Source organism: Mixophyes fleayi, chromosome 2 (assembly GCF_038048845.1).
Source record: "Mixophyes fleayi isolate aMixFle1 chromosome 2, aMixFle1.hap1, whole genome shotgun sequence".
Taxonomy (NCBI): Eukaryota; Metazoa; Chordata; class Amphibia; order Anura; family Limnodynastidae; genus Mixophyes; species Mixophyes fleayi.
The window spans coordinates 68179419-68323597 of NC_134403.1; the positions used below are offsets into that span (position 1 = coordinate 68179419).

The 144179-nt window shown below is 41.5% G+C and overlaps 2 protein-coding genes across 6 annotated transcripts; both read right to left on the reverse strand.

Moving 5' to 3' along the window:
* Nucleotides 1-11689: 11689 nt before the first annotated feature.
* On the reverse strand, nucleotides 11690-86155 carry ATF7 (activating transcription factor 7). 4 transcript variants are annotated; one of them, XM_075199212.1, is made up of 14 exons: nucleotides 86034-86119; nucleotides 75726-75785; nucleotides 73480-73625; nucleotides 49306-49361; nucleotides 24832-24928; nucleotides 24229-24350; nucleotides 23499-23618; nucleotides 22483-22637; nucleotides 22120-22219; nucleotides 21916-22032; nucleotides 21686-21817; nucleotides 21198-21395; nucleotides 20990-21119; nucleotides 11690-18051 (listed from the first exon to the last, which is right to left on the reverse strand). In XM_075199212.1, exons 3-14 carry the CDS (start codon nucleotides 73592-73594, stop codon nucleotides 17834-17836), a joined length of 1560 nt encoding a protein of 519 aa, XP_075055313.1. In that variant the 5' UTR covers nucleotides 73595-73625; nucleotides 75726-75785; nucleotides 86034-86119; the 3' UTR covers nucleotides 11690-17833. The 4 variants fall into 4 exon arrangements, with proteins under 4 accessions (XP_075055313.1, XP_075055315.1, XP_075055312.1 ...); XM_075199214.1 differs by lacking the exon at nucleotides 75726-75785 and having other exon boundaries at nucleotides 21011-21119; nucleotides 86034-86122; XM_075199211.1 differs by lacking the exon at nucleotides 75726-75785 and having other exon boundaries at nucleotides 86034-86122.
* Nucleotides 86156-104113: 17958 nt separating this feature from the next.
* ATP5MC2 (ATP synthase membrane subunit c locus 2) lies at nucleotides 104114-111817 on the reverse strand. Of its 2 annotated transcripts, none has more exons than XM_075199215.1 (5): nucleotides 111735-111817; nucleotides 110554-110634; nucleotides 109565-109642; nucleotides 105857-106017; nucleotides 104114-104341 (listed from the first exon to the last, which is right to left on the reverse strand). In XM_075199215.1, exons 1-5 carry the CDS (start codon nucleotides 111774-111776, stop codon nucleotides 104227-104229), a joined length of 477 nt encoding a protein of 158 aa, XP_075055316.1. In that variant the 5' UTR covers nucleotides 111777-111817; the 3' UTR covers nucleotides 104114-104226. The 2 variants fall into 2 exon arrangements, with proteins under 2 accessions (XP_075055316.1, XP_075055317.1); XM_075199216.1 differs by lacking the exon at nucleotides 111735-111817 and adding an exon at nucleotides 111544-111600.
* Nucleotides 111818-144179: the final 32362 nt, after the last annotated feature.

Sequence of the window (144179 nt, forward strand, 5' to 3'; positions counted from 1 at the left end):
ATCTCCATTTTCTTCTGCTGGGCCCCATAAGAAAAGAAAGCTTGGGGGAGGAGAACAGGGAGAAAGAAAAGACAGAACAGGGAAGAAAAGAGAGAACTCAGATGGGAGTATAAAAAGAAGAGCGCAATAAGGGAAAGGTGTGGACAGGAAAAGAGAGAGAGATAAATAGCCGAGGGCTACATTTGTACTGGGCCTCACAATTTATGATGCAGGCCTGGTCGCTGATGTCACTGTACGACTCCTTAACAGGCTTCTGCTGTCACAGGCATGTGTTCTCACCAGCATTTGAAACCTCAAGCACACAAGCAGCTCTCTCTCCTTGCAGCAGAGGAGGCAAACATAACACACAGCTGACTTTGTGCCAGACCACAGGGAGTGAAAAGTTTATTTTCTTGTGATTTATATATGTCCATATGTTACCGCTGATATCAATATATTAATAAAACATGTTATGTGATATGTATTTACTGAGCACACCCAAAATGTCTGCATCACCTGCCTTTACATAATACAGCTTAAACAAACACAATTTACTACAAAATCTCCCTAAATATCCTCCAAATCTGAATACCATAAGGCAAGATACTGTGGAAAAGTCACTCTCTGGTTCCATCAAACACATCAGTATAGACACCATTCAGCTCTACACTGCATCCAGCACTCTGTACTCCCCTTTCTTGTATTAATAAACTAATGTACAGTATTCTGACTTCCTGCATTTCAAGGAAATGGATATTTAAAAACATAGGACCCAGCAGATTCCCTCTAGGCACGCTGACTGCAGTATGGCTCTTGAGGAATGTCCACTTAACAGGAAAGGATTCTCACAACTCTTCCACAAGACTACTCCCCCCCCCCCCAAACCTGCTTTATGGTGTATTATTGTCATTCAGTCAGTAACAGCATAGAACACTCACTCTGGTTTGTGTAATACTCTATGGATAATAGTACATACCTAGGAAAAGGAAAAAGAAAAAGAAAGAAAAAAAGAGGGACAGCAAACACCTATATAAATCAGACTCTGCACATCATCAGCTTTGAATTACACACAGGCTTGAGCGAACAATTGTATCATCCCCCTCTCCCATCACTGACAAACCACAGTCTGATCTTAATCACATTTACTCCTTTACTGATGACGCAATGTATTTCTACACCTCCAGCTTTGTTCATTATTCTGCCCACCACATACTGCAAATCCTGTTGAATCATCACAGCCTTCTTTAGCAACTTAAAAAAAAAAAAAGGAAAAAAAGAAGAAACTCTCCAGGGCTGCAGTGGACGACAGACAGGCCAATAAACCATCTGTACCCCTCTATGTTTCTTGGCCTCCTGCTCATCCGCATTTTTGTAAAGAGGAGGCATGGTGGTTGGAGGAACAGAACTGTGAGTTCTTCATTTGTGATCCCCATCCCCATAGACCCCTCACTTGATATACAAAAAACCTACCTCAAGCCCTCTGGTGTGCGTTATCATACCTGTCCCCTATAACGCCAGATCTATAAGAAACAAAATTGCTACAACTGCTGACCTTATTGAAACATCAGCTCTAGCATGTATCACAGAGACCTGTCTAGACGAAGCTGCAGTCCCAACCAATTGCTCTGTGATCAACAGTTCGCGACAAGACTGCAGGGGGTGGGGGCCCCACTCATTAGGAATAAATAGCTAATTTCCATTTATTTCTGTACACAGTTCTACAGGTTTGGGTTTCATTGTAGTCCTGGAGCATCAAAGATGCTTATCCAGGAGGATTTCAATGCATGGGTAGATAATCTCTCACACCTTGGCCAAGACCTTCTCTGCTCAAGGAATGCTCAATGCTTACACAAAAGTTCCTTATTCTATCCATAATAGTGCGAATACACTTGATTGTGTTTTAAAAATTGGGCTAGAAGTCTCAGACATAATGATAAACCCAATTATTTGATCAGACCACCCACTTGGTTCTCAGTCATAACTTCTCAAAATAGAACTTTGCTCATGAAGATGACCAGGTATCGTTCATTAAGGTGTGTTCTACTTCCCAGGCTCCGATAGCAAATCTGGATTTCTCGGACGTAATGGATGCCTTGTTCTCTTGTCCCGCTCCATAATAGGGATATTGCTGCAGAAATGGATTCCTGTATGTATATAACTATGCATACCACACCGCCAAGCACCTTAATTTAAAGTATTTCGAAGCTGAAAAAGAGGGGTTGCAGACTTGAAATGCAAAGGAGGAAAACTTGCATGATAACAGACCCCCTGGATTTAGAAGACATTGTTGGAATCAGAGGGTTGCGCCCCACGACTTTGATCTGGACCCAGCCCAAATGCAGTACCTGACAAAATATTATAAACACTCTTTGCAGACAGGCTTTATTCCCACACTACATGACTAACTATAGACCGGTATCAAACCTTCCATTTCTAGTGAAACTTTTTGAGACAGTGTTTGCAACCAAAACTGTAATCCATATGTCAACCAATGATATTTATGATCCATTCCAGGCAAGATTCAGGAGAAAATGTAGTACTGAAACAGTACTGTTTAATGATCTTCTGGTGTCTAGAGACAGAGGAGATTGTTCAACCTAATCCTCCCTGACCCCTCTGCAGCTTTTAATACCGTACTCCTTGGTATTATAATAAAGCACCTATATCTATGGACTGTGTAGCTTCTGGTGTCCCTGTCAAATGGTGTTCTACAGGGCTCTATTCTACCTCCCATGCTATATGCAGTATACAGTACATGCTTCTACTGATGGAAATAATCAGAGGTCATGACCTGTATCACTACTGCTATTCAGGCAACACTCAACTGTACCCATGTTTTGCACCTGGTACTAAGATCCTCAATGACGGTCTGAGCTCCAGGAATGGATGAATGCCAGTTGGCTGATGTTGAATCCTGCTAAAACAGAGGTTCTTATGATAGGAGCCCAGCAGCAAATTACAAGATTGCAGCTGGGTCAACCAACTGGACTTTGGGATTCTGAGCTGTCAAACCCTGATCGTGTGCAGAATCTTGGTATTGCCCTTGATTGTAGCTTGAAGCTTAAACACCAGGGGGTAAATGTATCAAGCTGAGAGTTTTCTGCGGGTTTGAAAACTGGAGATGTTGCCTATAGCAACCAATCAGATTCTAGCTGTCATTTTGTAGAAAGTACTAAATAAATGATAGCTAGAATCTGATTGGTTTTTCAAACCCGCCGGAAAACTCTCAGCTTAATACATTTACCCCCAGGTATCAGCCATGATACATTTTCATTCTTTAAGATGAGAAACAGCCAGAATTAGGCATTTGATCTTCCTACAATAATACGTTTTGTGTCCTCAAACTTTGACTACTGCAAAGCAATCTACATGGGCCTCCAAGAAAAATAAAGTTGTACCGCTTGCAGTCAGTACACAATTCAGCATCGAGGCTGTTATCTAACCTGCTCCAATGCTGCCACATAATGACTGTTCTCCATTCCCTTCCATGGCTGCCTGTAACATGGTGAATATGTTTCAAGTTTGGCTTATTGACATTAAAAACTCTACATATTCATGGTCCTAGAAACTGGAAGCAGCTTGATTCCCTATACTCCCACTCACTCACTGCGATCCACAGATCACGGACTACAATCAATACATAAAAGATAAGTAATTTGGGACCCAAGCTCATTGGCACTCACTGCCTTGCACAGTCCCAGAGGCCTCCTCTCTAGAAAAACAGATTTAAAACTTAGTTGTGTACTCAAGCATTTTATTAATGCATCTCTACTTTCATAATACCTTATGCTTAGCTCTCTTTCTCCGTATTCTGTTAATCATTTATGTTTATTTGTATCGCTATATCAAATTATTATTTACAGTATTATAGAATATAAACATACTAATATATATATATGATGGCTTGACTCAATTAACTATTTGGCTGAATACACTAAACAAAGGGTTACAATATAACATCATGGAATGACACTTCACGCTTGCGTGAAACAACAAGACATTTGACACATTGTATCTGCCACATTACACAATCTGAGTCTGTGATACACTGATACAACATTGATATTGATACATGTTATTACATTTTCCAATGCTATTTCAGTCAGTATATTACTGTGAAGACCAGGGCCGGATTAACACGAGGTCTAACTGGGCTACAGCCCAGGGGCCTCGGGCATCCGTGGGGCCCTTTCTTGAAAGTAATTTTTTTTTTTTTTAAATGGAAAGCTGTAGCGAGCCGCCGGCTGCGCTACAGCCTGTACCGCGGTCGGCGACTCCTACTGAATGAAGCAGGTGATGTCACTCACCTGAAATTACAGCAGGCTGCAGCCAGGCAATGGTCCGTCCGCGGTGCTCATTAATCTCCTTAGTAAGGAGATCTCGTGAGAGTGAGACAGTCTCACTCTCACGAGATCTCCTTACTAAGGAGATTAATGAGCACCGCGGAACAGACACTACAGGCAAGCAGCAGGGAGTGAGCTGGGGAGAACAGCGTTGAAGACCGAGGTAAGAGCTCGGTCCTGGGGGCTGGCTGTCTGTACATTCTATTTTGGGGGGAGAGAATTACAAGGGGGGAGACAATTACAAGAGGGGAGGGAGGGGGGGTTGGCTGGCACGCACGCACGCATTGTAGGGGAGATAATTACAGGGGGGGGGGGTTTGGGGGCTGGCTGGCACGCATTGTAGGGGAGATAATTAGGGGGGGGGGTTGGGGGCTGGCTGGCACGCATTGTAGGGGAGATAATAACAGGGGGGGGTTGGGGGCTGGCTGGCACGCATTGTAGGGGAGATAATTACAGGGGGGGGTTGGGGGCTGGCTGGCATGCATTGTGGGGGAGATAATTACAGGGGGGGTTGGGGGCTGGCTGGTATGCATTGTAGGGGAGATAATTACAGGGGGGTTGGGGGCTGGCTGGCACGCATTGTGGGGGAGATAATTACAGGGAGGGGGGTTGGGGGCTGGCTGGCATGCATTGTGGGGGAGATAATTACAGGGGGGGTTGGGGGCTGGCTGGCACGCATTGTGGGGGAGATAATTACAGGGGGGTTTGGGGGCTGGCTGGCACGCATTGTGGGGGAGATAATTACAGGGGGGATGGTTGGGGGCTGGCTGGCACGCATAGTGTGCATTGTGGGGGAGATAATTACAGGGGGCGTTGGGGGCTGGCTGGCACGCATAGTGTGCATTGTGGGGGAGATAATTACAGGGGGGGGGTTAGGGGCTGGCTGGCACAGTGTGCTCTTTTGGGGGACATAATTGCAGGGGGGGGCTGTTTGGGGGCTGGCTGGCAGAGTGTGCATTGTTGGGGGAGATAATTGCAGGGGGGATTGGGGGCTGGCTGGCACAGTGTGCACTTTTGGGGGAGATATTTGCAGGGGGGGGTTGGGGTTTGGTTGGCACAGTGTGCACTGTTGGGGAGATAATTGCAGGAGGGCTGGGCTGGTACAGTGGCACTGGGGGAGATCATTGTAAGCGTGGCTGGAACTGTTGGGAGCTTATCATTACTGGGGGGAGGGGTAGGAGAGCATTGCAGCAGGATGGCTGGCACTGTTGGGAGCTTATCATGACTAGGGGGGAGGGGTGGGAGAGCATTGTAGCAGGATGGCTGGCACTGTTGGGAGCTTATCATGACTGGGGTGGGGTAGATCATGAATAACAAAAAGGCTAAAAGATAAGAGGAAAAAATATATAGTTTAATATGTGTAAATGGATTATGAAATCACCATGTATACAGTGATTCCCTTGCATTCACACGCAATAGTCTCAAAATAATAAAATTTTGTATTTAACTTCTTTTTGGCATTTTGAAAATACTGATTTGGTATATTAAAAGAAACACAGCTCAAACTACTTATGCCCAATCCGATATTACTGGGGAGACCCCAATAATATCGGATTAGGCAATAGTCGCTTGACAAATGGGGGCCTCACAGTACCCCTAGCCCAGGGGCCTACAGTGTCTTAATCCGGCCCTGGTGAAGACACATTGCATATAATATAGAAGTTCTAACCTAATTACCTCTCAGATTACCTGTTGATCTAGCTAATTACCGTGGGCTGCTAGCTCGCTATGTCAAGTCACTCAGACATTGTTCTGATTACAAACCACATCTAAAGCTAGGTACACACAACAGGGTTTTCGTCCAATAATCGATTCAATCAGCCGACATACGACCGCTCGTTCAAAAGTCGGGTCAGTGTGTGTAGTGACACGATGGTCGAAAGTCTGCCCCAATGAACGATTGTCGTCTTATTTGGTTGGTCGTAAAATATTTTCGTTCCAATCTCGTTTCCGTTTTGTAGTGTGTATAAACCCTGCGACCGATTCCATTACATACGAAGGGATTTTATTATTAGGGAATAATCATTGCATTGCACTTTACCACTTAAATGTTTTTCTAAATTTTATGTATGGTAAAAAACTTCTATTTTATAGGAATGAAGAGACAGTGTTGCCTTCTCTTTTTATGCGGCTTTGGGTGTTAACTATAGTGAAAGCTCTGCCCCTTTATGCGAATGTCTTTGGTATATCGTTACATGCCCCACAAATGATGCTTCAGTGTGTACGTAATTAAAATTATTGCTCACGATAACATGGCTGTAATAAGTCGCTAAAGGGACATCTGCTCTTCCCTTTATCGTCTAAAACAAGGCTAGTGTGTATGCAGTCCATGGACCGAGCGATCGGACCATCGATCGCATGCAAAATCAATCGGCATAAAAAGTTGGTGGAAAATTCTGTAGTGTGTACCCAGCTTAAGCCACAGATCATGACAATGGACATTTAAAACAAATGGTAATTACATTAGCCAACACAAGCAAAATGACTTCTGCTGTCCTGTTATTTTCACATAATCTGGCAATATTCTTTCTATATTTTAATACATACAATATTGCAGGTAATAGCCAGGGCAAAATGTAACATGAAATAATAATACAAGGATACAAGGATTAAAAGTACATTAAACCGTGAGAAAAGGGTGATGAATATAAAGTTCTCAGTCCAGTAGCACCCCATTTCTTGACAGGTAGGTACCCCTCTTGCCGTCAAAACAGCTCTATCCTGTTCAGGCATGGACTCCACAAGACCTCTGAAGGTGTCCTGAGGTATCTGGCACCAAGAAGTTAGCAGCAGATCCTTTAAGTCCTGTAAATTGCGAGGTGGGGCATTAAATGGCTCAGACTTGTTTTTCGAATTTGGAGACAAAGTTAACACCTTGAACTCTTTATCATGTTTTTCAAACCATTCCTGAACAATTATTGCAGTGTGGCAGGACACATTAACCTGCTGAAAGAGCCCTCTGCCATCAGGAAATATCATAAAACTTCATAAAAGGGGTGGTGTACTGTACTTGGGCTGCAACAATGCATTTTTATGTACACGTAAAAATAAAAAATATCCACCCCAGCTTAAGTGAAGATTTTCTCTTGTGCACCTTTATATAGACCCAGTCTCCTGGTTCAATGGCGTGCCATGGTTGGTCTGGTTTCTTTCCCTGTGATCTTCACACCTGTGTGGGGAAAGACTTTAAGGGGCATATTCAGTTGGCGTTACAGCCAAAAGTAACGCGGCTCAGGGAGCTGCGAGCTGAAATCCGGCTTAGTATTACCATAATAACGGTAATACTTTTTCCGCGGCGGAAACCGCCAACAATTGAATATGCCCCTAATGATTTGAGCAAAGTCTTAAACTGGTTTTGAACTATTGTATCAGTCAAATCAAGAGCAAACAGAGCTACAGGAGTTGATGATGGCAATCTAATAATTATCTTGCTTGGTCTTAATCAAATTTTCCTATTTGATGTCTACCCTATAGACTATAGGTATGGCATCTGCCCATTTTAGTCCTGTCTCGGTACATACTTTTTCCATTTTGTTTATGAGAATCCCATTTTAAGTTTTTCCTTTACTTGAAGCTTGTGTGTAATACGTCAATCAAATTTCTGATCTATGCTTACCTAGCCTTACCTATTTCTCTACTTACTGGCACTGCAGAATGTGCCTCAGTCAGAAATAATATGCAGGACCGAACCTATGAATAAAATATTTCAGTAACTTCTTAGCTACAATTGCACTACTTACTTTCGCACACAGATAGCCTCAGGCAACACATACAATAACCAAAACATAATCAAAGTTAAAGCTTGTTCTCATTTGAATAAAATCAATTGGCAAATCCACAAGGTTCCTACCTGATTTGCTCTTCGGGACCATAAGGTAGGAGGTACCTAGAATACTCCCGCAGGAGGTTAACTAGCATGATAGGTCTAATAAGTCTATAGCTCCAATGAAAGGGCTCTATGACTTACAATACCCTATGTCTATTAGATATTCAACGGGCTTCCTATGAGACTGTGCCAGACACTGAGTTGTCACAATTCCAAGAATCATGACTCTTGAGTGAGAGGGACGAAAGGTTTTAGGACTCCATGTGGATTATATAGGCATATACCATGAAAGACTGTGCACTTAACTACACACTCTAGTATTGTATCACTCATCACATAGAATGTATAGTCTTCAGTCCTTTGGATTCACGCCTATCTAGCCAGTGTTAAAAGGACCCAATTCAAATGTCACACATTCCTAAAATAATTAAGAAACAAAAAATAATGGTTGAAGGATTTTTCAATTCAAACATTGTGGTTCCCAGGATAGCCAGAATTCAGTTTAATCATTGAGGAATCTAAAATATAAAGAAAAGACTTTGGAATCTTATACATATATCCTAGCCAAGGCAGAAAGTACAGTCTATTCCCCAGGGACCTGTCACATCCTGTGGGCCACAATTAACTTAGCCAACACGGTCTATGGTCCTTTTTGCCTAACCCGACACTCCAGGTGTTGTGAAACTACAAGTCCCAGCATACCCTTCCAGCAATAAGCTGCTATATATTGGCAAAGCATGCTGGGACTTGTAGTTTCAACACCTGGAGTGTCACAGGTTAGCCAACACTGACAGACCCTCACGGGATGGTTTACACAGAAATAGATAAGTGATAAGGGTAGCAGGCACCTCTGATGGGTCATGGGCCTCTACAGACAAGCCCATGTCTCAGCCTTCGTCACTGCAGTCACTTCCTCGAGAAACAGGAACTCTGCAAGTGGTACGATACACAATCATACCAGCATAACCTGTAATGTTACTTATTTCTCTGCCTAGGCAAACAAACTGTAATAACTCCTGCTGTCAATACTATAAAAATACTTTGGTTAGATTGTGTGGTTATGCAATCTGACTACATTTTTATATTGTTTAACCTAAGACTTACAAAGTCAGTTGAATTACGTCTGGCCCGAGGGGAGTCTTGAGGCAAAACCTCACACAATTTCTCTTGCTTCGTTCCATGATTAAATGCATTTATTTTAGGAGAGCACATTTGATATATGAAACAAGGCAATGAGAAAGTGCTTTCAGCCCCGTGATCAAACATAATCCTTTATAGAACTGGGATATACAACAAATTCTCTATGTCGTACTAATGTTATATTTAAAACCATTGTACACTAACAAAAATCTACAATTTATCACTTAATGGATTCTAGCTTCTACAAAGGTTATCCATATGAATCAATGTATAGAATCTCTACAGATAAATTATATCCATACAAGACCTAAAAGGTTCATGTCTGATACATGCCAACCCCAGATCCCTGTAGGTTTATGTCAGTAATATTGCACAGACACACAGTATATCAGTACTAGTTATGGAGTGGAGTCCATGGTGAGTTTTTTTGGTAAGAGACATGTTTCTATGGAAAGTGGTTCCCAACCTTTTGGCGATGTCGAGAATTAATTTTTTTGTGTGTCAAAAAGGATAAAATATTGTAATAAATAAAACCAGAATAATGCATAAAATATTATCATGTAAAACCAAAAAGAGAATGAAAGTTGTTTTGGGTGAACCATTATAATTCTTATATAGGGCCTGAATCATTAAGACACACAAAACAAACGCACTGTGCGTTTGTTTTTTTTGTAACGTACATAAAATCGGGCATATCCCTGCCCTCATTCTACAAGGAGCAGATGTAAAGATACTTCCGTGGACGAATACAGTTCTAGGTCTGCTCTGCTCGAACAGACAATACACTACAGGATACATCCAATACATATGAGTAATATAAAGTCACAAAAGAAAGCACGGACGAAAAAAATAAATTCTATTTATGTCACCTGTTCATAATATAGTCATTAAACATTAAAACATACGTTTTGTTTTTTTTTCTTAATTTCTTTCTCTCGGTTGAATACATTAGGATGTTATTAATGTCTACTGTACATAAAATGCATTTTTACAGTTGCTCTTGATTGCAAACACATGTTCTAGCTGCATACACAGCCGTCATCACTAGTATTCAGCACTTACACCAGACCTGTAGCAGGTGCAAGTGATGATAGAAAAACACGTTCCTTTGAGATGCCCAAAGCTTGAATCGGATGCTAAAGCATGCACTCGAGAGCTGGTCACTCCCTTACTGTACAATGACTACATGCATACGCGCCCATTCCCCTCCCTGTTCTGCCTATGAAGTCGTAGGCCGTAGTAAGGGTCCTTTGTGCTCAAAGATGAATTTGACATTGTTGCGCTCTCTGCCGTATGTTTTATTTCAGGGCACGCACAGAGCGATGTTACGCAAAATACGGCACATATCAGCATTTACGTGTCTTAATGAATCAGACCCATAATATCTACTGCACATAGTCAACACATTCAATAATTTTCATTGTTACCATGGCTATATTAGCATTTGCTCTAATAATTTTGTAGATATTGCTTTTAGCCTTTGGTCACATTAGCTGTTCTCCATGTTTTCGGGATGTACTGTTCAGTGTTGTAATTATTTAGCTTTGTAATGTTGTAAAACAATCACACCTCCATCACAAATCCAGATAGCTGCCTTTCACACCATGGTTCACTTACATCCTTGTCACAAATCCTGAAGGTTCCGATGCATTCAGTAACCCTCCAAATAGTATGGAATGCTTGCAATACCATGACAGAATAGAGGAGTTTGAAATGATCTGCACCTCTTATTATCTAGGACAAGTCACACTGAAATGATGCAGAGAACAAAATCAATGATTGCAACATTAGTTGCAATATAGGCTACCCTTTACATAGTTAAAAAAATAAACATGCTACATTGTGCGAGGGTTTGTCAAGCCACCAACTAGCATTTTTGAGAATCCACTATAGGCTAAATTGGTACTTTAAAAGGCAACTTCTGCCCAAATTAATTTTGAAATAAACAGCAGGCATCCCCCAAGCATTAAAATGCCAGGTGTCTGATGCTACTCAAGGTCAAAGCTCCCCTGCAGGAGAATTAGCCATTCATGAGACACCAGGGAAGGGAAGTGGGTATCTCCTGAATGGCATGGGTCCAGGCATTACACATGTTGAGACACCCAGGTGTGTTTAGTGCGACAGTTTAAAAAAGAAGGACATTTAATATAACATGATCAGTTATTTGTAGTTTAGAAAAACAGATGCTTGAATATGAAAAGATTGTGTTAAGGACATATATCTATAAAACCCATTTCGCCCTTTGCCACAAATATGAGAACAGATAGTGAATGATTTTCTAATGCTTTAAAATAGATTCTAAAGTGATGGGCCCTCCTACAAAACTAGGCCCCAGAAACTCTTTTATAACCCACCACTGATGAACTTCTTCCATTAAAGTACAAAAGTATCACAGCCAATATACAGGTACTTGGTAACAGAGTTTATTGTTACAGGATTAACAAAATAAAAGGCACATAACATTAATTTGGTGTCAACAAGGGTGAAAGGGACAAGGCCTTTAAATCACCCACTTCCAGAGTAGATTGCTCTGCAGGTCTCTGGAAGATGGGTAAATGGTGCTATGGCACCCGCAGCCCCTGGCCACCAGGGGCACATACAGCATTTTATGCGTTTAGGTATAGAGATTAATGCAAGAAATGTACCTGAGTAACATAACAAGGACATATCTCTTAGTCTTCTCAATAGAACGTCAATTTCTCATTGGTTTCTTTTTGCAGTTCTTGAGATAATGGCAGTATATTTGCAAATTTCCGCTTCAGTGAATGGTGGGATGGAGCCGCTTGGCTTTTAGGTTCAAATCACACGGTCCGATTCTCTGTCTATGCAGTAACTGTCACTGCCGTTCCATGGCACACAACCTCTGCCGTGATTTGTTTTGCTCTTTTACATTCAAAGTATTAACTTTCACAATGATCAAAGTAAAAATGTAAGCATAATAAAGAACATTGTAGAAGTTTTCTCTCTATTTCAGACACATATGGGACGTGAGCTCTCTACAGTAGAAGGATTTACCATCATATTTCGCATTGCACAGAAGAAAGCACATGGCTTATATCACAAATCGCTAGACCATGGAAAATGAAATGTTTATTTTGCAGCAGACATTTTATTTAACAGACATACTTTAGATCAAAGCTCCCACGTGCTGTAACCATGCTGAATTCAGAACTTCATTATAGGCCTAAATACATACCAACACCACTGTCCTACGAGCCAGTATTCCCAACCAGAGCCCATCAGAACATCACACAGTATTTGTATGGTTGACACTGTGGCTTATGTACCGAATAATCAGATCCCTTCTACATATGAAAACTGGGAGAACCTGAAATTGATATAGTCTATGAAAAGCTTCCATTGTAATCTGCTCACCCCAAACTAAAGTCTATGGCTATTCTCAAGAAATGTGTTCTACATATTTTCTGCATCATAGAAAGACACTAAGCTGGATTTAGAAAGAGCTCAGAGGGTTAAGGGCTTCTCTTCTCTTCTAAGCAACAGGGGTGCAAAATGGGAACACTTAATTTTCCATGAAAAAAAATAATAATATTTAAAACCTCTATATGTTCATGATTTAATGAAATGGAAACTCATGGCTATAGTATTAAATAATTATATTCATCATTAAAACATCATAAGTATTGTAGTGTACACTTTTACTATTGTATTCTTGTCTTGAGAGGTTTTTTTTATGTCCTGGGGGGACTTAAGTGCCTCTATAATTTTGAAGTCAGTATATGTATGCCCAAGAGCATCAAGTCCTGAAATTAAGATGAGACATAGGACAGATGAAGGTAATCAGCACCTCCCTACTCTTCTGTTCCCAAAGCCGACGGCACAGCAGAGTAAGGTACAGGTGTTACGTAGGATGTGTTATTTCAGCCTTTGTTCCAATATGACTAACCGCTGATACATCAACAATATTGTGTTACACCTGGCAAAGGTTACAACCATGGCTTCATCAGTACAGAATGGTGTTTGGTTGGAAATAACAGTTTTTTTTTTATAAATAATGAGATTAATTTATATGTAAAAGTGACATTTTAGAGTAGTCATACAGTGGGTGTTACAAAAGAATGACAACAGTTTTGTCGCTCAGTCGGCTATACAAAACAATCTATAATGAACAGGCAGCCAAAATGCTGCCCACTTAGGGTAAGATACAGCCAGGATCTGTATTTAATATGGCTTTATACCAGGATCACAAAGGTCCAATGTGCGCTGATATGACAATGAATATACATACAGGCTGCATGTACTGACTATGGATGTTACAGCAGACACAAATAGGGATTCTGATAGAGATTTCTGGTCATTTTGTGCCCACACACAGAGCAATGTTTGGACAATATGGTCAAAATCTGACAAAATCCACAATACAGTCTGTGGCCAGGTAAAGTGAGGTGAAAGCCTGGTGAGAACACACACAATGGTCAGGATACAACTGATCATCACTCATCTTCTCATCTGGGTAGGATATTACAATAAATCACACAAGTTCTAAGGCACTAATTATTAATAATTCTAGGCCGAATCCAAGGGGATCAAGAGAGTGGACACAATAAAACTTATCTAGTAAAACAACATTTGTCTCAAGGCACAAATTAAGGCAAGGACTCGTACAGACCTCGCATGGTAATCCAAATATCTCTACTGTACTCAACTTTGAAAACACAGACGCTGATCTTAAAGCATGTGTGTGTGTGTGTGGTTGGGGGGGGGAGGGGGAGGGTTTGGATTCAAAATATTCATTTGGTGGCAAGGTCACTGCAAATTGTTTAAGCAAAACAATGCATAGGCACAACAGCAATTCTGGACGACCATACAAAACAGTCTAAGTGCACTTTATTGGTGAGTGGCTGACCTCTCCAGCGTTCCAAACTCTTACATGTACCACTAAAAAGTCTTTACTCGTTAGAAAGTTTTCAATTTTCAGTTTCTCTTTTTTTTTTTGCCATCTCTGTTGTCATAACAGGCAGAATTTAGACTCATTTATTGAGTTCTGCGTTCTTATAAATCAATCATACATTGTAAAACACTCCAATCATTGCACTCCTTAAAAAAACAAAAAAAAAAAACGTAAAAGTAATAAGCGTCTTTGGTGTGACTCTGATGCAAATCAATTTGAGGACAATATATTTACTTATCAGACACTTAAAGGCGCTAAATATGAACAGCACTTTGCACCTTAAAAAAATAAAACAAAGCCTTCACTTTATAGTTTTGCATCAAGTGAGCACTAAGACACTTTAAAAAAAAAAAATAAAAAAAAATTAAGCCTAAGGGCTCGTTTACACAAGTTTGTTTTTTGCCTTTTTTGGGGCAACTGTCGTACAAAAAGTACTTGAAATCTTTAACAAATCATTTCCTGCATTTATTTATATTCATTAGTTGTGTGTACTTATATGGGATTTCTATTCATTTTTGACCCATGTTTCAATCTTTGCCAGAAATAATTTGAATTGAACATATATTAGGGTAGCAGAACCCATTCACCACAGAACTACTATGGACTTTGGCATTTAAAAGCAGACCTAAGTTGCTGATGTTTCTGAATACATAAAAGCTTTATAAAAGAAACGGAGACTAATCTATAAAATACTCAGGCATGTTTACAAGCATTGCGTGTAAACACTGCTAAACAATTTTAAATCTGAATCTTTCACAGACAGAAATGACAATATTTAATAAGTCACATGGCTTAAACTGCTTGTGTAAATGATCCCTTAAGTGTGTAAGTGCTCTAGTTAAAGATTTGTACAATTCTGCTCTATATGCCAATACGCTCTCCAGCAAACACACTGAAAGATGTAAAAAAAGGTGTAAACTTTGTACTCGAAAGAAACCAGATTTTTACCAAAATGATTCACTGCTATGATGTACAAAGAATGAAGATATTTGCGCTTGTAGGTCCATACCCGTATGTAATCACTTCACGTATAGTCCCCTCCGTAGTTTATCATTCCATAACTTATTTAGTGGAGATGATTTTGGCTTTTTCTGCATTTATTTTTAAGTAGTTTGCCAGATTTTTATTATATATCACAGTGTCTTTGAGGTACACTTTGTTTGTTCATTTCTTCTGAAAATTTGGTGCATTTTTAAGCACTTTGCACAGATTGAAAATGTGCTTCTATGCTTACAAAATTCAGATTTCATTTTAGATTTAAGTTTTCATCCTATGCTTGCATATTATGTAAAATACTCTCCAAACACCTGAACTCTCATCAGAGTGATGAATAGTTTTTATCAGTGAATGTGAATGACTGAGCTGCTGAATTCAATTGCAAATCAAATATGGCCAAACCAATGATTAGTTTAGAAAGAATTTTCAGAAAATTTAAATGAGTCAGGTGCTCCTGTCCATGCGTGTTTGCCAAAGGCCTCAAACAACGAACACATTTGCTGACACATGAATCTGTTCATATGCAAGATGCATGCTCTATTTATCTGCTACATGTAAGCAGACAGAAGGCATTGATTGCCTGAGGCCAAGGCAGGTAGGATTACAATGAGCTCATGTGACACTAATATAAGTTGGGGCAAAGACATCTTCATAGTAGAAGCAGCACAAACGTGACTGTCTCCAGACACAGATTTGCCCAGTGACTTCATTGTAGAAGTTCTCTACTCAACATAACCAACAAATGTCAAGATATTCCGTAACCATTATGTTACAACACTTACCTTTATTTTGTTCCTGATCTCTCCTAATTGTTAATATTTTCCCAATATATGGAATCTGCTGAGCTCACTAGCTGCTTGCCAAAACCTATTAATGTTATCAGATCTTGTAAGTTACAGGACAATATTTGTTGAATCTGACATGGAGTTAATGTAAAAATGTAAATATAACTCATAATGACAATGTAGTGTGTCCCAGTAGGAATAGTACACAATGTCCCTGTTTAAATAACTGCAAGTTACAATAGCTAGCTTAATCTGTCAATCGCTATAGGAATATGCGATCCCTCCAATCACCAAGCCTGGAGGGGATGTCTTTACTGCAGGGCTGTGTACATAATATTTAGCGCTGCATCCATTGTAAACCTGTTGATTGAGGAAACTGCTAAGGTGGTGCTTTTGTTAATGTTGCTTTGTGAACCTGCAAGTAAGTCATAATGTAGCATCCCAAAGTCTAGCGGGGATGGAAGAGAGAGCTCAATAAAGGCCCATATGATTGCATAGAACAATACCTGAAACAGCTACAAGAAAAAGCAATCAAAGTACTATAGTTGGTTTAAGAACTGACTCTTTCAACAATGTTACTGAAAACAATGTAAGAGGCACATAAAGTCAGCACTCCAATGGACACAGAGAAGCCTCTTCCGGCGATCTCACTGTGCCAAGTGGACATCTTATATCAATGCATCTCTTCATTAGGGTACATACAGTATATGGAGGAAAAAAAGTCACGCCTATATAATTGACTTCAATCCTACCCCAGTTATCACACAACTAATTATTACAGGACTCTGAAAAAGGTGCCTTCACGGCACAGGCGGGTAATACCCACGGAGGTCACAAGTCACCTGTTTTCGCAGAAAGGGATTGCTGGAAGACTGAGAGAAGGCTCTGAAGAGGTTACATCGCTGGTTATATTTAGTGTTGAGATAGGCTGCAGAAAAACCAAACCTTGAGGTTAAAGCAGAAACATCAGCAGTATTTCAAGAGTGGTGGAAGACTAGCCAATGTTTCCATGAAGTATTGTAATCACTGCTCCAGTAGAGTTAAAACCAGGTATAACTTTGATCACTTGGCTGCTTGGGATCTCTACAAAGCAGCTATGCAGTAACAATTATAGGGTGATTGTACGGTGTCTCCTCCTCGCGTTGGTGGAAGGACCTGCTCGCAGCTTTCCTCTGTACTGTGTCATGGGTCCCTCCAGCACCAGGCTGGCCCCAGTATTTAGAACTTGTTTCTCGGGTTCTTCACCTGACACAAAAATATCGAAGATTGGAAAACAACTGAGCAGTAAGGCCTGTTCTGTAATGAATCAATGAATTTCTAGCAACTCTGAAATGCCATGGACAGGTAAAGAATGGATGGTACTGTCTTTTCCAGGGAGTGAGAATCAAAGGAAACTTATGGAGGGGGTATAATAATTAAGCTGCAATAATGGACCAGGACAGGGAAAGTGCTCAGACAAGTAGCACCAGGGAAAATCCCACCCTGCTGGCACTGAAATGGTAAACCTTAGAATTGTATTCTCCATAGGCCACACAATGTGCGGTAAAGTGTGTGTTCATGAATGTGTTGATTAGTGCTTAAAGCCCTTACTGTTTTTGTATGTGTGTGTGTGGATATGTGTTAGTGATTTGACCTGATGAGATCTGAAAGTTAGTGCTTTAATCACTTGGTATCTGTGTAATTAAAAAAACCTCCCTAAACACCCTTTAACGAACTTTAAAAACAAATATATATATGTATATATATTTATAATCCATATCCGCCCGTTCTGTACTGGGGCTTAGTTATTCCACTCAGTCTTTGGGGCTGAGGCATCCCGTTGATTAGTTCTAGGTCCAGTGACTGAGATACATCATCTGCTGGCTGCCTGTGACTGTGGTGACATGATGACGTGTGATTGGAGGATCTGACTGTGGCCATCTGTCCTTTGGCTGGCCATCTGTGTGAGCACGGATGTGGCCATGTGTTCGGCTGGTGAGCGCAGACCATTAGGGGAGGCAGAGGACAATGAACTGTGTTGGGAAACTGGGCCTGGAGAGCCGGTCGCATCACAGTTGTCCTTGAGGTTTTCTGGAAGGAAACAAGTTACAAGATTATTACCATTATCGTTTATTTATAAAGTGCTGACAAGTGACGTAGTGCTGTACATATAGAGAATCATGACACTAATCACATTCAATGACGAACGATCAGATGGTAAAGATGGACCTGCCCAACTTGGCTTACAATCCAAGAGTTGTAGGGAACACTTCACACACATGACTTGTAGCTGTTGGTGTGCGATAGAGAGATATATATATATATAGATATATATATATATATATATATATATATATAGATATATACATACACACACACTCACACCCACATCTATATGTCTATCTATCAAATCCAATGACTCTCAGTGTGATGGTGCCAGAATTCAATAGGTAATAAAGGCACAACAAGTCCAGTTCAGCTGTCTCTGATGAGCATTCATTAGGGAAAGGCCCCAACAGGTGGATACATATGTTATGGTATTAAAGCTTTCCATACATTTAAGGTAGAAGAAAACCCATACATCTATTTTGATAAAATCATTTTATCCTCCCTTTCCTTGGATGTTTTAACCACTGTGCAATTCATAAGTGCAAAGCACGCTGCCATATAATAGGTCTCTACCAGCTCCCTAGTGACTGAAAGAAACAATCATTAACAGCATTGGATGACTTTTTGCACTTTACATCTTACACTACTACAACAATATTTCACAGAACATTCTCTGCACATAAAGCACAGTACTGCAAACTACAATAGAGATCTCCATGAAACCACCATCAGTGCAAACTGGGATTGTGAAACTAATATTAACCCACATAAAATTACCTATCACTCATGGGTATAAATGTCTCTTACACGAAGTAAGAAGACAAAGGTCACTCGGGCTTAACGTCACTTTGATAAAACTTGTCAACTATACAAATGTTCTGAGCTGCACTAATGTTTAGGAGAATGCAGCTTGGTTCACTAGGAACATGGGCACACCCAGTCTTGTATTGCTGGTTTTTATGATAATCTGGTTTAACTTTCAAATGATGACAAACTGCATAATCTAATACAATCAATGTATTCCAGCACATTACACTGGATATCAGTACAGGTGAATAGACTCGGGCACACATTCTGTAATACATTTACTGCACACTTAACTCTCACACTTAGGGGCATATTAAATGGTTGGCGTTACACGGAAAAGTAACGCGGCGTGCGCACTATTGCCGTCATTACGGTAATAGTGCGCGTAATTACTGTTATTGCGGTACCTTTAACGCTCAGGGAGCTGCAAACTGAAATCCGGCTTAGAATTACCGTAATAACGGTAATATTTTTAACGCCGCAGGAAACACCAACAATTGGATATTCCCTTAATTCCTTACAAAGTCTAATGAGTAAAACAAGGGCTCTCCCACACTGAAGAGAGACTTGATAATGGGAAAAACAACAATTATTCCCCCACTTTCCATGTAACCAGCAATCTTCTACTGGGATCTATTTACAAAGCGCAAATGTGCAGCACCACAGAGCAACAAATCAGCAATTAGCTGTATACAGGAAAATATCTGACGGGTGACCTGTAATAGATTGTCATCCATATGATGTCCACGGAGCACCCTGACAGCCAAGATCCCTGCACCATCCTGGGAGAAATCAGCTATGCATAGCTACACGTATGTACTACTACAGTTCAACTCCCTTATGTTGGAAGGCAAAACTGTAAGATACTGTATTGTGTTTTAGTAAAATAGACACGAAAGCAGCATTACGCATAGAAAACTAGAGATGAGCGGGCTCGGATTCCGCTAATCCGAGCCCACCCGAACAGTGCGGATCCGAACGGGATCCGAGCACTGTTCGGATATTTCCGGCGCGCAAAAAATTGAAAACGAGACTCTGTCGTCCAAGTCTCGCAAGGGGGGGGAGGGAGGGCCTAGAACAATTCCATCTTGTACCTCTTTTTTTGGCATTATGTGCTCAAGCTACCTCGGTGCAACCTTTTGGCCTAAAAACAATATTGTGAGGTGTTCAGAATAGACTGGAAATTAGTGGAAATGATTGTTATTGAGGTTAATAATAGCATAGGAGTGAAAAAAAAAAAAAACACAAAAATGTTTTTTTAGCACTTTTTATGTTTTTTCAAAATAAATCCGAATCCAAAACCTTAAATCCGAACCAAAACCTTTCGTCAGGTGTTTTGCGAAACAAATCCGAACCCAAAACCTCAAGCAAATCCGAATCCAAAACACAAAACACGAGACACCAAAAGTGGCCGGTGCACATCCCTACAGAAAACCTTATTTCTATCTAAAGCAAACCGGTCCCCAAAGACAGGGTTTAGGCACATTAGAAACGTTTTGTGTAATCTCATAATACAAATTGCTTTTTTGGTAATCAGGCGACCTAAACATGGGATCAGCTACAGGTTTACATCATATTTCCTCACATTTCCTTTTTATATCATGTTACTGCTCTAGTACACGGTTATAGCCTACCGCTGTCACCTCTGCTACCGCCTTCCATAAAGAGGTGTTTGTTCAATGACTAAACATTACCCATGAATCAGCAAGGTACTACATAGAGGAGGAGGCTACAAATCAGGAAACAGTCAAAGCTACGGATTGTGGACTAGTACAAGAAATCCATTTCCGTTACATATAATTCCACATAATGGTATCTGACGTTACTTTAAGTGAGCTGGAAAAGCTGCCACACTGATCGTTTTACAGAGGCATAAATGATACATAAGTCATAGCTTTTATTAAGACAATGCCACCTGGTGCAAAATCATCATGATAAATGGTAGAACATTAGTAAAATAGTTGAACCAAACACCTACTAGACAGAGTATACCTGTTTTCCACAAGAAGAGAGATCCCATTTGAATGTGGATTCCCCAATAAGTTACCAATAAAAAAGAAAACATGGCAAATGTGAATCATTTACTGGAACACATATGTAGGCCTGGGATTACCTTTTATTTTGTAGCACTCACCAAGATAAACCTGGCTTTTCTTTTGCAGGGCAGTTACAGGGCAGTCCTTGTGTGCCAGCAGCAACTGCTTTAACTGGGCCACCTCGTTCCTCAGAAGAGTCACCTCATTCTACAGATAGAAACACAATGTCAGTATGCAGTGTGGACACCACGATCCCAGTACATCCTCTGTACCATTACCACTTACACCAAGCTGCACATTCTGAGAAGTCAGCTCCTCTGCCTTCTTCTCCAGAGAGCACACCCAAACTTTACGCTTCTGACGACACCGGGATGCAGCAGCCCTGTTTCTCTCTAGGAAGCGTTGGCGACGCTCATCTGGATCCTCATCTGTTGCTCTCCGTCGTCTACCCCCAGTACTTGGGGTGGGCTGAGCAGGAGATACCTGTGCAGGACATAGAATGATGACCAATCATTTCTATTACCATTCTATCTCCAACTGAGGCTCTCATACATGTATGTTATTTATCACTCATGTCTCTCCATCATAAATGTACAATTATGATCATATTTCACCTCATTTAACGTGACCTCCTACAATACTGACGTTCTTGGCCACCCAATTAGTGTCTTCAGCACTAATAAGAGTTAATGCTGATCTGGTTTAATCTACAAACTGACAGTATCTTTAACTTGTTGCCTGATGTAATGTCCTTTTATTCGTTGACTGCTGACCTGAGGCTGTGCTGGGGAGGGTGCATCCGGGTGCTGGACCAATATTTGGCTCTGCTCTGGTCGTGATGCTACCATGGCCATCCCTCCATTTAGAGAAGAAGGCGCTTGCTGTGTAAGGGAGGCTTTAAGTCTCTGCAGAAAAAACAAAAAAAATGCAGTGTATTTATCACGGAAATCTCATTGCCAATCACAACATCACTTATATCGTTTTGTGGTTTCCATGCACTCACCATTTTGGCCTCTGAATGAGCTGAAAGGCCTGAAGGAGAGATATGTCCTCCACCACCAATAATTGGGGGCCCAGGAATGCCTGGGATATTGGGCACCAATGACATGGGTCTTGCCAACTGAGCCAATACAGAAACAAGAGAGGTCAGCGATACCAAGGTTCACTTCAGTTCATACCACAACAGAGAAGACAAAGGTCTCCTTACCGATATAACCGATTGCATCTGTACATGGGGGCCAGGAAGGAAGGGTACAGGCTGGCCATTGCTCAGGTGCATCATGAGCGGGACAGAGCTGCCCGGGGAACTGAAATACAGAACGCAAAACTTATCTAAATGCAGGCAGGAGGGCAAAGTATACCAGACCAAAGATGAAAGAGACAAACACACATGTGTACATGGAATAGAGCTGTGGCTTAGTCTGAGAAATACAGGGTAGCACGAAAATGGAGATCAAAATAAAGAAAAAGAAGGACAATGGTGGACATTGAGAATTTAGGGGTTATTAAGGGTTAGACTGTCAACACCATAAACAGACAGAACACAACAATGTAACTACAGCTTCCTTACCCTAGCTGTCTGTTGGACGGAGGGGCCTGTGTGATGACAGATGTAGGTGAAGGCAGTGTAGGGTGCAAAGGATCATATCCCAGATGGACGGGTAGTGAGACCGGACGTACTATTGTCGGAGTGGGTGTAGAGCTGACCTGCGGCTTCGGTGGCACCTTAACCAGAGTGACATAATGAACAACATCACTCAGACTGCTGAATACTGTTCAAAGTAATACTGCATAATATTAATACAAAATAATGTTATACTCAATATCTGTGATTAAAGTCCAAAAATATGTTGGCTAATCTGTTGCAGGTAACTGTCAAATAAAGATTTACTCTTATTCTATATTGAGTGTCCAGGATGTTCTCAAGTACATTTCATATCTGCAACATACAAAGTTACCCTAATGTCTGGAAATGTACACTTTTGTCTCTGTCAGTAATTTATGAGTACCCCATCTAATTTCTATCCTTTACCAACAGAGAAATCTGTTATTTTCGGCAAAATATAAAAGGCGGAAATAACCCAAAAATCTGTACAAGGTACGCTTGGCAGGGGCAAATACAGGATTTGTAGAGGGGGTTTTCCACACCACGCCGCCAGTGGGTGTGACCAGCATGCATGGGGGCGTGGCTATAATTTTAGACAGTGCTTGGCTGCTCTCCAACTCTTCCTATCCCCATAATATACATGGGCAATGCTGTGTGCAGTACTGTTAGGCGCACGCAGCTCTCCCTTTTCAAGCAGAGCTCTGTGAAGCAGGAGCAGGATCCAGCCACCTCAATTATACAGTGCCCCAGGCACTAGGAACCGCCCCCTATGCTTGGGGGTATATCTAAGAGGTTTAGAAGCCTTGATCTAGAAAGTCATTGTCATGTTATCAAACATTATTGATCATGTAATCTGCAGGAGACACTATACAAGTGCTGCACGCTTGACCTTTGTATTATCTTACAAGATACTAAAAATTGCCATTCACAAACGTTCCCTTGGCACCACTAAAGTGTGTAACCCAAAATGAATGTACTACCTTTTCCTCTGTATATGATCCCGGACTGTCTGGAGGGGACGAGTCCACTTCCACTGGTTCTTCCTCTTTGATTTTAATGTCAGGAGTTGAAGGTAAAGACATATCCAGTGGTCCCGCACTCTGTATAGACAAGAACACAAAATATGCCACATGTAACTACTTCATAAATACACAGAATTAAAATTATTTTAAAAGACTAAAGATCAAAAGCTACAAAAAAACAAAACAAAAATCAGCATAAAAAAAAAATAGGATGAATCAGGAAAATTCCTGGCACCCATATGTTAAAGGGATTACCGGATCTTTAGACCTATCTTACATATAGTGATCTAGTCTTTTATATGCTATTTTACAGCGATACCTTTTTTTTTTGCTGCGTTAATATATTTCACAGATGTTCTTGGCAATTAAAACAAGAATATTGCAAGGATTTAAAAGATTACTGCATAAACCACGAATATTTGAATTCCTTTTAATGGTGTATTATCTGCAGTGTTGAGTTATGTTTAGAGACGTTATCTACAGACAATAAACTCTATACAGTACAGAAGGCCTCACCATTCCATTTTTTCTTTATAAAATAGCATTACACATTTCTATTAGATTTAATTATACACAAAACAACAAGTTTGATTTTAACATGTCAAAATTCCGAAAGATCTACGTCTTTTAACACACATCATATTTGTATAGCATAGTTATTCTTCTATACAAATCTATCATTATTCACCTTTTTGTCATCATCATCTTCAGCACCTTTCTTGAACTCATGTTCAAAAGAGCTGGCTAGCTCATTAAATAGACCCACTTCCTCACAGTTCTTCAAAAAGCGTGTTGGAGTGGGCGTTTGATCTACACACACAGGAGAGATTGAGAACAACAACATAGAAAGGACTTATACAGTGACTGTGTGACAAGCAAGTGTATACACATAATAGGATATATATTTCAGAAGGTGAACAGAACACACCAATACTGCCAAACAATTTGGCTGTTTTTCTTTTGTTTTGTTAATACGAACTGGCCTGCGCGTGGCCCCTTAAATGACTATTCTTAAACCAAAAAAAATATTAAATGGACAGAACGGACATTCAACCTGTGTGCAATCATATGGTGACAGGAAGCATTGAGTGGTAGTGATCAGTGTGGTCTGCCCACTGAAAAAACAATAAAGAAATGGTGGTAAAACAAAGAACAGAAAATAGAAATCAGACAAAGCAACTCATTCTGATACATGTAGTCATAAACTGAATTACAGTGTTAATAGCAGGTTCCTTTTTTTTTTTTTTTCTTATCTACCCTTCTGCAAAAGACACTGGCTGGTTGTATTTACCTTGGATGATCACAGAGTCTGTCCTCGCTGGCCCAAACTTCAGAGTCATCTCATGCTTGTGTTTGTGTACAGCCAAATGGTCTTCATTTGTAAAACGCTGCATTAACCAGAAAGTGATTAAAGATCAGCCATTTGCATATACCATGATTTAACAATTGTATAACGTAACAATGTATACAGAGGATAATCCACATGAAACGTGGATGTATGATCAAACATTCATTTTAGATTTTTCTCTACAACTATCTAAGCTTTTTTAATTTCATAGACACAGTATTTATGTCTTTTTCTATTAATGATAAAAAAAAACAGGCAAACTGAGATTATTTGCTTTACGCCCATAATAACCTTAATGGACACACACATTTTTGGACTATGATCAAATCCGGTGACTTGTGCTGCTGGGCACTGCAGACTGTATATGACGTAGTCAGTACTGAGACTATTCTTATAGCCTTCAAATACACAATACACCACAGTAGCACGTGGAGCAGCTTGATGACAAAAAAAAGAAAGAAAAGGAGCCTGGACTACCCAGTGCATCGTTTTATCATAGAGCTCAATACTGGATCTACCCCTGCCAAGTGTTTGCCAGCACTGAATTACCTTGGGCAGTATTATAGGAGGGATTGCAGCTTTACCATTAATCACCTGCTGTTAGCCTTATACTCTAACAAAGTACAAACATGAGATGTTATTCCAATATATGCAACATATGCTCCATAACACCACGTGTGAGAGTGCAAAATATTTTTATTATATATATATATATATATATATATATATATATATATATATATATATATATATATATATATATATATATATATATTCCTCTCTTTTGCCCCCCACGTCCACTCCCTTGTCCAAGCCTGTCGCTTCCAACTGCACAACATTGCCCGCATCCGACCCTTCCTCTCACAAGATGCCACCAAAACCATCATCCATGCACTCATCATCTCCCGCCTTGACTACTGCAACCTTCTCCTCACTGGCCTCCCCCTCTCCCATCTCGCCCCACTCCGCTCTGTACTCAATGCGGCTGCTAGACTCATCTTTCTCTCATGCCGCTCCTCCTCTGCCTCCCCTCTCTGCCATGCCTTACACTGGCTCCCTTTCCCCTACAGAATCCTCTTTAAACTCCTTACCACCACCTACAAAGCTCTCTCCCAGTCTACTGCCCCCTATATCTCTAACTTCCTCACTATTCACACTCCTGCCCGCTCCCTATGCAAATGACTGTCGCCTCTCCTCCAATCTAATTACCTCTTCCCACTCCAGAATCCAAGACTTCTCCCGTGCTGCCCCCCTGCACTGGAATGACCTCCCTCGCTCCATCCGTCTCGCTCCCAATCTGTGCTCCTTCAAACGAGCACTCAAAACTCACCTATTCCTCAAAGCCTACCAACCTTCCACCTAACCCCCTCATCTCCTCCGCTCGTTCTCCCCTTCTCTCTCCCCCTTGCTCCACTGCCTCCCTTTCGTGCCTGATTCGTCCACCCTCCCTTAGGATGTAAGCTCGAATGAGCAGTGCCCCTCTCCCCTCCTGTCTACATACCCATTCTTCTGCTCCGTATTTACTCCATTTGTCTGCCCGAAGCTTCTGAAGTATTGGTACTTTATGTTTACTGTTCTGTACTGTTTCACCCTGTATGGTCTACTGTTTGTACCATGTACGGCGCTGCAGATACCTTGTGGCGCCTAACAAATAAAGGATAATAATAATAATATATATCTATAACTCTATCTATCTATACATACACACACACACACACTTCTTTTTAGGAAGGCTTGTACATTCTACAGCCAGTGGCTCTTTGCATTGCCCCCTGAACAGCAGGAATGTAAGCGTCTCCCTCCAAAGTGACTTACATCTGTGTGCCGGTATGTTCATCTCTCACAATTGTTGCCTGTCAGTTTTTCTGAGGAGTCTGTATTTCCAGTATGTCAGGAATGACAGTCGTCACCATTAGCATGTTGGTGTAAGTGTTGTCGGGAATTTCTCATGCACTATAAAGGCTACCACCTCTATATTGGACTCAGGACAGCAAATACTGGTCTGTATTTAAGAAGGTACCTTCTCACGCCAATCACACATTTTAAAACTGGGATTCAGGAGAACCATGGCTATGCCAGTGGCTAGAAGAGCACCATCTCCATATATAAACCAATATATGCTCAGAACTATCTTCGGTCAGCTGGTTTAGCAACATATGCTGTAAATGCTGCTCGCTATCTTGGGTCATCAAGTGCTATTCTAGGACTTCATTTAAACATTGTTGTTTACAGTTGCAGATAGATGAGCAACATGAGACAGTCAAAGCACAGTTATATAAAGCACAGCTAGACTGGGGAGTCTTAATGGTGAATGAGGAGGAAGAATTGAAGAGAGTAAGGGGAGTTCTTTAAACAGCCGAGAGCTGCATTCCAGCAGCCAGGAAAGTGAATAAAGGGCACCGCACCCCTTCATGTCCCGTGCTTTCTGTGCCAAAACAACCTCAGGAAAAATAGGCCCCTGGAAGCCGTGTCCGGGCCTGGCACGCACAGCCTGCAGAAACATGAGAGCGCTGGGATTACTGCACACATACAATCACACAACCATGCTGCTCCATTTCCTCTGGGCTGAAGGATAACATATGTGTGTGGTGGGGGTGGAGACAGAGAGGAGAGATTGATGCATGTACAAGGAACACAAGATGTGAAGAAGGACAAAGTGCACATTATTTACACACAGTAGTTTATAAGCTAGATGTCAGCAGATAAAGACACTGACGTTTATATGGCAGCAACTGGAAGGAATGTAATAAATGCAAAATAGCGAGCTAGTAAAAATGTACAATGCACAAGGTGTTGTCATCACTAACACCACCAGTTACTGGAGCTATAGACCCCTTAGAGCAGGAGATCACTAAGATGTAGCCTGACTGTGTGTGCAGCAGAGACTCTCTTCTGGCTACACACACTGATCCAACCTGACCACTTCAACCACAACCTACACCCCACTAACACAAAGACAAGGATGCTGTGTAGCCTTATTTGTTCCTTTCATTTTTTTTAAATCCATTTCCAAATTGGGTTCCTGCACAAACTTTTTGTGTTTTTCCAGAATGAAACACACCGTTTCTCTAATAAAAAAAAAAGGTCCAAATCAAGATCTTAATTTGATCTTTATCCCCAAACACTTTAAGGTGCAGAAGAAAAACAAATACCGTTATCATTCAGAAGCATATGGATCAAATACAAGCTCTTATGGAAGAGTCCATGCACCTCTTCATAGGAAACAATATAGTGTGCGTTTTAGTCTGGTAAAATTGCAGGAGTTAAAAACACAAAAGAAAACACCAGTTTGCACTGGGCCTAAATACTACAAAAACCAAAGGCAGCCACAGATAATGGTTTAGCAGTAGTTGTATTATTTGTAGGTCACCCAAAACCTTTCCCCAGGACATAGATGTGAGCCATTATATATATAAGCATGTAAGATGTGGCAGAGGAGTGTGGTGGTGTGGGTCAGTGTAAATGTGTGTCCTACAGTCAGAGATGGGAACATCTTACAGAAAAAGATGGGAAAGATTTTTGTGAAGAACATAGAAAGGGGAAATACGTATAATGCGTTAGAGATAATGCCACAGAGGGAAGGGAAATACAGGCTATTGTTTTCCAGTCAGATCCATGAGCCATCTACACAAAAAAATCATTTCCTATTACGCAATACATTTTCTGGCACTTTCAGTTTAAAAGCAGCACAAGAAAGAAAGTGTGTATAAATTTATACTGTGTACATAGTGTAAACATGGGGTGACTGTCTGACAAATCAACACTCCCCAAAAATTATTGACATAGAATTTACTTTCCAACATGAACACTTGATATGGGGCGCGTCTCTTTCTTTTGGAACAATGGTACATCTGGTGCATCACCGACTATAAGGGGCATAATTCAATTGTTGGCGTTACTGCCTAAAGTAACGCGCGCTCTATTACCGTTATTACGGTAATAGTACGCATAAATACCGTTATTACGGTACATTTCTCGCTGGATTTCAGCTCGCGGCTCAGGGAGCTGCAAGCTGAAATCCAGCTTAGTGTTACCGTAATAACGGTAATACTTTTTCCGTGGCGGAAACCGCCAACAATTGAATATGCCCCTAAATGTTCTGTAACCCATAACAACCCATCAGACATGCGATTTCATTTTCCAAACCATACTAGGAAAATGACAATACAATTAGATGCAGGATTACAGCATTTTTACAGTTACCTGTTCACAGGTTTTCAAAAATGACCCTATATTAAGTGTTTCAATCAATCCTCAAGACACTGTTTTAAGGTTATGGGGCACATTTAACAAAAACTGCATAAAATGAAAAATAGTTTTCTATCCTTATCGCATAAGGATTGCACTATTTCTCATTTATGAAAACACTTCAGCAGGGACGGCAGTCACGATAAACTGCTGTCCCTGTGAAGTTTAACACTTACCTTTACACTGCCCGGTCACTGCGAAGAAACTTGCGATGCCGGCATCTTCGTTGAACTCCTACTGCGCATGCCTGACCGAAAGTATAGGGCATGTGCACAGAGACTATACTAACGAGGAATGGTTATCATGTAACAGGGAGGGATCACATGATGCCCCCCACACATGCGCTGTCCAGCTCTGCTCTTCGGAGCAGAGCTGACAGCTAGAAAAGTTTTCAATCACCTTAATGTATGCCAGCTGGCGAACATTAACATAGCAAGTTTCCAAAAATCACTAATTTTCGGAATTTGTTAGATTGCGCTAGGGAGCAGTCCTTATACTATTTTATGGGCACTGCTCAGAAAACTAAATAGAATGCAAAGAAGCAGATATCCACGATATCTGCTGTGATGCAATGATCATAAATGTGAAGGATCCTTCAAATTGTGGCTGAATCACGGTAAGTGTCCTTTGGGGACATTACACTGCTAGATAATTAGGGACTATATTTTAAATATGTGCTGTTTCCTGTTAAGTATCCTGTTTTGTTATTATATAATATGTATAAGCACCAGTTTCAGAGGGCAACATTGAAAGAGCAATGTAAATATTTCCCTGGCAAGCTTACATGAGCTCCCGGTTAGATTGTCCCTTTACACCCTGGAGGTCTAGTTAGAGAAATGGAAGCGTCACATGTAACAGGACTGGACAGCAGTGTGACTACATCCATTCTGTGACAGCTGGGAACGCTTTTATTTTTAGGGAAATGAGGGACTATCTACATCACTAGTTATGAATCAGCCAATTACCAGTGTGACTAGCAGTGTGTGTAACGCAAACCTAACGGCAGGATGGCTGTGAGTCAGCAATGTCTCTCGTCTGTTAGAAAGAACCCAGGAAACAAGTTGTACAGACTGTCCACATCTGGGTCAGCTGCCCCACTGTATATACTTTTTTCCCATATAAAACATTATTTCAATATCCTTTCCCAAGACATACATTTGTTCTGTGTTTTACACTCATGTTTTCCAATGTGGTTACTGGCTACTGACATAGTATATAGAGATACAGTATGTACAGGAAAGCCGCTATGGAAGACATACAATCCCTCTGTCCTACATGGATTACACACATCCAAGGTCATACCATGCACAGAACGTCACTGGGGAGTATAAATATCACCCACAGACATACAGCAACCCTTTCACTGTGGAGGAATAATATATATTTGGGTTTGGGAAACATTCTATAATAGACTTTGCTTACGCTTTATCCCACTGAGCATTGTCATACAAAAACACTAAATCACTAATTTGTCTGCTTGATGGTTTTACCATGTCACATAATTAACTGCAAAAATGCTGCATTTCATTAAGTGTTTGATAAACAGCTTGAGAACATACCTATAGGTTAATTGAAACCACATGTTAACATTTTTTGTGTAAAATAGTGTGCCTAGGTTTGCACTTACATGACGGTTCTTGTAATGTCTGATGAGTCATCACAAACTGACATGACGGTTCTTGCAGTTCGTGATGAGTCACATGTGTGGAGCTGGAATAGATGTACACGTTTAAAGGGGAAGTATTAAATAGGTATTTGAATACTTTGTACTGTAAATATTATCCAGAATGCATGGGAATGTGTTTTCTAGATAAGTGTTGTTTTCTATGTAGCACCAAGCCTAAAATACATGCAAGTTACCCTGCACCTACCACTCAACTACTTCATAAAGGGCAACTGCACACAAAAAAATAAAATGTATTTAAATTTGGGTAGAAATGGGAGACCTAAAATAAAATATAAAAGTTCTACTTACTGGTGTGTGGTGGATCTGGCAGGTTGCCCAGTGCACCAACAGTTCTAACAGGAGATCCAGTGGACCTTGTTTGGTGCTGTCAATACCCTTCACCTGCCCATTTGCATGAATAAAAAGCCGAACAGAAGAGAGAAGGGATGCACAAATCCTACAGGATGAATAATCCCTACGTTGATACATACTACAGAAATATAAAACAAAATATGTAATATCTGTCTAGGGAGCCAATTTATGTAGGAGCGCATTTTTAGCCCTTACAGTAGCATCTCTTATCACCACTGATCACAGTGATTAATGATGTATTTTCAGATCAATTTATGATCCTGATAATGCCGGAACAACCCCTCTAATAAGAGGCTATCACAGAGAAAACAATTCCGATAAGAAAGCAGAAGCCCTCTTATTCTGTCCACTGGGTGACCTAAACGTCATGCGTATTTGCGGTACAGTGCCCATAGACGTCAACTGCTAACGGAAGATTGCGTTAACAACCCACTGCAGGCTACAAAAAGCTAAGCTTGGTGAATTGACTCCAGTTCGCAGTCCAAATGCTTAATTATACTTTAGAAACTTATACAATGACTTCTTGTGGCTGCCTCTATGTAAACATGTGTTCTACATAAAGACATTGGGAACACATACAGAAACATAGGTAAGGGTACACTATTTTAACTTGTCACTATACATAGCACACAGCAGTTAGGGGTAAGGAGAAATGGCGCTCCAGCCTTCAAAGTAGCCACACGGAGGAAGGAGGGCGAGCACAGTCACCTCTCGTCCTACAGGTATCACTGCGCAGGGAAAGTCACGTGATGCAGAAGTCGGCTGCCCCCATTCTGATAAGATCGAGTAGTCGTCAGTTGGGGGGGCTGCAGGCAAGGGTGGGGTACGGCATATCGATGCCGAAAACCCCAACACTTGCCACGACATGATGATTCCGAAGGGCTCCTTACCGACGATCACTGATGACGACTACTGCTGAAAGCGGCTTGAACCAATCGCGAAGAAGTAATAAGCCGGCTCCCCTTCATGACGTCATTCACCATGGCAACGGGATTATCGCTGCTGCTAATGGTGTAATGTAAGTATGCGCCTATGTACAATGTAGAAGGCTTTGTAAACTACATTGCACATAAACACATACTTACATTACACCATTAAGAACAGCGATAATCCCGTCGCCATGGTGAATGATGTCAGGAAGGAGAGGCGGCTTATTACTTCTTTGCGATTGGTTCAAGTCGCTTTTAACAGTAGTCGTCATCAGTGATCATCGGTAAGGAGCCCTTCGGAATCATCATGTCGTGGTAAGTGTGGTCGGGGTAGTCGGCATCAATATACTGACTACCACCACAAGGCAAAGGACTCACCTTTTGCCCACTGTTGCTATGCAGTGTTGCTCTTGACAAGCAAGTTAGTACACAGCATAAGCACTGTGCTATGTGGATACACTTGCTACTAATCAGTATCACCTATCACAAAAGTTCAAATAATATGCATTATGCTGCACTACTATACATTACAGAAAGTCTGACAGGCCCATGTCAGCTGCAGTTCTACAAATGTTGTCTCCATCTTGATTAGGTAAAAGGTGGTTTGTAATGTGCTTGGGAGGGAACAGCATTCTATGTACCTGGCTGTTATCAAATGAAAAGGTGTTAATAAGTAGCCCCAGGGACCTAACAAGACTTTCACAGAGGCAGCAGCTGTTGGAACAAGTAGTGATTCCTGTGCATCACATGTAGAACAGCCACAATTCAGCGTAAGGGTAAAGTCACACACTAGCATGAGAAGCCTGCATCCTCAAATGCTCATTCTGTCAATTTGTTTGAATATAAATATGTTAAAACCCAACGCTGATAACTGTCCTGAGAATAGAAACGCCAGAGGCCGGAGAAATCTATGTCGGTGTTATAGAGGCTGCATATTTCTTATAGACCCATATGGTGATGGATGAAATAGTCACTTCACATATAGCAAATTTGACTCACACATTCTATATAAATTCACACATGGACTCATAATGAGGAACATAGAAGCAGCAGAAAATTAAAGTGAATATAAAAACAGCAATGTTAAACTAACCAAGATATTAAAAATATTATCTATGATTTCATATGTGGAATAATGCTGGGTACACACTACAGGTTTTTCATCCGATTATCGAGCCAATCACACGATAAACGACCGTTGGATCAGATATTGCATTAGTGTGTACACTCCCACAATCATGTTTTATTGTACCAAGCACATTGTATCTTTTGATTTGATTTTATAACCGGACTTAAAATCTCTATAAACCATCTAGAAATGTCGTTCCAATTCTGCAGTGTGTATGCACTCACGACCAGCAGTGCAGGCAGATCTCCATAGTGTTTACAGAGTCACAATCTTTTCAGCCGATAGTTATGACAGAAAAGAAGCACAGAACTGAGGGTAAATCGTGTGAAACATGTATAGTGAGTACACATGAATCTGCATGCTGATCGGGACTTTCAGTCACTGGTAAAATCGTTAAAGATATCACAGCGGGAGAAATTTTGTATAGTGTGTACCCAGCCTAAGAGTGAAATTATCTGAGAAGGAAATAATGGTTACTATGGAATTGGCAAATTACTGCACATTGCTCTCCCACGTTCATAAGTGTTCCACTGAATTATTATCTTATTTAAATACACAAGTGACATGATGTCACCACTTATACTTCATGACAGTGACATTGGTAGTCTCCAATATAACTTATATGTATGACACATATATAATATGTGTCACATGACTCAATATGATAACGTTCCATGATGGAATGTATAAAGACCAGTGACGTCGTTTTAACACATCCAGATATGAAGAACCTCTCCTACAAGTAACTTATCTTATAAGGAATAATGTACCCCTCTACTCAAAAATAATTAAAAAAAAGATATTAGTAGTCATCTTATTTTCATGACCTATATAAAAACCACTCTGTCATATCGTCCTGAAACACTTTGTGATTTCTAATATACATATATATTTTACAGTACATGTTACATTTTCCTCGGCAAACACAAACTGATAGAATGTATTACACTGAGATAGCATGACAAAGGGCATTGTTTGATACAAATAAATTCTAAAAGGAAAGTGAAAGAAAGCACAAGTTCATATCTTGACCAATGGCAGCTACACATGAACATAATGTGATTTTTGAACCACTAAAGAATAAGGAATGGACCAATCAAACTGCTAATTTTAGTATAAATCAGTCTCATACTAATCCTATGACACTATAATCAGTGACTTTTCAATTTGATCTAGTATGAAAGCACTGGAAACTGGCTGATGTACTACAACTGCTGCAGTTATAAGTGGAACAGTGCTTCCCCATGCCTGATGCACTTCACAGCAATTTAATTGGGATAGCCCTGATCTATGTATATACACCTGTATTAGCAGAAAATAAATGTAACTCATCAGTCACTATAAGCTTATGTTAGAATAGAACAAACAGGTAAAGAGAAGACCAGATTGAAACATGCAAGATGCTCCTATTCAGGAGAAAAGGCTTCTGGGAAACAAGACGGGCATTGCAGCCTCTTGGATCATTATCTCTGCACTGACCCAGTGTGTAAAGCAGAGTGACATATAAGACTATTCCACCTATACAGGAGCTCATCTGTGCAGGACAGAGGTTTTCTGCTCAGTACATGATGCAGGCTAGAGACAGCCTTAGTCAAACCATAAACAGTTATGGAGCTTTAAGATTTTTTTGGACATGTCATCTGCAAAACCATTTATATGATAGCTCATTTGTTTTTTAATACGAGTAACAAGTGAAAGTTTTCATACGATTCATAGGGAACATAGTTTCACCTGTAGCAAAAAAAATTTGCACTAGTAAGAAATTAAAAGCAATATTTTTTTTGTCTTATGTCAGTTGCAGTGGCTGTAATAAATAATGTTTTTCACATGTTTGTAATTTTTCTCTTGTTGTTCTTCCCCTAGTATTGAAGGGCTGCAGTGATTCCTTATGGGTCCTGTGTAGCCTATTGGTTCCCACTTCCCTGAATCTTTTGGAGGCTCTTTGGTCTGGTATAAAGGGACCTTTTTCTTTGTGCACTTTTCCTCACTCTTGAGAGTGCACATATAATTTATACAGTAGAATTCCTGATCAACACATCAAAACTACTCCCATTTTTTATGTAAAGACAACCAATTATGAGCCTTATTTAGATGTACGTGAATTAGTGTGGAGCAAATGTAAATAATTTTGTACTGTGTATTTGTACCAAAATGTGTCCATATAAAGATTTGTAAGCATCTTAGACTTGCGTACCCTTGGAGAGGCTGAATAAGAGCAGGTAAGTTAGGCTGGGTACACACTACAGGTTTTTCACCTGATTATCGAGGCCGATCACATGACAAACGACCATTAGGCACGTTATCGCATATGTGTACGCTCCAACGATGAATGATTATCGTTACAAAGCACATCGTATCCTATGATTTTTAAACCGAACTACAAATCTTGCTCAATGATGAAACAACGTCATTCCAAGTGTGTATGCACTCATGACAGACAGTGTCCATAGATCTCTATGGAGTGTGCAGAGTCACGATCTTTTCATCTGTCATAACCATCAGCTGACAAGCACAGATCTGAAGGTAGATCATGTTAAACGTGTATAGTGTGTACACATGAATCAAAATGGTAACCCGCCACCCAGTCACTAATATTGTAATATCGCTAGGTATATTGCATAGAGAGAAAACTTCTGCAGTGTGTACCCTAACTTAGTTTGATAGTGGAGTACAGTACGGGCAGCATTACCCCTGGAAGTGTCTTGGAAGCATTCCCAGATGCGCTTCTTAGGAGGCGTATATTTTGCCTGATGTAAAAATGGGTGTGATGATAATGACAACAGCAGCACTATCTAGCTGTTTCTGACTGGCTGCTTGCATATTTACCCCTCCAGCTGGTAAGACTAGCTTCATTAGTGTCGTAGCTATATTATGTTGTTAATAATAATAATAATAATAATATTATTAAATAACTTGTGCACAAGTTAGTGGACAGTCGAATGGAGCGTGGGAGATCATTCCAGTGGAGGGGGGCAGCTCGGGTGATTCTGGAGTGGGAGGAGAGTCGACGTTCACTGGACAAACGCAGGGAACATGACGGGGTGTGACTGGAGAGGAGGTTTGAGATGTAAGGGACAGTGGAGTGGAAGAGAGCCTTGTAGGTGATGGTGAGGAGTTTGAAAAGGATTCTGTAAGGGAAGGGAAGCCAGTGTAAAGCAAGGCAGAGAGGGGAGGCAGAAGAGGAGCGGCGGGAGAGGAAGAGGAGTATTGCAGCAGTGTTAAGTATAGACCTGAGGGAGGCAAGGTGGAAGAGGGTTAGGTCGGTGAGGAGAAGGTTACAATAATCAAGACGGAAAATGATGAGTGCGTGCATAATAGTTTTAATGGCAACCTGAGATATGAAGGGCCGGATGCAGGCGATATTGCGGAGTTGAAAGTGACAGGACTGGGGAAGAGATTGAATGTGGGGGGCAAAGGAGAGGGAGGAATCAAGGGTGACACCCAGGCAGCGGAGTTGGGGAACAGATGAGATGGTGGTTTTGTGGACAGTGACAGAGAGATCAAGATGGGAAGAAGAATTAGGAGGGAAAACGATGAGCTCAGTCTTGTTAATTTTGAGAAAACGTGAGGACATCCAAGAGGAGTTGGCAGAAAGGCAGTCAGATACACAAGAGAGGAGTGAGGGCGAAAGATAAGAAGAGATGTAGAGTTGAATGTCATCAGCTTAGAGGTGATATTGGAGACCAAAAGAAGTGATGAGATCATCCAGGGAGCAAGTGTAGAGTGAAAAGAGTAGAGGTCCAAGACCCGGGCCCCGAGGAACTCCTATATATAAGGAGCACAGAGGGAGGGGGCGAGAGAACCCCAAATGGATACAGAGAAAGAGCGTCTGGCAAGGTAGGAGGTAAACCAAGCAAGTACTGAGCCAGAAAGGTCAAGAAAAAGAAGGGTCTGCAACAAGAGGGGGTGGTCTAAGATGTGCCCCTTAGATTTAGCAGAGATGAGGTCATTAGTAACTTTGGCCAGGGCGGTTTCAGTGGAGTGGAAAGGGCGGAACCCAGATTGGAGAGTGTCAAGGAGAGAATTGTCTGTGAGATGCCTAGTGAGGCGGTTGCAGACTATCCTCTCGAGTAGTTTAGAGGCAAACGGGAAAAGTGAGATGGGGCAGTATTTAGCGACTGGGGTCAAGATTGAGTTTTTTTGAGAATGGGAGCGATAAGGGCATGTTTAAAGAAAGAGGGGACAATGCCAGTGGAGAATGACAGATTAAAGAGGTGAGCAAGGTATGAGCAGGCAGTAGAGGAGAGGGAGCGGAAGAGGTGAGGGGGGATGGGATCCAGGGGTCAGGTAGAGGCAGGAGAGGAAAGAATGAGGGAGTGGATTTCTTCACCCAAGGTAGGGTGAAAGGAGCACCAGAGGTTGTTGTTAGAGGAGGGCAGAGCACTTGGGGTAAGCCGGAGAATGGAACAAGGTGGAGATACAAAGTGTGATTGTCTCTGTTTTTTCCTCCAAAATTGAGGCGGTCAGTGGGAGAGAGGTAGAGCGGAATGGGGAGGGGGGAACTGAATGTAGCAAAGAGGTGGCGGGGATTGGAGGACTGAGAAGAAATGAGAGACTTGAACGAGGATTGTTAAGCGAGGGAGAGGGTGGAGCTGTAGGAGGAGAGGATAAATTTGAAGTGGAGGAAGTCGGCCAGGGAGCGAGATTTCCTCCAGTGGCGCTCAGCAGCACAAATGCACTTCTGAAGGATATACATGAATTTAGAGTGCCACGGTTGGGGTATCAAGTGGGGACGACGGACAGAAGAGGCGGGAGCAACAGCATCCAGGGCAGTGGTGAGAGAGGGAGGTTGCCTGGTCAGGGCAAGCAAGGGTGGGAAATGGGGAGAGGAGAGTTTCAAGAGAGGTGGTGAATGAAGACGGGTCAAAAAATGTCAAGATTGCACCTAGTGGGGGTAGTTTTAGGCGGAGGGGGAGCAGGAGAGGAGGACAGAGTGAAGGAGAGGAGATGGTGGTTGGAGAGTGGGAAGGGAGCGTTAGAGAAATCAGTTAAGGGAGTGACCAAGACAGTGGGTTGGTGAAGATGTCCACTGAGTAAGACCAAAGAATGAAGAGAAGGTGAGAAGTTTGATGGAGGCAGGGTCAGTAGGGTTGTCAATAGGGATGTTAAAGTCTCCAAATATAATGGAGGGGAGGTCAGAGTAAAGGTAGTGGGGAAGCAAGGCTGCAAAATTGTTGAGAAAGAGGGAGGTGGGGCCAGGGGAATGGTAGATGACAGAGACATGGAGGTGGATGGGCAAGAACAGATGGCTGGACTGGACTTCAAAGGAGGAGAAGGAGAGGGAGGGTACAGTGGGAATAACCCAAAATGTACAGTTAGGGGATATGAGCAGGCCCACACCACCTCCTGGACGGTCATCCGATCTGGTGGCATGGGTGAAGGAGAGGCCTCCATGGGAGAGAGCAGCAGGAGAGGCAGTGTCAGAAGAGGAGAGCCAGGTTTCATTAATAGCAAGAAGCTAAGAGAGTTGGAGATGAAAAGGTTGTGAAGGTTGCATGTCAGGTTGCATCCGCCTATTCACATTTCTTATTGGTCAGTTGGATTACTGTTCGAAACAAGATTCATATTGGATTTATAAAGACGAATGTGGGGCGTTTGTATTCAACTACATTTTATGTGGAAAATGCGATTTTTATATTTTAGAACCACCACTATTCTCACTCTTGTGTATATGACACTTCGTTACATTAGGTTGTGAACGTGCCTTTCACATTTATAAATAACACTGTAAGGCCTTACCTCTCTGCTATTGTTGGGCATAAGTATATGCACGTATGCAAGTTTTAGTATGCCTGATGCAGAAATACTGCTGTGTGTTTAGTTGGACCTGTGTGTCTGCAATTTTTGTAGCAGAAATTTTATGCATGCATTCGGCACAAAATAGGTTAAAATCTAGATTGTTTCATATCAAGCTGTGTTTTGCACATACAGGACCCAAAGTTCATGTATATTGCTGATTGTTGTCATGTACACATACTTGCTGAAACATTGCAAAACTTTGAACATAAAAAAATAAATAAAAATCAAACACTATAAAGATAAATATGCCTGGATCAGTCACTATAACATTCTGTAAAAAAAAAGAATGACAGCAAATAGTGGTAAGGACAGTTTGTGACAAAGGGTGCAGGGAAGGGATTGTCAGAAGCTGACAGGTTATTTAAACTACCTGGAATTTAAAACTACTCTGAGGCAGTTTTTAATTCATAGCTACAACAACATTAGAGAGCTGCCTTGTGTCTCCGGGCTGTAAGTAAAAGTCGCATGGATGTGTGGAAGCAGTAATCTGACAAATGTAATATGATCATACAAACATAATGCGATTCTAGGAGATGGAATTTGGGATATGTGAGAAATGTTCATCGTACAGCTCTTCTGGTTACACATTTTTTACTTGGAAATGGGACGTCAATTACACACACAAATAAATATTACCTCTTACTTTTGAACTGCTATATACTCATGTACAATACATAATGCAGCCAATTATTTCCTTAAATGTCCGAGTCACAACATGGATCAATTAATTTTGTTTTGACTACATTTGTTACTACATTTTCAGCACACCACATGTCTGTGTACACAAACAGGACAGATACATGAGGTATGGACCATGTATATGATTAGGTTACAGGGTTCTAATGTATGAATATTTGTATATTATTCATATAACTAGGGATTCTAGTTTTAATCAAAAAAAGGCAGAAATGTGATTCCTCCATGAAGGAACATGTGTGGCCCAGTTGGACGGCGCTGGAGATTCACTGTGCTGCTTCCTAAGTGAAGTGCACATAGGGAACAGGGCGCAAGGTGAAGCTCCTGCGCTGACACAAGGAGGAAGACCAAGAGGGACAGAGCAAGGCATGTGCACAATCACAGCACTTATTCTACAGAAGCTACATAGGAGACAGGGTGGGAGATGGAGACAGACTGTGTAAGCAGCAGCTCAGGGCAGTAACATCACCATGCTGCTTCCTACACCAGAGAACAGTATTTACAGGGTACGGGAAGCAGTGTTGTGAAGTTCCTGCACTGAGACAGAGACTGGAAATAAAAAAAAAAAAAAAAAAAGAGAAAATGACACAGATGGAAAATAACAATGGTAAGAGATTAATTATTTTACCCTTTACTCTGACCCTGCCTCCAATTCTCCCTCCTAAAGAGATGAGAAATTATGTTAGTCTCCAATAAGACTAACTAAAGACTTATTTACAATAAAACCAAACAAGATAAAACACCAAATTGTATGGAGTTTTTAATTTTTTTTATGGTATATTTATGTCAATAAAACAAAAAAAATGGCCACTAAAATCTAGAAATCCTACATCTAGCACTTAAGTGATATAAATGTGTAAGATATGCTTATATTTGGTGAGCAACGATTTTGTCAACTATATTTAGAAATTAATATTACTCCCGTAAAATTTAATCTTTTTTAAAGTGTACTAAGGCTTGTACACATAGCTGTAAAGTTTATGGGTTAAAGCCTTTTAAAAACGCTTTAACACTGATAGTTGAAAAAATAATGTTAGCAAATGGACCTTATCTTTTATTGTAAGGTGCTCTCCAGGACTGGACAAATCATACAAACATAAAAACAAGTACCAACGAGGTTGACAAAGGAGGTGCAGGAAGAGCTTGGTAGAACATGCATAAGGAGTATTATCAGGTGCGGGATAGGCGATAATAGAGAGATGTGCTATTCAGAAAGCAGTTGAAACATTGAACGTTTGGAGAGAGTCTGGTCAGGCAGGGTAGGGAGTTCCTTAAGTGGGGAAGCACTGGAGAAGTCATGAAGGCAGAAGTGAGATGTGGTTACCAGGGAGAAAGAGAGGAGTAGATCAAAGCAGATTACAGAGGGCAAGGAGGAGTATATCTTGTGATGAGATAATAGATGTACAAAGTATAATGTACCCTACACTTTAAACCAGGCATTGTTTTTCGACGTCCGTGTGTACAAACCCTCAGAATCCTTTAGGTGTGTTTTGCCAGAGGCAAGTAACATCTTTTGCACTTGATCTGTTCTTCTTCCTTTATGTATATAATATCGGTGTCACACCTTTGTTTTACAAGCAGCCTATTTCTGGTGTAAATAACTGCAACATTTTAGTAGCTTTGCCGTGAAACTTTTTTTGTTATCAATTTCTACCAGCCACGTAAAAAATTGCTCAGATTGCTTTTTACTGCTTGTGAGCCAAAGAATGGCGTACTCTATATACCTGGATTTCAGTAGCTTTTTGTGTATTTTTTTTTTTTATTATTTAAATCTGGTAAGTATTAGAAGATTTGGAAACAGGTCGTGTATCAAAAAAAGAGAATATATATTATAGACTTTCCAATTCTGAAATTACAGCAGATATCTGGTGCTTTTTGGGGACAAAATCCTGTTTCCAAATCACAGGTGTGACACCAGCCTAAAGAGGCACTGTCAACTTGTGTCACACACTTAACATTTATCCATCTCTAGGGGGGTGTATGTACATACCCACTAAGGGTTAACAAGAGCTGTTATACCATTGTTTTGCTGTATTTTCCCCCTTCATGTCAATGGCCCATTCATTTCAATTGGGTTGTGCTCTACATGTAGAAACCCTACTAAAATGAACAGGGCAATTGTTTTTTCCCCACATCAATAGAAACTCGGTCTGGATGGATGTGTGATCTAAGCATGGATTCCCCAGGACTCTATTCACAGCCAGCCAATTACATCACAGCTAATGCGGGAACCTGCTTGCGATTGGTTGAATTGGCTATTTCAATTCAATTTGTTTCTGCGGCGGGGTTCCTAATAAGCAGTTTTTGGGGGTCTGTTATGGTTTTTCATTTTATATGCCATGGATTACAAGCAGATTTCCCTTGGATTAGAAATAAAGACATCTTCCTGTTGATTACAATTTTTAGTGGGTGACAATTTAAGATGATTTCCTTTGGTCCTAAAATTGCCCATAAAATTACAACTACAAACAATGATTTCCCATGAATTACAATTTAAGATTTCATGTGAAGTAAACTTAGAAATTTCCCCTGCATTACAGCTTAAGATCCCATTGATTTACAAAGAAATAATTTCTTTTTATTTATTTATTTTTATAAAAGAAAGTGTATTTGGCTGATTTTAGTTCATTAAAAGTTGATTTAACAATCACGTATGTGGTATTTACACCTTTACCATTATACTGTGACAACAGCTTGTCATTCTAGGGGGTTCAAAATTCCTCACTACCTCAACCTCCAGAGATAAGGGGTGCTGGAAAGACCCCTACTGCCTATTAGCATGTGGCTGGTGGTCTCTGGTGGAGTGTGTGTGCGTGTGGGGAGGGGGGGGGGGGGACTACATGGTTTTTGAAGTCCCCTCCCCCCCCATAGAGGGTCCAGCCCTACACTGACCAACCTATGAGTGGTTTTCCCTATGAGGAATTTTGGGTGTTGGGAAAGCTCTGTAACATGTATTCCAGATGCATTCACAAATACACGTGTACAGGTCAAGCGTATGTAACAACTGCACATCAAACGCTTATCAGATGTATGTAGTAATGCATAGTGTATATAAGCATTTTCACATGTGGCTTGCACTTGAGTTTTTGCAATACAAAAGAAATGGAGGAGGTTAATGAGTCTAAATGTTTTGAACTTTTATTGCTACCCCATCTTCAGGATTACTTACAAATGTGAGGTGCAACAATGTTTTACATTTAAAAGCATAACCGAGTGGCCAGATGGGACTAGTATGTGGAAATTGTAGCTGTAACAACCATGAAAACAAAGCCAAATCCAGCAAACAACAGCCGTCCCATAGAGATCAGATCAGTTACACTATAATTGTAAGTTACTGGAAAGGAGATGCTCACACCCTGCTAAATGTTTTACAAATGACCTATTTAGCAGTCAGGGCTATATCTAAAGCAAAGGCTTAACACAAATTAACCTGAATCCATCTCAACCGGTTCTTACAGTCCTACAACACAATTACACTTCCATTACTATAAAGTCTTACAAATCAATGGCTACTTTAAGCCCTGGAGGCAGTGAGAGAGTTAAGGACTGTGTTTCCTGTGAGTTATGGCTCCCAGATTAGTTTCTGCCAGGAGTCATCAGGACAAGGTCTCACTTACTTTGGGGTTGTTCTTCAGGGCACAAATGACAGGGTAACAGGTAGATTTTTTTTACAGCTTTTGACATAATTTCTTGGAAGCCAAACCTTCAGCTGTCTCCTTTAATGTGAGGTGTATTTACGTTTCCCCAGAGACTTCAAATGTGGAGAGATTGAATTTTCTCAAGGTAAGTTCCTCAATGAGGTAAGAGCAGGTTAGGGGGTTTGTAGAAAACATTATTTATACTGAAAGAGTCATGCTCCTTCGGTTTATTTGTATTTTATTCATCCAAGTTTTACGGTCACTAGCAGTAAAACACATTTGTCAAGGAAGTCCTGTAGAGCAGTAATGCACTCTTTATACAATAAGCGTGACAGAACAAACAGGTTTGTTACCTTTTGTCTTGGCAAATATGAGTTAATTCACCTGCTAGCACCGGACATATATGTCATTTGTTGATTTTGCAATTTGGCAAAGTAACCATTATCAATCTTGGTACACAGAGAATTAGTGAATCAGCAAACGTGATACCTTCAGTCAGACAGGGGGAGACATTTGTGTATAGCACAATCTCATTGATGTAGGCGATTTGCAAAGCAAGTGCCTGATGTGACGGTTGATGTGGGCAATGGCAGGAGTGTGCCTAGTCATTCTGTAGCTGGAGGATGCTACTGAAATGTCTTTTATCTGGTCATACTGTAGGGTAGTATATACAATAAATATCATGGATATCTGCTGCTTTGCACTCCTCTTCGTTTTTGGGAGCAGTCACCATTCAACAGTATGGTGACTGCTCCCAGCCCAAATCTAACAAGTTCCCGAAAAAACATTTTTTTCGGAAACTTGTCTTGAAGCTGGCGTACATTATCATAAATGAAAAAATCCAATGCTGTCAGCTCTGCTCCGAAGAGCAGAGCTGGACAGCGCATGTGTGGAGGGATCACATGATCCCTCCCTGTCACTCACAGCTTTCTCTCTCTGCAAGGATAGATGCAGAGACAGAGAGGGGATCTTTATGCGCATGTGCAGCTCTTCGAACTGCGCAGTTGAAGGAGGAAGAACACCTGGAGGAGATCCCGAGACAGCGCTTCCGAAGAGGGGAGCAAATATGATTTATTTTTTTTATCACAGATACAGCAGTTTTTCGGAACTGCTGTTTCTGTGATCTGTTGTTCATAAATTTGAGAAATAGTTCAATCCTTATCCATGCGATAAGGATTGATAACTATTTCTCATTTTTGCAGATGAATGATAAATGTGCCCCCATGCCTTCAAATTAACACTGGCTGCAAGAGGGGCAGTGGAGGCCCATGAACTGTCCTTACCAGAACAGGCCCCTTTAATATTAGAGGGGTTGGCTGAGGTAGGATTGCTTTTAAGATCTCAGCTGTGAGTTAGCTGGTGATCAGAGAGCCAAGTCCAAAAATAACAGCAAGAAGAGACATAGCAACCATAAGATGTTTATATCTCCATTCAATACTCCACTCCTCTGGGGACAAGCAATCAGCATGTTCTGGGATAAGCCAGGCTGTGGATGCAGCACTGCTAAATTACACTATTTTAACCTGTCTTTAAAATATTTTAAACATACGGATACATTTCATAGGTGACTTTTTTGAATCTAGAATCTATTACATACAACATAAACCTAAGTGTCAGCATATGATTGTATTTACATTACAGGGATAACTGCACAAACACATCACATCTGCAGTAAGAGCAGTTGAAACACAAATCTCTGACACATGATAACCAGGTCCAACCTAAACATTCTTAAATATGCGCCATCACCTCCTCCAACATCCCCCTTAGAATGAGCTTTACTGAAATCAGTGTTGTGTCCAGACCAATTCTTACTCAAGTAAATACAGTTTTAATTACCAGTTGTGTCTATCTCAGTAGATAGATTTGACATACAGGCAGTTTTAATACCCCTGTCCTGCGTCAGGGATCAATGATCCATTGTGCACGATGAGAAAGCGTGCAGCCTGTGCACACAAGCTTCTTCATGTAACACAGGGCTGATATGTCTTATTCTTGTATGTCCATGTCAAAGCTACTATGCACAGGTTCCTCTTTTATTCAAAGGGATCAATGACCCTGGAGCGCAATTGTCACTCTACTGTTTAACAGAACACATATAGAACGTAGGATAGGTGGGTTGTTTGGACACCTCAATGCTATATTATATAATATATATATATATATATACATATACATACACACACACACATACATACATATACACACACACACACACACACACACACACACACACACACATATATTTCATGAAAGCATTAGTTATGTTACCATACTCCATTCATTGACTAGGTTATTTTCAGAAACATTACATACAACACAATTTGGCTCATGAGTACGTCATTACAGAACATGCTCCTATATATTTCACATTTTACCTCTCTGGCAGTGACACAAACAACATTTTTAAAAATGACCTCCGTGCCATTGGTTTTCTTTACATTAATATTTAAGGTGTTGGATTACTTTTCTTTTTAAATCACTGCACTCACTATGCCCATGGTAAACCTGAGCGACACTGACTATCCAGTGCTGCTTCCGTTCTGCACATCATAGTTCCCAGATCTCTACACCAGTAAAGACTTGTGACAGTGCAGTGACTCCATCCTGCACTACTTACTGATGTATTGTCCCACCAGGGACACCTGAGAGGCAGAGTGAGGACCAATTCTAGTATCTGCATATTGTGCATGATATTATCAAGGGGATCCCCTAGGAGTTGGGAGTGGAGGAAAGAAAAAAAAAACAAAAAAACACTGATACAAATAAATAAAAACACTATGTTACCAGTGTGACAGAACCTTTTCAAAGCAAAATACAACTATTTTCAGGAAGGTGTGTCATAAGTACAGACAGAAAATATGAAAAGTGTCCACACAGATAACAAAGGCAACAGTATCATCAGGATACGGAAATTGTCTACATTTATGTCCTCTATTCAGGCAAGAGATCTGTATATGTAAATCTGTTTCACAAATGTTTCTTGTCTACAGTAACAGTGTGTATTGCTCTATGTATTTGGAGCAAGGCAAGAATAAATTTAGCAACACTGATTATTTTGTAAATCAAGATAAATTCCACTGATATTCCTGTGAGATTATGTACATGGAGATTACTGATGCAACATAAAGAAATGACATCTACCTGTAATGTGTGTAAGGGATCTTTCCATGGTTCGCTGGAACCAGCAAATCTGTATTCACAAAGTCAATGCGCTACATATAAATGTTAGTGTAGCAGTCAACTTCACACAGATATTTTGTGGAGGGAACTAATGGCATCACTGAGGTATGAGGCACAAAGGGCAAACGGAGAAATCTTAAAATGTTCTTTAAAAAGGTCTTTGATTGAATGACTCTAAAGTGTTACCCCATATTCTATTACTAAAGTCTTTATTTAGAATGTAAAAATGTCTATTTTATTCCTCAATAAAGTTTTTCTTGTACCTTGAAGACAATAGAGAATGACTATGAACACATCTATTTTCTTAGACAGAGAGTTAATATCACTGGGGAGGAATGATGACTACATTACATATATTGCATGGATTGAGTTTCAGGGTACGACAGGCCATTTCACAGAGGTAAAAAAAGTTCCAGATACACAATGGGAGCTCCAGTTAGCGTCAACACTCACCATTATATTTAGACATTTTCATTTGTGGAATGTATATTCTATGAATAGAGGTGGTACAGGGACAGACAGCTCATTCTGCTGCATGGTTTGGGTAGAACTGGAAACACTTTAGCCCACATTCTGTCCGTGAAATGTTACAATATTTTGTGGTCAAATGGGGAAAGAGGCAACAAAATTGCATAAAACAGTTGTGAAAAATTGCTCACCTGTAATATATTCTATAAAAGTGGTGTTTAATAAACCACTCCGACATTTTAGTAATTAGCTTAAAATAAAGCGCAAGTGACAGAAAAATAGTGAGATCTATAGTGAGATGTATTGTGTTATACAATATGCATTACACACAATGGTTGCCTCCATTGTGTACAGGGGACACGCATGTTTAAGGATAACTATAGCCGCTTTGGTACCATGCAAATGTGTCATATTTAAACATGTTTAACCATTTTTGTCCTCCTCTGTAAACCACTCGGTGCTGGCAAAACTCATGTTTGCTTACATTTTATATAAAAAAAAATATAAAATATAAAATTTCTACTTTTGTAGTGGAAATTACTATAATACAAATATTTGTCTGGTTAGATTTGTAGATTATAGTTAGTTTTAATTACAATTTGACATAAGTTTGAAAACTTGACTTTGTTATAGTCTTGGTTGTAGGCAAGACATTTACAGAAAGACCCGCCGTGGGTCCATCTGGGATGGGTAGGCCTGGCAAGTGGGCAGGTTCTGGAGGACTAACCTGCTCCTTTTAGAATGTGGTGCAAACAGACGACTGTGCTCCAACTCAGGCTCTAAATATTAGCACCACTTTTATACAGATACACCACAGAAATACCCTATGTACATAACTAACACATTAGCAGGGAATGCAGCCCATTGTAGGCTATTAGCTGCATTACAATGCATGGACAGAAAATACACAGGCCTGTGACAGACTGACAAGTAGAACTGCAAATTTCTGCACAAAACACCATTTTTATGCAAATGAATATTATCTTTAAAATGTTCCAAACTGATATACATTAACAAACAAATAATACAATAACGTGTTTCACCATAAACTCTTTTTTTTTTAAACATAATTAAATGACTGGCACAGTAAGGAGACCACTTAGAAACTAAGTGGAAGGAAGACAGAATTGCTGAACATGTTTGTTGGGCACCATGAGCCTTGGTCACATTTGGTATTACAATGTGCAGACCCATATACCGAGATGAGCACAGCCATGTACCGAGAGATGGGGACAATTTGCAGTAATTAGCAGGACCTTTTCTAATCTGAACCTCTGCCATTCGCCATCATTGTTGCTCAGCTCTCTCCATAGCAGGCTTGAGTTGGAAGTGAGGCTCTAAGGCTTACATTTAGAGATTTTGTGACGGGTCTCTCCTGCTACGGAAAGGAGTGAGCAGCGCCAAAGGCGATTGGCAAAGTCCCAGCTATATATATGTGTCTGGACCCTGCTAAACAGAATTGCCAGGGGAGGGAGTAAAATTCGTATTTAAAGTGGAAAATCCCTTTCAGCAAGAATGAGAAACTAAAAACTGCATTCACAGAATTGCCTGTGGACATCTCAATACACGAGTCTGCCCAGTGTAATACTGCCATTATTGGGAAGGGAGACGAATTAGTCAAATTCAATGAAAACCCTGTAACTTTTATGTAAGAAACATGACAAGTTGAACATCATGGATCTGTGTCTTTTAACAACCTATGTAGTTATGCAAGTAGTACAGACATTTTTTTCATCCTGACTTCCCTACTCCAACAACTTGTCCAATCAGCATCCAGCTGACAACACCGCACAGAGACACTTCTATTTCAGCTTGTCTAGGCTGAGTATCTGGATAACCATGGGAGTGGAGGCCCTGCTGGGTGTGAGAATCTCCCAGTATTGCAGCTCCTGTACTTTTAGTATTTGTGGGGGGAAAGAGGTTTCATGGAAACAAAGTAGGTTTTCTGCAGTTCATATATAAAGGAATTTAGAACAGAACCCAAGATATACAGAAAGAAAATGCCTGCAGGAATATGAAACAACTAGGATCACAAGGCTAGGCTTGTCTGCTTGTAGTGCTGAGAACAATATATGTAGCACATCTTGTGTATTTCTGCTACTGTAGTATGGATATACAAATTGCAGCACCGTATAATATGGCTGGGGTGACGAACCACATCATAAACATCACGATACCCAATGTTCAGCAACATGCACCTGCATAACAGATTATGTCTGCACTAATGACAAAACTAATGTTAGTTTGAAGATTGCATCTTACAAGTGAAACACCCCGACGACCCCTTACCTGTCCACAGCCAGGGGCGCTGCACACAAAAGGACGATCGTCTCCCATCGCTTCCTCTGTAGATAAAACAAAAAGAAATTAGACTACTGTATTAGTTATCAGGTTTGTATTATGGCCTTCAATAAATATTTAGTTATTGACACCCTCAAAACACCTCTATCTGCTTTGAACAATACTTCTTTAAAATGCAGCTGTAATTATTTAACAAATCCAAAGAAGACAAAATAAAAACCAAAACAAAAGGTTTGTTGTAGGAAAGAAAACATGGACACCCCAGTGTGTACACATCTTATTCAGATTCCTGCTATCAGATTTCAAATGTGGGTGTGTGTGACCCTCTCCCAGGCCGAGCTCCAAGCCCTACCAGTGTGAGCACCGTACACAGCTTAGAATATCCGACCAGACACCCATGTGGTGGGTTAGACAGGTGCAAGGGATGAGGCCCTTCATCAGTCTAACGGAAATCACTGAGCTTTCACCACCCTCAAAACTGCATCCAAGCAACACAAGCACATTTATTTACCCTTCATTATTAACAGATCCTGTTTCATATGCACTTTTCACTTAGCTTAATGTGCTTTAATTGACAATACAGCAAATCATTTACTGCTGTAACAGTATGCTGATACTCTAAGAAATGTAAGGCATTGGTGCCCAACACATACTGTGCAATATAGCCATTTACTCAGATGTAAGTGAGCAGGAATAAATCTTAAGTCATTAAGGAGAGGGCATAGGGCATAATTATATGCAGTGCAAACCAGTGATGTAAAAACAGATGGAAATTCTTGGATAAGAGCCCCATCCCCTATGTATACAACATTCCTCCTCATTACCCTGGGTAGCAGTGTGTCTCATAGTGACTGTAGGAGGAGGTGCTCAGTGATCATGTCTGTGTGTATGACATTCCTCATCAATACCCTGGGTAGCAGCGTGTCTCATAGTGACTGTAGGAGGAGGTGCTCAGTGATCATGTCTGTGTGTATGACATTCCTCATCATTACCCTGGGTAGCAGTGTGTCTCATAGTGACTGTAGGAGGAGGTGCTCAGTGATCATGTCTGTGTGTATGACATTCCTCATCATTACCCTGGGTAGCAGCGTGTCTCATAGTGACTGTAGGAGGAGGTGCTCAGTGATCATGTCTGTGTGTATATGACATTCCTCATCATTACCCTGGGTAGCAGCGTGTCTCATAGTGACTGTAGGAGGAGGTGCTCAGTGATCATGTCTGTGTGTATGACATTCCTCATCATTACCCTGGGTAGCAGTGTGTCTCATAGTGACTGTAGGAGGAGGTGCTCAGTGATCATGTCTGTGTGTATGACATTCCTCATCATTACCCTGGGTAGCAGCGTGTCTCATAGTGACTGTAGGAGGAGGTGCTCAGTGATCATGTCTGTGTGTGTATGACATTCCTCATCATTACCCTGGGTAGCAGTGTGTCTCATAGTGACTGTAGGAGGAGGTGCTCAGTGATCATGTCTGTGTGTATGACATTCCTCATCATTACCCTGGGTAGCAGTGTGTCTCATAGTGACTGTAGGAGGAGGTGCTCAGTGATCATGTCTGTGTGTATGACATTCCTCATCATTACCCTGGGTAGCAGCGTGTTTCATAGTGACTGTAGGAGGAGGTGCTCAGTGATCATGTCTGTGTGTATGACATTCCTCATCATTACCCTGGGTAGCAGCGTGTCTCATAGTGACTGTAGGAGGAGGTGCTCAGTGATCATGTCTGTGTGTATGACATTCCTCATCATTACCCTGGGTAGCAGTGTGTCTCATAGTGACTGTAGGAGGAGGTGCTCAGTGATCATGTCTGTGTGTATGACATTCCTCATCATTACCCTGGGTAGCAGCGTGTCTCATAGTGACTGTAGGAGGAGGTGCTCAGTGATCATGTCTGTGTGTATGACATTCCTCATCATTACCCTGGGTAGCAGTGTGTCTCATAGTGACTGTAGGAGGAGGTGCTCAGTGATCATGTCTGTGTGTATGACATTCCTCATCATTACCCTGGGTAGCAGCGTGTTTCATAGTGACTGTAGGAGGAGGTGCTCAGTGATCATGTCTGTGTGTATGACATTCCTCATCATTACCCTGGGTAGCAGTGTGTCTCATAGTGACTGTAGGAGGAGGTGCTCAGTGATCATGTCTGTGTGTATGACATTCCTCATCATTACCCTGGGTAGCAGTGTGTCTCATAGTGACTGTAGGAGGAGGTGCTCAGTGATCATGTCTGTGTGTATGACATTCCTCATCATTACCCTGGGTAGCAGCGTGTCTCATAGTGACTGTAGGAGGAGGTGCTCAGTGATCATGTCTGTGTGTATGACATTCCTCATCATTACCCTGGGTAGCAGCGTGTCTCATAGTGACTGTAAGAGGAGGTGCTCAGTGATCATGTCTGTGTGTATGACATTCCTCATCATTACCCTGGGTAGCAGCGTGTCTCATAGTGACTGTAAGAGGAGGTGCTCAGTGATCATGTCTGTGTGTATGACATTCCTCATCATTACCCTGGGTAGCAGCGTGTCTCATAGTGACTGTAGGAGGAGGTGCTCAGTGATCATGTCTGTGTGTATGACATTCCTCATCATTACCCTGGGTAGCAGTGTGTCTCATAGTGACTGTAGGAGGAGGTGCTCAGTGATCATGTCTGTGTGTATGACATTCCTCATCATTACCCTGGGTAGCAGCGTGTCTCATAGTGACTGTAGGAGGAGGTGCTCAGTGATCATGTCTGTGTGTATGACATTCCTCATCATTACCCTGGGTAGCAGTGTGTCTCATAGTGACTGTAGGAGGAGGTGCTCAGTGATCATGTCTGTGTGTATGACATTCCTCATCATTACCCTGGGTAGCAGTGTGTCTCATAGTGACTGTAGGAGGAGGTGCTCAGTGATCATGTCTGTGTGTATGACATTCCTCATCATTACCCTGGGTAGCAGCGTGTCTCATAGTGACTGTAGGAGGAGGTGCTCAGTGATCATGTCTGTGTGTATGACATTCCTCCTCATTAACCTGGGTAGCAGTGTGTCTCATAGTGACTGTAGGAGGAGGTGCTCAGTGATCATGTCTGTGTGTATGACATTCCTCATCATTACCCTGGGTAGCAGTGTGTCTCATAGTGACTGTAGGAGGAGGTGCTCAGTGATCATGTCTGTGTGTATGACATTCCTCATCATTACCCTGGGTAGCAGTGTGTCTCATAGTGACTGTAGGAGGAGGTGCTCAGTGATCATGTCTGTGTGTATGACATTCCTCCTCATTAACCTGGGTAGCAGTGTGTCTCATAGTGACTGTAGGAGGAGGTGCTCAGTGATCATGTCTGTGTGTATGACATTCCTCATCAATACCCTGGGTAGCAGCGTGTCTCATAGTGACTGTAGGAGGAGGTGCTCAGTGATCATGTCTGTGTGTATGACATTCCTCATCATTACCCTGGGTAGCAGTGTGTCTCATAGTGACTGTAGGAGGAGGTGCTCAGTGATCATGTCTGTGTGTATGACATTCCTCATCATTACCCTGGGTAGCAGTGTGTCTCATAGTGACTGTAGGAGGAGGTGCTCAGTGATCATGTCTGTGTGTATGACATTCCTCATCATTACCCTGGGTAGCAGTGTGTCTCAGTGACTGTAGGAGGAGGTGCTCAGTGATCATGTCTGTGTGTATGACATTCCTCATCATTACCCTGGGTAGCAGCGTGTCTCATAGTGACTGTAGGAGGAGGTGCTCAGTGATCATGTCTGTGTGTATGACATTCCTCATCATTACCCTGGGTAGCAGTGTGTCTCATAGTGACTGTAGGAGGAGGTGCTCAGTGATCATGTCTGTGTGTATGACATTCCTCATCATTACCCTGGGTAGCAGTGTGTCTCAGTGACTGTAGGAGGAGGTGCTCAGTGATCATGTCTGTGTGTATGACATTCCTCATCAATACCCTGGGTAGCAGCGTGTTTCATAGTGACTGTAGGAGGTGCTCAGTGATCACGTATGTGTGTGACATCATCCTTTGTTCTTACCCTGTGAAATGCCCAAATTATACACACTTCAGAAGACTACACCTTACCAGATGCTGTCTACATAGCCACCAGCCCCTGTCCAATGAAAACAGAACAGACACTATACTCTACTGACCATCATGGGAGATGACAAGTTGATGTTCACAGACAGGAGATAATTCCATTAATCCAGTCCTAGATATACATAAGAAACTAAAGAGAGACACTGCTATTTATGACTGAATGTCTCACCCAGGAGGCTCTACAATGTCCAATATTACAATAAAAGAAAGTGAAATGATTACTTCATTTTGTGCAATGACAATATACTTTCTGAAGTACTATTCAGTGATACAGACTTCATCCTAAGCAGATACTTGTTAGAAGGTAGCAGATCATATTGTATGATCACTATAGTTAATCTATAAAATATACAAATGTTTCATTATGTGCCTTCCAAATGACCAATGATTTATTATTATGTTGTGACTGCCAAACAACCCAATGAACACGTATCAAATGGTCACACAATGCAAATGTAGACCTGGTGGATAGGGAGAGGGTTCCACTTTCATGATACACCACAGATCAGTATTACAGCGCTTTTATATCTGACTATACTAGGACAAATGGTCCTAGTACTCTTCTCAAGCACATATACAATCATAAATAGCTCATTAGGCAACACACCTCAAAGATGGCTTATATTTCTAAGGCTCATCAGAGCTGGTTTATTGTTAGACAGGTGTGTATTGTGATGGAGGCAGGTTTACATTTGATGCAAGTTCTCCTCTCTCTACTTATATATACATTTGTGTTCATGTTGATATTGGCCTGATAATGTGAACTTTAGACAACTTCTAGCTGTAACATATATACTATAACTCATTTTCTCCCACTACTCTCTCTCTTGGAATTAAATTCTCCTCCCTCAGTATCTACCATAAATTATTTACAAACTCTTCCCATTGAATTTGATTCTCCGTTACATCCCTCTCCTATAACTAATCCCCCCATGCATTCACTTCTCTCTCCAGTATAATAAAATTCTCCCCCATCCCCCTATAATCCTTTTATCCCCCTCCTTTGTTTCTTCTTACCTAGTATACAATCAGGTGGTAAAGGAGAGGCTGTCCCTGGCTGGCATTACCAATCCAGGCCCCTGATATTATCACGTTGCGCAGCCTGCCGCCTCATCCAATCAGCGTCCCTGAGCGGCAGCATGGTACGTTATGTATACTCTTAGATGAAGTAAGAAGAGAAAGCAGGGGGGGATTGGAAGATTGTATACACACACACAGTGTGAAAAACAGTGTATATAATCTATGTATATCTCCACACACACACAGGTCTGGTATACGGTGGTATGTCATGCCACCACTTCCCCTACTGCAGTCATTGCAAAACTATCAACTTCCACCTTTTAATAACAGGGTTAAATAAGCTGCTTGTCTAACAAGCTTCACTCCTCAACCATTTCCTGGGAAAGGCCTTTGGACAGCGCATGTATTTCTAACCCATAAGCTTTGCATGTGTATTTTTTTTGTATTATTATTATTTGTAAATGAAGCATGAAGGCAAAAAGCCATCCCTCCCTCCAGCAGCTCAGGGCCTGGGCCGGCTTCCAAGTCAGCAGCAGTAGGCACAGTGGTTCTCTTGGAAAGCTGCGGAGATAGTAGACTATGAAAACCAACAGTGTCAACAATGAGCCCTGGGCATAAGGTTTTCCAGCTTTCATTTAATCTTTAACTTGATAAACAAATGATTTAGTCTTTGATGGTGCCGCCTGCAAAGCATCATCATGACTTAGATAGTATTAAAGTCTTGAGAGAAGAAGTCCAAAATGTATTTTACTATAAAAAGCGTAAAATACTCAAGTCTCACACTGATTTTCAAATGTAGATTTGTTTAAAAATAATGTTTAATAATGTCTTTCCTCTCCTATGTTCTCTAGTAACCATATAATTCACCCTTCGTACATTATTTATGTCAATTTAATAAAAGAGAAAAAGCTCAAGTGATCAAGCGGAGCATGTAATCATGTTCTGACATCAGTGGTCTTGCCAACGTTTAGGAGTCCACTGTTTTACACTCAGTACTCTGCATTTCTTTTATCTGCTATACCTGAAAACAAACCACACAAGCTAATGCACACATGCTCTGGCTACTGAATGCCCCAAGAGAAAGGAAGCTCCCTTTTAATAACACTAGCATTACAGCAAGAATGGTGCTCTAAAGACAGTGGCCTATAATGTGTGCATTTATGCATGTACAAAAGACAGTAAAATACAGAGGGAAAAAAGAAAGGTGCTCACAGGTCGTCAGACTACTTATATTTGGTTTATATATATATTATTGTTTCTACAGCAGCACACCAGAAGTAGTATTACATATATTTAAGTTATTTATTAATCATGATTAACAATATAAATTATTTTATTGCTAAATAAAAGGAACTAGTCATAATATCCACCAATATACATTATACAAGCAAAATATTAAGGATCTTAGATCTTATTTACATCTGCGTTACATACCGAGGTTTCTCAGTACACTATATAAACCGCCAATGCACTTTATCATCTAAGGAAACAAAACATGCATTGTGTGCTGGGTACAGTCAGTGTTGATTCCATCATATATTAATTGTCTACTCTCCCAGGAGGCTCCTACATTTCAGGGAGCCCTCCTGGAAGAACAGGCACTCTCCTGGTTCCCAGGGAGGCGGTGGCTTAATGACATGACACCCCCACAGGACAATGTTGTGAATCTTGAGGGGGTAGGGTTACAGATGCGATGGCATCACCAGCCCTCTCCTAAAATTGTCTCTCTGACCTCCTCTCCAGGATCTTGCGGAGGCCAGAAACTACAAGTTGACAAGTATGTACTAGTGCAGTGGTTCCCAAACTTTTGCAGTTCGCGGCACCCTTAGAGTCTCCATAATTTTTTAAGGCACCCCTCCAAAATAATTACTGAGCAGTCCTGTTTTAGAAGTAGTTGGGTCAAAAAAATGTAATAAGTATTTAGGTCAGGACTGAAATACTTATTTAGTTGTATTCAAAAATGCCCCCTCTGCATCCAGACACTCTGCCCCCTCTCACACTGCCCCCTCTGCCCTCTGTCACGATGTCCCCCTCCTCTGCCCTCTCTCACGCTCCCTCTCACTCTACCCCGCGCCAGCCATAGAAAAAACAAACAACACATAAACGTACCAATCCGCGCGGCACCGGGACCCAGCATCCTCCTCTCTCACGCAGCAGCTTGTCACTAACAAGCTGCTGCGTGAGAGAGGAGGATGCTGGGTCCCGGCGCCGCGCGGATTGGTACGTTTATGTGTTGTTTGTTTTTTCTATGGCTGGTGCGCGACACCCCTGGGAGCCGCGGCGCACACTTCGGGAAGTGTCATTCTGACACCTATGTTTTTTGTTGTGTTTAAGAAAAATCAAACAAGATGTAATGAATTTCAGCTTATACAAGAAGGGTATCTCTTCTTTGGATGTCCGGTTTTACCTTGGTATATTAGAAAAAATAAAGTTAATGTGAGCAAATCTTTTCTCACATCCATCACGGGGAGAGGCAAACAACAGACACGTGAATAAAGATCAATGATTCTGCACCTAAAAACAAGATATTGAATACAAAACTCAATATACATCTTAGCACTATCAGCATGATGAGTGACGAATTTATCAGAAAGAGGACGCAAGTATCTCTTCCTTGTAAACAGTGAGGAAGGCAAAGAAAATTAAAACCAAAAGGTCACAAAAAGCTGCTGTGTTTGCATCTTGGAGTCACAAAACTATCCATTAGATGGTACCTTCAAGCCAACATGCTATTTGGAAAGGCTGCCAGAAAAAAAGCTCATACACACAACCAAAAACAAATTGAAGGCATTTGCCAAACTCAATTTGGACCATGATTGAAACCGGGTGCTATGGTCATACGAGAGCAACATTAAACTCTGTGGCCACTTAGGATGATGTGGAACGCGACCATTTGAACACATTTATATAAAACAAACATTTAAATGTTCTAGTTTGTACAGCAGCCAGAATTCCATCCCAGAGGTGACTGCACAGACCTTGCTAAAAAGGCACAAAGGTGATGCTTGCAGATTCCTACAAAGCTGAAGTGCTGGCACGAATGGCTCATTCTTTTTCACATTTCCTATTCTGAGGCTGCTGTTAAAACAACAGTGTCCCACCGGCTTGGCTTGCTGCCTGCCTGGGAGAGGCAAAGTAAACTGTGGAATGCAAGAGGGGGAAAAACAAAAAAAAAAAAAAATCCCACAGAATTCTGGGGCTGAGCTTGGATTTCCTTGATTTAAAATTCTAGAAGTTAGCGCTTGCTTAAAAAGTATAGGTCTCTAGAAACAGCAGATCATCTTACTTCTGTTCTAGAATTTGTAATGGACCGATGTGGGCTTCATGTCTGCAATTATTAAATTGCTCTTGAAATATGGAGAAGCAACAGGTCTTTGGAGGAAAACTTAGAGCCACACCATGAAGTGAGAACTCCACTCACATTATGAACAATTTTTGAAGAAAGTCAACAATTAACATTGCTGGAAAGGAGGGGAGTGATGTACTTATGTTTAAAATCACAAAACACAACAAAAAGTTGTATTTCGAACACCCAGAATGTGCTATGTATATACACACTTATTCCTCTATTCTCCATTTTGGTAGTGCTGTGTAAATCTTTCCTTTTCCTGTACAGCTGTTTAACGATAAAACAAAGTGTTCATACATGTAAATTCAAGGTAAAAGACCATCAACCGCTAAATGTTTTGCTAGAGGCCCTGGCTCCTGTACACAGTTCTTGTACAGAACTTCTGATGGCTACACAGGAAACACCAGGCTACACACATCAGAACACTGCCCAAGTTAGCATTCTAGCAGAAAAACAATGTATTTGCTACAAGCAGAAGCTGCAATGGATCCCAGAATAAATGTTGCAGTCTAATATCAAAGACACAAAAGGATACCCAGAGTATAAAATATGCAATGTCAAGAGTAAAATCAATTTATTTTTTTTATAAGCTGTTCTTACCTGCTCTGAATGTGTACATTTGTATGGTTCATATTGTGCTTGATATTTTCTGCTCTTCCACCCACATCTGCGGAGGAGAGAGATTTGCACGGCTGCTGCCCACTCAGTTATGCACTGCTTTGGCTAGACTGTGTGTGTGTGTGTGTGTGTGGGAGGGAGGGGAGCGACTTACAACTGCAGATCACACTCAGAGAAATGCATTGTCTGTCACACAGTATGTTCCTGAAAGTACACAGAATATGCAAAAAAAAAAAAAAACAACTTATAGCCCCCTGTCTAATTTTTTCCACCTACATACATATCATAAATTCATGTGTCACCCAATGCTAGAGCAGACTATACAGTTATATTGATGATCAGCAATGGTCATCCTTCAATACGTCAGCTGCTGCTGAACTACATCTACAAGAAGCTCCTCCAGGTACTAGCTGGTAAGTGAAAGCACTGATCCCAACACAGTTCATTTAGGGAAAACAAATGAAGCTTATTTGATGTACATGTAGAGTCTCCTCATACATAGATGTTCGTCCCCAAAATAACAAAACCACAGAGTGATTTACTATTCAGTGAATAGTAGTATTCCTACAGGCTGGTCACAGCGCAGTCCCTGTTCATTTTACAATTAGGGGTTAGCTGGCAAATTTATCTGCAAGTAAAACATGGAGACCGATGTAACCATTTTCTACATGCAAATTATACGTCTTCAATTAAAAAGCTCACGTTTGTACAGCTAGACTTTATTATTTAAATTGTATAAAATATGTATTTGTAATCTAAAATAACTGCTGTTTACAAGTGTACAAAAACAGAATTGGACATCAGAAATGAATGAATTCCTAGAACTTGGGGGAGGTTCTCTCTAATATTTTAAGTCTAAGGGGTCGATTTATCAAACCTTCTACAAAATAAAAGTGGAGGATTTGCACATAGCAACCAATCAGATTCTAGCTATTCTAGACTGTACTGGATAAATCATAGCTAATATCTGACTGGTTGTTATAGGCAACACCTCCACTTTTGCTTTCAAGTCTTAACATACCGTAAATACTCGTGTATAAGCAGAGTTTTTTAGCACATTTTTTATGCTGAAAAAGCCCCCCCTAAGCTTATACTCGAGTCAATAAATTTTCCCAGTTTTCTGTGGTCCTCGGCTTATATTCGGGTCGGCTTATACTCGAGTATATATGGTAATGTTTGTCACATTCACTCTTGAATCCTTTTACTGTCTACATCCCCAACACAACTGCTGATAAACTATTCCATGCATCTATCACCCTTTCTGTAACAATGTTCTTCCTTAGGTTAACTCTCACTCTTCCTCCCTCCAAGTGTTCTCTTATTCTAGAAATCATATATTTTTTTTTAGAATATTGCCATCCTGAACCATTTTGAAATCTTTGACAGTACCGAAGATGCGGCCTTACCAGGGACCTAAAGTGGCTATATATGTCCTTGCTTTCTGCTACCTCTACAACTAAGTATTCTACTGGCTTTCCCACTGCTTACTTACTTTAATACCATTGTCCCTTCCCTCTGCTGTTGGCGACATTATCACTATCACTATTCACTCTTCTATTCTGATTTTTGTATGCGGCATGCATTACTTTATATTATGTCCATCCTACTATTCTCTCTAAATCGCTATGCATTTGATTTACCCACTTTGCGTATGAAACTTATTACAAATATATGCATCATTTGCATAAAGGTATACATTTCCTTGTATACTACATGTAAAATCACTAATGGACACATTAAACATAAAGGGACCCAAAACTGATACCTGAGGAGCGCACTGGTTAAAATGCAATAATGTGTACCCAGCTATATACCCACTGGCGTTTTGCTTTAAAAAAAACAAGCACAAACGTCAGAGAAACCGCACGTCAACCGCAAATGCATTTCTCACGCAGCTGGTGAATGTGGTTTGACTCGCGTTTGGGAGGTAGCTTGAGGTCACCTAAGTTTAAACAATGCTTTCACATGCTGTAAACGGAGCAAGCAACATTTGGGAAAATCACACCACTGGCGACAGGACGTGACAAACATCGCAAGTGGGTATGGAGTCATTGAAAACAATGCTTTCCATTTCAGACCCACTTTAATACATCCTATTAGCATTAAAAATGCTAATAGAACACACAGAATTACTGCCAAAAAGCAAAATAAAAATCCAATACATTTGCTTGAATGAACTCAGCAGTAATCCCTATACTTTTGATGTTTTTTTTCACTATAGTCAACACTTATGTATTTATATTTACGCGATTTCATTAATTTCACTACTACTGATGTGAGACTACAACTTGTAGCTCCATAGCTGCAAAAAAAGGTTTTACGTTTTGATGTACACGCACTGTGTGAGCTGGCACCCAAAGGCAGATCTTGTCACTTTGCACAAGTGACAGGCAGCAGAACCAATGTGCCATTTGGAAACAAACTACATGAGATCCAGTATGACTGGAGCTTCTTGGCTAGGTTGGAAGATCACCACAGAACAGGCCCATACAGTCCATCAGCAGTTATCTTACAACTACATGTTCCAGCATGCCTGGCAATGATCTGATCAATTTCAAATGAACTAACACTGAGGCTGATTTTAGCCATTTAAGTCACATCATCAGCCCATCTGCCCAATACCAAGGAAATAAGTCTGAGTCTGTCTGATAAGAACTACTGTTCTTATCAGCTGTATTGGTTTCCCACTGTCTGTGGTTCCAACACAGCTAAAATAAAATATAATCTTCAGGGTAGTCCTCTTTTTTTAAGAGACATGAAGTGAGAGTTTGCAGCAGGAAACGAGAGAATGAAAGTGCAGGTAGAGAGACAAGCAGCCATAACTAGCTATCACATGTAGTGTCAATATAGTGACTTTTCATTAAAATGGAACGAGGAAAGCACTAGTTAGTGCTGCTGAATACTAAATGTTAGGTTGTCAGTGTCCCATTAGCACACAACAATGGACAGCTCCTGCAGACCAAGATGAAAGTGATACTTTTACTGTGGATTGTGACCTGCTGTGGTCAGTTAGTTAATTATTACACTTGTTTATTTACATTGCTTTCATTTGTAAGGTGCAACATTTTATAAAGCTCTACAGAATATCGGGCTAATTCTAGGTCCTAATCGATTTAACACTAGTATACATACTGTATGCATATTATATAGTGGAACATTTTTAACATCATCCCAAACTACCAAGTCTTGGTTGTACTGCTGTGGGTGATGTTTAGACACCTTTATACTCTATAATCTCAGTCAATCACCTAATGGACATTAACAACCAAAGATGGCTACACACAGAAATTAAGATCTACGGATAACTTCACTTGGTACTGAGGAATGAATCCTTCCCATTGCCCTTCAAAAGCCTAACATTGATTTTCAATCTTTAGCACCTTAAGAAGAGACATGTCTGAGAACTGAGGTACTTTGCTTAGACTTTATAAAAAGACAGTGTAATTCCTCTAAGAATGACAAAATGGCCTTTTCAGAATGCAAATATAGCTCCACAGTTCCCCCTACTATGGTGAACAACAGACTAAGGCTGGTCAGTATAATGCTAGTGCCTCTATGGGGTAGGGGTGGATCTAGACGACTTATCAGGAGGTGGGGGGGAAACAGTCACTGTGATTGGTGGGCCCTGTCTCCACCTTCACTCCTAGCACTAGGTACATGTGTCTGCAGGCCGCCAGAGGAAGCTGCCCGGTTGGGCAGGAATCCTGGCCACCAGACACATATACATAGTGTGCAGCCACAAGCAGCACACCCTTGCTAGAGAGAGGGGGCCTCTGGAACCGTCACTGCTATGGAGAGAGCGAGGTTGCAAAAAAACACCATCATGAATAGGATGCCCTTAAAAGACAACTTACCACCCTCTAAAAGCGCTGGGGCATGCTCCCCATGTTTCATGTTATTTTTTTATTAGAGAGCAGCATCTGAGGTCTGAGCTCTGGCAGCCGTCAGTCCCAGTACTCCTAGTCTGCCACATGCTTTTTCTCTGCAAGTACCTGACCGTTACCTATGCTCAAACCACACAACTGCACATTCATTAATGAAAGCGGAGACATGACCATAGTAATTATATTCACAAAGTACAGTACACATGTGCTGTGTACATTTCATTCACATCTGACATGAGCAGTATGATTCCGTCAGGGTACCAGAACAATATACCGCAGGGATTTTCAAAACAACATGCTGAGAAACACTTGACTTAATACGTTCTCATGAGGAGGCAATGTGCATTGAATTAAACTCGTGCCATACTAAATGATAGCTTGTTAAAGTTGCTACTTCTGAAGGTATGACTGATAACTATGAAATAATGCACATAAGGGAGCATACTATTGCATTGTGTTTTCAGAGAGCACATGTAGTCTGTTACTGCTATTAATGGGTCAATAAATCTAAAATATAAGTTGCTGTAATATTATGAAAATCCACCTTGTAAGTTTTTTAAACATACAAAGAAAATCCCAAATTGCAGCGGCTGGGCTGCAGTCATCTAATTAGGGCTATAAACACACTGCAACAAGCACTGTGTATACTTAGACTTCTGGAATGTTGAGCTCTGGAGAAGGGACCTAGTGTCAAGAGGGTGAACATATCATATCTACAGTGGTTCTGGACATGGCATCTCCATGGTTCTGCCACTTGGGAGTAAGGAAAGAATACAATAAATTAATTATCTGGAATCTTCCTTTAAGTCAGTTCTGATAAAATTCCCAGGAAATCAGGTATTCAATGCCTGTAAAACATCACAGCTTGCACATAATAACTGTTGGGAGTCATTTCTTCTCTGGTCAACGAATGCATATATTTTCTATCTCCTTAAAAAGATACTGCTGACTGCAATATGACCATGTTAAAGATATTACTTTATCACCTAATTTTATACCCCAAAAGGCTCCCTGTAGTGTCCTTGCATTGATTTACATTCAGAAAGTAGTTGGCATAGAAAGCAATTCTATCCTAATCACTCCCTTACCTCAAATATCATCTGACAAACATGTATATGGATAATAAACAAGTAGCACTTTTATGGAAAAACAACATGTATTCAGTTAGACTGGCCGTTTAGTGATCTTTATCCTTCTTCTATTCATGTTTAATATACAGTATGTAGTGTAGAATTCGCTAGGACAATGCTTTCTAAACTTCAAGCCTTATCTTCATTTTAAGTAGGCCCTCTTGTTTCCCTAAGTGTTTGTATACATCAGACCTGTCACTGTGGCCATGTTTGGTCTGAGCTGCAGTCACCGCTTTCTGAATGCAGCTTAACTAGCTATGCAGAAACAATCATCATTCATTGTGGAGTCTGGAAGGAAACGGATGCAACATGTCCTATTATCTTGTGTCCCCTATTGTCTTGTATCCATGCGCATTTAGTGTCCGCTCTAACAAAGACCAAAGGTACCATAGGTGCAGGGAAGATGACCATGTGTATGAGTTGGATATAAAAAGTGGGATGAATGGTTTACGAGACAAACATTTAAACTTAACAAAAAAAACCTCACAAAAGTAAAAATAAAATCAACTATATACACACATAATATATCTATTGTGTGTGAATATTCTTTTTAACCAAGTTTACGTATAATACAATCTTTTCTATTATTGTTAAAATGTAGTATAAACATTCAATAAAGCTATGATAGACATGTCCTCAGTGAAGGTTATGATTATTACACAGAGAAGTCATGGTTCTGTAGGCGTCGGGAGATCCACCTGTACTAGAGTCTACTGCGGCATAAAAACACAATATACCTGTGCAACAGTAATACAAAATGTACTTGTTTGTTTAGGAGTTTATCAAAGTGTTACCCAGCATGCGTTAAGCAAATAAAAAATTCAAGTATGAGCTTTTAAATACAATATATTGATTACATAACACTGAAGACAAGATCACTAAGTTTCACTAATGTCACAACTATATTTCAACAAAACAAAAAAAGTTACTTTATTTGCCTTCTGCTGGACCTCCAGAGTACATACTGATGGTTTAGGACACATGCTAAATCCCATCAGCTTTGTTCCCTCCTCCAGACTTATATCCAGACCGGTGCTCTCAAAATAGAATTCCCACAACTGTTCTTACAGCTCAGCTATTTTCTGTCGGCGTTAAACACATCCTGAGGAAAAACTCTTTTCTTAGCTAGAACACAATACGTACTGATGGTTGTGTCCTTGCCAACACTGTACTGCATAAAACTGTTTCCAGGTAATATTTGTACAAGTGACACTATGGAGCCGATTCAATTCCGCCATATTAATCAAGGAAAACTAGGTACTAATACTATTATTGTTATAACTGTCATTTTAACCTGGATTTTTCTCGTGGCCTCAAGGGCTACAAGCAAAAATCTGTGTTAAAATTACCGTACTAACGGTAATACTGCGCATTTACTATAGTTACAGTAATAGTGAGCTGGCCGCATTATTCCTAAAATAACGCAGCCAAATTGATTAGGCCCCTATAAGTTTATTGGAATACTTCTCAAACACTGAAGTAAATTATGCAAAACAATGAAAGTTTCTAAATTTCACAGAGCAGCAATCCAGTTCTTGTGACTTAAAAGTTTGTAGTCTAGCAAAGATTTAAAAAAAAAAAAATAATAAAAAAAAAAAATTGAGACGGTACCTAACTTTGATGCAAACACTAACAAGATCCTATAGTTATATGTGATTTGAGACAGGTGTGGCGCGCTGATACCGAACTATGCATTTAACAAAATGGCGCTGGACATAATCTATTTGTACAGTTATGGCCAAAAGTTTTGAGAATGACACAAATATTATTTTCCACAAAGTCTGCTGCCTCAGTTTTTATGATGGCAAATTGCATATATTCCAGAATGTCATGAAGAGTGATCAGATGAATTGCAATTAATTTCAAAGTCCCTCTTTGCATGACAATGAACTTTATCCCAAGAACAACATTTCCACTGCATTTCAACCCTGCCACAAAAGGACCAGTTGACATCAGGTCAGTGATTCTCTCGTTAACACAGGGGAGAGTGTTGACCAGGACAAGGCTGGAGATCACTGTCATGCTCATTGAGTTAGAATAACAGAGACTTTATGGAAACTTTAAAAGGAGGGTGGTGCTTGAAATTATTGCTCTCCCTCTGTTTACCATGGTTAGCTGCAAGGAAACACGTGAAGTCATTATTGCTTTGCACAAAAAGGGCTTCACAGGCAAGGATATTGCTGCTAGTAAGATTGCACCTAAATAAACCATTTATCGGATCATCAAGAACTTCAAGGAGAGAGGTTCAATAGTTGTAAAGAAGGTTTCAGGGCGCCCAAGAAAGTCCACCAAGCGCCAGGACAGTCTCTTAAAGTTGATTCAGCTGCAGGATGGGGGCACCACCAGTGCAGAGCTTGCTCAGGAATGGCAGCAGACAGGTGTAAGTGCATCTGCACGCACAGGCGAGGACTTTTGGAGGATTGCCTGGTGTCAAGAAGGCCAAACAAAGAAGCCACTTCTCTCCAGGAAAAACATCAGGGACAGACAGATATTCTGCAAAAGGTACAATGATTGAACTGCTGAGGACTGGGGGTAAACCCATTTTCTCTAATGAATCTCCTTTTAGATTGTTAGGGGAATCTGGAAAAATGCTTGTGTGGAGAAGGAAAGGTGAGCGCTACCATCAGTCCTGTGTCATGACAACAGTAAAGCATCCGGAGACCATTCATGTGTAGGGTTTCTTCTGAGCCAAGAGTGTGGGCTCACTCACAATTTTGCCTAAGCACACAGCCATGAATAAAAAATGGTACTAAAACATCCTCCAAGAGCAACTTCTCCCAACCATCCAAGAACAGTTTGGTGACAAACAATGCCTTTTCCAGCATGATGGAGCACCTTGCCATGAGGCAAAAGTAATAACTAAGTGGCTCGGGGACCAAAACATCGAAATTTGGGTCCATGGCCAAGAAACTCCCCAGACCTTAATCCCATTCAGAACTTGTAGTCAATCCTCAAGAGGCGGGTGGACAAACAAAAACCCACAAAATCTGACAACTTCCAAGCATTGATTAGGCAAGAATGGGCGGCCATCAGTCAGTACGTGGTCCAGAAGTTGATTGACATCATGCCAGGGCGAATTGCAGAGGTCTTCAAAAAGAAGGGTCAACACTGCAAATATTTACTGTTTACATAAACTTAATGTAATTGTCAATAAAAGTCTTTGACACTTATGAAATGCTTGTAATTTTACTTCAGTATACCATAGCAACATCTGACAAAAAGATCTAAAAACACTGAAAGCAGCAAACTTTGTGAAAACCAACACTTGTGTCATTCTCAAATCTTTTGCCCATGAGTATGTCAGGGAGTGTGGCATCCAGATTGCCGTCATACATACACTGTGGGTCACAAATTCAGGTACTGAGGGTTATTTATGCAATTATTGGACAAGATATTAGACTACAGGCTTTCTTACCTCTTATAACTCCTTCTTTCCTCTTCAACATAGATATCTACACACAACTTTCATCCCACTGGAATTAATCATGTTTTTGAAATGACAAAAAGGTCATGTAAACTGGTGTGCATCGGGCAAGCTGCCCATTTGGTCAAATCAGACAACATTCAACACTTAAGCGTAACAGCAACAAGCATCACAGACTGAAGAGGACTGCACGCGCAGGCTAGTAGTGGTCATCTTCCCAACACATTTACTGGCATGATTGTGATTTAAATACATTTTGACTGATTTAAGGGAATTGTGGTTGTTATCTGATCAACTGCCCAAATATCGCCTGCATTACTGCACTCATGACTGGACTCGTGTACTGTGCTAAGCAATTCACTGATAATTAAATAATCTGATTACATCAGGCAGAGTGTATTTAGCTTGAAAGCAACATATTGTTGGTAGTCAAATTTGCATTAGAGTATTGCAAACCAATGTTAAAGTAATCTGAATATGGAACCCCCTTTAAAGTACCCAAACCTTTATTCTTTTTCCTTTCAAAGGAATTAAATTTCCTGCTATCTGGCAGAAGGTCCCTATGCCTGGGACACCCACAATTCACCAAGAAACTCACCACCAGCCTTCACAGTAGGGGACATGAACTTTAAATGAATCCACAGCTCATTGCAAATCTATTGATTGCAGTGATTTAATGGTTTTAATGCTGACTGCATGGCATAGGTCTACTAAAAGGATATAAATAAAATCAAGAGCTAAAAATCATTAAAAAAAATATCAATGTATAATTATGAAGTTATAAAACAAAACAAAACAGTAAGCAATAAAGAAAAACATGTTGAATTAAAGGATTTCTGTCTCTATAGCAACAGTTTGCTTATAAAAGCATGTCATAACTTAATTTAAGACTCTACTACTAGCCAACTGAAAATAGCTACTAACTCCTGGGGTTCAACTGGTTCTGTAATACAGAACTGGCAAATCAATTCTGTTCAGCCCTTTAAATTGCAGCAGGGGAAGAGGGGGTATTGTAAGCAGGAGAACCAATCACAAGCTATAATCTCTTGGTCTTCCCACTCACACTCTCAGTTTTCCGCCAGGCTGCGTGAAGAACCGAAGGAGCTTCAGGAAAAACAGCTATACAAAGCATCTCCAGGCTAGAGTAGGGAGAAGATTGCTAGGCCGTATATAGTAGAACGCAACTAGTAGATGAAAGTGCAGCTCTAAGGCACATATTTTCTTCATTAAATAAGATTAAAACATTATGTTGGCATCTGCCATGTTTTCCACATTACAGTTAAAATGAATGATAAGGTTATATAAGCAATCTCTGGTTATTATATATGACTGCCTAAGGGCTCATGGTCAACTTTTTGCTGCAGACTGCAATTACAGGTGTTTGTTTCCCATTAAAGAATCCGTCGTCTGCACTAAGCAGAGTCACAAAAATTGTCTATTTTCCTCTGAGCAAGCAATTCCATAGCGAACTGTAAATGAGAACTTCTGCCCCCAGAACTCAATACAGTGAAAGCAGTGTACAGATTGAGTTTGGCATGAGGATCCATTCAAGCTTTTCTTGCACTCACTCAAGAGACCAACTGAAGCCAAAAAAATTCTGGTGAAAGTACAGCCTGTGTTGTAGGTTATTTTTACTTTTACACAATTGCATGATGTTTGCCCCCCAAGTAGAGGGATAAATACAGAATTTTTTTTCAAGCTTTGAATGACAAGGACTGTATACAAGTAGAATTTCCTATGTTGCTTCCTATTAAAAACATTTGAGATCATTTACAGCCCAATCTCCTTACCTTCCTTATTTTTAACACCCTCAGGTCCCCCCTTGGGGGTGTCCGACACCCTGGGTAATGGCTCATGATTAGAAAGGCACTGCAGTCCTCCAGACAGAGGCTGGCATTAGCGGGGAGAGGTGCACACCAACTGTACCAGGACCCTACTGAACTCTATATAAAGGATATATCCATACATCAAAGTTAGAATCTGTGTACATTGGAGGTTTGGGGGGGGTCACAGAACAGTCTTGCAATGCAATGGAAGCACAACTATAGCTTATAAATGAACTGAAAAAAATTAAATAAATTAAACTGAGGGGTAGATTCAATTAGCCGCGTTGTCAGCGCATTACCACCGTTACTGCGGCAATTTCTCTGCAGATTTTTGCTCGTGGCTCGCAGAGCTGCGACCAAAAAGCAGCAGAGAAATTACCATCGTACCGGTAATAATGCGCAGCTATTACTGTAGTAACGGTCATAGTGCGCGGGCCGTGTTGTTCTTCTGCACCTAAGTGAGCAATCTTTGTTAATGTCTTTAAAATAAAGAATGAGTATTTTATGTAGTGTCTACGTCCTTCTGGGCACCCTGAGCAGCTCTGAATTGTGCTGTGATGTTTGAGGCTGGATATGGTATAGTTCCATCGCTCATTGTTCTAGCTTTACCTTTTTTATTAACAGCACTTTATAAAAGCAGTAAGGTGTGAAAATCTGTTACCTGGAGGAGTTTAATGTCTGCCTTATTTGCTTAAGAAATAAGACTACTAAAACTAAACTCAAGTCTTGTTCTTGAGCATTGTATTATGGGCCTACTACTGAGAGCGCCTGGAATCCAGAAGACTTCTGTTATCACAACTTCCCTATAAAAACGGGTTTTACAAACTGCAACAGAGTAGTATTAGTATTAGAGAACAATCCTTGTGACTGCTGTTGGATCAGCCAAGTATATATGTTTAGGCAGCATCCTGGGCACACAATATATTATTACAGGATGCACATTTAGGTCATTTCCCACTATTTACTATTTTGGAGTCTTGGCAGTACAAATTCATCTGGATTGTCTAGCTGTTGCTTGTAACGATCCCAATTATGATGCAGTGTAATATAAACAGACACACAGGGCATCAACTGTTCTACTATCTCAACCTTTTCTGAATGAGAGTGGTCAGTATAACTGATAAAGTAGGTCATCCTGATTGTATTAACATGAGAACAAGGAACTCCATGGTTGAAATACATTATCTATTATTTAAAAAAAAAATATGTGAAAATACACTTACACAGCAGGGAAAAGATGGTATTACATAAACTGCAGCTACATGTCTAGGAATGCGATACGTTTTCACAAATAGGGCAGCAACCACTCAGCAATTAATGACGCTTTTCAGAGAAAACTGATCCATTCTGACAATGATGGCTGGTAAGACAAATAGGGGCAGATTCAATTTGGCAGAAGGTTCCACAATGTGTCTCCGCAACATTCCGCAGGCACACGGCGCCTCGATGTTTTGACTCAAATTTCCGCTCATTTTCCCCCGCATCTTATAGAGGTGCGGGAACAAATTACCAGCGATTCATTGTGGTAATGGCTGGCACGGTGCGCTCTGATGGCTGCCGGCATCTCCCCACTGAACTAACCCTCTATTGAAACACACATTATTTTAAGTGTTGTTTCTCTTTAATAACTGCCATACACTGTAGATGGGTGTTAGCCTGCAAAATTCCTTGAAACTACCATGGAACAGATATACTAACACTTGAGGACATTTTGACAAGGTTATGTATTTATTTTACCTTATTCAAACATGCAGAACATCTGAAAAGTAGCACAACTGTATGTGATTTACCACCAAACTTTAAGAACTTGAAAACAAACTTTCAAATTGTGGTGTAAAAATAAACATATGTAAAAAGTAATGTTTTAATCCCAAAAAGGAAAAGGGTACTCAAGGGGGCAATCCTCAAGCAGCATTAGGAATGTATCAGTCATCTTCTACTGTAAACTGCTTTAGGATTTGCAAACAATATAATACAGATTTCAGTCCATACACAAAAGTATGGTCCTTCAACAAATGTCTTACAGAGGAAATGGCGATTCCTTTCAAAATACATGCCACAGCTGCACCAAAGAAAAAACACACATATTGGAAGCATTTCAGATAGTTAAAAAGTTATTCCTCTACAATACTATCCTTTTCCATACAGCCTGGGTAACGACCACATTACAGTTCTCAGGGCACATAGGTATGTGCTCTGCCTTATTAAATACACACATTCTACTTCAGCGCTGGAGGCGGCTATAGGGAAGCCTAAAGGCACAACGTAACAAAGGCATATTTTACCATTCACACATATTTATGTAAAAGTTCTGAAACGAAGACAGAACTTGATTGGCTACATTCAGCAAGGACTGGTAAAACCAACATATTAAAGAGGAACTAAAGCCACCCACCCACTGACAGTACTGCAGAGCAGGGTTGTCACTTTGCTGTGGATCTCAGCGAAAGCAGCTTAAGCTTCTTTCTCAAACTCACAGCAACAAGTTGTTTCATTAGTTAAACCAATATTACCATTTCATAAATAGAAGACACAGGACTTATGCACGAAAACCATTGTGGCGTCACAAGTTGAAATGACTTATTTCATTGGCTGAAATCACCTATGATTTCATAAGACAAAAGTCTGAAACAAATTAGATTGGCTCACCGTACTAACAAGGCTTTATTATCTCTTGCAATATGCCAAGAACTAACCACTACAGAGAGGTAGAAGTAATGTAATAAGCTGGGATCACGTTGGCATGGGGTTGTGGTACACAAGTTTGTGTATTCTGGGTACAGGACAGTAAAAGATGGGCATTAGACGTTTATACTGGGCTTTACGATGCTATTGTGGGAACAGGACTGATGTATACATTATCCACTCTCTTACTTGTTTTGCTGGAAAATGGCTTAAGCGCTGTCTGTGTTTTTTAATTATGTTTTAGGATACTATAATATTTCAGACACATTTTTTGCCTGCACCTTCGTTCCATCAGTAACTGGTTTTCCAAAATAAAAGTAGACAAACCTCCTCACTGTGCTCCCTGTGGCTGTTATTGGCGCAGCCACTTGTGCTGTCAATCAGACTAATTTTATTGCTGTGCTTATTTAGTGTGCTTATTCAACGTGTAGACTTTTTTGTTGTTTCTCACACTCTTTATACTACACTAACTTTATTGAGCAGCACTGTTGTAGAGCAAGAGGTGAACCATACTAAGTTACTTTTAGATGGATTTCAGAACATTTACAAAAATAGAGGAGAGTGTAGACCCTCACACACCTCATGTCTAGTTTAACCTTATTTCAGTTTTGAGGGGTTTAGATCAAGAGTATGTGTGCAGAATATCACTGCAATCCAAACTGAAGTGGCTGCAGAGACGTAACACGTTCCTAAAAGCTTTACATGTAAATGTTACTAGTACCCATTTCATAAACATAGTTATACGGGATAAGTTAATCCTCTTGTTGAAACATAGCATTTATGGAGATTGTAGCGCTTTGTTCTTTGTAACCGTTTAATACAAAACATTTTTGAGATTTATCTATATTACCATGCCAATGAGAGTACATATCTGAAGTACCTACATTAAGGAATATTACATTAAGGCTGTGACTGCAGCTACTTGTAGCCATAGTCCTAAATATTCTCTGTACAGTGCTGCATAAACAATACTAATAAACAAACTTGTGTGCACATTTACTTATCTCAAGATGGATATCTGAAACGTGTATAAACTCATCTGTATGGTGTGGGACAGTGTTAGTAGATACAAGGGTAACTCCAGGAAGCAGTAGTTTCCTCACGGTTTGTATATAACTTTAAAAGCTTAGTGCCACTATTCTCTAACTCTTACTATAGCATTTCCCATAAGTTAACAATTCAGCTAATAGAATCAAACCATCTACATCTTTACCTCTCAAGTTACAGTAACTTATAACAGTCTAAGTTATCTGCAGCTTCTTCCTCCATTGTTCGCCGACACTATCTCTCTTCCTGGTCCTCGCACACATCACCCCTGATGTCGGGGAGTTAAACTGCAAGTGCAAATCACTTTGTGCTGGCAATTTAAGTCGCTGCTTCCTGGTGGAAAGTCAAAATGCCATTGTGTATAGATTCAAGCTCTAGCACATCTCTCTGGTATATGAGAACTTGCTGTCTATACAAAACCAGCAAATAAAGTGAAATTAACTTATAGGTTTAATTTGCCCACACATGGGTCAATTGCAGAACGTCAGGACGAGCTGCCAATTTAATCGCCATATCTGGCCATTTGCCCCCAGATGAGGTTGAAACAGACTGCACACACTGCCTCAGCACGGTGGCCAAGTGGTTAGCACTTCTGCCTCACAGCACTGTGGTCATGAGTTGGATTCCCAACCAGGTTTCTCCAGGTGCAATGGTTTACTCCCACACTCCAAAAACATACTGCTAGGTTAATTAGCTGCTATTAAATTGCCCTTAGTCTCTATCGATCTGTGTGTATGTATGTTAGGGGATTTAGACTGTGACTGTGAGCACCAATGGGGCAGGGACTGATGTGAGTTCTCTGTACAGCGCTGCGGAATTAGTGGCGCTATATAAATAGCTGCTGATGATGATGATAATAATGGTTATCTTTGTAGTGCATTTACCAACATGCATTATAGTGAGCCAATTGATTTCAGTCAGGTTATTAACATGCAAAGGCTGGTTTTCTGACCACACATGCTGTGGTATTGGACCGATTGTCAATAATGGATACTGTAGCATGTCTTATTACACATAACGGCTTCTTGTTGACGTATTAACAAGCGAGACTTGTTGTGGAGGAACAACATAATACTAAAACATGGTATTGGTCGCACACTTACCGGGATAATATATGCTTTTATAGAACTTTAGATCTCTATAACTGTTCAGTAATATCCATGGGCAGATGTTTTTCTCTCCATACTTGCAGTCATCATTATAAGAGGGGACAGCCATGTTGAGTGCTCAGCCAGGGAATAAGGATGCACTACATGCATAGATGTAAAGAAAAGAGGGGAGAAAAAAAAGCACCAGTGTCATCCTGTGGCCAATTCTTATGCAACACTACAGGTGCTTGTCATTACCACAACATAGCTTTCAGAAGGAAGTGTAGGGGGCGATACTGTTTTATTAATAACATTTTAGTGCAATCTACCAGGATGACATGCAAATCATGCTGTAGTTTAGCAGTCCAATCAATCTAGATGTGACTATTTCTAAGTTAGATGAGCCCCACAGAATGTACATTTCTCCCAAAAAGCCTTTATTCATGGTTATAAAAAGATGTGCTACAAACAAAACAATCAGGGTCTATACAATGACAATTCGAATCATACATAAATAATGATCAGGTAATAGGTTTAAAGTAACTGAGCGATTATTTCTCATTTCTTACTGTTGGACATTCATACATATTAGTTTTTCTCCCTCTGCTTCAGTGTCTTGTCACTTTCACAGCGCTGCTACCAGTACGTATTTTGCATCACCCTCTAACTAGCTTGTACTTGATTATGTAGTCTTGGAAGTCTGATCTAGAAAAGAGGAGCTCACATGCAAGCCAAATAGAGAATAGCTGCTTGTTCTTGGTTCATGCCAAATAGTCGGATTCTCATTGAAGCACAATTAAAGAGATTGGATGACGACCACACATATGGTCAGATAAAGTCATTAAGGCTCATTTAAGAACCACAACAAGTGCAGAACAATTATGTGTCCTTATGTGCACAATTGTGCCTATTTTCAAGTAACACAGCCATTTCCACGACTTTGGAAACACTTCTGTAAAATCCATCTGCTTCTACATTTGTGGTTTGTCAGATACCGTGAAAAATCCGCAAAGTAGAAACAGTAAAAAGTCAAATTAATGTCCAACCTGCCCCCACTTTAGGATCAACCTTTTCATTAATTTAAAGACGTCTGTGTTTCTACTAAAAACACTGCTAGGTTTAGCCTCAGTTATGTCGCACTGAATTAATTATAAGTGTGAGGGGACAGCACTGGGGTCATGAGTTCAATTCCCGACCATGGCCTTATCTGTGAGGTGTGTGTATGTTCTCCCCATGTATGCATGGGTTTCCTCCCACGCTCCAAAAACATACTAGTAGGTTAATTGGCAGCTAACAAAATTGTCTGTCTGTGTGTGTTAGGGAATTTAGACTGCAAGCCCCAATGGGGCAGGGACTGATGCAGTGGCGGATCCAGGGGCCCCCCTAGCAGAGACTTGCTGCCGACGGCTGTGTTTTAAACACAATCAAGAGTGGCTGGACAGCACACTGTCCCTGCCTGTCACTGCCGAGCGGACCTGCACATACTGTGCAGCCGCCGGCAGCCTTAGATGTTAGAAAGGGGGCGGGGCCTAAATCCCCCCCCCCCCCCCAAAAAAAAAATCGCCCCGGGTATAACAGTTTTCTAGATGCGCCCCTGCACTGATGTGAGTTCTCTGTACATCGCTGCGGAATTAGTTGCGCTATACAAATAAATGATGATGATAAAACTGGGACCGTCTTCACTGGCAGGAATGCTGACATGCTGTTTTGCTGTGATCTCCCATGGCCAATCGGCATTAAGTCAAATTAAGGCCTTTTTGTTGGTGATCAATAGGACAGAGGAAAGCGCTATTCACACAAATCACAGCGCTTGTTGCACTCTGATGTCTGTTGCCTGCAGCAGTTCCTCAGTGCAGGCATCAGAGTTTTGTTGTAGTGACACATCCTACTGGCCTCAATTGAGAAGACCCGTGTTGGAAGTTCATGCAGCATTATATTCTTTTTTTAAGATCAGCATTGTGCATCAATTTAGATCATAACTTGTATGACAGAGATAGAAAATGAAACTAAAATGCTTAAAAATCCAGCTTATTATATTTTAACAACTGCACTCTCTATATGCCCTAATCTAAAATATATTTTTGCAAACTGAAAGACCTATCTTTTTCCTACGATGACCACAGCCTCTTCATCTCTCCCTAATAGGCAGCAGATAGACAGTCCTAACACCCATCTTATTAACAACTGCGAACATACACAAAACAATATTGTTGAGATTTAACATCCCAGTGACAAAATGTTTTGGTGAATAGATTCCCTACCTCTGTATCACTGCTTTCTAGATATAGCCCACTGCTCACTCATGTAGCCGCTGCCTGTCCCTTGAATGGGGAAGAAAAGGAATAGTAATTAAATGAAACAACAACCCACAGACCTAAAGATTCAAATAAATTGACTATCTTAAGTCTACTATGTTGCAGAAATTCTCAGTACAATGGATTCATACAATGGTTTTAATCTAAATAAATAATTGGACATCCAACTAACCAAGTCACGGACTGCAAAGAGTGAGTTACGTTCTTTGCAGTTTGTGATTTAGGGGACAGGTAAGGATCTAGCCACAGTTCAAAGTAGGCTAAGGTTGAACCTCGTGTGACCTCATGTTTGATATATGAAAATGTCACTTTCTGGGTTCAGCTGTCACTACAGTGTCTAAGCTTATCCTGTCAAATTAATCGCTCATCTTAAAAAGAGCATAATTAGTTAGCCACTACCTAAATATTTATCCTGTTAACTGGAAATTGGATATCCAGCTGGTATGAAACTTAGTTAAACGTTGTTTTTTTTGTTGTTTTAAAAAAAAAAAAAAAAAATATTTAACAGTCTTTAGGTTCATCCACTACTATTGCATCTTCATCTAGCATTTCAAGATCATCAGTCACTTTAACCAGCAAGACAGGCTAAAGTTTTTCCCCAGTACACACCGGCAGAAATTTAAATCGATCAATGTGCATTCTCAAAGCCTGTTAAACAAGCTTTCATGCTGATAGAACAAATAACGTAAGTGAATTAACCTACACACTTTGCTTCACTTCTGGCATTGTCTGCAGCATTCAGAAGTCATAAAGAGAGATAAAAATACAAAGTAGTTCTATGGGAATGCTAAGTAAGTACACTGTGCTGCAAGAAAGCTTGGAGATAGGTTAATGAAAACGCTCCAAAAGATGTTAAAAGCAAGGACAAATTGGAAAGTTTTGACCATGCTTTAACTAGTTGACTTTCAACACTCATATGTACGAGCCCTTAGCAAAAAAAAACAATGGACAACTGCACTGTGCAGAATGGGTGGATTCCATAAACAGACTATCAGCAATTTTAGAGTAAAGGTAAGTAACAACTACCTAGTCATAGTTTTGCGATTTGTTCAACCAATGGGATAACTAATTGTATTGTGAAGCTCTGATAATGAACTTGAATAGCTTCAATATACTTCCTCATGATAATGAGATCAACCCTCGGGTGATTCTTTTGCAGAATAAAAGCTTGGCTTGATGTTTAAATTGCTCCACTGCCATTTCCTCTACTGTAAATTTCAGCTTGTTTCATAAACAAGTAGAATTATCACCAAACAAAATAGTAGTTCTTACTGCAGCTCCTGAATGACCGATAAAGTTTAATAGATCTAATATATTTGAATGCTTTAAGCACAGTAACCCAATTCGTTCCCTTTGTATCTGTCTGATGCTAATAAGAGATTGATGTAAAAAAGAAATCTTTTTTGCAGGACTTTACCTACTTCGGAGAAGGTGCAAGCTATAGACAAAAATGCAGCCAGTTAATGACTTAACAATTTAAACATATTAAATGAAAAATGTATTTTCACAATTCAGATCAAACCCGATTATGTAAGTTTTGTGATGCAGATGAGGGAGCCAATCATAGAGAGGCCTCACAGCAAGACTCTGAAGGTGGTAGGAGCGCCAGGGCATGTATTTGAAGGTGGTAGGAGCGCCAGGGCATGTATTTGAAGGTGGTAGGAGCGCCAGGGCATGTATTTTGTATTCGCACAGGTGGACCTGTGCATAATTCAACTGAATGTTGCATATGAGGCATGTGGTGCGTTTCCACGCAGATCATTGAAAGACTCCTCAAGCACAATCCTCCTACATTTCTTTCATGCAGTATAACTTTTATGTTTAACTTTTATTTGCTTCTCAAAAGATTTTTAGCCCTGATGTATTATTGCATCCTTGGTTATTCCTGCTTCATCAAAGATAAGGAGGCAATGGTTCATTTGTAGCCTTTGTTTTACTTCTGGAGAACTTCTGCTTATTTCTACTTTTATGTTCTCCTCTACACACCTTAAGGCTCATTCGGACAGGATATTCTCTTATTTTGATCTCTGTTATTGTTTAGCAGTTTGTACCGCATGCTCCCAATATTGTACAGCACTTCACAGACACGCAGTAATAAGTGTGTATTTATTTTATCTACCTTGTATGTATGTTCTGTGTCCCTGTCAGGCACTGTGGAACCTTACAAATCTACACTACTATTAGTACTGCTAATAATAATGGAATAGATAGATCATCTCCTAAATTATGTATATAGGCAGCCCATATTCTATGCAATATACCTTCACTATAGACATTTATTGGCTTAAATAGGAGTCTAAGCTGAGGATTGTTGTCTGTAACAGATGTCAATTATACTTTGTTTCAATTCACTGTTTAAAAACTCTTTTGTGCTAGCCACACTATGCAATATCTCAGTCGAGACTGGGCAATAGGCCAGATATTACTGTATATGTAGTGTCTGATAAGGATTATACCATCCTTGTTGGGCATCTTGGGAATTATGGCCGGAATGTGACCGCCATCGGTCTTGTCTGTGTGTGGTCCTCTTCTGCCCACACTACCTAGCCAAAGTCATGCCAGAAAAGATCCGGCCATTCAGCTCAAGAATGTGGGGCCAGATTTGACAGTGAAAATATCAGGATTACTGAGTGGGCAGCTTTAGTACAGCATAAACTGGGAGGATAGATTATAATGTGGTCATTCAGCCAGAATGTCGAGAGCCTATAAGTAATTAAGTCACACATGTGAATGGCCAAAGTAGTCACAAATCCAAATACTAAGGAGCCTGAACCACAATATGAAAGCAAAGGCTCCTCACCAGTTCCAGGTCAGCAGTGAATCAGATTCTGATTTGACAAGACCACACAGTACAAAGATCAAACAAACTGGTTGAAAAGTGACCACACTGGCCAACCATATGCACAGGTCTGTGGCTAGCTTACTAAAAAGCACAATAAGCTTTTTCCCCTACACACACAATAGAATCATAGCAATGCAAAGTTTTCCATACAACCTTAAGTAAAATCTTTACAATAAACATTTTTCTAATACTTAATCAGATCACTTCACAAAGTGATCATTTAATTCATGAGTAGTATCCTTAAACTTTAAAGTATCCTCCAAAATTGCCTTCTACTAATAAAAGTAAGGCATCAAAACCAAATGTGTTTAACCCAACATATTTCCCTTCTTAAAAATAACAGTGATCATGTTTATCAGCATGAGATTTATTGCTAAAAGACTTGCAAATCATGTTAATCACTGAGATTACATTGCAACCTATTGGTGCCAGAGTGATGCTTACTGAACACAAGAGTGCTGCAAATTAGGTCCACAATGGGACTACAATGGGACTACAACACTACAAATCAGACAGGTAGATGTCATACTTTGCAAGGTACGAAAGATTAAACGTTTACATAGGTACGTTGCTATATAAACTTAAAACTGGATGAAGTTTACATCAATACAACAATGTGACTTAGATATATTTTCTTTAAATATGTATATATTAGTATTAAAATAGAGCTTCTGGAGATTAAGGTTGGTTGATTAGTCATTTTGAGTAAAATGGATTTAAAGAAGTCTAGACTAAATTAAACTGCTGACAGTAAAGATTGAATAGCATTCACAACCCGATTTCAACTTTCTGCTGTTAAAACTCTGAGATTACTTAAGAAATCCCATGCCAGGTTATACAATAGAACTAAAACACCTTCTCTAATTTGTATGTATCATAGAGATATAATTATAGAAACCCATGTAATCATTACTGAAAAAGGAGAAACCCCAGATTATTTTACAATCTGCATCATTCTATAGGGATAACTAATATAATACTATTATTTAAATGTTTAAATCCCCTAACATGTGATATTTCCAGAACACTCAAATTAAGGTTATGCTCCTAGTTGCTGCCCTCCTATTCAACCAGCTTCATCCATATAATAATGAGTGTGGGTTTATTGCAGAACCCCCACCCTTGGTAACAAAATTATCACTTAAACACAAAAAGAACCAAGAAACTGCCGGACAGATGATGGAACAAGTTCTCCCATATGAGTAGACGGTGCAGGGCGACAGCCCCCAGCCCAGGTGGGAAAAGGCAGACCGTCATGCCAGACAGCTATGAGCGGCCACAATCACACAATCATTTACTGCAAGGCAGAGCAGAAAGACACCCAGAGCAGGCAGTGCTGGAAGGGAGCAGATATATACACTCAGCGCAGGCAAACACAGACACTCAGAGCAGGAAGCGCAGGCTGGGTGGGAGCAGACAATCTGGGCAGGCAGCGTTGGATGCAGACATTTAGGGCAGGCAGCGCTGGGTGGGTGGGAGCAGACACTCAGGGCGGGGCAGCGCTGGCTGGGTGGGAGCAGACAGTCAGAGTGGGGCAGTGCTGGCTGGGTGGGTGGGTGATAGCAGACACTCAGACCGGGGCAGCGCTGGCTGGGTGGGTGGGTGATAGCAGACACTCAGACCGGGGCAGCGCTGGCTGGGTGGGTGGGGGATAGCAGACACTCAGACCGGGGCAGCGCTGGCTGGGTGGGTGGGGGATAGCAGACACTCAGACCGGGGCAGCGCTGGCTGGGTGGGTGGGGGATAGCAGACACTCAGACCGGGGCAGCGCTGGCTGGGTGGGTGGGGGATAGCAGACACTCAGACCGGGGCAGCGCTGGCTGGGTGGGTGGGGGATAGCAGACACTCAGACCGGGGCAGCGCTGGCTGGGTGGGTGGGGGATAGCAGACACTCAGACCGGGGCAGCGCTGGCTGGGTGGGTGGGGGATAGCAGACACTCAGACCGGGGCAGCGCTGGCTGGGTGGGTGGGGGATAGCAGACACTCAGACCGGGGCAGCGCTGGCTGGGTGGGTGGGGGATAGCAGACACTCAGACCGGGGCAGCGCTGGCTGGGTGGGTGGGGGATAGCAGACACTCAGACCGGGGCAGCGCTGGCTGGGTGGGTGGGTGATAGCAGACACTCAGACCGGGGCAGCGCTGGCTGGGTGGGTGGGTGATAGCAGACACTCAGACCGGGGCAGCGCTGGCTGGGTGGGTGATAGCAGACACTCAGACCGGGGCAGCGCTGGCTTTGGGAGCAGACACTCAGACCAGGCAGTGCTGGCTGGCTGGGAGCAGACATTCAGAGTGGGGCAGCGCTGGCTGGGTGGGAGCAGACAATCAGATTGGGCAGCGCTGGCTGGGTGGGTGGGAGCAGACACTCAGACCGGGCAGCGCTGGGTTTGGAAGCAGACAATCAGACAGGGCAGCGTTAGCACACTGAGACAGGGCAGCACTGGCTGGGTGGGTGGGAGCAGACAATCAGATTGGGCAGCGCTGGGTGGGTGGGAGCTGTCAAAGTGGAATAATTGGATGAAAGACAATATATGGATTAATATTGTTTTACTGTGCTATTGCGATCAGTGTGCCACGTGTCATGAAGCAAACGCACGCTTACACATTCACTTGTACATAGCTCATTTTATAATAGTTCCAACCCACAGTCGTTTATGAACAGATTTTATTGAGTTTATAGTTAAATATTATAATGTTATATGCACTTTATTGAGATCTAAGGTTCAGGTTACAGGAAATATCATGTTTGGTGTCATTCTAATCCCCTATTTATCCTTAGTGATCCAGTTCAATCAGCTATAAGATCGCACCTCATGTATGCTAGTTATGGAATATAGGGAATTAGTGATCAGAATGGTATTGTGTGTATAATGTAAATAGACCAGTTTGAACTTGCTTTCTGCGGGAAGATTAGTATGCATCTGACTGGAGAGATGAGGCCCCCCACCCACCCTTGGAGGGTGTCATTTGGACTGACCTATGAACTACACTGGATTGTCATGGAGCCTGAACCTATGGAAACATGTCAAGTCATCTGTATTGTATTTACTGTAACACCAAATGTATATATATATATTGCTCTCTGGAATCAGCTTGCAGCCTCTTTGACCACAGACTTCAGAATTAAATGACTAAGCTGGATCCAGCTGGGCGCAGCTTATATATGTCTGTACTTAATTAATTGCTTTTCTTTTGTTAATGAATCGCTTTGCGAGTTGGAACCACACAAATCGCATTGACAATGATTATTGGTAAATGATAAAATAACTTTAATAGAGCAGACACTCAGACCGGGCAGCGCTGGCTAGGTTGGTGGGTGTGTAGGAGCAAACACTCAGACCGGGAAGCGCTGGCTCTGCAGACACTCAGACCGGGCAGCGCTGGCTGGGTGGGAGCAGACACAGACACGCAGACCGGGCAGCGCTGGCTGGGTGGTTGGGAGCAGACACCGACACGCAGACCGGGCAGCGCTGGCTGGGTGGTTGGGAGCAGACACCGACACGCAGACCGGGCAGCGCTGGCTGGGTGGTTGGGAGCAGACACCGACACGCAGACCGGGCAGCGCTGGCTGGGTGGTTGGGAGCAGACACCGACACGCAGACCGGGCAGCGCTGGCTGGGTGGTTGGGAGCAGACACCGACACGCAGACCGGGCAGCGCTGGCTGGGTGGTTGGGAGCAGACACCGACACGCAGACCGGGCAGCGCTGGCTGGGTGGTTGGGAGCAGACACCGACACGCAGACCGGGCAGCGATGGCTGGGTGGTTGGGAGCAGACACCGACACGCAGACCGGGCAGCGATGGCTGGGTGGTTGGGAGCAGACACCGACACGCAGACCGGGCAGCGATGGCTGGGTGGTTGGGAGCAGACACCGACACGCAGACCGGGCAGCGATGGCTGGGTGGATCGCAGACCGGGCAGCTCTGGCTGGGTGGATCGCAGACCGGGCAGCTCTGGCTGGGTGAGTGCAGACCGGGCAGCGCTGGCTGGGTGAGTGCAGACCGGGCAGCGCTGGCTGGGTGAGTGCAGACCGGGCAGCGCTGGCTGGGTGAGTGCAGACCGGGCAGCGCTGGCTCGGTGAGTGCAGACACAGACACTCAGACCGAGCAGCGCTGGCTGGGTGAGTGCAGACACCGACACTCAGACTGGGCAGCGCTGGCTGGGTGAGTGCAGACACCGACACTCAGACTGGGAAGCGCTGGCTGGGTGAGTGCAGACACTGACACTTAGACCGGGCAGCGCTGGCTGGGTGAGTGCAGACATTGACACTCAGACCGGGCAGCACTGACTGGGTGGGTGGGAGCAGACACACACTCAGACCGGGCAGCACTGACTGGGTGGGTGGGAGCAGACACTGACACTCAGACCGGGCAGCACTGACTGGGTGGGTGGGAGCAGACACTGACACTCAGACCGGGCAGCACTGACTGGGTGGGTGGGAGCAGACACTGACACTCAGACCGGGCAGCGCTGACTGGGTGGGTGGGAGCAGACACTGACACTCAGACCGGGCAGCGCTGACTGGGTGGGTGGGAGCAGACACTGACACTCAGACCGGGCAGCGCTGACTGGGTGGGTGGGAGCAGACACTGACACTCAGACCGGGCAGCGCTGACTGGGTGGGTGGGAGCAGACACTGACACTCAGACCGGGCAGCGCTGACTGGGTGGGTGGGAGCAGACACTGACACTCAGACCGGGCAGCGCTGACTGGGTGGGTGGGAGCAGACACTGACACTCAGACCGGGCAGCGCTGACTGGGTGGGTGGGAGCAGACACTGACACTCAGACCGGGCAGCGCTGACTGGGTGGGTGGGAGCAGACACTGACACTCAGACCGGGCAGCACTGACTGGGTGGGTGGGAGCAGACACTGACACTCAGACCGGGCAGCGCTGACTGGGTGGGTGGGAGCAGACACTGACACTCAGACCGGGCAGCGCTGACTGGGTGGGTGGGAGCAGACACTGACACTCAGACCGGGCAGCGCTGACTGGGTGGGTGGGAGCAGACACTGACACTCAGACCGGGCAGCGCTGACTGGGTGGGTGGGAGCAGACACTGACACTCAGACCGGACAGCGCTGACTGGGTGGGTGGGAGCAGACACTGACACTCAGACCGGGCAGCGCTGACTGGGTGGGTGGGAGCAGACACTGACACTCAGACCGGGCAGCGCTGACTGGGTGGGTGGGAGCAGACACTGACACTCAGACCGGGCAGCGCTGACTGGGTGGGTGTTCAGCGCTGGGTGGGTTTTCAGCGCTGACTGGGTGGGTTTTCAGCGCTGACTGGGTGGGTGGGAGCAGACACTGACACTCAGACCGGGCAGCGCTGACTGGGTGGGTGGGTGCAGACACTGACACTCAGACCAGGCAGTGCTGACTGGGTGGGTGGGAGCAGACACTGACACTCAGACCAGGCAGCTCTTACTGGGTGGGTGCAGACACTGACACTCAGACTAGGCAGCGCTGACTGGGTGGGTGGGTGCAGACACTGACACTCAGACCAGGCAGCACTGACTGGGTGGGTGGGAGCAGACACTGACACTCAGACCAGGCAGCGCTGACTGGGTGGGTGGGAGCAGACACTGACACTCAGACCAGGCAGCGCTGACTGGGTGGGTGGGAGCAGACACTGACACTCAGACCGGGCAGCACTGACTAGGTGGGTGGGCAGCACTGACTGGGTGGGTGGGAGCAGACACTGACACTCAGACCGGGCAGCGCTGACTGGGTGGGTGGGTGCAGACACTGACTCAGACCGGGCAGTGCTGACTGGGTGGGTGGGAGCTGACACTCAGACCGGGCAGCGCTGACTGGCTGGGTGGGAGCAGACACTGACACTCAGACAGGGGGGTGGGAGCAGACACTGACACTCAGACCAGCAGCGCCGGGTGGGAGCAGACACTGACACTCAGACCAGGCAGCACTGACTGGGTGGGTGGGAGCTGACACTCAGACCGGGCAGCGCTGACTGGCTGGGTGGGAGCAGACACTGACACTCAGACCAGCAGCGCCGGGTGGGAGCAGACACTGACACTCAGACCGGGCAGCACTGACTGGGTGGGTGGGAGCAGACACTGACACTCAGACCGGGCAGCGCTGACTGGGTGGGTGGGTGCAGACACTGACACTCAGACCGGGCAGTGCTGACTGGGTGGGTGGGTGCAGACACTGACACTCAAACCGGGCAGCGCTGACTTGGTGGGTGAGTGCAGACACCGACACTCAGACCAGGCAGCGCTGACTGGGTTGGTGGGTGCATATACTGACACTCAGACCGGGGCAGCACTGGTGGGAGCAGACACTGACACTCAGACCGGGACAGCACTGGTGGGAGCAGACACTGACACTCAGACCGGGGCAGCGTGACTGGGTGCAGACACTGACACTCAGACCGGGGCAGCGTGACTGGGTGCAGACACTGACACTCAGACCGGGCAGCGCTGACTGGGTGGGTGGGTGCAGACACTAACACTAAGACCGGGCAGCGTGACTGGGTGGAGACACTGACACTCAGACTGGGCAGCGCTGACTGGGTGGGTGGGTGCAGACACTAACACCAAGACCGGGCAGCGTGACTGGGTGGGTGGGTGCATATACTGACACTCAGACCGGGGCAGCACTGGTGGGAGCAGACACTGACACTCAGACCGGGCAGCGCTGACTGGCTGGGTGGGAGCAGACACTGACACTCAGACAGGGGGGTGGGAGCAGACACTGACACTCAGACAGGGGGTGGGAGCAGACACTGACACTCAGACAGGGGGGTGGGAGCAGACACTGACACTCAGACAGGGGGGTGGGAGCAGACACTGACACTCAGACCAGCAGCGCCGGGTGGGAGCAGACACTGACTGGGTGGGTGGGAGCTGACACTCAGACCGGGCAGCGCTGACTGGCTGGGTGGGAGCAGACACTGACACTCAGACCAGCAGCGCCGGGTGGGAGCAGACACTGACACTCAGACCAGGCAGCACTGACTGGGTGGGTGGGAGCTGACACTCAGACCGGGCAGCGCTGACTGGCTGGGTGGGAGCAGACACTGACACTCAGACCAGCAGCGCCGGGTGGGAGCAGACACTGATACTCATACCAGGCACCAGAGAGCTTTGGCTATGAGCATAGAATAGACAACAAGTCTATATAAAAATAAAAATAAAAAAATCGTACACTCTGTCCCAGGCCCATAGTTAATCCCACCTCCTTGCAAGTCCCCATTGGCTGAATTTCCAGTCACTGTACCATCCATTGCTTTCTATTGGTCCTCCGCCTAATCTCTCTGGAAGGGGCGGTCCCAAGGTTTGGGCCCTCTCTGAATCTCTAGGGTATTTAGGGCAGCATGTTGGTAAGACAGTGAGTGGCAAACAGCGTATTTGCTATTGGAGAATGAACCCCCAGTCCCCACGTCTCTCACCGCTTCGAGTATCCACTTTTTCCGAGTCCCCGAACCTCTCTTCTCCGCCTGCAACCGAGAGCAGCGCGAGGGCGCCCCGATCCTCAAACTCTCGCGAGAACACCATGGGCGGGGCAGACGCCTGCCTCGTGACGTACAGCACTGCCAGCTGACTGTCAGCGGAATAGGGCGGGGTTAAGCGATGGGCATTCAATGGGCGGAGCTATGACACGACACAACAGTGTGATGGGGTGGATTGAGGAGACATGACTGACAGTTAGGGGCGTGGCTTGTGGTCTCTGTCACTATCCTGGGAGAGTGAGTAGGCGCAGAGCGAGCCCTGCAGTCCATACTGCATAGTACACAGAGCTGTGTTATATAAGTGTGGGCAATGGCTGCTTGTGTTCTGGAATGTCTACTGTTGCTGCTAGCAGAGGTGTAGGAACAGGATTGGGGGCGGGGGGGGGGATTTCAGTTGGATGGCCAAGACTGTGTTTTGCCCCCGTTGCTAGGAACTTCTACACAAAAGCCTTCATGCTACTTTCTGAAGCCATGGTCATGGGCAGCACAGTGAGTTAGTGGTTAGCACTTCTGCCTCACAGCACTGGGGTCATCTGTGTGGAATTTGTATGTTTCTGTGTTTGCATGGGTTTCCTCTGGGTGCTCTGGTTTTCTCCCACAATCCAAAAAAATATACTAGTAGGTTAATTGGCTGCTATCTAATTGACCCTAGTTAGTCTCTCTCTCTCTCTCTCTCTCTCTCTCTCTCTCTCTCTCTCTCTCTCTCTCTCTCTCTCTCTCTCTCTCTCTCTCTCTCTCTCTCTCTCTCTCTCTCTCTCGATCTCTCTCTCTCTCTCTCGAATTTAGGCTGTAAGCTCCAATGGGACAGGGACTGATGTGATTGAGTTCTCTGTACAAAGCTGCGTAATTAGTGGCGCTATATAAATAACATGATGATGATGCTCATTAAGGCTGTTCTAAACTTGTGAAACTTTTTTAAATGATAGCTTGTCCTAGTATAACTACCAACTGTTCTTTAATATAGATAGTCTTACTACAGATTTAATACGGATTGATTTATTTATTTTAAAAACTTAGTTTTCCGTTCATAAACAATTAATAAATAACCTGTATTGATGATCAACAATTATTCACTTTACTTTTACCCTGAATGAGATCTAGCAATTAAAATGTATAGCACATACCATAACCAGTGTGGCAGTGACTATCAAGTTAAAAATACTCCCAATCAAATGAAATTATGCGGTCAACGAAATCTGAATAAAAACTAGGTTAATGACTATGAAAAATGTAAATTTTTAAGATGAACAATTAAATTTATCTAACAGCTATTTTACTAGTTAGTGGTTAATATTAATAATAATATTTATTTAATAATATATAGATACATTTTTATAGTAAAATAAATAATTAAACGGGTTCAAATCCTGAAACACTGATAAAAATTAGCATAGGATTGGGAGTCTTTGTATATCTACAGTCATTGTTACAACTGTCGTAAAACAAATTACCAAACGTGAGAAAAAGGGGCTTTGAGCCCTATAGTAGTCCTTATCCTTTTGCCCCGCCCATGAAAATTTTCGTTGCTGCACCCCTGACTGCTAGTATCTTATTCTGCACAGCCACAACCTACAAAACAGATTTGGAGCACTTGCTATAAGTCAGTGTATACAGTTATATAGCAGTATCTCTGTGGCTCCCAGCTGTATGGGAACTCAGGTCTATTTATGACCCCAGCGAGGTATGCATCAGTATGTATTGCTGCAAACTGCAGTCGTATGTAAAGAAGCACCGCTGCAATTTACTATGCCGGAGTGATTTTGGCACCCATATTTAAAACAGCAATTTAATAATAGGCCAAACCTCCCATTTTAAAACTGTCTGGCAGAACTGCTGATAATTGCCCATTTGCCCAAATCAGAGTTTGATAAATAAAGCACTTTGGCTACAAAGAGAGGAGGCAGCAGTTTTGTGGGCTGAACCAATTTTCAGACTAATGTTCTTACCGATTCACTAGTCTATTTGATAGGCTGCATTTCATGGTTATTTTAGTTCAGTCCAGAAAATGGCTGCTTCCACTGTATGTAGGTGATAAGGACACTTCAATGATTTTGTAACCTGGAAGGTCTGGAGACACCATGAGTACAACATACTTCAATCTCACATTGCCTGCCTTTACTTCAGACATTGTGACATGCAGACTGTTTAGAGCTCCTATTGCTTTATTATGATCTTTGAAAAGGAATAGTGCCTAAAAATATCCATCAGGCACGGAACCGATTTCCCACGCGTCTGTTTGCCTCCTAGAAAATGCAGTGTTTCCAAAACACAGAAACAACTGTAATAAACAGAGAAGCTGCCGATATCATGGCAACAAGAAGAAGACTTGGCAGAAAGAGCAAGCAGCTGTTCAAGAGCCTCTACAAGCCTGGAGAGATACTCATCACACACTGTTCCTATGTTGACCATTGCTATAAGAATGTAGTATATTATTCTGTGCTGGAACAATACTGCACATCTATTACTGTAAGAGCCCATGATGCCTGCAGGGGCAAACACAGGGTTTATAGAAAGGGTGTTTTCAAATGCTTGATTTCCTAACAAGGCAATAAAAAAAAAAAATCAACTTGTGGAAAAAGATTACTTCTCTAAATCAGTACTCAAAGTGGTCCGGTATACAGCGGTATCTCATACCGCCACTTCTCCCACTGTTGGTATTGACTGATTGCTATCTCTATGCGTCTGTGTGCTGACTGCATCCTCCAACCCCTCCCCTTCTTGCATAACCATGCCTCCTAGTGCCTTACTGTCACGAGCCGCGGCGGCCGCGGGCACCGCCGCGACTCAGTTCCTGCTTCTTCTGACGTCCCGGCTGTCGCTATGGCAACCGGGACGTCACTTCCGGAAATCCAGCCCGACCGTTGCCAGGGCAACGGCTGGACGCCAGGAACTTTACCCAGGAACTCTGGGCGCAATAAAACAGCTGGGCACATGCGCAGTCTAGCGCAACCTATAGGAAATTAATCAGGCAGGGGCTGTGACTTGTTTCAGAGCTAGGCTCTGATTGGCTAGCAGGGGTATTTAGGGCAGTGAGGACTGAGCCCCACTGCCGGTTATAGCGTTCTGTCCTCAGTTCTGCTACCTGCTTGTGCTCCCTGTTTGGTTACCATTAGCGTTGATTGACTACCCGTTTTGACCTCTGCTTGTTCCTGGACCTTTGAACCCTCACTTCTGACCCTGACCATTTGCCTGAACTCTGGATTTTGCTCCATTCGCTTGTGCACCTGACCTTTCGCCTGTCCCTGGATTTCGTACCTGTGCTAGTGTCCTTTTGACCTTGGATCTCTTCCTCACTTCGGCCTGCCTATCACTCACTCCTGGGTTCTCCTTTAAGTTAGTACACGTTGCTCGACCCTTGGTCGGTCCGCAGCCAAATCTGTCCCCACCACTAGGGGCTCCAGCGAATACCGGGCCTTCAGAGTAGTTCCCGAGTTTCACTGTACTGGCTTGGGAGTTCCTAACACTTATCATGTGTGAGTTGCTGCCATGCCTCTTCCTTCTGGATAAGACGAGCGCTGTGGGTATTTCTGACCTACCGCACCCCCCCTCCTCCTACGCAACAAATAGGATCACAGGCATACTTCAGCAGGGGACTAGACCACCAGCTCTTGGCACTGCAAACAAAAACCCACAAATTGTGACAAACTCCAAGCATTGATTGGGCAAGAATTGGCGGCCATCAGTCAGTGTGTGGCCCAGAAGTTGATTGACAGCATGCCTGGTTGAATTGCAGAGGTCTTCAAAAAGAAGGGTCAACACTGCAAATATTGCCTCTTTGCATAAACTTAATGTGATTGTCAATAAAAGCCTTTGACACTTATGAAGTGCTTGTAATTTTACTTCAGTATACCATAGCAACATCTGACAAAAAGGTCTAAAAACACTGAAGCAGCAAACTTTGTAAAAAACCAATACTTGTGTAATTCTCAAATCTTTTGGCCATGACTGTAGACTAATTATTTTAAATAGTAACCTATACCCATAAATGTACAGTGTTCATATGCACAGAATATATACCATCTGAAAATTATATTTAAAGTCTATAACTTTAATGTTTTCAATTAATGTGAACACTTATAGAATATAAGAAGCAATCCCATATTTGTTTCTTTACTAGCCCACATTACATTGCAATTAGGACAATATTTAGTCTGTGTTTCTCAGGAATCGTTACAACAACAAAAAAAAAAATGATGTAATCTAATTTGTCGTCTTAAAGATCAATGAGAGAACGGCTACTGATAAAATAATTTTTATAATTATAGAGAGAATATGCAAAAGAAGTAAATTTGATATAGTGACGGATTTCTTTAAGGATATGTAAATAAAGACAACAAATGCTTGTAAGCGGAGATGCGTTGTTTGAGAAAGAAAAAAGCATTAAATTGTCTTTAAGCATAGCTGTATGCAGGACTGTAACCAACTAAATAACTGAATCTATTAAAGAGATAGTGTCGATCTTAACGAAATTTACAAATAATAGTAAGTAAAGCAATAGGAATCGGCAAGAAAAAAAAACAGAACAGAGAAGTAATTTAAAGCAGAGATCACTAGTATGAAATCAGCCAAAATCAAGATCCAAACATTCATTTAATCCTACAGGTTGTAATTACTCAATTGATAAATCCAGAAGGATTCTTTGAGACATAGATGGTTAAATCTGTCTCCACTTCTAGCGGTGAAGTGATGGTTTCTAATCCAATCAGTTTGATTGCTTTAGGGTTGCTGCTATGTTTCTGAGTGAAGTGACAATGGAGAATATGGTCTTGTTTTTACTATTTGATGTTACGTCTATGTTCCAGGAATCGTGACTTTAGTTTCCGTATGGTATGACCAATATATTAATAGCCACATGGGCATTGTAACATGTATATAATATAATTGGTGTTACAATTAATAAATCATATGATTGTAAATTTTCTTAGTTATTGAAGATTCAAAACAACAGCGTGAGAGGGGGCAGCATGAGAGAGGGCAGAGTGTCTGGATGCAGTGGGGGCAGATTGTCTGGATGCAGAGGGAGCATTTTTGCATACAACTAAATAAGCATTTCTGTTGTGACCTAAATACTTATTACAATTTTTTGACCCAACTACTTCTAAAACAGGACTGCTCGGTAATTATTTTGGAGGGGTGCCTTAAAAAAATTATGGAGACTCTAAGGGTGCCGCGAACTGCAAAAGTTTGGGAACCACTGGTCTAGACTAATAAGGGTGATATCCAATAAGTCAATGGAAAAAGTGTCTGAGGTGCCAGTGAAGGTCAAATTAAAAGGAATATGATGAAGATAGGAAGTGAATTAGGCAACAGAAGTAGAATTCCCTTTCCAAACGAAAAACAGATTGTCTATATTTCTAGGCGTCGGGGACCGGGTTCCCCACAAACTTACCATCTCAAAGAAAGTACTTTTTGAAGTGGCCCATGTAGAGATTGGCAAAGCTCGGGGCGAACGTAGTCCCCATGGCTGTGCCAAGAATCTATATATAAAATTGTTTGTCAAATAAAAAATAGTTGCGAGATAAGATAAATGATATGGATGATGAGAGAAACTTTTTATGGTCTGCTCATTGAGTATCCTGCAGGTCTTGAAAATGTTTAATTCCCATAGTATGCGAGATGTTTGTATAAAGTGGTTGGGCATTGCAGGTGATGAATATATATATTATGAGTCCCAATAGATTTGTTAGACCAAACTTAGAAAGTGTGTAGTGTCATGTATATGAGAGGGAAGGTAAATGGACAGAGGTTGTAGAACAGAATCAACATAAGAGAGATTGGAAGTAAGAGTCCCAACACCAGAGATGATGGGATGACCAGGAAGATTTGTCAGGGATTTGTGGATCTTACGAAGGTGATAGGTGTGAGTGATGGGATAAAGAGAATAGGAAAAATCTTTGACTTCTTAGGATATTGCCCCTTCATCTAATGCATCATTTAATAAATTCATTTTGATATTAAAGAATGGGGTCTGAAGAATGACCACTTCACCTCCTTTTTCTGCAGCTTTAATGATTATAGAATTATCATTACAAAGTTCTTGTCAGGCGCCGTCTCTGCATCTTAGCTCCATCACAGGGATGGTCTCCTGTTTCCAATCGTCTCCCGCCTGGTTGCATGACATTCAGACACGTCACTTCTGGCCAGAGTACCGGCAGCGTCTTACATGCGTATACCGTTGCTAGGCAACGAGACGCTAGTTCTCTCCCAGCGGCGGCAATTAACCTTCCGTGCTCCCCTATTTAAACAAGACTCTGGCACCATTATTTGCTTCCTGACCCCACTTCTCCTCTAGGCATTCATCTTGGTACTTTGATTATACAGCTTCAGACCTCAGCTTATCTCAACCTCCCTTTGGATCCTCCCTGATACTCTGCTTACTTGATTTGGCATTTGACCTTTTGGCTTCATTGACCATACATCTGGATTTTCCTTCAGCACTTCACTACATGCCTGGCTTGACCTCTAATTATTTAGCATACGTACACTCGCTCTATTTTGCTGGGAGCTGCAACCTGCACTTCCCTTGCAGCAAAACCAAAATTCGCTTGCGGCGGACCCTGGAGAAGACCAGGGGTGCCTCCAGGTGCAGCAGCAAGTAAGCACCATCTTATTATCACTGCCCTGACAATATACTCTGGCCATGTTGAATGGTGCTGGGGAACCCTCAGCCAGGGATTTACTCCTCTGGCCTGGTGTGTCGAACAACAAGAGTCTGAACAGGTTCAATAACTGCAGTGTGTGCAGAGTGTAGTATCACGTCTGAATTCACAACTGAACTCACTGTCAACTTCACAGACACCACTTGTTGCCACTTCCCCTGTCGTAGGTCTTTCTAATGCCTCTGCCCCTGCCTTGGCCAGAAATCATTGCATTCCTCCACCTGAGAAACATGACTGTGACCTGAAAAAAATGGAGAAGTTTCCTCAATCACTGTGCCACTAAGCTTGAATGGAATCCTGAGAGCTTAGTTTCTGAGAGGGTGTTCGTTATTTCTCTACTTTCTGGGCAGGCACTTGCTCAGGCCTCCCCCCTGTGATTCTATTTTGCACAATTCAACTACCTTTATTAAAACTTTCCATTGAATTTTCGACAAGCCAGGTCGAGTGTCTTCTGCTGCCTTCAGCCTTCTAAATCTTCACCAGGGATCTCTTCCAGTCGGTCAGTATGTGGTCCAATTTCGCACATTTGCCTCTGAATTAAAATGGAACAACGATGCTCTTGTTGCCAGCTTCTGGCAAGGACTAAATGATCGCATCAAGGATAAATTAGCCTCCAGGGAATTCATCATCATCATTTTTTTATATAGCGCCACTAATTCCGCAGTCAGTGCTGTACAGAGAACTCATTCACATCAGTCCCTGCCCCATTGGAGCTTACAGTCTAAATTCCATAATATAGACACACACTCACACATAGAACAGACAGACAGAGAGGGAGACAGACAGAGAGGGAGAGACTAGGGTCAATTTTGATAGCAGCCAATTAACCTACCAGTATGTTTTTGAAGTGTGGGAGGAAACCGGAGCACCCGGAGGAAACCCACGCAAACAGAGGGAGAACATACAAACTCCACACAGATAAGGCCATGGTCGGGAATTGAACTCATAACCCCAGTGATGTGAGGCAGAAGTGCTAACCACTAGGTCACTGTGCTGCCATCAGACCTCAATGCTCTCATCTCTTTGCGTATCCGGATAGATTTGAGCTTCCAGAAGCACTCCCAGGAACAAGATAGCTCCCACTGCCCTACACCTCATCTTGCGCCACGCTTTCAAAACCCCATTACTGTGCCCGAAGAACCTATGCAAATTGGGCGCTCTCGCCCTACTCCTGAGGAGCATTAGAGAAGGTTAAGAAATAATCTCTGTTTGTATTGCAGCAACTCAGGACACCTTCTGACTACTTGCCCCAAGAGAATGGGAAACAGGCCTACTTTTCTGCTCAAGTTTTGAAGTAACCTGACCAGCTCAAATCATTCTTCTTTGAGGTCAATGCCTCTGCCATAGGAGTAAGAGTCGTTCTTTCCCAAGTATCTTCTTCTGGAGAGTCTCATACCTTACAAGTCCAATTTAGAAGAATGGCGTCACCTTTTGGAAGGAGCTTGGCTTCCCATTACTATTTATACTGATCACAAAAACCACGCAGCTGGTACCATATACAATATGGGATATACAGAGAGCGGGCTCATTGCCAAGCAGATGGTACCATATATAATTTGGGATATACCGGGCGCAGGCTTGTTTTTTTCTCTGGTTTTGTTTCAAAATATTGCCTTATTGTCATAGCAGCTGTCCATCAAGCCTATTTAAGGCACATTTGGGTGTGGCTCACAAGCCAGCCCTTGCTAGATGTAAACTCCTATACCTGGGAGGTGAGTACATCTGATTTTAACTGCATTTTAATGGTGTTTAAAGCATATAGGTCAGTGTAGGACCTGCATATAATGAGGTGCCCTTAACGCTGGGATGCAGGCTTAAATGTTTTGATCAAAATATGAACTAATACCTCATGTTTTCATTTTGCTAGACACACACAGATATGCAGTGTAAAGGATTAGCGCTGACAACTGTCTTTTTGTTTTGTGATCACAAGAACCTCACTTATTTGAGAACTGCCCAGTATTTAAACCCTCATCAAGCTCGGTGGTCATCCTTCATTTCCTGTTTTGATTTTGTCCTCACCTTTCGTCCTAGTTCTAGGCATTCTCGGGCTGGTGCCCTCTCCCGATCCTTTGAAAATTCTGATCTCCTTCCTGGTACAGACCCGAAGCCCATCATTGATCCTATCAACATTTTAACCTTAACTCAGACTTCTCTCAAGACTCCTCCTGCTGGTTGTTCCTACTAGGAACCTCATCTTCGTATCAAAGTATCGTTGGGCCCACAGTTCCAAGCTGTCTGGTCATGCTGGAATCAAAAAGATCTTGGCCTTCCTCCTTCATCGTTATTAGTGGCCAACCCTTCTTCACAATGTATGTAGCTGTTTCTGCTTATAATGTTTGCGATCAGCATGAGATACCTAGACAATCTCCTCCAGGCCTACTTCTTCCTTGGTCAAACATCTCCATGGACTTTATTACTGATCTCCTCTTGAGCCATGGATACAGTGTCATCTGGGTAGTAGTTTACAAAGTTTTGAAAATGGCTCATTATATGTCCTTGAAAAGTCTCCCCTACGCTTCTGAGTTGGCCACCGCCTTTATCACAGAGATATTCTGGCTTTACGGTTGCCTGCAGAGATTATTTCTGACCGAGGAGTTAAGTTTATATCTTATTTCTGGAGGACCTTTTGTAAGAATTTGGTGATCAAGCTTAAATTCTTTTCTGGTTATCATCAACAAACCAACGGCCAGACGGAATGAGAGAAGCAAGACTTAAGAGCTTTTTCTCCGATGTTACTCTTCTGAAATCAGTCAAACTGGATAATCGTCTGCTCGACTCTACAGGTTCTTCACTCTTCTTCATTGTTTCTAGCAAAAATCTCATACTTCCCGATTTTACATCCAACCCTGCATCTTCTGTCCCAGCTTCCGACACCCTCATATGGGATTTCTCCCAATTTAGATTCAAACCAAGACCAAGGTCTCGGAGGATTAAAATCGTTACAAGGTATCTGCTGATCATCACTGTAGGACTTTCCGCTCTTCACGTGGGAGACAAGGCTTTGTTCTCTACTCTTGATCTCAGGCTTCAGGTCCTGTAAATGAAGTTGGCTCCATTGGGCCATTTACCCGTATCCACGATATCAACCCAGTAACGTTTAAGCTTTGCCTCCCTCTCTCCGAGTTCACAACTCTTTTCACGTGTCCTTACTCAAACCTCTGATCCTTAACGAGTTCTTTCAGGAGCCCTCCCATCCACGTCCTATAAGGACTTAACTTTCCTGGCTCCCCTATTTAAACAGGTCTTTGGCAATGTTAGGGTGCCAGAGTATTTGATTTTACCTGTACTCTAGCATTGTGCTCCTGCATTCCAGTCTGCTCCTATTGGCTTCCTGACCCGGCTTCTCTCTGACTATTCTTCTGGACTCCCTTCTTGGTTTCAGCATTTGACCTTTTGACTCTGTTGACCATCCTTCTGGATTTTCCCTCGGCGCTTTACTACCCATTCGGCTTGACCTCAGACTGTTTAAAATACATAATCATCCTTTACTTCGCCAGAAGCTGCCCTGAAAAACCTCGACCGGTGCGTCTCTAGCGGCAAAGCCCAAACTCCCTTGCGGGGGTCCCTGGAGAAGACCAGGGGCATGTTAGACTCCAGGTGCAGCAGCGACTATCTCAGCAAGTAGGCAACATCTTATTATCAGTGCCCTGACAGTTCTTGTAAAGCTTTTTGTTTAGCTGGCAAGAAACTATTGTTAAAATCCTTATATTTCCTTTTTTTTTCATTTATTGAAAAATTTCTAAATTTATTGTTATTGGAACCATCAATATCAAAAATAGGTACCAGAGTGTTTCCTGCTTCAGTATTATCATCTTGAGCGGTATTTGAAGCCAAACTTTCTAGAATGGATACACAGTTCAAGTCATCTTCATCAAAAATGATCAGAAGGCCTTCAATATTTTATTTTTTATGGATTTAGAATATTTTTTAAAACAAAGATTACATACATATCTATTTAAATCTAAAAAAAAAGTTCAAAAAAGTTTGGTTTACTGGAGGGAGCAAGTTTAAGTCCCTTTGTTAATAATCAGGTTGTGCTTTAGGTAAAAAAAACAAACAAAAAACAGACGCCATAAAACAGAGACGCTGGGGCTTTCAAAATCTTGTCTAGATACAGAGGGCTAACATAAAGGCAAGGAATCTTCCAATACTGCCTAATAAGCCTGCCATTAATATGTTATATAATCAAGGAGAACCTCTATTCTCACATTATTTTGGCTTTATTGATATTATATTTGAGGATAAATTAATCGGATTAGCAAACAATTGACCGCCGATTAATGCGGCTACACAGCCTCTATTGTCTAACACTTACCGGTCTGTGACGTCACGACAATCACATCACAATTAAAACTTCATTAGAAATCTGGAATCTGTAGACATACCACTGATTTAAATAAATGTGGATGAATAGTCCATAGAAATTTGGACTTCGTACACTCCCAGATAAATCATTGTCAGCAGATAATTAACACTGTGTTGAATGTGGATCTCAGATATAATGATATGCACATTTAATAATAACTACTGAGTGGGACAATATAATCCAAACTCTCTGCCGATGTATATTATGTATCAGCTGATTTTGGTTACAAACATAAAAACCATGCAGTGTGAATGAGACCATTACTATCTTTGGGAAAATACAATGTAGCAACCAAGTCTGTTTATAACTATATGAGACTATATGGCAGATACACTATCCGTGTTCTTTAGAAGAAATTTCTGGTCCGTCAATATAATCAAGCATTGTTTTATCATATAGCAATGCAACAGCTATATATTTTTTTGGAGGGCTAGTTGTTATTTTAACAAATAGCATAACATATAGTTTGTTGTGTAGAATACCGATTGCACAAAATGAGAAATATATCTCTTTTCCACATCGATGTAGTTTTTGCTCAGTTTTTGGGCAAATACATATAGTCAATTTATTTGTATTGTCCTATAGGGAATTCTTTACTGTTATTACCTGCTATTTTATCTCCAATTTAGGAATTACAAATAGGCTTCTTATATGAGGCTAGGATTAGCTTTTTATGTCAGTTTGCTATAACCATATAGGGACTGTGAGAGAAGGTTGAGATACTTATAATTGGATTGGTAAGATTATTATACTAAAAGGTATGATGATTATAATTAAGTGTTAATATTAGATTTTCAATGATATTGGTATCTCACATTCCCACAGAATTTATCCTGACATACATTGAAAGGTCTGTTCTGTTTTTTAAAACTCACTACTCTTTTTTTTCTGTACACACTCTCTACTGTTGTTAATATTGCACCAATATTGATCTCTAGAATAAAGGTATATTTGCTGAATAATGAGAATACAAATGTTTATTATCTATAAGATATGTTATTTAGAAATGATCAGTTAGTGGACTGGAGTGCCTTCTTACTGAGACTTCAGTCTTTTTGTTCATATAAAAAAAAAACCCACACTACTCTTAAAAACCAATCGACATTCTATCCTAGTCATATGAAAGGGTAATTTATTAGTAACTTCCAAAACTTGGTTGAAAGAGACCTAGAGGAATTAAAAACCAAAAAAGTTGGTAACAACTGCAACATCACTAGATCTGAAAAAACAGCAATAAAACAGCTGGAGGAAAATCCTGATGTAATCATCAAATCGTCTGTCAAGAGGGGAAGGGCATCGCCATCATCAATAAAGTTGATTACTTAGCCGAACTAGACAGACAGTTTCAAGACAACACCACATATGAGCCCCTTACAGGCGATCCTACCAACCCTTACCAAAAGAAACTAGAAAAACTTTTGAGCTGAGCAGCAATGAAAGGCATACTTAATAAAAACGAATTTCAATACCTTTCTATCAAACATCCGAGAATCCCAGTAATCTACCAGATACCCAAAATCCATAAGTCACTTGAGAAACCGCTTGGTAGGCCGATCCTTTCTGGAATTGGATCCCTTACCACCAATCTATCCACATATATAGACTGTTTTTTACAACCTATAGTGGTTAGACAAGAGAGTTATTTAAAGGACATGGTCCACTTACTGGAGATCTTAAAAGGGATAGAATGGAAACCTGAATATTTTCTTATCACTTGTTACGTGGTGTCCCTTTACACCATTATAGGACACCAAGCAGAATGCAGACACATTAGAACAAGAATCAGAGCTTCCAGGGGAACAAATAGATTTTCTAGTTGACAGCATTCATTTTGTCCTCCATCGTAATTACTTTTGGTCCAGTGGGAAATACTACAAACAGGTTCGGAGGACTGCCATGGGTGCAAAATTTGTGCCCAGTTCGCAAACCTGTTTGTAGGCCACTGGGAGGAGATGAACATATGGAGAATATATATCTATATGGCATCATTATATAGATGACGTTTTCTGCATTTGGATGGGTGATAGAGATCAACGCACTCAATGCATAGAACATATCAACCATAACGATTTAAACATCCCGTTCACAAGTAACATAAGTAATGAGTGTAGAGTTTCTTGATTTAGATATTTTTGTACACAATAGTCAACTTGCAACTAAGACCTTTTTCAAGCAAGTCGACTGTAAATCGTTCATACCAACATCTAGTAGCCATCACAAGAATTGGTTTAGAAACATACCCAAGGGCCAGTTCACATGCCTTAGATGCAATTATTCTGACGTAGCACATTATGAGAAGCTAGCAAATGTCTTAAGAGAAAGGTTCTTGGAAAAAGACTGAGGGGGAAGTTATTGAAAAGGTGTTTTAGACCTCAGGGATACTAAAAAGGAACCTTTATTTAGAAGAAAAAGCAAAGGGATAGACCCTAATCCTCAAACTTCAGTATATCTCCCTTTCATCACCAAGTACAGTAGGGATTATACAAAAGGTGGAACACATTATCAAAAAGCATTGGAATATTCTACTACGGGATAATGAATTAAAGAAAATACTTCCCCCCAGATCTAAATTTGTTTACAAAAAAGCTGATAATCTGGGAGAAAATTAGTACAAAGCACCATACCTCCTGAAAGAATAACAAAAAGTGATGGCACCTGGCTAAACGAAAAAGCCAAAGGATGCTTTTACTATAATAGGTGTCGTGTGCAGAACTTGTCATATAAGGGACACAATACACGTAACAAATTTTAAATCCAGTGTTACTGGGGAGATTTTTAGGATAAAAGACAAACTTACTTGTGATACAATGGGTATAATCTACCTTCTAGAATGCCCCTGTGGTTACTAATATGTTACCAATATGTAGGAAGGACTACAGGAATCTGTGCACAAGAATCGCAGAGCATCAGCTAAATATTAAAAATCAACTCAAAACCCAGTGTCCCAGACCATTTCTTGGAAAAACATGGCCATGATCACTCTGAACTACATTTCGTTGGGATCTGCAATAAAAAACCATGGCGAGGGGGTGATTATTTGAAGTTAATATCACAAACTGAGGGGAAATGGATATATAACCTCAAACCCCTCACGCCAAAGAGTCTAAACACAGCTTATGACAGATAGTTGAGACAAGCCGTAATGTGAAATTGAGGATTGCTGAACAGAAATGTAAGATCAGGAATTTTAATCGTGATAATGTTGAGACCTGTATTAAGTCAGAAACATTCTAAGCACGTCATTTTTAGTAATATAAAACATGATAGTATTTCAGTAAATTAATGTACCAATGTGAGGTGATGACAATAGGTTATTGTTGCAGTGCAAAACTCAATGGATCGAAAACCTGAATACACTGTACTTTAAAAGCACTGAACAGATATATCCTTTTTATTACTATATTGCAATAATAGCATCCTTCTCTCTGCGGTTGTAGGATATAGGCTACTAATGGATACCTAAATATCTTTTGATAATACCTGCTTGATATTGTAGAATACATAATAAGATTCATATATTTATAGGAACCAGTTTCTGACAAAAAAAAAATAAAACTTTTTTTAGTAAGATATTATTTCATGATAACGTAGTCGGATCTGTGAACAATGCAGACAGTAATTATTTCTTATAAAGTAATTTTCAGTAATAGGTTATTAATATGCTTGTCTGTTTAGCCGATTCCATTTCTAGATTGTTGCAGTGGATCATGTAGGTTAAGCTATGTGTAAGTTTATATAAAGATGTATTTCAAACATGATCTACGGTATGGAACATATATAAATCTAACATTTGGACACAGTTTGTTTTTTACAATGTGATCTGTGTTAGGGTGATATAAATACACTTGTTTATTTGTTAAATCCCTCTTCTGAACATATAGGGCACGATTCATTAAGGAACGCAAATGCCGATACGTGCTGTATTTTGCATTAAATTACACTGGACACTTCCGACAGCCTACGATTTTAGGGACAGAACAGGCATATGCATGTAGTCAATGTACAGTAAGGGCAGGCCAAGCACGAGCACACACCACAGTATCCAACTCAAGCTTTGGGAATCTCTCAGGTACGTGTATTTCAATCATATCACTTGTACCAGCTCCAGGTCAGGTGTAAGTGCTGAGTACTAGTGATGACGGACATGTATGCATACTATAACATGTGTTCGCAATTAGAAGCAACTGTAATAATGCATTTTATGCACAGTAGACATTGATAACACCCTAATATGCATGTCATGGAATAAAAGACTTTTTAAACAGTTTTTCATTAATGACTATTATTAACAGGTAACAATAATTGAGCACTTTTTTTGTGGGACTTTATATTTCACATATGTATTACACATATCCTGCAGGGTGTTGTCTGTCTCAGCAAGTGCCATATATGCAGAGCGTACCTACACCCGTACTTAACAAGAGACGTTTCTTCAAATCTGCTTCTAATTAGACACGTGTTGTCCGATTTTTAAAAAGAAAAAATAGATGCACAACTCGCTAATTTTGCGTGCCTTAATGAATCAGGCCCAGTGTTTGAAATAAGGGAATTTATGATCTGAACAACTGTTGATTACCTACCCTTCATTCTGAAATGCTTATGATTGAATGAATAGTTCACGATGTGGATTGGCTCATTATCAGGCATGTTGGAAAACGAGGCCTGCTCTTAGCCTGTGTATGTAGTCATCATTGAACCATAATAACATGTCCCACTAAAAACCAGAAGCAGTCCACCAATTTCCTCCCATGCATGTGGCCAAATTGTACAGAGATCCTGTCGTTCATTCCAAGCAGCAGCAAGATCGCTTGTGGGGTCAGCTTAACACACACACAAAATTGGGCAGGAAACAAGATTAGATAGGAGGATATAAGAGGTTAGACATGCTTCAGATCCAATACATACTATACATCCTTAAAACAAAGTGTGCTTAATATACAACGTGGGCATCACCGAGTAAACACATACTGATGGGGGCACTTCAAGGAAAGTCTGGAGAGCTCCGTAGTATGAAATCCAGGTGGACAATTATACATGCTGCATGTTACTTCAATTCCTGTTATGTTTTAACATCTTTGTGCCTCCCCTTATCTCCAGATGCCCATTAAAGATGGCAGCCTTGCTCTCCAAGGCACACTGCCATTGCTGGCCCCAGTTATACCTGAATTACCAAGAGGTCCGTTACAGTCGGTTCCTAGTCCCAGAAATGCAGCATTCATAACATATTAGATGGAAATCATGTGACCCTCATATTGTGACATCACTCAATAAGCAGGTGACGGCAGATGTCTGAATCAGGCTTCCTCTGCCAGTCTGCACTAAGAGAGCCAGGCTGATAGCATTTATAGAGCCAATGGAAGTGGTTCTGACTATAGAAGACAACTACTAAAATTGGCCCCTGGTTCATAAATAAACCAAACCACAAATATTGTGTGTGGGCAACATTAAACTTTTAATCCTTGCAATAGTGCATTATGACAAGTGTGTGAAAACAGTTAATACAGCAATACTCATTAAAACAGCAATTCCTTAAATGTAAAATCATGAGTTGGGTGTTTTTTTTTTTGTTTGTGTTCTGTTTTTCACATAAATCAGTGGCAGGCTATAATATTGCAATTATTTACCATTTTTCTGTTTGTTTGTTTTGTTTCATTGATGATTTATAGTTCTACAGCAACCACCGTCAGTTACACAGCACATTATGTAGTGAGCAGAGAAGCTTTGGAATGCACCACTAGAGTTAAATCCGCTTACTGAGCCACGACATGCTGAGCCACGAGTCCCGAGAGAGACTTAGGTCAATTTAATAGTAGCCAATTACCCTATTAGTATGTTTTTAGAGTATGGGAGGAAACCAGAGCACCCAGAGGAAACCCACACAAACATGGGGAGAACATACAAACGTCACAAAGATAAGGTCATGGTCGGAAATCAAACTCATGACCCCAGTGCTGTGAGGCAGAAGTGCGAACCACTAAGCCACTATGCTGCCCTGAACAGACAGATAATGAACATGCAAGTTATGTGATGTATTGAAATATATAAACAGAAATACAATAAAACAGGAAAGATAAACACTTAGGGGGGATATTAAATTACCAGTGAAGTGCCATAGCAGCATCAGAATGCTTTGGAACCTCTCATCTAATTGAAGGACACACAACCACAAATGGACAGGTCAGTGCCATCTTCAGCATATCCATATCCTGAACATCTGTTCTGCTAAAAACCTTTGATCACCCAATTAGCGCCAAGTTCTTCTATCTCTCTCTCAACTTCAAAAATGGGAACACACTGACAAGCTGCAGACTTACAACAAAACAAAAAAAAAAAAAAAAGTGCTCCAACATCCATTACACAATCACAAATCTTTATATTAACAAGTAGATACCCACTATTAATAAATCTTATGTGCCATGGTCCTTTAGTGATATGAGAGGGTCTCAACCCTCAGTTGTTAGACCCCTCCCTTCCTTTAAAACAGCTATGATTGGTTTGAGTGAAGAACCAAAACATCCACAGGCGCTACATAACATTATGCCAAGTAACACACTAAGGGGCGGGTAATCAATTAGGATTTGCGGCTGAGCTTGTAAAGGGTCATTACGGTACTGCAACTTCGCGGATTTCTGTGCGCAGAAATCCACGATGCTGCGGTACTGGGACCCATGTAGCCGCAAATCCTAATTGAATATGCCCCTAAGGGGTACATTGGTCAACTGCAGGTTTTGTAAAAGTCTGTAGTTGTCCATTTTTTCATGCAATTTTAATAAAGGCAAAACCCACCGATGTGTACGTAGCTTTATACAATGTTGATGATAGGGCCACTAGTTCATAACATTATATGCTGTGTATGGACAACACATTTGGTTTTGACTCTATGAGCTTATATTGGAATTTGGGAATGTAAGTAATTGTATGTTAGAGAATTGCAATGTTAACATCTTAAGAGTATTCTCTGGTGCAAGACAATATTCACCACAAACACTCTCTTATTTTCAAATTATTTTTTTATTCCCAGAATCCACTGGCAGATCTTGTGACAAGGGATCTACCACAAGACAGACACACAGGACGTATAGGAGTTTGCAGGTCAGAGAATTCATTACATGGCAAACAGGATAAGGAATGCAACCATGAGACAGAACAGTCCCATAGCCTCAGACAGGGCAAAGCCCAAGATGGCATAGGAGAACAGCTGCTGTTTTAGAGATGGGTTCCTGCAGAGAGAAAGGAAAAATATAAACAAACAAGAAGACACAGGCCAAAGCAATTAAAGCAAAACACTTTAAAAAACAATTATGCAAAACTATTAAAAAATATGAAAGTACTCATTAACTCACACACGTCATGTCAGTCAAGACTTACGCTGGCTACACACTACAGGTTTTACAGAGAATTATTTGGCCAAACACCCGAGAAACGTCCAGATATGGCGTTAGCCTGTACACTTGCACAATGAACAGCAGTCGTTCCAAAGCACCGATCGTGGTTTCATTTGATTGTTCAGCAGAACATAAAATCTCATTCAGTGATGGAACGCCGTCCTTTCAATCCTACAGTGTGTGTACACTCATGATCAGGATCTCCATAGAGTTTACAAAGCCGTGATCTTTTCAGCCGAAGAGCACAGGTCTGAGGGTAAATCTTTTAAAACATGTATAGTTTGTATGTAAAACATTGGTGAAAAATTTCTGCAGTGTGTAGCCAGCCTTAATGTGACACAACCAAAGTACAATTGTGTGTACTGTGGAAACATTATCACTTAGAAAAACTGAATTCTATCCTGTAGAAACTGACTGAATATGGCAGTGTAGTGCTGAAAGGCAACATTGCAGTATATGGTACCATATATAGAGCAAGACAAGAATCCTATTCCGTATGTGATAGGTAGATAATATTTAATATTACACACGTTCCACAAAATAAACTAATATACCTTTACAATACATATCAGAAAGTATATAAAGCACATTTAAGCTGTATTCTTGTCGCTCATATTTAAGCAAAATTTAAAGCCTTTTTTTTTTTTTTTTTAAATACATGTAGCCCTTTGGGGAGCCCATGTGAAGCCCTCCCAAACAGTTGACCACCAATGATCTAGCAAGATGTATGGAAGTCCACACTGAACGGACATTGTGACAGATCAGCAAAGTTTCTGGACCAAATAATGAACCGACACGGCATCAACAGAAAACTTACAATTATCTGTCACCTTATCCAATCAGTTGATCAAATGGTTTAAAAATGGCCACATTTGCAGCCAAGTCTTTAAAGCAACGTCTTTTCCTATTCTAGGCGTTCCATACATATATACCTATGCTTTAGTTCACATAAAGATGGCAGATTGAGTGCCCTTGAGTTTAAACTGCAATTATGTTTTACACAATGTGTTGATCATGCTGAAATTACCACCACCCATGTTATTGCACTTTGGGCTTAAAACCCCCTATGTATGCAATTATCTCATTTATCTGCATGTTGCATTTCTGTGATGAACAAAACGCAAAGCGAGTCAGTCAGGAAAAGCAATCCTACAAAACAAGGGATCATCTTGAATTCTCAAAATATGTACTTAATCATGAGATGTGGATTACGATGAACAGTTTAAGGCAGGTCAATCCAAATGAAAGAACCAAAAACCACCCAGAGGAATTTAAAAGTATTCCCACAGCTGGTAATAAATACAGGAGCTTGTTGAAAAGACAACATAAATAGTTGCGAGAATATCTTACCTGGCATATCCAATAATGAGGCTGCCGAACACTGTACCGATACCAGCACCAGAACCAGCCACTCCTACTGTGGCAGCTCCAGCACCAATGAACTTTGCCGCAGTATCTATATCCCGGCACACTGCGCTGCTCTGGATCCCTCGAGCTGGAACCAGAGCCATCTGTGGAGACAAAAGCAATATAACCACTAGAACGTCACAACCAAGACAAGTAAATGGCAAACCCTACATCCATGTAATTACACGGATGTAGAGTAATTAGTACTATATGATGAGAACGATACATGTTTACAATAGGAGTTAGGATACAGCTCAGAAAGATAGGCTTTGTCAAAATTTAGTTGGAAACTTCATGAAAATTTGTGCCTCTGCATTTTTTTTTTTTACTGAATGTGACATTATTATTAAAATACAGCCCAATTCCAAAGTTCCTAAAATATGACCTCCAGAATATTTGTATTATGCTATTCTGCAAGAGCGTACAATCTGATGATTATATAGGTTATATAATACATGGTAAGCAAGCCTCATACATCAGCATACCACTGCCTTTGGTCAAGCAGAGCTACAAGGGACCTCAAGCGAAGGGCAATGCATGTTCTATACCATGTATGAGGATAGAATACACAATTAACTCAAATTGCTTTATTAGGAGAAGAGCACATTTCTTAGCAAGGTGCCAATAAACATCTTAATGATAACTGAATAGAACACAGATGGGAATAACCAAACTGCACCAGTGCACCCTCTTCCTTGGAGGCAGGCTCAGCGGTGGTCACAGAGTTGGTGATTCAAATTCCCTTAAACTTGTGGACCTCAGGAATAGCCAATGTGTTAATGCAACTCCCTGCATGCAGAGTCTATGGAGAGCAAAGGAGAGAGACTATACACACACACACACACACCCTAGTAAATACCGTGGGTGTGCAGTGGTAACTGTGGTCGTGTTCTAATTGAGGGCGAGACATGGTTAGTATAATGCTTCAAATTTAGAATACCTGAACATAACTTAATAAAAATGAGAAAGAACACCAATCACCTAAACACAGTAAGAGCAGCCTTTTACAGCTTCAGCCATTATAATGTTTTAAAGAACAGAATATTAGACCTCTGGAATATTAATCATGAACTGCCTCAATGATGCCAATGATTCCTGGTTACTTGGTGAGCCCAAAAATGGCGTCTTAACTATGTAGTCTGCAGGTGCACCTTAAGATTTATTTCTCCTCCCATTTGTTTAAATCCATATTCCCTGTTGTCCTTACTTGGGGTGGGGATTCCTCATGTTATCTATACCTCTAATGTAGCCTAAAACCTCAGGTCAGCACCCCAGAGATACCTCATCAGCTTCCATTACTTTATGTCTGCTACTCTCCTAGTTTCACTTGCCCTCATATTGTTCACCAAATGTACCCGTGTCCTCCCTCACGACCATGGGAGTGGTCTCAGAACCAGCAACGCATCCAGTTCAGTTTATATTGGAGCCCAAGTGTGGATAGTTTTCATTCAGCATGGTTGCTGTGTAACAGATTACAATGTTTATATCTTCACCTGATCAGCTGCAATGCTATTGTATGCTCTTCAGGATGGAGAAAATAAATCCAAGAAGAGATACATTACCCTATATAATTACACTTCAATACCAACTGATTAGAACGTCTGCAATGGAGAAAACAAAACCAAAAATATTGTGCAAGAGTCTTTACATGGTTTCCTGTAAGTAAATGGTTACCTATTTCTGGTGTCACAGTTGCTGTTAGAATCTACGCAGTCTCACAATGGAATAAGGTAACCTATGCACTCCAAAGGGGCTGAGGAGTGGGTGATTTGGTATTTCCCAGCAACAGTACTGTGACCAATCAATGGTGATCCAGGAATAGCATAAGTCACTCAGGAAATGTAGATGCAATATGTGTTAATGTTTTTTTTCTGCAAAACCATATGAGGCAAATCATGAGCTGTCCTTTATAATCTAAGCACCGAGAGTCAATCATGACTAAAACTTAATGACAAAATATGTTATTACGTCGCTAATGCTTTCATTGCAACATGATGCACATTCGCTTATAGTGGCTTATATTCCTAAGCTTTTGTATGGCGCTTCTCACCAGATGAAACAAGAGTGTTTCTAGGAGTACTATAGAAGAACACACTCCTATTTGTGCAATGGTATGTATGACCACACTGCAAGCCATCCATAGTGCTTCAATGCAGCTCTACTATAGAGCTATGGCTGGACCGAACCCTACAGTGCTGAGACAGAGCTCTACTATAGTGCTATGGCTGGACCGAACCCTACAGTACTGAGAGACAGCTCTATTATAGTGCTATGGCTGGACCAAACCCTACAGTGCTGAGAGAGACAGCTCTATTATAGTGCTATGGCTCGACCAAACCCTACAGTGCTGAGAGAGACAGCTCTATTATAGTGCTATGGCTCGACCAAACCCTACAGTGCTGAGAGACAGCTCTACTATAGTGCTATGGCTGGACCGAACCCTACAGTGCTGAGAGACAGCTCTATTATAGTGCTATGGCTGGACCAAACCCTACAGTGCTGAGAGAGACAGCTCTATTATAGTGCTATGGCTCGACCGAACCCTACAGTGCTGAGAGACAGCTCTATTATAGTGCTATGGCTGGACCAAACCCTACAGTGCTGAGAGACAGCTCTATTATAGTGCTATGACTGGACCGAACCCTACAGTGCTGAGAGACAGCTCTATTATAGTGCTATGGCTGGACCGAACCCTACAGTGCTGAGAGAGACAGCTCTCAGATAAGACACACGTGGGGACAGGATTAATAATCGCTGTCAGATATTTACTCCGCATGTAGATGGAGACTTCCCGATTGATATAAAGTACACATTCTAAAACCTACCATAACTTGGCCAAGTGGTGTATTCCATTTGGTTTCTAATGGATTGTAGTTAAGTGGAAAATCAACCCACTATTTAGAAACACATTATTTCAGACGCTGCATATCAAACAACTACGTCCTTTATACTCGCTTCTCCTGAGGCATGTTTCAATGTTAGAAGACCCCTTCCTTTGAAGCAGGTTTCAAATGCTAAGGTGGAGATACTTCAATGTTTAAATATATCTTGCATTAACCTGACACATCACTGCAGGTAGACAGTAAAGCATGACCTTCACACTCCATTACTCAGGTGAAGCTCCTCCCACATGCAGCACAGTGCCGTAATGGCATTTGATACAGGTCAAAAAGCCTGAGACAAGTACTGAGGATTTAGGAGTATTTTAACAAAATGAAATAATGATTAATATATTTTATTGTATTGAACATCCTAGAGTGCCCCAACAATACACTGTTTATCTTCTTTCTAAGGATTATGGCTAGCACAAACCCGGTGTAAGTATTAATCAATCCAACTGCATTTATGCAACACCAATCTGTCAATCTTTCAGTCACTATGGGGAAGAATCAATTAACTGGGAAGTGCGTAGGAAATTGTTGCTTTACTTGCTCTTTAATACACAGAAACAGAGCTAGTGATGCAACCGGAACTTAACTGACAGAAACATCATTTTTGACCTTACCAAACTAGACAATTTAAATGATAAAGTGCAATAACGTGTAGTAGTAACTGGGACAATACAATAGTTATTGTAACGCATCATTTTTTTTTCCTCCTAAAAGCGAGATCTAAGTGTTTATGTAAAGAGTGTTTAGGAAGTCAGCATACCTGATCTGTTTTGGTTACAGATTGGGTCAACAGTGCGGTAGATAGGGGTCGGCAGAGCAGACAAGCGCCATTCTTCACCTAGGTATAAGGAGAGGAAATCAATAAGTACAACCACATCCAAAAATGCATAGACATGACAGGGTACATAGAAGTATAGTTAAATAGCATGCTGTTCCATTATATACAATAAATCAGGATTATGTGTTCAGACTGCGCAATTTTTCGGTACCTCAACATTGCAGATTTTTCCTCGCACTCCCTATGGGGGGGAGGGGGGTTTTGAGAGAAACCCGCAATGTTACATCGCCGCGGAGTGCCTTCGTGACAGTTCCAGAAGCACGCTGCTGTTAACTGAATATGCCCCTATGAACGGTTTTACACCGTTGACCTGCCACTTGGCACTGTACAGGACAGGTAGATCTCCATACGAAACAGAAACCTTGATTTTGAAAGGAAATGTCTACATTTATACTGCATACCCAAGGTAAAAAAAAACAAAACTTCTTAACATACTGAAATCCGCCCATTAATATTACTTTTGGGTGGAGTTATTCTTTTCGTTCCATCTTAAACATTTGTTTTTGTTTTTTTTTTATTACTTTAGTTGAGCAACAAGTTCAAGTTAATTACAAGTCTTTTTTTATTATTAAAGATGGCTCCTTAGTTCATAACTAATATTGATTACCAAGAATAATTCTATTGTTAAATATACTCCCATCTGACCTTGATTCCTAAAATATTAGGTAACAATATATTAAGTATCTGGTATCCCAAATGTGAGCTACTTCCAAAGAGTTATAATTCATCACTCGCATCAAAATTTGGTGCCTCTACAATAAAAACACCTGTAAAACATTTACTGTCCCAAATATATACCATGTACAAATATTGCCCTCAACATGAACTTGTTCAGTGATATAGATAGATAGATATATATATATATATATATATATATATAGTGTGAATCTTGAAACTAGTACAGCACTTACCAGGGAAGGGTTGGACATCAGCTTGACACAAGCGTACATTTTGATGTTAAAGTGGACGGACAAAGGATATGAGAAATGCTTCTGTAAAAGAATTAAAAAACATATAATGCATCTTATTGAGCATTATGTACACTTGTATTACACACATCTAGAAAAATATTCAGCAAAAGTTTGTATTACACAAAAATACATTTATAAAATAACCATTTTATAAATGAAAAACAGAGATGAAAAACAGAGATACCCATGGGATCTTCACCCCAGTAAGTTAGAGAACATAGAAACAAAGTTCCACTTCTCTGTTAATTTAGGTGCCCCAGGGACTGAGCATTGTGTGTGGGTATGTATAATGCAAAACAACCTACACATCTCCTGAACACCTCAGGTGACAGCACCTCCTGCTGCTGGCCGGTATATACCACCAGGTGAAGGCTCACCTGCAGCAGGGGGTGGGGAGAGCTCTGGTACCTGCATATATAGGTAACACTGCCCAGCCCACAGCTTCTGGCACAGACTTTCCCAGCATATCACAAGCGCACCTACCCGCCAGCAGGGGGAGCTCTTACACGTAGTGTCCCGGAATTCTTTCCGATTCCGGACTATTCTGCTTTACATTCACACACAGAAAAAAACCCTAATACCGGTATATATCGGGAACATACAGGACCCGGCGTTATTGTAAAACAGCGACAGCAGGCAAATGTTAGCCTGGGGAGGCGAGATCCGGCTCAGCAGCTTATTCGTAAAATGTTATAAAAGAAATGCAGGTGGCCCAATGCCCCAGCCCAAGACAGCGCACAGAGGGACAGACCCTGGGGGTAGATGCCCCCCTGCCCAGCCAGCCCCTGACCTTCACGCAGTGTCCCCTGCAAATCACAATAGTATCACAGAGGGCGACTCTCCTAACTACATGATGTGTGAGCTGTGATTTACTGCCATAAATGCACAGACATATATAACACAATACCCAGGTGACTGCCACAATGACACCTGCAAGCTGATCCCAGCAGACAGGGACATGCACAAGGTCATATTATCTGCAGAAACCTCCGGGGCCGCAGTACGACCAATCCCTGCACACACATCACGGCGGTCCGATCTACGGCATGTAACTCATCCCTCCGCCGTGGGCTTCCTATGGGCCGAAGCCGTGCACAGACTGCAGGAAAGCCGGGCCTCACCTTGGCGGGGAGAGAATGAAGGAGCGAGACCACACTGCGCATGCGCTCACCAGCAGCTTTGACAGCGGCCGTCGCGCATGCGTTTATTCTCACGCATTCTGCCAGAGCGGCTCTAAGGCAAAATATGTTACAGCGCCATCTGCTGGCACGGAGAATAGTTCTGTTGAGGGGTGAGATGACGTTTATGACATGTACATGACAGACCTCCAAACATAATGACACGTCTGACTTCTCCAGAAGAAATGATTGAAAATAACGTAACTGTAACTATTAGGATTCTATATTTTATCAGTTGTAATTTTTTTACATATTAATTGAAGCTTGATGCTGGGCTGTATTATGCTGATTTTGCAGCAATAAAATGAAAGTAATATAAACCATATTTGCCAACTCTCCCGAAATGTCCAGGTGACTCCAGAAATCCGGGTAGGTCTCTCGGACTCCCGGGAGAGCAGGCAAGTCTCCCGAATACTGCAACGTGCTAGCCAAAATGACGTGATTCGCAGTGAACCGCGTAATTTTGGCCCCATTTCCCATGACAAAAATGACGTTCCCATCGCGAAGATGGGGGCCAAAATTACGCGACTTACTGTGCTCCGCCCCCTCCCATCCTCCAGCCACGCCCCCTTTCCGGGATCTTTCTGACTTCACTATTTAACAGTTGGCAAGTATATATAAACCTTACGTTTATACAGATATCCGGCATAGCTACACTGCAATTAGATCACATGCATGTTATATACCTATAATTTTATTGTGTAGGTATGAAACATACCTATAAGCTAATTACAGTGCAGCTATATAGCCTGTGTAAAGCTATCCACACTTGCATTGATTTAATAAACTAATAAGCCAAAATTGCACATACTATTGTTTAAATTTTAAAAAAATGTGTCATGAATGTGATACATTTTTATGACTAACATAAAAAAAAGTCAGCAAGCTCTCAAGACTATATGTTCCCTTTGTCAAGTAACTTACACGTGCTGCTGAAAAGTTGTAGGGGTATATTTACTAAACTGCGGGTTTGAAAAAGTGGAGATGTTGCCTAAAGTAACCAATCAGATTCTAGCTGTCATTTTGTTGAATGTACTAATTGAATGATAACTAGAATCTGATTGGTTGCTTTAGGCAACATCTCCACTTTTTCAAACCCGCAGTTTAGTAAATATACCCTATAGACTGTATATATACACAGAAAATTAAACTTACGCTTTGGTTACACAATGCAAAAAAGTGACATGTAGGTAATACGTTATAAGAATGAGCCTAATGATTGCTCAAAGCAGTGGTGTCAGGATTGTGTCCCATATAAGGAATGTAAAAATCTATGGCCTTTTAATTGGGATTTGGTCCACAGAGGTGATGCATCAGATTTGTGCATTTTTTTCCTTTTAATTAGAGATCAAAAGTTAATGATTTTGTTTCTTATGAATTTCAATGTAAAAATCTAATTCTTTGGCTTCCTCTAGATGTTTTTTTTTTGAAAAGTGCTATTGGCAAAGAAGGAAGAGAGTACTCTGTACATACATATGACAATCTAGGGCAGTGAAGGACAACATGCAGCTCTAATGTCACATGTGCTCCTCTGAGCCTTCACCTGCGGCAGCGGCTCCTTCCTACTCTACTGTCAGATTTGTTTGTTATAGCTTGTAACACTTGTTGGCAGTGCCTGCTGATATGTTATTGCACATAGGTGTCTCTTTCTTTCATTAAATATATTGTTTTAACTTATTACTGAGATTAATGGTACTGTGCTGCCCTCTTGCAGGTGTAAGGGCCGCCCCATGCGGCCCCTGAAGTGTTTTCAGGTTGCCCATCCCTGGATGGGTGTTATGGGAAGGGTAACAGTGTACACATTAGTAACAATCAGGATATATGATGCAACACAAGATGAACAAATTAACTAAATATGCAGTTTTTGGCACTTCCACAGAGTTTTAGTATGAATAAACTTGTTCTAGGTATCATGATACACGAGACCACTGAACTGAAATCATATAGTCCTTCTTGAGAATAACGTAACGTAAAGAGGAACGTGGAGGGGGGAGAAAAAAAAAGTAGGGTGTGAGAGTCAGAAGGTGCTAGGTTTATATTAGTAAATAGAGAAATTCAAATAGCGTTCAATGGAGGTTTGGCCCCATAATTGTTCATCCAGGGGGACCATGTATTGTAAAGCTATTGGTTCTGTTGTGTAATATAGCTGTGATATGTTCCATGTGGTAGGCCAGGCAGATAATATGGATTGTGGTGACTAGGGAGGGAGAGTCTGTCTTCCTACAGTTGGATGCTATTTGTTAGTGAGTGGCATTCAAGGTATGCATATAAGTTTGTAGCTGCGTTGTGGAGTATTCAGCATGGATCTGGGTAAGAGGGGTATGTCCAGGGCCGCCTTCAGAAATCATGGGGCCCAGTACGCCCCCCCCCCCGATGAGCGCCCCCCCCGCAACACATACTTACCTGGGGGCCCGCTGTCTTGCAGTCCGCTGGTCTCCGCTACTCTGTCTTCAGCCACAGGCAGATCACATGATCGCAGGGGGAATGATTCCTCCACCCCTGCGATCGCATTCTGGTGCCTGGCTGTCATGGTGACAGCCAGGCTGAAGACAGAGTAGCGGAGACCAGCGGACTGCAAGACAGCGGGGCCCCCAGGTAAGTATGTGTTGAGCTGTTGTACCGGGCCCCCTGGTGAGCCCGGGCCCGGTACAACAGTACCCCCTGTACGCCCCTGATGGCGGCCCTGGGTATGTCCACCATATGGGCCTCTTTAAATCCTCAGTATCCAGCATCAATCTGTGTTGCTTTGGACATGGAGGCATGTTGGGACCCAGGACCATCTCTAAAAATGTTCATACAAGTTGTCTTTGAGTCTTACAGAAACTGAGCTTTAGCCTTAGATTGAGGGGTCTGTTTCATACTTGCCTACTCTCCCGGAATTTCTGGGAGGCTTCCGAATTTCTGGTAGTCCTCCCGGACTCCTGGAAGAGTAGGCAACACTACCGGATCCTACAAATTGCTGGATTTCATGACATTTAATATCGGGGGAGGGGCTTAATCATGTCATTAAGCCCCGCACCCACTATTTATTTATGCGGTGAATTTAGGCATTTTATAGTGGGGGCGTGGCTATTGTGATGCAAAGATGTCACCACGCCCCCTCCTACCCCTGTCACGTGACCTGTCCTCCCGGAGGACATAGTCACAAAGTCGGCAACTATGGTCTATTTACTAATGTGCAGCATTAGGGAAGTGTGGCCATCTGCCTTAACGAAGTTAAAATCACGTGGATGAGTGATTAGGTGTTTAGCCTATGGGCTGCTTCTATTTGTTAACCAATAAGGCAGAGGAGGGGGGTGGTCTAGTTTTATATAGGAGATGTTCTCCTGCATTTCCCCCTCTCTGCTTCCGGATTCCTCCCGCCCACCCGGCAGTTTTTAGGTTTTTGTATCTGTGGTTCTTCTAGGTGGGAGAGCAGTGCAGTCGGTAAGTTTGCATATGGTGCTTGGGTTATCTCGTCATAGGTCACTACTCCCCCTTTGGATTGTGTTGTCATCACGTGTGTTGGGTCCAGTGAATGGGATTCTGGGCCAGTATGTTGAAGATTTTACTGGCGGTAGTCTTGCCGTTGGACAGATATTTCGCACCGGCCAATAGATAAGGTATTGTCCTGGGTTGGTGGTACAATGGTCTGACCTTTCCACCGTTATTGGTTTTGTGTTTGCTTACTGCCCTGCTCTCGTCCGCCTTTCAGCCCCTTTAGCTTTAATATTAGTCATTTAATAAATAATATTTCATTCCAACGTTAATCTGGTGTCCGTGTCTTTATTGGTTTTCATTATGGTAAACACTAAGAACTTCCACACTGTGCATTTTATATAATGCAGTACCGCTGCTATTTACTATGTCGTCGCTGCTCAGAGAGCCCTGGCGAGGTACCTCTCCTCCACAAAGTGATTTTATTCTTCACCAGTGAATGTAGAAGGTGAAATGCGCATGCACATAGGATTTGGCTGGCAGAGAATCATGCAAAACCTTGACAGCTTCACTGGACCCTTAGGGACAGGTAAGCTAACAGTAAATGCTCTTCACTACTTCATAAATTACTAAAATTACAGTCCCCATAGAGTTCTATCTCTGATTTCTCCTTCATTAACCCCTCCATAAATAGTGTAACTTGATGTTTTCACTGGGCTTATGGCTGATCTTAGTTTTATAAATAGACACACGGGGCTTAATTTTTGACCACTTTTGGTGTTGTCTTTTTTCCACGTCACCTGGTCCAGGAACGTTTAATGATGTTTTCCAAAAATAAAAATACTCTTAATTATTAACAAGCTTTTTTTCCAGCATTCCATTGAAGTAAACGGAGAGTCGTTTTAGGAGCATTTCTGAAGCACCAAATCCATTCAGGTATTTTCATGTGGATATAGCTTAAAAGATCTTTTGACAGAACTATTGTTAAACCCACAGAAATATCTATATATGATATACTTGAGATTTTGAGCAAGCGCAGTAAAGATTGAAATCGTTCAATCTTCCCACACATGCAAAAATGATCACCCATAAAAAGTTATAAAAATCATCAAGCCTGGACAATTAAATTTGAAAGTTCTTTTATGTGATATTGCATAGTTTTAAATAACTTATGTCTCAGATATTTAACTTGGCCAGACAATGGGATATTGGCAACGATATCAGCCAGTTGGCCAAATATCACATTGTGTGTTGCTAAAAAACTAGCTGGATGCTGATAACAATCAGCAAAACTGATTGGATTGTTAAAGGGTATATTGGTAAATGTGGTTGGAATATGACTGATATCGGCCTGGGTTTACCTATCGCATGGCCGTTTTCCAACTGCACTTTCACGTCTCTAAGAAGCCCGGAGAAATTTGTCTGCTCGGCCCATGTGCTGAAGTAGTGGATCTTGTCCAATTTGACCACCTACAAAGTGTATTTAGGCTGTGTACACACAAGGTAAAATGAGAATATTTCACTAGAGGTGCAATTAGCTGTATCCACCACAAGGTGGACACAGCAAGATTGAGCTTCATGGTGAATGTGATCTCCGTTTTCAGAGAGCAGGATACACCTGAAATTCAGCATTTTGCTCTTTAGTGAGTGGACTGAATTGGCTGCACCAGAGGTGTAACCCCATTGTTTTGCCCAGTGCAAGTGATTTACGAAGTGCAAAATGGCAGAGACGTAACATAAAGTCAGATTTCATCCTACAGCGTGCCTTGATTGGCTCAAATATGCCTAGATATTCACAAAAAGCATATAGGTTTACGGAGCAAGATAGCATTGTTTCCAGGGAAGCAGAAGTTTGCACAGTAAGGCAAGAGGTGGGCAGAGTGAAGCAGATTACATTTTGGGTAGCAAGATAACTGAAACAAGATAAGGGTTGTGCGGTGCATTTTCGGTGCGGTCTTTGTTGTGTGGATTGCTGCATGTCCATTTTCATTCTGCAAAGGGATTGCATTTTGCTCAGAGCTGGCAGTCGTTGGGACTCATCCGATATTATTATTGGACTTTGAAGTGACATTTCACTTTCCACCACGTGTATCTTCAGGTGGTTCCAAAAACCCACAAAACTAGGAGCAGATTGATGTTCTAGTGGTATCTCCAAGGACCAGGAAGGGGTTGTGCACCCTGAAATGTGCTTTAAAGACAAACAGGCAATACTTGTGCAGATAAAGAAGTAGTGCAGGTTTGCATTTTTCGCACATCCTAAATGAGCCTTTGTGATGGGTCTGGAGGCAGCGTTTGACATAAATGTGGCAGTATACAGTGACCAACTCCTAAAATACTTTCTGAGTAAACAGTGCCGCTCATTCATTCTGTGCATAATATCAAAATGTTTCATTTCATATTCAGCTCAACTTTAAAAATAATTTACTGTCCAGAAAAATCATGTTCATATTCATCTAAAAAAAGTTTATTTGCACAAATGGTATATATGTGACTGATACATAAAACACGAAGGAGAAATGCTGATATTTATTTACAGCAGTTTCTTTCTATACTCCTTATCTATATTTGAAATGAAAACATTTTATAGGACATTTTATCTTGATGAAAATAAACGATTCCCATCTCTGTAGGACATTAAGTAACACTAAGCCTAAAATGCAGGTTACTTTATGGAAACAGCTATTAACAAATAGTAATACATGCAAAACTCACATAAAGTTATAATATTTGAAATAGCTTGTTCATCTTGGCATGGATTTTTTCTTTAAAGGAAAACTAAACCTGAAAAATGAAAGATAAAGTATGTAAAATGCATGTTTGAGTCTCGCTGCCATTGCAGCTCTGTTAACAAATAAAGTATGATTTTCTCATATCTACATTACAGATAGCTGTAAGTCTATTCCACGCAAGGCCCTATTTAATTTTTTTCAACGGTTCCAACAGCTACTGCCTCCCATCTGTATAATTGGAATACACGGAATAACTAAATGAGCCCATGGTTACATGTTTATAAAATGTAAGTAAATATTTATTAATATATGAAATAAAAGTTTTTATAAGAACAATGATGTGTAAAATTAATTATGCCTTAGGTCCAGGTATTTGCTGCCTTTCCACAGATTTAGGACTGATTCCACATCCTTAGGGCACTGGGTTAAAGGAATCTGGTACAGGTCAAAAAGATGAAACTGTAAAGCACAGCATATAACTTCACTGTCTAGCATGTACCTTATTGTAAATTCACCAAATCACATACTACATTTGTACAGGGTAAGACACCAAACCCCTCAGTCTCACTCTGCTACTTCACATTGATGTGAGATCGAAAACCTTGTCCCTCCTAACATGGAAACAAAGGGGTGTGATAGCATCATGGACATATTTAGTTAAGAATGAACACATCATTTATTTTACATTTGTAATTCAGTAAGAGCTCATACATATGATACGTGTTCAGTTTGGTAAGCTCAATATAACCAGCACTTCAAATAGGTATAATTGAACCCTATAAAGAATGCATTGTCTGCACTGGATGAACCATGGGCACCAGACAGTATGACACGCTGCAGTGTTCACTCTGAACGCTCGTGTGTATGCATCCACAGGGAGCTGGCTTAAAACCTAGTACAGATGGTATGAGGACTAAAGCAGAGCTCTGATATATATACATGTATATAGTGCTCTATAAGCCTAACATATTGTTAGTATAGTTTGCTTCTAAATGATAATTACGAAGGCTAATCGTTATAATGACATATAGACCTGAGTGTGAAATGCATGAATTCCTCATAAATTAAAAATAAAAACATATTGCACAGCACGTTTATAGAGAGTGTTTAATCATTCACATCAGTCCTTGTCCCAGCGGAGCTAAGTTTTCTAAAAAAAAATACACACTAACATTTACCTACTAGTATGTTTTTTAGGACTGTGGGAGGAAACTGGCACGTAAACATGGCAAGAATTAGAGATGTTCACTGACCCCCATGTTTTGGTTTTGGATCTGGATTAACTTCATGTTTTGGTATTGGTTTTGGCAAAACCGCCCTCGTATATTTTTTTTTATCCCTACATTATTACTAACCTCAATAACATTAATTTCCAATCATTTCCAGTCAATTTTTGTCAAGTGACAAGAACACTGCTACCCCTCCCGTTTCTGTATGAGCAGTGGCACTGAGCAATGTTACTGGAGAATGGAGAGTGACAAGAACACTGCTACCCCTCCCGTTTCTGTATGAGCAGTGGCACTGAGCAATGTTACTGGAGAATGGAGAGTGATTAGAACACTGCTACCCCTGTTTTTGTGTGAGCAATGGCACTGAGCAATGTCACTGGAGAATGGAGAGTGACAAGAACACTGCTACCTCTGTTTCTGTGTGAGCAATGGCGCTGAATCTTCTGGGGAGGGAGGTACTTATGAAATCCTAAACCCGTGAGATCCGACAAAGCAACAATGACGTTTTTGACCTCGATTCAGATCCGAGGACGCGCAAAAGTACCGAGCCGGCTCGCCAGCCTACTTGGATCCCCTAAGTTCGGGTGGGCTCGGTTTACAGAAAACGAGCCTGAGCATCTCTAGTAAGAATATAGAAACTCCACACAGGTGGTGTCCTGGCTGGAATAAAAACCCTGTACCCAGCAGTGTGAGGAAGCACGCTAACCACTGTGCCACCATGCTGTCCACTAATAACAGGTTAGCCCCTGCACCCCTGCTGTTTAGCCCATTTATGATCCATTTTATGACAGGAATATGGCAATGTCATTTCATTGATGAATTTACAAATGCTGCTGTTATGAGTCTCTGTAGTATTAACTGCAGTGGATGTACTGACAGAAATGAGGCCGACTGAGCCTAAATACTTCTCTTGTTGTAGTCACAAAGGGAAGATAGTGACAAAGACAGTGGGAATAAGTCACTGTGCCTGCACTGACTGCCACAGGGGGGCGTAGTGACACAGACGTACCAGAGCCTTACACCCAGCACCAACATCTCAGGGTTTATTTCAATTACGGAAGAGAGAATTTGTTAATCTTATCAAGAATCGATACACAACAATTCAAGGAGCAGCATTTGTCTAATCCAAAGTACAAATAGTGGTGGTTATATTGGTATACTATTGAGAGAGATATATTGTTATAAATTTGACCCAATTTTATGGGTAGTTGATTCTATAATTCAGTGCCCAATAATGTTCTTTTGGATATATTGTGTAGCTTTTTTGCAATTATAGCTTGAACAGAAGTCTCAAAATTGAATCCAAAAAACAAACAATAGTGACTGATGACAATAGAATGCGTTGTCATTGGTATTGTTAGGGGCATACTCAATTGGCCGCGTTACTGTTAAAAGTAACGTGGCCTGTGCATTATTACCATTATTATGGTAGTTTAACATCGGCTTTTTGCTCGCATCTCTGGGAGCTGCGAGCAAAAAGCCGGTGTTAACCTACCTACCGTAATAACGGTACTGTGTTTCCCCGATAATAAGACACTGTCTTGTTTTTTTTTTTTGCCCAAAAAAACTGCATAGGGCTTATTTTTATTATACACAATGTATTGCGCTCAATTGCCCAAAAGACAATGGATAATAACCAGTTAGTGCTAGATCATAGATATAATTAGATGTAAACCAGTTCCTAATAGATCAGGAATATAAATGGGTATTGTATGAGACAGTATGGGGTGGAGAAAGTTACAAAGGGTATTCAGATAGATGTATAGTGAATCTGTAAATATATACCTCAGTGAACATTAAGAGCCAATCCCAACGATGTAAATTGGTGAAGGACTAGATTTTAATTTAGACAGAGAGTCATACAAAATATTAAAAATATTAAATATTAAAAATACATCAATCACAAGATTGCATAAAACAATGCCAAATCATAACAGATAAAAAAGTCCAGGTTAAATCCACAAGGGCTTAATAAAGCGAGTCCTGCTAGTGGAGATGATAAACTATAGTCCAGATATCGCAGAGAAATATCCAAGGATGGAAAAAAGTCTCTAATGAAAGACTAAGAAAAACATAAATCGGTACCTCACGAAAGTCCGGGCCATGAATGGGCGGATACAGGGTACCTGACCGAAGCGTTGGATTCCGGAGACCGCGGTCCCGATGTATACCAGGCGGTTGACTACAGATGGAGCTCATAAGATGTGTTGATTTGGGATGATCAAGCGGAGAGATCAGAGTGCGTTCCAAGGTGGAACGCAGGAACCGGAAGTCCTACGACGTCAGCGGATGTGGGTGTACCCAAGGCGGAGCTGGGGGCATAGGATTGACGCGCAGGGACCGGACAAGATGTGGAATTAGGTAGGTCTTACTTTCGGGGTAGGGCTTAATTTAGAGCATATGGAGAAAGTAGGGGTAGGTCTTATTATCGGGGTAGGTCTAATTATCGGGGAAACACGGTAATAGTTTTAACCCGGCGGTACTTCGGGGGGAATTGAATTCCCCCCTATAGTGTCATTGTCATTGTGTCATTGTGTTTTACCAGTGCCCATGCTATGGGGATAATCTGTTTACATTTTTATGAAAGTTAAATTCAAAACAATAATAATATCTAAGGTTGTTTTCATAGTTATACCTTATTTATTATCAAACGATGGCTAACAAAGAGCAAACACATCATTAACTGGGAACCACTGAACTGTACAATACTGGACAGCATGGTAGCTCAGTGGTTAGCACTTCTGCCTTACAGCACTAGGGTCACAAGTTTGATTCCTGACCATGGCCTTATCTGTGCGGAGTTTGTATGTACTTCTCGTGTTTGCGTGGGTTTCCTCCGAGTACTCCGGTTTCCTCCTACACTCCAAAAATGTACTGGTAGGTTAATTGGCTGCTATCAAATTGACCCTATTCTGTGTGTGTGTGTTAGGGAATTTAAACTGTAAGCCCCCAATGGTGCAGGGACTGATGTGAGTTCTCTGTACAGCACTGCGGAATTAGTGGCGCTATATAAATAAATGATGATGATGATACATTAGTTTTATAGAACCTGTAAGTCATTAGCTGTTGTGGGGATAAAAGTTCCAGAACTTCTTGTCCCACAACAAAAAGAGAGCTCTTAAATCATACTTGCCTACCTTTGGCAAGTTGTATCCGGGAGAGGGGCGTGTCTAGAGGGAGGGAGGGGCGGGGCACTGTGAATCGCGTCATTTTGGCAACGCGTCAAATATGCCGTTTTGTTGCAGGGAGCGGAGCCAAAATGACCCGATTCACAGCGAATCGCATCATTTTAGCCCCGCAATTGCGCGATACGGGAGATTTGCCAGCTCTCCCGAGAGTCCATGAGACCGACCCTAATTTCGGGAGTCTCCCGGACATTCCGGGAGAGTTGGCAAGTATGTCTTAAATATGATAGCTCTGAAGGAGGGTTCATTAAAGAAGGAATCCATGGATAATTTGTATCTTTGCAATAACCACCCCATCTCCCCAATTATTAAGACTAAAGTTGACCTGCAGTTCTGTAGGAACCAGGACTGGATTTCTGGTATGATATTATATAAATAATTACATATAACACTGAATGTGTATAGTCTTTCAGACATAATTTAAACTGGAGCCAGGAGGTCAATCCTGCAAGACCACCCGTTACACCTGGTACAAACCTCACTCTCACCTGCTCCTGTAGATGATGTTCCAGGGCTCACAGTCTGGATTGTGAAAGTAATACTGATGCAAATGGAGGTTGTCAAAGTGTCTTGTTCAATCAGCTGCATCAACATCCTTAATCTGAAGTTTACATTTAAACTCCAGGCGGCGAGCCCCAGATCATGGTGCGACTGCAGGGCCAAATACTAAAAGACTAAATGTCTTATTCACTCTCTGATCATCTCCCGCATAGACTACTGTAACCTCCTCCTTACTGGCCTCCCCCACTCTCACCTCGCTCTCCTTCGATCTGTACTTAACGCTGCCGCTAGGCTCATCTTCCTTTCTCGCCGCTCCTCTTCTGTCTCCCCCCTCTACCAATCCCTCCACTGGCTCCCCTTACCCTACAGAACTCTGTTCAAGCTACTCACTCTTACATACATGGCCCTCGCCAACTCCACAGCACCCCTGTCTCTGTACGGCGCCGCGGACACCTAGTGGCGCCTTATAAATAAAAATTAATAATAATAATAATAATAAAAAAAGGGGTGAGTGTCTTCCAGGACGGCAGGGCATAGTGTTTATTGCAAGAATAAAAATAAATTACATGAAGTTTTTTTTAAGTTTAAGGGGCCTATTTATCAAGGGCTTTTAAGCCTGAAATCGAAACATCTGTTTCCGCATGATAAAGACAAATTTTAGTATTGTAGCCATTTAACGTTATCTCCTGCGTTAGCTAAAGTAATACTCAGTACGCCATTCCCATACTTCTCTATGGGCATTGGTAACCTGGGGGGTTTTATCAAGCTCAGAATAGATTACCTTTTTAGAACGTGGGAAAGCCTTCTGAGAACGGCAGCTGTTCTCCATGTCTAAAATACTGCTGCCCAGTCTCGGATTCTTATAGGCGCATGCGCAGATTTAGGGGCGCACATGTGCAATGAGCTAAGTCGTGGAGACTACCCAGAAGTTGTCTTTCGCTGCTACGATCAGCAAGTGACGAAAGCTATTTCGTCATTACAGAGTCTACGCCACAGTCACTTATTGGAGGAGCTGTCCTGTCATCAGCATAGTGATAAATTGCTCCAAAACTTCATCTCTTAACCCTGCATATCAGCGATAAGAGATGCTACTTAACTGGTTAAAATTATGATTATTAATAAACAGGGGCCTTACACTCTATTTGTCAGCTTTCCAGGTTAGGTCCAGAAGTCAACAAAACAAACAATCAGCCTTGGAGTCCCATGCCACCTGCCTCCCAACTACAGTGCATGCCACCATTTCTAGACTCATTTGACTGCCTGGGAGTCCAGCAATCGGGGGACAAGTTCCGAACATTGTTGATAATGGGGACTGCAGTAGTTTGCTTAATGCAGGAAATATCTCTGATATGTCCTGCATTAGGCTAATGTTAAATAGCAGAGATTGAAAAATAAACCCCAACCCCATGGGCAGAAACAGGCAATTCGTTTTTTGGCCATACCGGGCAACCCTTAGTGGAAGAAGCTTTAACAGAAATAAGGAGAGCTGATTCAGCAATCCCTTGTCAGGCAACACCAGTATATCTATGAAAAATGGATCTACCATAATAGTAACTGGATTGTCGGTTATTATTGGATCTATTAGTGCTGCCAGTAATGGAGGCCAATTAGCGTCTTGTAGCCCTGCAAGGTCTCCCTTGCTGAAAAAATAATAACAAACTAACAATAAATAAAAAGTGAAAATTACACTGTTATGGATACAGTTGGTGGCACATGTACAGGGACAGAGTAGGGGAGGAGAAGGGTCCAAGGCCAAATAGTTGTTCCAGGCCACTGGGCCCCTTTTTAAACCACTGCAAGTGATGGTTCAGTGAATTATGCACACAGTATGTGTCGCAAAATACATTATTGTTGTCTACAACTTAAACATTGCGCTTAAAATATACCTTTATCAGTTTACATTTTATAAAATAATACTAAAAATGAGTAATATGTTATATAAGTAATAAGTCATACTTGCCAACTTTTCCTCGTTGGCTTCAGGGAGATCCAGGGGAAGGTGGGTGTGCAAGGTGGGGCTTGACAAATTGCATCATTTTGGCCCCACCCCATAAATGATTGTCACTATTTTGGTCAATTACAGCCAGGGCCACCATCAGGGGGGTACGGGGGGTACTGTTGTACCGGGCCCGGGCTCACCAGGGGGCCCGGTACAACAGCTCAGCACAGACTTACCTGGGGCCCGCCGCTGGTCTCCGCTATTCTGTCTTCACCGTGACAGCCAGGCACCAGGATCCGATCGCAGGGGTGGAGGATTCATTTCCCCTGCGATCATGTGCTCTGCCTGTGACAGATCACGGTGACAGCCAGGCTGAAAACAGAATAGCGGCCCCAGGTAAGTATGAAAGTATGTGTTGCTCATGGGGGGGGGCGCTCATGAGGGGGGGGGGTACTGGGCCCGATTTTTTCTGAAGGCGGCCCTGATTACAGCAGGGAGCGGAGCTAAGACGGCACAATATTTGCATTATTAAGCCCCGCCCCTTATCTATTGCGGGGGCGAGAACCGGGAGGTTGCCCTGCTCTCTCGGAAGCTCGGGAGGTCTTCCAGAAATGCGGGAGTCTCCCGGACATTCCGGGAGAGTAGGCAACTATGTGTTAAAGAAAAGCAGCTAATGAATCTCTAGAGACTGACGTGTCTTTTACATTTCTGTCTCCATTACTGAAGTCATATTGTCTTACCTGTCAGTCTTTGATTAAATCTTTGTCTCCAAAAAAATGGCCACCTCCATAAGCATCAATACATGGACATAGGACACAATTTCTGAACTGTGCTATCATGCCACAGATGACGAAGCCAACCACGTCTTGTACTGGCTCAGCATCAGGGAGAATGCCAGACTCTTCAGGGAGTTTATTTCAGGGTGTCTCCCTGAATTGGCAAGTATGTAATAAGTGTTATACATTTGTTTTACTCAACATTGTCTTCCAAAGTGCAAATATTAAAAGAACCATGCTGATGTTGAAATAGGAAAAACTTGCCCATCCTAAAAAGAACATTCAGTATGATGTAGCACTTACCGTTGTGTATCAAACCATTGTCCCATACATTGTAAGCTTGTGAGCAGGGCCCTGTTACCTCTCTGTCTGTCTGTATTACCCAGTATTGTTTTATTACTGTTTGTTTCCAATTGTAAAGCGCTACGTAATCTGCTGGCGCTATATAAATAAATGATGATGATGATGATGATGAAGAACATGGCTGTTTATTTTTTAGGTCCTTGTGTGAATATTCTTATACAGTTAAACTATACGATTACCTGAAAACAACATCTATGTTATTTACTAGTAAAACTAAGTTGTGAAACTGAGATTAATGTTGATTTAGAGAAGTAACCCCTAAATCTCACCATAGTGTCAGGACTTGGATACAGCAGTCTGTCTCCCTTGTTAGATGGAGCGCAGGCTGTGGGCAGCCTCAATGTGTGGGCACAAAGGGTTAAGGAACAGGCACTGCAGAGGAATGTCTCAATGCCGGCCAGATCCGTCTTCCCGAGGCGGGATTTATACGGGATGTTATTTCATCCTGAGTCCGTAATCTGCATTTTTATGGGGCTCTGCAGAGCATGTACACTGGTCTTTTCTTGGGGTGGATAGGAGGAGGGGGGCACTAGGGGGAGGTAGGAAGGGATTGGGGGATGGAGAGAAAAGCTTTTTACTCCAGTATGCTGAGTAAAGCATTCCTCTAAATGTCTCTGGGAAAAAAAAATGGCATTAAAATTGTGTTACCCGCAGGGCAGAGAGGAGAGTGCCTAGGAAATAAATTCTTTCTCTCACCATCTGCTGCTCTCACTTTGCATCTCACTGACTCTTTTTATGATATTTTCCTCCTCTTTCTTCCTGGTGACTGTAGCACACTTACATGTTTATGGCTGCAAATCACTTGCTTTTTTTTTTTTTGCAGTTTTTGTTTCCATCTATTGTGTATTCTTAATTTCTTTATATTTAATTTCCAATTTGTCTGCCATTATTCTTGCTTATTCTTTTTGTGGTATTATAAATAATGATAGGTTTCTTGTCTCCATGTTGTTATTACAATAGTCAGGGGCAGGCTGGCAAATTATAGCCCGAGGGGGGCGAGACTCGGTTCAGCAGCCTTTTAGGAACATTTTAAAAGAAAAAAATGTAGGTAGTCCAGTGATCCAGCCCAAGGTAGCCCACTATGGACCGGCCCAGTGCCTCACAGTCTAGCCAATCTCTGACGATAGGAAGTATATATGTATTTTCCACAGTCTTTAATATTAGGGAAGTGTGTTGTAGTTGGCAAGTGAATAAAATGTAGTCCCTGACTAAAAAAATATATATACCGTTACACAAATGGTTTTTAGTTGTGCAATGTTTTGCAATTAGTTACAATTAGGCTGTTACGTGTGTAATTATTATTTGTGCTACAGTGCATTTTTCTGGTACAAGTGCAGTGTTGTGCAATTTAATCTGGTCACAATACGTTTTTGCAGTTACATCCATCACATAAATAGAAATCACAGTAAACCAGTGGTTCCCAAACTGTGCACCTAGGCTCCCTGGGGTGCCTCAGCGATCTCACAGGGTGCCTCGGCCAGGACCAGTGGTAAAAGCAAGGCAGGGGACTACTTGATAATAATTTTGGCTTAGGGGTGCCTTGAAAAAATTATAGAGACCCTAAGGGTGCCTTGAACTGAAAAAGTTTGGGATCCAGTGCAGTAAATTATTAAATGAATGACAATAAGCTGCATAACAGAAACAGAACTGAAAACTAGACAAGTTGAAAAAAAAATCATGTGACTAATTGCATAACATTGCACATATTTGCACTGTTTTCATATGTATTTAGTGAGATGCGATTTCCTTGTGCGACTAGTGTTAATTCATGTAGTGCAGGACAGGTGAAAGCAGCTTTGTCCTGTAGCAATCTCTGTACTGAAGCTGTTGTTCATCATACAGTTAATCACATGGAACTAATCACAAGATATAGAGCAAATTGATTTTAATATAGTCTGGTACATGTGCGATTGTCAGACGCAACATAGTGCGATTGTCTGATACAGTCACTAAGCGTAGTACAAATGCTCTCTTGTGATGTCACTCTCCTATTCTGTGCTCTTGATTTTATGAGCTATGCATGGGCCAAAATGGGGCATCTGTGGGGTGCAAAAGTGTGCACCATCTAATAGTACGTGTCAGGCAGATTGGGGGTGTTCACTTAAGAAAAAAAATAGATTTAATTTTGTGGGATGGGATTATTCGAATGAGCTGATGAGGGTGGAGAAGGCACAGTTACTCTTTTAAGGATAGGCGGCAGTCTTTTCCACCCCAAGAAAGGAACAAGAATTCTCCAGCTGGTCAGAAACCCGGTTTTGTCCGTATACTTTGAATAGGATGAATTCTGCACCTGCATTTCTAGGTGCCCTTCGACCTATAGAATTAAAACATTCAAGCAGAGAAATGTGACACATATTATAGAAACAGTCCCAGGGGGTAAATGTATGAATCTCCGGATTCTTCATCTCCGGCGTGTTCAGCCTCTTCAGCGCTAAAATTTAAAGCGGCGCTGCATTGTAAAGGGTTTCCCTTTACAATGCAGCGCCGCTTTAAATTTAAGCGCTGAAGAGGCTGAACACGCCGGAGATGAAGAATCCGGAGATTCATACATTTACCCCCTGATCTCTAACTCTAATGATTAATTTAAGATATAAATGAGGCAAAACCAAGCACTACGATTAAATTAAGATTAAATGAATGAAGGGAGTGGTCTTTGGACTTTGTACATGCACATTTTCTGGAGTGTCTGTAGACCCACCAACGTAGCACATCCCCCTTCGAGTGGCAGCATTCACACAAAGCACTGCAGGGTTGCATTTTTTGCGACTTGTAAGTGACCATTACTGAGTGCTGCTTTTTAACCTGATTGCAACCAGTTGGAATTAGATTTAGTCCCTTTAAATTGCAGTAAATCACATAACTGAAACGTAATTGAAAACACAACAAACTTGCATGTGACTAATCATATACAATTACACATAACTGAGCTGTGTTTTCATATGTGACTAGTCTCACGTGATTTAATTACTCATTGCTTTTGTAGCCCTATCTGAACAGACCGGTAAGCTGGTAGCAAATTCAATATTTTTGATCTCTCCAATTAATCACAGTTGTAGCAGAATATTTTCAATGCTTGACAAGTGTGATAAATTCAGATATCCTCAAAATTCGGCCCTTCTTATTAGAAGCTGCTGCCACCGTAACCACTACTTGGGCAGCTCTGTTTATTCATACAGAGTATGGCTATCATGCTGTAATTTGTAATGTGGAAGGAATCAAAACTGTGAGTTATAGCAATATAAACAGGATAGGAAAAACCACAGAGTATAGAGCGTATCACACAAAACGTAATAGATATCGTTGGAAATGGCGCAAACAACTCCCAGACCGTATTTGTCATTTTTAATGAGGAATAAAATTTACAATGGTAAAACTTCAGTTCATTGGGTTAAGTTTTATAACTCTCAAAATCCCGTCTTTATGCGTGCCACCAGAGGCGTCCTTTGATGTGATGGTTGTACAGGCTTATAAGAGCCTTTTCTTTACACACGTTCTCCCATAATCCCTGATTGTGGATGATATAAAACACTTTATAAATGTAATTACTGTTTGTTTTATTGTTATTATTATGAGGCCAGAACAGTTTGTTTTTATTATTATTATTACGAGACCAGAATACCCCTGGTTGATCTGCTGAGAGGGGCCAGGTTGTAGCTGTGTGCCATATACAGACAGTGCTCCCATCCCCCAGCCTCAGCACCCCCACGCACCCCTCCCTTGCATCAGGACAGACGCTGCCATTGACAGAATGCCAGAGTCAATATGGTGCTGTATTTACTTAACCCACAGTCCTTCTTCTTGTTGCAGATAATTTACACCCTGTCTCCTTGGGCCAGGCCTTGCCAGTAATTCATCTTTATGGCTGTAGCAGAGAGAGGAACACACAGGAGCCACTGGCCAGATTAACCCATTGACTGCTTTTTTTTTTTTCTATTGATTAAACACTTTCATCACATATGAATTTAAACCTTAGCCTCAGGTGGAATATTTATACCCATACACCCCTTGCATGTCTCTACATTTAAATGATGATCCGTCTGCAACTTTAATGCAAGACATTTATAAAAAAAATACATAACATTGGGCTTTACTGTCCCCTATGCCGTCATGCAGAAGCCTCTTGTAATCATCTTTAATATTTTTGATAGCGGATGTAAAGATTTTCTGCCTACACTTTTGCTAAGTGATGTACAGCCTTTATATTTACATATGGAACACGGAGATCTAGCTCACACTGATAGCAGTCTGATGAATCCAACAGAGTACAACAAAGCTTCAGAAGGCCATAAATGATCAGACAATTAAATCTATGCCTATGTGATTGCAGTATGTTTGGAGTAGTTCTATTTAATTAAAGCAAAATGATTGACTTAAAGGGGTATATTTACTAAATGCGGATTTGAAAGAGTGGAGATGCTGCCTATAGCAACCAATCAGATTCTAGCTGTCATTTTGTAGAATGTACTAAATAAATGAAAGCTAGAGTGTGATTGGTTGCTATTAGGGAACATCTCCAATTTTTCAAACCCGCTGTTTAGTAAATATACGCCCAAGACTTTTTAGGAATTAGCAGATAATTCTTACCTTAAGCACCTTTGTTCCTTTCCCATCTGCTATGTTGTAGTGCTGACTGAATAGTTTGATCTGTGCTGTGTAACTGAAGTTTATTTCTCTATAAGAAGTTTTTAAGATGATTTCTTTATACAGGTTTAATATTTATTTGTATGTAAGTTTACGGTTAGGGTAGCTCTGGTTTCCTTGCAATGGTTTTGTGGTAAATTCTACCTATTGCCTATACACAATTGGCTAAGCCCATTCTGTGGGCTTACCCAATCTGTCTGAGAATGCAGCCTATCATTTAACTAATCAAAAATGACATCAGTGATGCATGATGCACAATGGTTTGTTTTCCAAGCATTGTCTAGCTACATTCTCATGGTTAATGGTTTAATTCAAAAAATGGCAATATCTACTTTGTGTGGGTGATGGTTCCATCTTAATAACTAATTGGTATAATGGAATTTACTATCACAATATGGTCAGATGGAAAAATCTTTGTCGTCACATTAAAGTTATATGTGTACATAGGAAAAGTCACACAGAGTTTAACCGTTTCTTGTTACAGTATGTGCAATTTATCATAGTTACTTTTATTAGCTGCAATGCATCCTGGGACTTGTAGTTTTGATTTAATCACATAAGTAACGGATAAAGAATACATACAATGTCGTAGATTTTTTTAATGGCTAAAAGAATTTTGATAGGTGGCTGGAAATATAGAGAAGTGCTGGTCTGCCGTCCAGCTGTGATTTACACACAGTCGTTTTTAGCATTTTATCCAATCAAGAGACAGCACTTTGTCTACCAATTTTATAAATATATGTACACGTGTGTTTATATATGTGAGTTCTCAGAGATAGCTATAATAAATCCTATAGCTGTTCTACTTACTACTATAAATAACTACCTGAAACAGCCATTAGTCTACGGTTCTTGTTGACATGGCAACCAGCTGTCGGAAAGGAGAAAACTACTAGTATGAGATTAGAGGCTTCGGCCTAGTCAATCCCGTCATATACAAGTGGTAGACAAAATATGGAAGTACGGAAATAAATGAAAGACAGAAGGGCATTATATATAAAGCAGGGTTTCCACATGGATTGTACAAACTGTGATAATTAGAGCTGCACACACTCCTGTATTCCTTTTAATGGTTATGTGTTTTATGCGTCAATCAATTGTGTGGATTTTGTTGCACTACACATGTGTAGATTTTGCGTCCCTACTTTGTGTTGAACTTATCTTATATTTCGGGGTCAGGGATGTGTAAGTTCAGTACAGTAGGTGCACGGAGATGCAAGAAAACCATGACGCATAGCAATGAGTTTTATATTGACTTACGTCATACTTGCCTACTCACCCGGAAAAATAGGCATCCTCTGGGGTGTCGGTGGAGGTGGGGATCAATGACACAAATTTACGTGATCAAGCCCCATCCCCGCTATGCAATGCCATGAATTTCGGCATTTCATAGCAGGGGGCGGAGCCATGGTGACGCGGTGACATCACCTCATACACTTGTCACATGACCTACCCTCTGGATCTCCCGAAGGGGAGCTTTAAAAAGTGGGCAAGGATCACTTACTCGTATCTGTAAGATATGCCTTTTAGGAGGTGTATCTTTGTGCGTTCCATAGGCTTGGTGTTTCTGAGCTCACAATGATGGCAGGTCATATCTATATGCAGGATTAAAGTTGCACGTATTTTTAAATACATACAACTCAATATAAAGTCACAGAAATGTAAGTATATATATATATATATATATATATATATACATACACATTTTTGCGTAGATATAGAAATTGCAATTTTTCATTTAACTCTAAATCAGTCCATACTGTATATGGAATTAAATTGTCATATTCCCAAGGTAACTGCAAATATAGCTGTTTATATGCTTACGTAGATAGGCTGCTATATTGGTGAATAAAATGTATGTTTGTCTTCAGTAGCACTCTGGCTGGCAGAATCTGGTTTGTTTTCATTCTCAGGACTGTCTGATATAGTGGATGCATATGCTAACCTCAGGATTTTGCTGTCCCTCTGGAGGCTATGAGCAGCATTTTTATTGGTTTATGACGACCTCCTCTTTGGCTACTGCCTTTCATACAGACCTCCAGCTTGACATATTTTCCGACCTCTGGACCCCACAATGGCATCATACCATGCCCACCATAAAGCCTGCAAATGTCATAAACCAAGCCCCCATTGTGACATTATTGCACATCAATGAGATTGACAAGAGAATTTTTAGAGAAGTGGATTGTGGGACAGGAATAAAAGGTAATGTCAGTCTAGCAGATGCATTGTGCAACCATTTAAGGAATTGTGGATTAAAATGTGAATATGTATATTATCTGTGCTTGTCACCTGACTGCTATTGCTTTTGGATCACCCATAATTCATTATAACTTTTCCATTTTTCATTTGCCTTTAAACACATTACATAAATTGTGCCTGGTTGGTGCAAATGCTATTGAATGTATAGGCCAACACCTGTTCTCTCTCTTGCCTCTGAGAATGTGTTTGAATTCATCTTATGTGGTAGAGGGGGGGAATTGATGTGACTATAAGCTAAATTGGCCTCCATAAGTGATACATCTCAACGTCATAAGACTCATTTACATATCCCATCACACAACCTAAAATGGATTTTTCCATTTTTCACAGTACAAGGCGCAATTATCCCACTTCCAGCAATTCCCTAGTTCTCTTAGCTACTCTCATCAGAAAGAGTCAGATTTTGGACCTTGGCAATCATCACACTCTCAATGCATTGTGTCATTCACTTGTTTGAACAAATGGGCACAGCAGCACAAAAATAAGTAAATTATGCCATAAAATTGTATTTGTGAATCGCTGCAGGTCCACGTGTTTTAAACTTTATAAACGACCCTGACTGTTTTTTTTTTTTAAAGACTAATTCCACCAAAAACTTAAAAGCTTTAGTTGGAATTAAGCAATCTAAAATAAAATACAACATTTTACCATAATCACAAATAATAGACTGCCCCACTGTCCGGCCAGTCGGGACTGTTAGGAGGTATATCCCGCTAACTGCCACTGTGCCAAGCAGTGAATAGATGCCACGCTTGCCTTCAATTGTATTTAGAGGGAAGGGGAGGGGGGTTGGAGGCAAAGGAAACAGGTAATCACTTGAAGTTGAACTATTGGTAAAATTGTCAGGGACCAGGTTACAGTTAGTGGGCCTGAGTCATTAAGAACAGTAAGGCAAAAAGAGGAGTAAATGTTCTCCAGGACAAACCATGTTACAATGCAAGGGGTGCAAATTAGTTTATTATTTTGCACATAAGTTAAATACTGGCTGTTTTTTATCTAGCCCACATATACTTGATAGCTTTATTTTTACACTAACATTTTAAGTTGGTGGAGGACATGTCCTATCCCAACTATAAATCTGTCTCCACATTTTAAATGTACATCCCCCTCCAATGCAACATGGTTTTTACCCAGGTGCAAAGTTACTCCTTTTTTATGCTTTGCTCTCCTTAATGACTCAGGCCCATCATAACAAGAGATGAGCACATGTATCATTGCTTTTGTAGTGTGATTAGTGAGTTTAAGAAGAATCCCACACAAATCTAAAACAAAATAGTTTTGTTTGGAGTTCAATGAGTTTCCTTAAAAACAAAATTGTACTTACAATGGATTTGCCATTTGCTGGATCCTCCCTGATTAACTTTTTACTTTTTGCACACTTTTATTGTTGTGGATGGATTATCCATTAACGGCAGATTAATGAGATATTTTTTAGGTGGAGGTGACATGATATTGCTGGGCTGAATGTGGAGATTGAAAGATACAGTGTAACCCAATATTACCCCAAGGGCATGGAGTGTGTGTGGGGGAGGGGAGGTGGGGGGGTAGTTAAGTGTTTTCCCATAGCAGTATCTTGTATTGACAGAGGAAAGGAGAGAATACATGCTCGGTCTTACAGACTTTGATTTAGGCAGAAGTATTTCATTATGAAGAAGACAGCTGACATTCATTGATGTTAATAATTACAGAAGTAGATAGTGTAGAGTTGGGTAGCATCAGCAAGCAGTGTACAGAGAGGACAAGCAATGGTGTAGCATGCGAACACCAGACCTTGATAAGTCTATCGTTGTAGTATTCCCAGGTTTCTGCAAATCAGTCCAATATAAAACGAAGGATCAGCTCTCCAAAGCAAAATGCAGTGACTATTTTAATTTCAACATTTCAGGATGTTACTGTCACAGTGGGAGTCTTGATAAAGATTTCCCAAAATTTTAAATTTCCATATTAACTGTATTCTACTTTGGAGCTCGGATTCTTTGTTTTATAGTGTAACAAGATACAAGAAAGGAAACCCAGCACTGTTCCTGGGGCACCCAACCAGGAATTAGGAAGAGATTGTAAACACTGAAGAAATGGTTAGAGAGGTGCTATGGGAACCATAATAGGGAGGAGTCTTAAACACCAAGGGCCTGAGTCATTAAGGGAGAGCAAGGCAAAAAAAGAAGTAAATGTTCTCCGGGACAAACCATGTTACAATCCAAGGGGTACATATTAGTTTATTATTTTGCACATAAGTTAAATACTGGCTGTTTTTCCATGTAGCACACAAATACTTGATAGCTTTATTTTTATGCTGAAATTTAGAGTTGATCTAAGACATGTCCTATCCCAAATATAAATCTGTCTCCACATTTAAAATTTATTTCCCCCTTTAGTGCAACTTGGTTTTGCCCAGGTGCAAAGTTACTACTTTTTTTTAAGCTTTGTTCTCCATAATGACTTAGGCCCCAACTGAGTTAATAGCTTGAATGAGAAGTTGATGTAACTGTCCAATATACCTCTTAAATGTCAATCTATTGGAGGAGCAGTCCCTCTTTTGGAACAAGCACCTCTTTCCTTCTGTAATTGTTCCTGGCATATAGATATGTTTTAAATAGTATATTTAAAATAATGTGTCTGGCATATAATAATGTTTTAAAAAGCTTTCCAGTTGCACCAAAGATGTCTGGTTCCTAAATTCAATATGATATATTCCCTTTTGTATATTTTTGTGAATATTGTTTCTTTATGAAATTTTTAGCTTTGTATAGGAAGATGTGTCTATTGTTTATTTCAGTTCCCTGCATACATTGGGAGTTTTGCTGTCAATCTCCCACCAAGCTCTTTAAAATCAGTTGTAAGTGATCAATGACTACCGGCCATCCTTCCATTGGCTTGATTTCAATTCTGTGGATTATTGTATGTGGCCTGTTATGTAATGTATCTAGATATAGATGCACGCGTACAGATTTTCATGCACATTCGCGGGACAGAAATGCGTATTGGCACACATCGGACCTGAGTCATTAAGGCAAAAAAGGAGTAAATGTTCTCTGGGACAAACCATGTTACAATGCAAGGGGTGCAAAAATGTATTATTTTGCACATAAGTTAAATACAAGCTGTTTTTTCATCTAGCACACAAATACTTAATAGCTTTATTATTACACTGAAATTTAAAGTTGATCTAGGACATGCCCTACCCCAACTATAAATCTGTCCCCACATTTTAAATTTATCTCCCCCTCCAATGCAACATGGTTTTGCCCAGGTGCAAATGTTACTCCTTTTTTATGCTTTGCTCTCCTTAATGACTCAGGCCCATCAACTCTAAATGAGCTTTTAGTGTCTCTGAACTTAATCCAGGAACTTTACAGCTGAAGTCTAACGTTTTGGAACATTTCATGCATTTCTCTACAGTGAATGTTTTGTTTTTCACATCAGGAAACTCCTGTAAGCCGTAGAAAAATAGACCAGTTGCTGACGGACATTGTCCCCAGTGAGTTTTTTATTATGATGTGAATCCCTATGACTACTTGAAATGTTTTAGTTATCTGCCTTCACTAGCCACAACCCTCACTTTAAATAGCCCATGCAATATTTCCTTCACTGACTGAAAAAGAAAAGGAAAATGATCATCATCTGGTTCCACAGCGCTGTACAGAGAACTCACTCACATCAGTCCCTGCCCCTTTGGAGCTTACAGTCTAAATTCCCTAACATACACATACACACAGACAGACAGATAGAGACTAGGGTCAATTTTGACAGCAGCCAATTAACCTACTAGTATGTTTTTGGAGTGTGGGAGGAAACCGGAGCACCCGGAGGAAACCCACGCAAACACGAGGAGAATATACAAACTCCACACAGATAAGACCATGGTCAGGAATTGAACTCATGACCCCAGCGCTGGGAGGCAGAAGTGCTAACCACTTAGCCACTGTGCTGCCTATAATATGATGAATGCATTTGTACATGACATGTAAGGGATTGACTATCTGACTTACCTACTAGCTACAGAAGAATCATTACAGGACACCTAAGAAGAGCTGTCCTTTTTACTTGTATAACTTTGTTATCTTTTACCTATATAGTGCTAATTTACTCACAGGTGCTATTCAAAACAGCAGAACTATGTGAGATACATGGTAATCCTCATTTTCAGTTATCATAAATTGTCTTAACATTGCACAACCATATCCAAAGTGCAAATACTTTTATTTATATGCAATTCTCATTTTCTAGTCTTATTCTCAGGTAAGCACTAGGATAAAAAAATTAAATTCAACTTACAGAATGGTCCCTATTTTCTCCTAGGTCCCTTTCCAGTCCACAAAAGTATATTATTCTATTATTCTTTCTATATAACACTGACAAATTTTGTCACACGCTTCCGTAAAAATGCATGATTGTCACGCAGACAAAAAAAAACTGCCATCGACCCAATTTTTTTTCCTTACCAATTACTCACAGGTGCATTGTATCTGCATCCATTCGCTATAAACCTCTGAGGGGGAAAAAAGTTTCTGCAGCTAAAGTGTATAACTTTGTTTCTGGGCTCTATAGCTGCGTCAGACTTTATAAATATTTCACCAATTTGGTTTCCTTATAACAGTTGAAATTTTGAAGTGACTACTAAAATGTAAATGAAATTTACAGAGAAGAAATTTGCATACACTAATACAAGAATATTGGCTTCCAAGATACATATGTAGAAAGTGTTGCATTATTTATTATAGGTAGAAATATAACCACCAACATTCCTGATTTCCTGAATGGGCGGGGGTTTAGTGGTTAGCACTTCTGCCTCACAGTGTTGGATGAGTTGAATTCCCAACCAAGGCTGTCAGGGGCAAATGCAGGATTTTTAAGGGAGGGAAACCCCCCCCTCCCCAAAATAAACCCAATAAAAATATATAGAGAGAGAGAGCTACTCCGCTCCATTTTGGCAATGCTGTACCGTACAGCAGCCGCGGCGCTTTCAAAGAAGCGTCCGCGGCAGTGCTGAATTGTTTGTACCACCGCGGACGCTTCTTTGACAGCGCCGCGGCTGCTGTACAGTACAGTGCTGCTGATAGGGGTAGTGTTTAGCGCCCGTTCGTTTGCGGAGGGGAGGGGTTTCTGGAGAACCAGAAACCCCCCCCCCCCGTGTGCGCCCCTGGCTGTATCTGTGTGAACTTTGTATGTGCTCCTCATGTTTCCTCGTGGGTTGTCCGCATGGGTTTCCTCCAGGTGCTCCGGTTTCCCCCCACACTCCAAAAATATACTAGTAGGTTAATTGTTTGCTATCAAATTGACCCCAGTCTGTGTGTGTATGTTAGGGAATTTAGACTATAAACTCCAATGGGACTGATGTGAGTGACAAATATCTTCTGTACAGCGCTGCGGAATTAGTGGCACTATATAAATAAATGATGATGAAGGCAAAATGGACATGGCTTACTATATTGTGAGTGTGTCCAAAACAGATTGTGGGGTGATGTGGTCTCGACGGATCAAGAGTGCCTTCTAATTTGTCCAATTTTTGAGTCAGGAATGTTGGGAGTAGCTGAACTAATAAATATACCAAATATTGGTAGCTTCTTAGTGCTTGATATATGTTACAGATTAAAGACTAGACAATATTTCTATTTTGCGAAGTGTCATTTAAAAGGGGTTTTCACTTGGAGGAATAAAAAGCCCCTTCACCTTAACGCCAGACTGGTACACTAAGGGTGAGTCTTGTTCCTTGTGCTCAAATCTACTGCAAATCTCTGCTGGAGGTCTATATGACAGTCCCAGGATCCAACACACTGGCAGCAAGAACAGTGGATTTTGATAGGGTGGCTGGCTCATCCAGTGAGGAGCATGGAGGATGTTTCAGCCAGTGGATCCCTCCTCTCTTGTGGCTTTCCCACTGGGTTCCTGGAGATCTCCAGGAAAGGTCCCAGTACAATTGATTATAGGAGATTTGTGGGATTTCGATAAAAAATTATAATCATTTAAAAACATAATGAAGCATTTATGAAAATGTAAATGTTTTTAATATTTTTTTTGTATTGTAATAACAATTTGATCTATTTTTTACATTTTTTTATATTATTAGAACTGAAAGCCCAATTGTGTCAAAAAGGGATTTTTTTATCGCTGTGCTAAGCAGCAATAAAAATCAGTGGTCTATAAATAGCCCGTTAGTATTCCCCAATCACATACCTAAAATTTTTAATGTTATCTATTTTGATTTCCAAATGACGTATTAGGGTTTATGGACAGCTATAAGATACATGCAGTTTTACTTGTTTTAAATGTTTATTATTTTTTAATCTTTTCTGAAATTCATATTTGCCAACTAGCCCTAATTTTCAGGGACAGTCCCAGGTTTAAAAAAATTTCCTGTAAATTGATGTCTGTGTTTCAATATTGACTATTTGCACAGTATATTACAGTATGTAATATTATTTTGCATTCTAGATTCAGTTCTCTCTATCTATTCTTATTTTATTAGCTTTATAAGTTAATACTTATTGAGGTGGTGTATTTAAAATAAAAAAAATCACATTATAATAAAATTCAATAAATATGTCATGATAGGATGTTCACTAAGGTCCATCTACACAGAAATAAGGACAATGTGCTGTGATGCTTTGACTAGCAGCAAAGTGGAAATGAATGTGAAGCGTCATCCTGTTGCACACTGTGCAGGTACAATCAGGTATCTGGGTACCATGATCAAATCAGGTTGGCATTGACGGACAGCAGCAACTATTGTCATTTTGGCAAAATGTATTAAATGTCCATATTTATGTACCATCTCTCTAAGGCTCATGTTACAATCATAAGTTCCTTTATTATAGCGTTTATTAATCTGTAAATTACTATTATGTTTTTTACAGATGGAATTTTAAAAACTGATAGAAATAAATCAGGGAAGGCTGCAAGTTAGTTGATATACTAGAAGTAATGGCATAGATATACCACTAGGGGAAGTGTATCACATTCCTACAGTGAGCAGTCTGAGTTTGCATAGTGTAGGAAGTTTGAGAGCAATTCAAGAGCTTATGCACCCAGACGCCTGCAACATCTGAAACGTTTTATAAACCCTGATCTGACTTAATCCCTGCAATTTGCAGGCTGGAATATGTCTGTTTGCTCTCCCACCTACTCTTTCCAAATACTGTTCCCACCAAACCACCTGGTTTAGTTGTGTACTGGGGTAGAGCTGAATTTCTGTCTTTCATATTAAACATTATTTTATTATTAGCTGAACAAATGACACGTATAGCAAATGCAAGTTACTTGCAGCACAAAAGATGGAGCAGTTTCACACTATTTACATTTTGTGCAAAATCTGCATGTTTTAAATTTAGTTTGCATATTATTTTCATAGAAGATGAAGCTTTGGGTTTTATACACGACCTTGTATATTGCAATTAGGGATGAGCGCGCTCGGATTTCTGAAATCCGAGCCCACCCGAACGTTGCGGATCCGAGTCGGATCCGAGACAGATCCGGGTATTGGCGCCAAATTCAAAAGTGAAACTGAGGCTCTGACTCATAATCCCGTTGTCGGATCTCGCGATACTCGGATCCTATAAATTCCCCGCTAGTCGCCGCCATCTTCACTCGGGCATTGATCAGGGTAGAGGGAGGGTGTGTTAGGTGGTCCTCTGTGCTGTTTAGTTCTGTGTTGTTTAGTTCTGTGCTGTTTAGTTCTGTGCTGTTTAGTTCTGTGCTGTTTAGTGCTGTGCTGTGCTGTGCTGTGCTGTGCTGTGCTGTGCTGTGCTGTGCTGTGCTGTGCTGTGTTCTGCAGTATCAGTCCAGTGGTGCTGTGTGCTGTGCTCTGTCCTTCTGAGGTCAGTGGTGCTGCTGGGTCCTGTGCTGTGTCCTGTTCAGTCCAGTGGTGCTGTGTCCTGTGCTCTGTGCTTCTAAGGGCATAGTTATTTCCCCAATATTCCCCTGTGTTTAAAAAAATAAAAAAAAGTTTTTTTAAAAAATACCAAAAACTACTTTAATATTTTTTAATTACCACAAAATTTTCACAACCAATCCTGCAGTATAAGCCCATTGGTACTGCAATATTACCAAGTTCACACATTCAGCAGTAAAAGTCCAGTGGTACTGCAATATTACAAAGTTTACACATTCTGCAGTATCAGTCCAGTGGTGCTGTGTCCTGTGCTCTGTCCTGCTGAGTTCCGTAGTGCTGCTGGGTCCTGTGCCGTGTCCTGTTGAGTCCAGTGGTGCTGTGTCCTGTGCTCTGTGCTTCTAAGGGCATAGTTATTTCCCCACTATTCCCAAGTTTTTTAAAAATAAAAAAAAGTAAAAAAAAATAAAAATTTTTAAAAAAAAAATAAATATAATAATTATAACCAAATTTGCAAAACCAATCCAGCATTATAAGTCCATTGGTACTGCAATATTACCAAGTTCACACATTCTGCAGTATCAGTCCAGTGGTGCTGTGTCCTGTGCTCTGTCCTGCTGAGTTCCGTAGTGCTGCTGGGTCCTGTGCCGTGTCCTGTTCAGTCCAGTGGTGCTGTGTCCTGTGCTCTGTGCTTCTAAGGGCATAGTTATTTCCCCACTATTCCCAAGTTTTTTAAAAATAAAAAAAAAGTAAAAAAAAATAAAAAATTTAAAAAAAAAAAAATATATAATAATTATAACCAAATTTGCAAAACCAATCCAGCAGTATAAGTCCATTGGTACTGCAATATTACCAAGTTCACACATTCTGCAGTATCTTGTGCTACATATAATGGAGACCAAAAATTTGGAGGATAAAGTAGGGAAAGATCAAGACCCACTTCCTCCTAATGCTGAAGCTGCTGCCACTAGTCATGACATAGACGATGAAATGCCATCAACGTCGTCTTCCAAGCCCGATGCCCAATCTCGTAGTACCGGGCATGTAAAATCCAAAAAGCCCAAGTTAAGAAAAAGTAGCAAAAAGAGAAACTTAAAATCATCTGAGGAGAAACGTAAAGTTGCCAATATGCCATTTACGACACGGAGTGGCAAGGAACGGCTTAGGCCCTGGCCCGTGTTCATGACTAGTGGTTCAGCTTCACCCACGGATCTTAGCCCTCCTCCTCCTCCCCCCCCCCTACAAAAAATTGAAGAGAGTTATGCTGTCAGCAACAAAACAGCAAACAACTCTGCCTTCTAAAGAGAAATTATCACAAATCCCCAAGGCGAGTCCAAGGGTGTTGGTGGTTGTCAAGCCTGACCTTCCCATCACTGTACGGGAAGAGGTGGCTCGGGAGGAGGCTATTGATGATGTAGCTGGCGCTGTGGAGGAACTTGATGATGAGGATGGTGATGTGGTTATTGTAAATGAGGCACCAGGGGGGGAAACAGCTGATGTCCATGGGATGAAAAAGCCCATCGTCATGCCTGGTCAGAAGACCAAAAAATGCACCTCTTCGGTCTGGAGTTATTTTTATCCAAATCCAGACAACCAATGTATGGCAATATGTAGCTTATGTAAAGCTCAAATAAGCAGGGGTAAGGATCTTGCCCACCTAGGAACATCCTCCCTTATACGTCACCTGAATAACCTTCATAGTTCAGTGGTTAGTTCAGGAACTGGGGCTAGGACCCTCATCGGTACAGGGACACCTAAATCCCGTGGTCCAGTTGGATACACACCAGCAACACCCTCCTCGTCAACTTCCTCCACAATCTCCATCAGATTCAGTCCTGCAGCCCAAGTCACCAGCCAGACTGAGTCCTCCTCAATACGGGATTCATCCGAGGAATCCTGCAGCGGTACGCCTACTACTGCCACTGCTGCTGTTGCTGCTGTTAGTCGGTCATCTTCCCAGAGGGGAAGTCGTAAGACCGCTAAGTCTTTCACCAAACAATTGACCGTCCAACAGTCGTTTGCCATGACCACCAAATACGATAGTAGTCACCCTATTGCAAAGCGTATAACTGCGGCTGTAACTGCAATGTTGGTGTTAGACGTGCGCCCGGTGTCCGCCATCAGTGGAGTGGGATTTAGAGGGTTGATGGAGGTATTGTGTCCCCGGTACCAAATCCCCTCGAGATTCCACTTCACTAGGCAGGCGATACCAAAAATGTACAGAGAAGTACGATCAAGTGTCCTCAGTGCTCTTAAAAATGCGGTTGTACCCACTGTCCACTTAACCACGGACATGTGGACAAGTGGTTTTGGGCAAACGAAGGACTATATGACTGTGACAGCCCACTGGGTAGATGCATCCCCTTCCGCAGCAACAGCAACAGCTGCATCAGTAGCAGCATCTACAAAATGGCTGCTCATGCAAAGGCAGGCAACATTGTGCATTACAGGCTTTAATAAGAGGCACAACGCTGACAACATATTAGAGAAAATGAGGGAAATTATCTCCCAGTGGCTTACCCCACTTAGACTCTCATGGGGATTTGTGGTGTCAGACAATGCCAGTAACATTGTGCGGGCATTAAATATGGGCAATTTCCAGCACGTCCCATGTTTTGCCCACACCATTAATTTGGTGGTGCAGCATTACCTCAAGAGTGACAGGGGTGTGCAGGAGATGCTTGCGGTGGCCCGCAAAATTGCTGGACACTTTCGGCATTCAGCCAGTGCCTACCGCAGACTAGAGGCACATCAAAAAAGCTTGAACCTGCCCTGCCATCACCTCAAACAAGAGGTTGTGACGCGCTGGAACTCCACCCTCTATATGCTGCAGAGGATGGAGGAGCAGCAAAAGGCCATTCAGGCCTACACAGCCACCTACGACATAGGCAAAGGAGTGGGGATGCGCCTGAGTCAAGCGCAGTGGAGACTGATTTCCGTGTTGTGCAAGGTTCTGCAGCCATTTGAACTTGCCACACGAGAAGTCAGTTCCGACACTGCCAGCTTGAGTCAGGTCATTCCCCTGATCAGGCTGTTGCAGAAGCAGCTGGAGAAAGTGAGGGAGGAGCTGGTAAGCCATTGCGATTACAGCAAGCATGTAGCTCTTGTGGATGTAGCCCTTCGTACGCTTTGCCAGGATCCGAGGGTGGTCACTCTTTTAAAGTCAGAGGAATACATTCTGGCCACCGTGCTCGATCCTCGGTTTAAAGCGTATGTTGTGTCTCTGTTTCCGGCGGACACAAATCTACAGCGGTGCAAAGACCTGCTGGTCAGGAGATTGTCCTCTGAAGAGGACCGTGACATGCCAACAGCTCCACCCTCATTTTCTTCCACATCTATGGCTGCGAGGAAAAAGCTCAGTTTTCCCAAAAGAGGCACTGGCGGGGATGCTGATAACATCTGGTCCGGACTGAAGGACCTGCCAACCATTGCAGACATGTCTACTCTCGCTGCATTGGATGCTGTCACAATAGAAAAAATTGTGGATGATTACTTTGCTGACACCATCCAAGTAGACATGT

Coding starts and splice junctions, on each gene's coding strand:
- ATP5MC2 (XM_075199215.1), bottom strand. CDS start 111,776: ATGCGCAGTGTGGTCTCGCTCCTTCATTCTCTCCCCGCCAAG. Junction 110,635..111,734: donor TTCATTCTCTCCCCGCCAAG/GTGAGGCCCGGC, acceptor ATTCTTTTACAG/AAGCATTTCTCATATCCTTT. Junction 109,643..110,553: donor TGATGTCCAACCCTTCCCTG/GTAAGTGCTGTA, acceptor CCTTATACCTAG/GTGAAGAATGGCGCTTGTCT.
- ATF7 (XM_075199211.1), bottom strand. CDS start 73,594: ATGGCTGTCCCCTCTTATAATGATGACTGCAAGTATGGAGAGAAAAAC. Junction 24,929..49,305: donor GCGCCCCTGGCTGTGGACAG/GTAAGGGGTCGT, acceptor TGGTTAATGCAG/CGTTTTACAAATGAAGACCA. Junction 22,220..22,482: donor CCGTCCAACAGACAGCTAGG/GTAAGGAAGCTG, acceptor TCTGTATTTCAG/TTCCCCGGGCAGCTCTGTCC.